Source organism: Platalea leucorodia, assembly GCF_965183815.1.
Source record: "Platalea leucorodia genome assembly, chromosome: Z".
Lineage (NCBI taxonomy): Eukaryota > Metazoa > Chordata > Aves > Pelecaniformes > Threskiornithidae > Platalea > Platalea leucorodia.
Genome location: NC_138858.1, coordinates 11,843,203 through 11,978,001, shown reverse-complemented (window position 1 = coordinate 11,978,001; position 134,799 = coordinate 11,843,203). Strand labels below are relative to the sequence as shown.

General features: G+C 47.4%; 2 protein-coding genes across 4 annotated transcripts; both read right to left on the bottom strand.

Annotated features, from left to right (window-relative positions):
• Positions 1-4,567: 4,567 nt before the first annotated feature.
• On the bottom strand, positions 4,568-57,210 carry LOC309602910 (AP-4 complex accessory subunit RUSC2-like). Of its 3 annotated transcripts, none has more exons than XM_082337066.1 (13): positions 56,978-57,210; positions 41,118-41,223; positions 20,212-22,290; positions 16,975-17,763; positions 16,246-16,446; positions 14,856-14,999; positions 13,694-13,770; positions 11,483-11,657; positions 10,430-10,535; positions 9,350-9,396; positions 6,865-7,843; positions 6,018-6,194; positions 4,568-5,699 (listed from the first exon to the last, which is right to left on the bottom strand). In XM_082337066.1, exons 3-13 carry the CDS (start codon positions 22,181-22,183, stop codon positions 5,519-5,521), a joined length of 4,848 nt encoding a protein of 1,615 aa, XP_082193192.1. In that variant the 5' UTR covers positions 22,184-22,290; positions 41,118-41,223; positions 56,978-57,210; the 3' UTR covers positions 4,568-5,518. The 3 variants fall into 3 exon arrangements, with proteins under 3 accessions (XP_082193192.1, XP_082193193.1, XP_082193194.1); XM_082337067.1 differs by having other exon boundaries at positions 20,314-22,290; XM_082337068.1 differs by lacking the exon at positions 16,246-16,446.
• A 7,631-nt stretch (positions 57,211-64,841) lies between these two features.
• On the bottom strand, positions 64,842-133,432 carry LOC309602424 (phospholipid-transporting ATPase ID-like). Its single transcript, XM_082335994.1, has 27 exons — positions 133,353-133,432; positions 121,707-121,765; positions 111,373-111,486; positions 108,994-109,092; positions 107,968-108,029; positions 106,309-106,381; positions 106,048-106,118; positions 104,784-104,866; positions 100,707-100,865; positions 99,691-99,779; positions 94,228-94,424; positions 92,847-93,055; positions 90,637-90,680; positions 88,911-89,076; positions 87,923-88,111; positions 86,945-87,060; positions 85,294-85,458; positions 82,738-82,849; positions 80,360-80,465; positions 79,418-79,565; positions 76,038-76,221; positions 74,327-74,550; positions 73,398-73,481; positions 72,228-72,473; positions 71,237-71,375; positions 69,278-69,408; positions 64,842-67,426 (listed from the first exon to the last, which is right to left on the bottom strand). The coding sequence occupies exons 1-27, from the start codon at positions 133,393-133,395 to the stop codon at positions 67,205-67,207; spliced, it is 3,534 nt and encodes a 1,177-aa protein (XP_082192120.1). The 5' UTR covers positions 133,396-133,432; the 3' UTR covers positions 64,842-67,204.
• Between the last annotated feature and the right edge of the window lie 1,367 nt (positions 133,433-134,799).

Sequence of the window (134,799 nt, the reverse complement as noted above, 5' to 3'; positions counted from 1 at the left end):
GGACAGCCCTTTCCTGAGAATGTGCTCCGTCCAGTCCTGCACAGAGCTCAGTTCCCCATCTTCCTCCTTTCTAGTGCATGTGGAGGAGACACACACATGGACGTCTTGCTTGCCCCTGGCTGGTATTGCAAACCAGCCATCGGGATGCTTGAAGACCAATGGCAGTAGTACTACACCCTGCCTCTTCCCTTTGGTTGGGATCCATGTTCCCAAAGGTGTATCTGTGGTGCAAAGGGGTCTGTATCCCTTTTCTAAAGCGGGAACCCTATCGCTGGGGCCACGCCTTGGAGAAAGGGCTCCTGCCTGCTCCTGGCCTCCTGCCTGCAGCTGGAAGTTGGTGCCTGCACCCACACACGGTACTCCCCTGCACGATGCTCTCCAGGAGCAGCACCTGGCTTGCCAGTCCTCACCTAAATCTCCCCTGTGCACACAGCTGATGGTGTGCAGAGACTCGCTCTTGCCTGTGAGCATCACAGCAAGGGGAAACAGGGGCTCTGGGCCGTGAAAGGTGCTTGTGGGCAATCCTGCCACTAAGGTTCATTCAGAGGAAACCTTACGGGTTTCATTGTACAGATGGGGGCACTGAGGCAGAGACGGAGTCAGTGAAGGGGCCGAGGAAGGAAGTCTGCACGGCAGGTGCCGATTTCAGTGCTGAGTCCCAGGACAGTGCCGCAATCGCAGCGCTGTCCTTCCTCCGGCTGAAAGGGAACTGGGCTGCACCCCAGCATCTAGTCCTGCCTCAGCACTCTTGGGCTACTGTCATGAGCTGGGTCATGCCAACCAGGGACCTGGGAAGCAGCTCCTGTGACCATGGGCTGTGATAGCCCCTGTGCGAGGAATTGGTTTGTCCCGGGGCTGTGCTGCATCTGGGCTAGCCTGAAAGCTGGATGTTCAGCTGTTTCGAGCATGCACAAAGCTCTCAGGGGTGAATATGAGCTCATACATGGCTTGATGTCCCCAAAGCAGTGGTCGCAGAGGTGTCAGAGCCCCTTGCATGGCCATCCCCAGCCTGGCAGCCCCTGCCCTGTATGGCGTGGCTGCTGCACGGAGCCTTGCGGGATTTGGGGATGTGTCATTGCCTGATGGACGCTGGCAGGCTGAGCGCTGGATCTGGCTGCCAGGAGGGGCATGGGAAGGAAAGGCATTCCCTCCCCTCCCTCAATATGAGGGCCTTTCCTTCGGACACACACATGCCTGCTTGTGCCCCATGCTCCCTTGTGCAGACGTCTGCCCCTCTGCTGCCCTCAAGCACGGTGCTGCCTGCAGCCCTTGCAAGAGAATGGTCAATGCCAGCAGAGCATGAGCCCATTTCCCACCATGCTGACACTTCCCCACTTGCTCAGCTTTTAGTGCCTTGAAAAGCTGCCATGTTAATGCGATACTTTCTTTGTTGTCTGCCAGATGCCATGCAGTCATGGTGACGTTACAGTCACACTCCTCTGCCAGGCCTGATACTGGCTGGTACTGAGTCTGTTCCATGATACAACCGCTGCTTTCCTGTGAGTCTTGCTGACTGACATGGCTTGCAGGTCTGTCCTTAGAAACTATGACATCCCGGTTCAGCCATAGGGTTCACCCTCTGAAGACAGCTCTCTTGCTGTGGTTGCAGACCCCCAGGGCCTTGTGCTCACCCTGGGGCTGCCTATCCTGACTCTGTGTGCATCCCTATACCACCTCTCCCTGCCTGTCCCGCTCAAATGTGCATTCCCGTCTCAGCTCTCTCAGCCTGTCCCCAAAGCAGCGTGGCAGTTTGCTAGTGCTGAGGTGCTTTGTCCCTTCCCAGTCTCCCACAGCAGCCTCTGAGAGCTGCCACCGTTGCTTCAGCCCTGGCAGGCATGCAGGGGCCATGGCCACAGCCTTTGCCCTGAAGATGAGCCAGGTCCTGACGACCTGGGCAGAGAAGGTCCAAGGGGACCTGCCAGGACCCCCTAGCACTTGGCACCAGCAGGTCTCTGTCTCTCAGCTGGTGCATGTCCCTCAGGTTGTCATGCACATTTGGACTCCCACTGCTCCTCTTTGCTTCCTGCATGCTGGATGCTCTGCTTCCAGGGTTCATCCCCAGAGCCCAGTACTTTGCTAAGACCTACTCCGACATCCGCAAGGAGGGCAGGAGCAACTTCGCCGAGCAGAGGCTGAAAGCTGCCTGCAAGGAGCAGGAATGAAGGACACAGACACTGCTCCAGGACCCCACACAGGTGACGTGAGATGGGCAGGACTGAACGTGCATGTTGCTGCTGGTCCAGAGCTGCCCCTGGCCTCGCTCTGTGCCTCAGCACATTTGAGGTGGTCACTGGTGCTGGGAGTGGCACTGGTGGCACTGCTCTGCCCTGTGCCTGCAGAGGGCAGGGGGACATGGGACTGGCCCTGGCAGGCAGCCTGCCACCAGGAAGCTGGGAAGGGACTGGCTGGTGCAGTAACAAGGCCAGGGACCTGCACCATTTGCTAGTGAAGGGTTGCTGCATTTGGGTTCAGGGAAGCGGCCAGGAGGTGTCCTGCACACAGCATGAATGTCTTACCTGCTCCCATCTACTCTGCAGGTGCTTACAAGGCTGTGGGCCAGCGCCTGCCCCTCTCTCCATCGCCACCCACACCCCAGAGCACCCACATTTCTGATGCCATGTCCTGGCCAAATGGGCGCCAAGGGATGCTGAGCTCCCTGTGTCGGGGGCTGGCTGAGCTGCCACAGCAGCACCTGGCGGCTCCTCTCCCTGCTCAGCCTGCCCCCAGCAGTACTCACGACCCCATGTCCCCATCAGGATCCTGCAGCTGACCCTCCAGGACCAGGTCATCAGCAGGGCCACCCAGCCACAGCAGTAGCCACTGCACCACATGCATTGCTGGATGCCTTCCAGCCACACAGGCTTCACGGGCTTCGTGCCCCGTGCCCAGTTCCTGATCGGGACAGGCTATCTGATAACCACTAACCAGACCCTCCTTGAGTTTAGCCAGACGACCCCGAAGAAGACTTCAGCAGCTGCAAACCCTGTAGCAGCAACCCCAAATCCAGCCTCTGACACCCTAACCACCCTGCAATGCCTCCCCTGCATCCGAGGCTGTCCCGGGCGCGAGCACCCAGCGAGCCGCTCCGTGTCGGTGCCGGCAGCACAGGCAGCTGGAACTCCCCTCTCTCACCCCGGGGGCTGAGCACTCAGCACCCGTTTGGGCCAGCCTGGGCATGTGGGGAGAACAGCCTGTCTCATTGCAATTTGTAAACAGCCCTGACCGCCACCCCTCTGAGAGGTTAATTAAAGCAGCCCATGTGCAAGGCCTGGCTGCTCTGTGCCTCTCCAAGCCAGGACAAGGGCTTACACTGCTTCATTTCTGCATTTTTTTCAACTGTATTGACTCAGTCCACCACTGCAGAACATTTGTGCACATGGTTGCAACAAACTCCAGCGTGGTGTCCTTGCAGCAAAGGATGGAGCCTCAAGCAGAGCTTTTACTTTCTCCAGGGAGCTACCGAGGTGTAAAGGGAAGGGATGGGCTCCTGTGGCTCATTCCTGCTGGACTTGGATGTCCAATGCTTGTGCGAGTCTAAGTTTAAAATCCCTGGAGCCCTTCCTTGTGAGTGACCTGCAGCCACTGAGCCTCATGGGCAGGTCATCCCAGGCTCTGGGTCCCAGCCCCACAACCTGTCCTTCGCTGCCTCCTTCATGTGCTGCTCAGGACTTCCTCCCAGTGCCCGCAGGCTACAGATTCCAGTTTGGCTGCCCCTACAGACACCTTACTGACAACACCTGGCGTACCCTGGGGAAGCAGATGCCGGCCTGAAATGGTGTGACCTCTTCTCTGAAACCTGCTTGGTCCCATGCCAGAATGCACAAGGAATAAAGACAAGGAACATGGAACAACATTGCCTTCCTGAGACATACCATCATCTGATGATATGATGTAGCCTTCCCAGCCAGAACTGACAGGTCTGTTAGCTGGGGGCAACCTATCTCCTTCTGAAGGTCTGGCGTTGGTTGTGGTGGAAACAAGATGAAGCCTACAGTGCAGTGTCCCGGCACAGGTAACCCTCAGACCCTTCCCAACAGGCTGAAATCACAAGGCTGCATAGCAGGGATCTCAATCAGCACCTTTTTTATTAATATGCATCATAAATAAAGAAATAAATAAAGGCGAGACACCTCGTTCTAACGGGGAAATACAAATTAAATATGGTGCAATGTCCGCTAAGCGATGTACAAGCAGGAGGTAACCTTGCAAGACCAGGGCCCCTTGCCATGGGGAAGCCAGCCCAGGCACAATGCTGCAAGCAGTGTCAACCCGGCCAAGGCACCAAATACTGTCATGGCCTTTCATTAACACTGCTCCCCACCTGACAGGCAGGTGATGATCCCCACCACAGCGGGCGGCATGAACATGGCAAGGAATGGATTGACTGGCATTGCATCTACCAAGGACCCCAGGACTCCCAGCAGCCCCTTGTGCTCGTGCACAACACTTGTCCCCCCCACCCCACGGCACTGCTCAGCAAGACGAGAAACCCTATGCCAAGGGGAGCACCACCCCTCCCTCCCCAGCTCCCCGGCTCCCTCTGGGAGCACCCCCCGATCTACCTGCCAGGAGCACTGCCCCCAACTCCAAAGAGCATCCCCAGCCCAGTCAGGGACCCTGCCCTCATCCCCTCCCCTCCAACCCTTCTCCACTGAGCATCCCAGGGCTTCCCAGGCACTGGCTCCCTGCTCAGCATGGAGGGCATGGGGCCACCCCCCAAAGCACCCATCTCCACAGAGGGTGGCACTACCCATCCTGGACCTACATAACACTGAACATCCACGCGCCTTCCTCATGACCCCACGCACCCCTTTGCTCCACACACACACACGTACCCCATTCCCCCTCCTCTGGCTGTGGCCAGGCACAGCCCCAGCCCTGCAGCATGGCAGTGCCAGGCCACTTGGCCCAGTACAACCCACCAGGCACCACTGTAACACGTTAGAACAGGGCTGCTCCAGTGTGGGGGAACCTACCTTACAGCCCCCCATTAAGCTGCAATGCAACCCATCAGCCCAGCCTTGCAGAGACCTTGCCAACTCACGGTGCTCCCACCCCTGTGGCTGATGATGCCAGGGATGCTGAAGGCTGCAGACTGCACTGCCACTCCCGGGGAGGGGACGGCCAGCATCCTGCACCCTCCAGCGTGAAACTGAGCCGGACAGTGGGGCAGCGCTGCCCTGGCAGGGACTGCTTGGGTTCCTGCTATGTACGAGTCCATGGCCTACAGGTGCTGGAGATGGTGTGGGTGGAGGGGGCTCAGGCGGTCCCCGGTGTGGCTGCATGCACGGTGATGCCTGGCAATACGAGGTGCAGCTCGCAGAAGACCCCAGGGGCCGAGTTGGCCTTTGGCAGCTGCACAAGGAGGAGCAAGAAGGAACCACCTACAGTTACTGTATTCTGTAATGGCAAGAAAGGTAAGAAACTAGCAAGAAGCTGTGTCTGTTCCTCTGGCAGGGTGGGCTTCCCCAGAGCAGCCTCAGCAGCCCACGGTACTGTACTTGGCCTCCCCGCCACGTCAATAGTCCTCGTCCTCCGGGTGGGTGACGTACATGATGGGCACCAGTCCCTTCTCGGAGCCGAGGCTGCACTGCAGCCAGTCACCATCCACCTTGGAGATGACCTGCAGGATGTCCCCCTTGTTGAAGCTCAGCTGTCCTGCCTCGGTGGCAATGTGATGGCAAAGAGCTTTCACCTCACTGCAGGCAGAGGGAGGGGAGGAAGGGTTAGCTTATCACAGGACACTCGCCCCGCCCAGGGACCACCACGGGCACAGAGGAGCCAGGAAAACACCCCCTGCCTCCCAATCCAGCCAGGCTCCCAGCTGCCCCCCAGCTCCCCCTCACCTGCAGATTGCAGAGTTGCGGTGGATAGGTGCACAAGCTGCATCACTGCCCCAAACCATCCCCTGGTGCACGAGTACAAAGGGGACCAGGCGAACTGCAATAGGCAGAGCCATGCCAACCCCAACCCACCGCATCCCAGCACCTGCAAGACGGACACATGGTGCCACTCACCAGGGAGGGTGGGGAGACAGCCCCCAGGCCGTCCGTGCCGCGGGGGGCACCGCAGGTGGCTCTGGCTGGGGTGCCTCTGGGTGGTCAGGGGCTGCTTCTCGCCACATGCTTGCCCCAACTGTCTGGGCCACCAGCTGGAACACGGATTTGTCCAAGCTCAGCCAGCCGGAGGGCAACCTGCAAGAAGGAGACAGAAGCAGGTAGCGGTGGGGTAGCGTACCTGAGGGCAAGGAGCAGCAGCTCCATGGCAAGGTCATGTCTTAGAGGTCTGGCTCCATGCACAAAATGCACTGTGGTCCCCAGGCTGTCTCCTGGCGGGGAGGGCTCAGCATTCTCCAGACACACCATGGTCTCAACTGGGAAGGACATTTCCAGTGGTCATAAAAGCAGTAAGGGTACAGATGGAGAGGCAGTGAGGGGAGGTCTCAGCTACATGGGGCAACTTCATGCCTTCTCCTCACCTGTTGTGCGCAACAGGGATGGCTCCATGTTCGGTTCTCAATATGTGTTTTTGGGAGGGATGAGGTGATGATGGCGGCCATGCAGCAGAGGCCCTTCCCCTGGAGAGGGGACTTAGGAGCTGAAGCAGTGGTAGAGCTCAGGCAGAAGAGGAAAGCCCACGAGGTGGATTGAGCAAGGGTAGGAGCCAAGGGGAACAGCGGTGTGGGAGGAATTAAGGCAGGCTGGCAGGGCTGGGCAGGGGTGACAGACCTCTCTGTTCACACACTGCTTCTGGTGTACCACCGTGGTGTAGCCCAGCGATCAGCTATGGGCCTGACTTCCCCCAGCACTGCTGCAACCCCAGGTTAAACAGCCCTCCCCAGCCCCAAACCATCCCTCCCCTTACCTGTTAGGCTGCCTGGCCTCTTTTTGCACCTTCCTGGACCCAAACAAGTGTCCCCACTTGATGGGCTGACTGCCCTCTGATGCACTGGTGCTGCTTTCCTCTTGGGGGGCTGCTGCTGCTGCTCCCACTCTTTGCTGAGTCCCACTCTCCTTCTCCTTGCTGCGCTTCAGCTCTGTAAGCACTGAGTCTGGGGGGCTGCCCATCCAGAAGGCCCAGCTCCGTTCCTTCACCTCTTCGCTGACAGGTACCTGCTGGGGCTTTTCCAAGGGCTCTTCCATGGGTTCAGGACTTGGCTTGCTGGCAGCCTTGGGCCTCTCCTCCAAGGTGCCCTCAGCAATGGGGCAAGCCTCTGCACCCTCCACCACCCCTTCGCGGGGCGGTGGTGCCTTGCGGGTCTCCGCTGACCTGGGCAGAGTATTCAAAGCCGCCTTCTTCTTCTCATAGCGGATGAACTTCGAGCCTTCAGCTGAGCCCTCAATGTAAATCTGAGAGCTCTGCATGAGCTGGTACCACCAGCCTGCTTGCTTGTCCTTCTTCCCCTCCCATGTGCTCTCTCGCATCTTCCTCCGCTCTTCCTCCCTGTCAGCATCTCCACAGGAGGCTCCCACCCCCTTGACCCTCTCACTCGCAGCTTGCTGAGGGCTGTGGCCTGGTGAGATGTCACCATCTCTGGCACCCACTTTGCATGCTTCAGGGGCGGTGCTGCAGCCGTCGGGATCCTCACTGCTGCCCCGCGTCCGCATCAGCTGCAGGGTGGAGTGTGCGGAAAGCAGCAGGTCCTGCTTCACACGCAGCAGCTCCTTTTGCTGCTGCTGCTCTTTGCCCATCTGCATCAGGTGGTGCTCGAAAAGGAGGTCTAGGTTGAAGGGCAGCAGGGAGAGAGGCTGGAGCAGGAGCAGGAGTTCCTCGAAAAGAGGCTGGCACACGCTGTGAGACAGGCACAAGAAGCCCACTGGCTGGTAGTGTGCCAGGATGATATCTGTAAGGCAAGAGACATTAACTAGAGGAGAGGCCAAGCCACCAAGCCAAGCCACCAAGAAGCTGCTGAAGCTACGGGGAAGGGAGTTGGACACGAGTTTTTGTTCCCAGCTGTGGCTGCAGTGTGAGGCTCAGCACTGGGTCAGGGAGCACCAGATGCTCTGGACAAACTGGCCCAAGTCCTGCTTCCAGTCGCGCCTGCAGCCAGGACCTGCCTGTCAGACTGTCCACCAAGACCCCTGCCACAAAATACCATGGGAGTAGGGTGCGAATAAAGAGCATCACAGGGTTGGCACATGTTAAAATTCTCTTCCCCACCTCCTGGAGATGAACAAGGAGCTGCAGGTCTGGCCAGTACCAGTCCCCTGCAGAAAGAAGTGTTGGGGACAGCTGAATACAGTCTGTCCAGGGACCTGGCTGGGCTGAACTGTGGATCCTAACAGAGAATGGACCAGCATTTCTACCTGCAGCATTCATCCTTCACTTCATTTGGCCACATCTGCAGTACTCCCCACCAGCTTTGTTGTCAGGTCTCACTCCCAGGGAGAGAGTTGGGAACAGGATTTGTGGCCGTTTGGCCCCAGTGAGATGACAAACTTACACCACAGACAGGACTTGCACCTTATCTCCAAGCCCTTTGGCTAGCCTTCATCATCCTAACAGCCCTAGCTATTGCTCACACTTCCAGCTCTTAATGATGGCCTGAAAGAGATGGTTGTGTGCTCCAGAAAACCAGGATGCTTTCTCTTGCCACGCTGCTCAGTACAAAGGCAAGTCTACTCTCCTGTCTGCTCCAGAGAGAAGTGCTGATTGCACATGTAGACCTGGGAAATGTCTGCTGTCATCCCCCAAACCTGCCAGAAGATACTGGGCTGGACTTCTTGTAGTGCATGGGGCCCTGGGCTGGGCACAGGCTGCGCCAGCGGCACACTCAGGGGATCCAGCAGGTCAAGGGTGTCTGTCTCACTGTGCACTTAGCACTTCATCATGCTGCTTCTAAGCATCAGGCAGCTCGGCTGGGCTGCTGTCTTATGTGCATGCTCTGGAAACATTTCTGGTTGAAAAAAGAGATACATCTAGTAAAATCTGCTTTTTGTTTGTCAGGGGGTTTTCCTTTCCATTTCCTGTGCCTGAAGGGTTTCAGCTAAGTGTGCACATCTCCAGCCATACAAAGCTCTCAGGCACTGGGCAGGGAACACAGAAATTTGGGGAGGGTTAGATCTGGTCTCCTGCGAGTAGACTGAGGGATCTGCATTGGAGGTGATAGCTCTGGGTACTAGCTGCAGCTGGGAAGGACATGGCTGGCCAGGCTCAGGTGGAGGAAGCTGCACGGAGCTTTGAGTTCCACCTGGGACTTCCCTGGTACAGTGGGATTGTGTATAGTCTAGTCTTTCAGCTCAGAGCAGAGGGGAGCAGCCCAGGCTGAGAGACCAACAAGAGAAACGCACGCCCCCACCGTGCTCTACATTGTGCAGGATCTGGCAGCCCACAGCCCACAGGCTCTTACCTTCATGGTTGTAGAGGTGGTTGAACCAGAACTCCAAGGACCGGATACTGCAGGAAGGGAAAACAAGCAGGGAAAGAAAGAGTGAAAATTGATTCACCCCCTTCATACTTGCTGTTCTACAAAACGAAGTGTGGCTGGAAAAGGGCATTTACACAACATGAACCTGTGAACCTCAAGACCTAGTGAAAGGGCAGTGGCTCACTCCCATCAGTGTGCACTGACCACAGCCACCCAGCTTGTGACGGAGCCATCCAGTTTGCTTGACATGAGGCATTGTGCAACCATAACCCCTAACAACCGTATTTCCAGCAAGTTTCCTCACCGTTTAGCTATGTCCTTGGCAGAGCTTAGCTTTGCTGAGAAGGGCTCACGTGGGAGAGGCAAATCATCTACAAACACAAGACCATTGCTGCAGGCTTGTCCCAAAATATGCCGGTATCCTGTGCCAGCAGGGAAGAGCTGGACCACCCAGGATGGGGAGAGCAGGGCAGAGCTTGCTCCTACTTGTAGGAGTCCCCCAACATTTGAAGGTCTTGGGGACTCTCTTGCCACTGCCAGAGCTCTTGCTGACCAGTAAAGAGACATTGCTGCCTTCTTCTGTTTAACACCGAGTGTGGTGTGCACACTCCTTATCCAACCTGGAAGGGCCAGCCTTGAGTGCTGGACCAGGGAAATTTCTCCTTTAGAACCTCATGCACTGGGATTCACTGCAGCTCCAGGAAGCAGTGATTTAAGCAGGGCTTTCCAGGAGTAATTTATCCATATGTTATGTCTAACCCTGTATGAACCCTTACAGATAGACTCTTCCCACCTAATGTTTTGGGGCTAAAACAAGTTGACAATGTTCTTCAGTGGGCTGCAGCCACACCTTCTCAGTCCTGGACTGGTAGGGTAGGTTTTGATCCTTCTGGAGTGCCCTGAGGCTCACAGCTTCTTCCTTCCCTCACCTACCGCTGGGGAGAGGCTTCCCAGGTTTCTTAGAGTCTTTTCATTGGCAACTGTGCCTGCCTGCAGTCAAGGACCAGCACCTGCTGCCAGCCCTGGACAGTGACATGTGGCCAGCCCAGGGAGCCTGCTTACTTGAGGAGGCCAAAGATGAATGCGTTGAACCTCATGGTGTGGTTGGTGAGCTCCGTGTACTGGCTGATCTTGCCGTAGAGGCTGTGCAGCAACTTGGTAGAGGGGCCTATGGAGAGATGCAAAATGTTCAGATTAGTTGTGGTCAGCAAAGCCAAAACGGCACCACAGGAAGGAGCATCAAGGCAAAGACAGACATTGGCTGGGTGCCCATGCCTGTATGTGCATCGTCCCTCCACCAAACGCCGAGACGAGCTCACGCCATCACAGTTAGACTCCACAAGGCAGATGGGCTGTGGTCTGTCCCAGACTGCCACTCCAAAACTTAGGGAGAGTTTCAATACCACAAGGACCTGCCTCCCACACTTCAAGGCCAATCACAGCCCTTGGCTCTAAATCATCAGGTAAACAGAATATTGTTGTGGGTGGTTATAATTTGGGGTGTCTGCAATCCCAGAGATAACCCCAGAGCTGGAGATTTGCCACAAACAGGCTAGAAGGCTTCCCAGCCCTGGATGTCAGCTCTTCATGACGCAGAAATCAGCGTGGCCCTGCCATCTGTAACCTCAGAAAGGAGTTCTCCTGGATGGTAGCCACTGCCACAATCCAGGGTGCAGACTAGTACTAGCAGAGGGTGCAGGTGGTGTGGGCATGCTTGAGCCAAGTGAGCTGTGTGTGCAAATTTTCCTTCCAGCAGAGAGCACACCTCTGCCTTATAAAGTAGCTGTGTATGGCTAAAGACAAAGCTCTAGAAACACCCTGGAAACTTAGACAGGGGAAAAGGGCATTCTTTTTGGTTTTTTTTCTTTTTTTTTCATTGCAGGGCCTGTTATAGGAGAATTTGGAAATTTCAGGGGAAATGACAATAAATATTTGGGCAGAACAGAACAGTGGCTCTCCTGTCTTGCAAGAGGAGGTCAACATGCACCCTGTTCCGTGCAGGGAGATGGGTATTATTCTGCATCCCCATCCTTATAGTCAACCTTCCCCAAACACCTCCCAGCCGCAACACGGGAGCACCGCAGAGCGATGGGCATTGCTGCACACCCTCCATACCTAGCTGGGTGGATGCCTCCACCACACTCCAGGGGATGTTCCTCCTCTGGCCAATGATCATGTCCAGGACGTAAGCCTTGAGCCCGTCACTCAGAATATCCCGGACAGCAGGGCACAGGTATTTCAGGATGAGATGCCCCACGTTGGGGCTCACGGAGCTGTTCCCAAGTTTGGCCTAAGGGAGAACAGGCAACAGGGAGAGAGGGTTGGTAACTGCTCTACAAGGTACAGATGCATGTGAACAGTCCAGCCTCACTTGCCTACTAAACACCCAGCAGACAATATCCAGGCTATGATGATGCTCAGCAGCTCCCTGAAAAGGCAGGCTCTTCTGCTTCACCCCTGCTGCCTCATACACCAGTTCTGGGTTGCTCCCTGCAGGGCCTGCCCCAGGCTGGGATCAGGCAACAGCTTGGGAAGAGAATATGCCAGCCTGGGAAGGGGATATCCCAGTTAGAATGGATGCCTGGTTCTCCCTACAGGTATAACAAGGCTGTCCTGCTGGAGGAAGAAAAGAGAAGGGGATTTTTCTGCTGCTGTAGATTTTGTTGTTGCTATTTTTGAAGCAGGAACCAGCAAGCCACATATAGGAACTAACAGCACCGAGGGGTTAAGGAATACTTAACTCAGTGACATGCCGAGCTATAATTCCTAGGGATTACTATAAATAAACAGTGTGAGGGCAAAATGGATGGACAGAGCTCAGGTTGAGGTGAGGGAGCACGTAAGAGCCCAGCATGAGCAAAGCGGGGACATATTCTGCTGCATATAGTTCTTGAGCTGCTGACCCCCCAAAGGGGTCAGCCCCAGGCCTTGCATGTCATGTTGGTGGTCCCAGGCAGTTGTGTTCAGGGCACAGATTTTACCAGCTGAGCGGGAATTATACTGGCCAGTTGGCACGGGTCCACAAAGGCCCTGAACCGAGACTGAACTTCTGGGTCAGGAATAATCCCACCAGATCCATGGAGCGTGGGAGCATCAGGGATGGGTGCTGCCTTTTCACAGGTGAATGCTCAGCCCGTGGCATGCTGATGTATAATGAAACCCCGGGTCAAAACCACAGCACTGTCTGGCGAGTAAAGTAATGGGGGAATGATGCTATTATTCCCCAAACCAACACTGCAAGAATAAGAAAACCACAGTGAAGCCTTTAAAAGCTGTGGGAATCCCAGTATCTCCAGTTACACTGCACAGCATTCTCTGCATCAGCAACAATTGTAATTAGTGGCAAATTACTCTGGGCTCTGAGATAAGGTTGAATGGGCTTGGAATCTGTCCCACTCAGGTTTCTTCTTGGGGATGGCACTCCAGGGCAGTTGTCATGTCCAAATAGTGTCACATTGCTGCCCCAGACTCCCCTGACTGAAGCAGAGCATTCAGCTTTGAGAGGAGGCACCGCAAACACGCTGAGTGTCACAGGACTGCAAACACTGGCTGGTACAAACAGAAGCGAGCTTGCTCTGCTTCTCTGTTATTCCAGAAATGGCAGATGAGGGGAGCACAGGCCAAGGACAGCCAGCCCCGTAGGCAACCTAGATGCACTCTGAAGCTAGTGGGTTGGTGGCAAGGGCTACAGGGGAAGCCCACCTGGCCCAGATGGGCAATGACTGATGCACTTTTTTATCATTATGGAGCCCTGTGACACATCGAGGGACGGGGGACACTGCGCTGTGTCCTGACACCAGGGCCAGAACAGAATCACGGGATATGTGGAGGACAGAGACACAACTCTCCCCTGAATGAGGAAAAAGAGCTGGTGTACTGCATCAGACCAGAAGTCCAGCTGGCCTGGTATTCCCTGTTATGAAGAGCCATGAGTAAGTACCTAAGAAAGAGTCAAACCAGAGCAGACTGGTTTGCCCTTAATACTCTCACAGCCTGCAACTACTTTCAACTCATAGGCTACCTAAGCTGGACATTATTCCTGTGTTTAGTAGACCTCAATGAATTTCCCTTCCCTGTGTTTTTCTGATCTTCCCTTAAATCCACATACTCTTTCACCACCCCCAGTATCACGCAGCAAGAATTGTCACAGATTTACTATCATCTGCCACAAGGCGTACCATCGCCTTTGTTTGGTTTGTTCTTGGTACTACTACCTTCATTGGATGCCCTGTATTTTTTGACTGGAAGAGAACGGAGAGGCAATCTTTCTCCATCCTCTCCCTGTCACGCATGATGTTGAGAAGCCATACTGAAAGCAAGACGTACCTTCACCCCTGGATCCCTGCTGGTTCCAAAGTGAGCCACGATCAGGTCAACAGCAGTGTTGATTGCCTTCACCAGACCTAAAGGGAAAGAATGCATCAGAGAGCTGCCTGAGGGCCTTCTAGGACAGCCCCTGACCAAACACTTCATGAAGAAGCCCATGTCAGTGCATGTGCCCTCTCTCTGACAAAAACATGCGGAATCCTCCCTAACTTCTCATCAAATCTGTCCCTGCTGGTTCCAACACTCATGTATCAGCCTGACAGCAGGACAACCTTTAGAAGTGGCTGAAGCATAAGACACCCTGCCAATGTTCCCAAGGGACACTAGGAACGTACCTCCACGCACCATCCCTGGGGGAGCAGAGATAGGGTCTGAGGCAAGGAGTGTTTTGCTGCTTTGGTCCTACAGGCTGGCAGGGCAGAAGCCATGCATTTGGCAAGCTATGTAATGACTTTCAGTAACAAGCTAGTGGTGGGCAATCTGACATCTGCATCAGTATGATGCAAGAAGAGAAGTGGCACAGAGGGGAAGGCTGTCATCTGGTAATCACCAACACATAGCTGGCAAAGCTATGGGAACATTTCTGCATGTCCCTTGCCTCTGGCATGACACCGAGGCAGCTGTCAACAACGCAGTCCCCAAGCCTGCCTCTAGCATGGATCTCATCACAGCCATACCTTGTCCTGCTTTGGAATCCTTTCTCCCACGCTTTTACATAAACACTTTACCATCTAGGACCCAACAGACCTTTTACCTAAATTACAAAATCTCAGGCTAGCACATCTGCAACAACGCATGGATTCACAGGCCTGCCCTTGTATACTGAGACAGGGGTGGCAGCATGTCCTGCCTTAGGATCATACTCTTGTGCCTGCCTCCTCTCTCTGCCCTTTCTTATGGACTTAAGATCCTTTCTAATCATACTTCCTGGGACAAGCAGCTCAAACATACTCTGGGGCACATTGCATTGTGCAGAGAGCACAAGAACCTGCCAGGGAAACAGCCATCACTCCAGGGGGACATGTAGTTATGATGCTACCATAGAGAAGGGCAGGGAAAGAAACCATTATGTCTACAGAGATGACATGAGACAGAGAAAAGCACTGTTTGCCTTATGCTGCGCTATGCCACACTCTCATCCACGAGACATGCACGGACTCACCCTTCTTCTGCAGCAAGTCGATGGAGATGGACTCTGTGTTGCCATCTGGGGAGAGGCAGAACTCAGCGGGGGGTTTCTCTGCTAGTGAGAAGTAGTCAGGGAAGAAGTCAGTGTAGGTAAGCTGGAGTTGCCTCATAGACTGTCCTGCAGGGCCAAGACAGGGGAAGAAGGATCAGCCCCAAGCCCTTATACCAAAGCCTCTCCCATGTTGTTGCATTCCCAGATGCAACCTGCACCAGCAGAAGTCTTCACGCCAGCCTGTCCACGACTGGGACAGCAAGGCTACAGGCTTGTTACTCTCCCAGCAATGGTTTGCAACGTCAGCCTGTACAGTTCAACCCCACGGTCCACCCAACATGTAGCTCCAGCTTGTCTGGGGGACCATGGGCACTGGAAGATGCTGTGGGAGGTTCACTCTCATGAGCTGGTGCTAAGGGCTCACTGCACCACTCTCAGGGCTGCTGTGCGGATAGTCCCAGCAAGCGGGGTCAAAAGTAGAGAACAGAGAGAATTCCTACTTGTCACACACATGCATGCACAGGCAACAAACTACATGTCTTCTGCCTGTCCCCATTTGTCTATTTTTCAAGGGGTGACTTCTGCAGGAGCTCTCTTGTGCTTGAGTTCCATCTGGTTGATTCCCCAGCTCTGTTACACTAGGCATCTTCCCATGAAGGAGGGATGGAGAAGCTGTTTGGGTTGGCAGAGTGAGGTGCAGAGCTCTGGGGAATTCCCTCCATGACTTGGGGCTGGCCTCAAGAATGCTCTCCCTCCCACAGACAGACCCCTCTGCTCCTCCCAGAGGGCTCTCAAAGGTTCAGCCAAAAGCAGCCTGCCCCTCTCAGCCCTTTCTACACAGGGTTTTGGAGGATGGGGAAGACCTTAAGGGCAGAGCATGGAGAAGACAGTGCCCCACAGAGCCCCACAGTGTTGCCAGCTGCACCATGAGAGCTACAGCCCAGCACCTAGCATGCTGCCAGGGCCGGGGCAGATGGGCAGACACCGTGGAGCACAGACAAAAGATCTTCAAGGACTACAACTCCTGAACGAGACATGAACTACAAGCTGGACACAGTCCAGGAGCACTTGCTGAGGCCTGAACAGGCTCTTGGGTCATCCACTTTCCTCTTCAATCCAGCCCAGAGCCAGACCTGACTGCTCTCAGCTTGCGCAGAAGAAGGGAGGCTCCACAGAGATTGCACCCATCAGTGAGGCAATTTTCACCTTCCTCTTGTACTCCTCAGCCCCACTGTGAGCAGATGCATCATCCCTCCTTCTCAGAGCAGGCAGAGCAGTGATGAGCCCAGGCTGAACCCGAGCCCCAAAGGACATTGAACCTGAGCCCCAAGGTCACCTCCCAAGATCCCCCTAGCAGAAAGGTGGTGCGCACCGTTCAGTTTGCAGTGGAAATGGCTGGTGTTGAGAGTGCCAGGGAGCTCAAAGATGGGGTTCCCCCGGTTCAGCCGAGGCTCTTGCTGCCTCCTGTCTAGGCTGCCTGCTAAGCTGGGCAGCCCCGAAACACGGTCCAGACCCAGGGGGTTCCTCCGCCTGTACTCCCGCCACTTCAGCGCTTGCGGGGAGAGGTGGTTCGCTAGGATGCCGCAGGCAGTGAGCACCAGACCAGAGGACACGAGCAGATGGGAGGACGTGGAGGGGAAGCAGAGAGAGAGAATATGAGAAAGAGGAAGGACAGAGAAAGAGAGACAGCACATTAGTTAAAAGTCCAGCAGCGTTTCAGGATGTTAGCACACATACGTGGAGGGAGGCAGAGGCCACAGCCTGGCAGAGCAGGGCAGGAGCCTGGGTGGCCTCGTGGCTGCGGGCATAGGCAGAGCAGGGTTGGGGTGCAAGTGTCTGGCATGGGGTGTTGTAAGATCAGCAGCCCCACGCTGCCCTCTCCGCAGACACAGTGAAGGAGTTGGGACTGGAGGGACATGCTTTTAGTGTGGGACTTACTTTTGCAGGCAGAGTGATGATAGGGGCTGCTGGGTGCTGCAGCACCCAGACCCAATTTTGCTGCAGGCTGTGGCTATGAGAAGGTGGTACTATAGGGAGCAGCCACAGCCACAGGGAGCTGGAGATGCTCCAGACTAGCACGTCCTGGCGGATGGGTACCTACCATTGAGGGGCCGTATTCCCATGCTGCTCAGGGGACCAGAGCTGCTGGTCTCACTGCCGCTTCTCCAATGGGGATCTGCGTGGCCTCCCACTCTGCTCATGGGCATACTGCTCACGGAGAGGGGAGGAAGGGACCCACTGTGGAGTCGGTACTCGGAGAGTGGTGGGCTTGGCTCCAGTGGTGCCTCCTTCTTGGGAACCGGCTTGGGGTTCTCCTTTTGCCTCAGGGCATCAGCTTTGGTGGCTTGGGAGGGCTGTATGGCACTGACAGCAGGGGAAGACCTTGTGGAAAGCAGGCTGGCAGAGATGGGGCAGGACCTGCTCCTGGGGGGCTGGCTCTCTCCAGCCCTCTCCGTTGTGGGTGAGGAAGAGGAGTCCACGCTTTGAAAGAAAGGCACGTTGCATCGCACAGGAGAGTAACTCCCCAGGGGGGACGGCCGGGTTGTCTCAGGGACAGGCTTCTTAATGCAGCCATCATTGCGGGAGGCAGCTCCGTCCACTGAGCGTTGGGTCAGGAGCGCGCTGCGGGCTTGGCTCCCCGCAGCCGCGGACTGCTCTGCCGAGGTGGCCGAGGCTGAGGACTGGGCATTGGAGGAGATCTGCTGGCTGGCAGGCCGGTTGCTGGACAGATTGTAGAGTTGGGAAAGGCTGGAGGCAAAATGGCTGTGCAGAGCACGGGCCTTGGGTGGCTTGCTGAAATGGTGCTGGAAAACAAAGGGCTGGATGGGCAGAGTCGTGGGACGCTGGTCCTTGCTGTAGCGTACCACAGGCTTGCTGTCTGTGCCACCACCTTCGGGGAGAGAAAGGGAGACAGAGTGTGAGGATGGGCAGACGGACAGTCATCATCAGCCCAGCAGATCGCAGGCAAAAGGGAATGGGCTCTCAGCTGCGGAAGGAAGAGGATGAGCCAGAGGCCAGTGACACACACAGAGTGGTACAAGTCTGAACCAGTTACACACATCATGAGCTGGCAAAAGTGGCATGTGGCCCCAAATGCAGAGTTTCCAGCTGTTGACAGCTGTCTGGATGCGTAGGGCACTGCGCTGGGGGCTTCTCTCTCCTGGTAGGGTCACCAGCTTCCCATCTCTTCCTCATCCCTTGCACCCAGGACAGCACAAGTCATGGCCCAAGCGCCTGCCCTTGACCTGCCTCCACTCAGGCAGTACCACAAAGACACGGCCCAATGCACTGTGGTACAGCAAGATTTCTTATCCCGAAAGACTGTCCCTTCCCACGTGTGCTGAGAACTCACCCTGCCGAGCACAAGCGGTACAGGCAATAGCACCGCAGCTCTGCACCTCACATCACACTCAGTGCTGTTGGAAAGGCTGCTTGCTTCCCCTTCTCCCTCCCTCCTCTTTCTCCTGTAAGTGTTTCCCCTCTGAGCACACAGCTTCCTTCCTCCTCCTGCCCATATCAGATCCAAGCAGGACATTTCCAACCAAATCAGCACCACAGTAGAATTAGGAGGGCTTCCAAACCTGGAAAAGGCAGGCCTGCCCTACTAAATGGCTGGCAGGGATGTCCTAAGGGAGTGTGCTGGGCTGATCTCCTATGTGTGCCTGCAGCTCCTGGTGGGGCCACAATATCCCGAGGAACACAGCTGAAGCGTGACACACCGTGCACACAGTGCACAATGCACACAGCACTGGTGCACACATGGGGCTGACTGGGGTGCCTGATCACCAGCCATGCCGCATCCCAGCGCAGCGGGGCACCTTCTGCCTTGTCTCCTCCTGACTCCTGCAGCCCACAGCAAATCCTGGGACAAAGGACCCATCCCAAGCACAGCCCTGGTGTTACCTCCTGCCTGTGGGGTGTTCCAGGCCTCTCTCCCTATAGCTAGCCTTTAGCAGGGCTTGCTTCCCCTCTAGTCCCTTCTCAGACCCTCTAGGCTTGCATGCTGCTCTCAGCTGGTGGGAGGCAGCTCTGCCTCTATCTCCAGCCACAGGCAGGAGCCTTCTGCACGGCGCTAATGCCTGCCTTTCTGTCACAGTGCCGAGGAAAGGACCACAGCAGGGGGTGCAGGAACTGCTGGGATATATTGTCCTGAGAGCTCCTGTCTGGCCCCTCCTCCCCAAGCACCTCTTGCTCCTTCCAAGCACGGCCTCTGCAATCCAAGAGGGCTACTCCTACGCTGCCTGCTCCCAGTAGAGACCTGCCTTCCCTGCCATCCCGCATTGAGTGCACGTTCGAGGCTCAATAAACAAACAGGACAATGCACAAAGAACTCTTGCTCCAAAGCACAAAACCTCTCCCACCCCTGCCACAGCAATGAGTGACGTTCTTCCTATCTCCTGCCAGACATCTTCAAGGGCATCACATGCAGACAGTCTGGTCCTTGGCATGTTAGGGGCTATCTACCACAGCAGTCTGGTCAGAGCCCCATTTTAGACATGCTCTTATCTGTGCAGCAGGTACAAGAACTGTCTAAGGCAGAGGTAGAGGTCTCCTGCCATGCTGGAGAAATGGCCATACCTCTGATGGGACTGTCACACAGCTTCCTCACCAGGACATGTAAAGGCAATATCAAGGCGGAAAGCAACTTGTGTATTACAGGCTTTCCTGCAGAGGGAGCTGGGACAACTATCTTCCAGAGGAACCTTTGCTGCATTCCAATGCACTGTGGAGGATATGGCCAGGATATTCCAGCACAGATGTGCAGCTCCTCTAATCTCTGCAGAACTTGTGCTGTAAGTCCCGGCAGAGGCTGTGTGAGCTCCCTGACCCTGCCCTGATAGCAGACTGCTGGCTATGCCTCCTCCCTCTCCACCTCTGTAGCTCCCATGTAGCCCCAAAGAAAAAAGGCTAAAAACTCCTCAATGGTTCCCTTCCCTTTGTCTACTGGGAATATGACTCTGCTGAGCATCCTCAAATCTCTGTCTTAGGAGATAAAGGCAAGTGATTCTCATGGACTGGGGGAGTACAACGCTCTGGAAGGGAGACAATCCTCCAAGCTGCACAGACCCTAAGTGCTAATGCCATTTCCTCCCTTACATGATATGAGAGGTTTGCACAAAACCTCAAGAGGCTTTAGAAATACAAGGACAACACACTTGCACTGATCTGGGTCTGAAATAAGCCCAGCAGGGCTTTGTCCCAGGGAGCGGTAGACCAGGAAACAAACTGGACAGGCACTGGTCTCCCATCGCCATGCCAGTTCCTCTGCTGCTCCCCTCATGTCCCGAAGAGCAGCCTTTCCTTTTACTTCTCCATTCTGCCTAGTTTGGCTCCTTACCATCTGCTCGGGCTCTAGCATCTCTTTGTCCGTGGCCACTGGCAGAGCCACCTGAGAAGCTGGCATCTGCCTCCATCAGCAGGGAGAGAGAGGCTTGCTCACCTGCCCCGTGCCCACTGGGGACCTTCTCACTGGAGACGGAGTCTTTGGTGGAACATAAAGCCTGGCTGTCCCCAAAAGTGTGATTTAAACAGAAGCCCTCACAGCTCCGGTTCAGGCCATGGACAAACGGCATGGGTGGAAGACTCTGGCTGCGGCGAGCTCTTTCTTCAAGGAAGGTTGGGCAATCCCGCTGTGTCTCCGGGATAGGGGAGAACTCCAAGGAGGAATCACCACTGGACCGGAGTGGTGGGGAAGTGCCGTTCTTTTTCCTGCCTTTCGCCAGTTCAGCAAAAGATGTCACTCGCTTCGGGGGGGAACTCTGAATGGGTATTGCCGGACTCTCACTCAGCTTGACCGGACAGCTCACCATACGCTCCAAGGAGCCCAGCCTGCTGCTGGGACTCCTGTCCAGGTTCTGATCATAGCTCCTGGAGCGCTGCCGGCTTGTGTTGAGGTTAGGTGGTGACACATTCACATAGACCTGACCCTCAATCATGTTCTGGGTGGCTTCTCCCTTTGCCTCCTCTTCACTGCACTCCGCATTGCTTTCTTCTTGTCTCAGGTCAGGCCTTCTGAACAGATAGTATTCAGTGGGCTGGGCTGGGCTACCTTTGGTATGGTCTTCCGAGCAGCTAGTTATGGAAGAACCTGCTGGACTAGGGGATGACTGGGAAGACAAGTCACACGTGACTAACTTATAATAATTCTGAGTAGCCACAACGAGCCGTGCTTGGCTCTGGAAGCAGGCAGTGAGGTCTGAGCTCTCCGAAGTGCAAGGCTCACAGTGGAGGTGGTAGGAGTTGCAGTTGGCATCAAGGACAGGTGAGGAGGAGTGTTGACACCCACACACCTTCCCTGAACCCTCTGGGTGATGCGACTCACAAGACATCTTAGATTCTGTGGGTGATGAATGCAAATCCAGGTAAAAAGCTCCTGTGTCTGAGTGGCTGCAGAAGGAAGAGTCACAGGACAGGTTGGCTGAATTCAGGTTAGATCGAGAATGGCCATTCATTTTGTTGTAGAGAGCGCTGAAGTTCACCAGCACACCATCGGAGCTGTTGCAGGAAGAGTCACTGATGTAGCCCATCTGTTGGTCAGTCACTTCAGACTGACTTGAGGAACTGTAGCAGCGACAGTGCTGGAGCTCTGAGCTGGAACAGTTGCAGGTCCGGCTGTGCAGGGCATCCTGATTCCTCAGCGATTCAACCGTGTTCTGGTTCCACTCCTGGTCACCACCGTCGAAGGAGAAGCTGGAGGAGCTGCCGCGATGGCAGCTGCATTCATCCAGCTCCATGTGCTCTGAGGTCTGGTGGCACCGGTTCGCGTTGTTCCTCTTCTGGATGTCATCACTGCTGATTTTGTCCTCTTGTCCGTCTACCACACCGGACCGGCTGGCCATGTTCCAGGATTTCACAATGTGGTTGGAGTCGTGGAGGTGGAACGGGGGCAAGGCCAGCTCGTGCAGATGAAAGGGAGGTTTGCCAGACACAAGTGAGTTGTGAAGGTGGAAAGATTTTTGACCCAAGTCATCCCCAAAGACGCTGAGGTCTTCACCCTCACTCAGCAGGAAAGGGTTGTGTCGCTTACTGACGCTAGGGACAATCAAATCCCTTGCTTTGCCTTCTTTGTTGTCTGAGGCCTCTGCTGAGGTTTCAGAGGTCTGGAGAAAGCTGCTGTACACCAAGGAGTCTGTCTGTGAAAGGTCTCTGTCTGGAAGGGCAGAGGTCCGTGTGATGCTGAGCTCTGGCTGGCAGAAGGGGTTGGTCCTTTTGCTCACGGAGCAGCACTGTCTATCAGGGACCTGGCAATGCACCAGGGGAATGTGATGGACAATCAGCGTCTCACCAGTCAGTTTGGGTGGACTATCCATGGTGAGGAATGCTCTTCAGGACATCAGTTAAGCTGGTGCTGCCCATGGACAGGTAGGGCTGCACATGAGAGGCAGGGAGGACACTTCTCATGGGGGAATTCAGATACCTAGAGAGAGACAAAAACACAAAAGAAGTCACCTCTCAGGAAAGGCAGTGACTATTTAAAGCACCCTTGGTTTGACTGAAGACTTCATGTGCTGACAAGGACCAAACAGACTGGTCCTTGTCAGCACAAGTGCCGAAGCACAAGGTCCTGAGCAGTCCTTCTTCAGGGAAAGCATCACAATGTAAGACAAACATGTCCCCCTCCCTGCGGGCTCCTGAGACAACACTTGTGCTTCCAACTGACCCCTCTCAAACTTATCTGAAGTCAGCTAGTGATTTCACTCAAGTAGCCAAAGGGCTGCGCAGGCTTTGGGCCAAATGAAGACCTCACTGTGAATGGTACTGTGCGCTCACAGAAAGACATGCGGACAGCACAGGGTCTGAAATGAAGTGCTGCACTCTGATGAGAGCAATCCATCTTCTCGCACTGGATTCAATACCTTTGCCTGACTTTAGGTACCTTGAACTTTCCTGTAAGAACCAAACACTGAACAGCACTGCCAGACCTTGCAATGTTAGAAAGACGCAAGCCCAGGGTGAGACTGGAAAGCAGGAACAGACTGCAACAGGAAAGCACCAACAACCGTTCTTCTCCAAAATCCAGGAAGCCCCATGAGGTCCTGAGCTCTTTTAATGGTGCCAGGGGAGCATGCCAAAGTATGCAGCTACTTATGCACGCAAGGGCCTCTCATGTGAAAAGGAGAAGATGACTTCAGTGAGGCCATGGGGAGCCACTGATGATGGTTAAATAGGTCCCATACAGTACATTGCATTCTGCTGACCTTTTGCTGATGGTTAAGCCTGACCTCAAACTGATTCCTCCTGTGGTCCGGGGTGCCTGGTTCACAGTTCTCTAACACTCTGTCACATTATCTGTGGCACTTCTCTGCTTATCTTATTACCTGCTGCACTTCACAACAGTACGACTGCCACAGCCCACAGTCCTAGGAGCCGTACAGGCAGGGCACAAAGAGCCCCACTCCCTCAGTGTTCAGTAAACAGCAGGTTGTCATAAGTCCAGAGGAAGATGTTCACCAGCATTTGATATGGAAGAGCAGAGAACATATTCATTCCTCCTTCCCCATCTAACCCAGAGGTCCAACCTGCAGTCGCCTCCAGGACAGTCTGGAGGGGTTTTCCCTCTTGCCTTCCCTTCAAACAGCAGAGAAGCCAGCGCAGAGATGTGCATGGGAAGGCAGCTAAGGCAGCAAGGAGAAGGAGAAACCACAAAAGATAACAGTGATCCAGGATGATCCTGAGGGATTAAAAATGATCTAGTGCTCTCATAGATCCATCACTTATTCTGAAAACCCTGGCCCAAACACCCTTAGTCAGCAATCCACATCCTATGTCTCATCCAGGCATCCTCAGTGCTCACAGCACCCTCACACCACATACTGTGATCCTGCTCCGGACTCCAGGACCCTGGGTCTGCTGCCACCACTGACCTTCACACTCCAGAAAGTGGCATTCACAATATCTGTCTTTGCCTACCTTACCCTAGCATTTGTGACTATGGGATGATAACAGATTTGGAGCAGAGCTGCAAAGGCACATGGGAGCCCAGGAGGGAAATCGAGAAATGTGGGATAAGTGAAGTTAGAACAACAGTGTAAGCAATGAGACAGCTCCACAGAAAGATCGGGAACTTCAGTTCTTTCAGCTTCGTGGCGTAACAATAGCAATTAAAAGATACTAAAAAAAAATGATCAAAAGAAGTACTTTCCTCCCACGCATAGTAGTGCTTCTCACAGACACAGGATGATGCTGGCAGGAAAAAAATACAAAGATGGAAATGGACCTAGTGTTTACAGTAAACACCCAATGATGTAAAAGTTAATGCTAACACCAGCGTTAGCGAACAGACAAGCCTTCTGGTAGACTCTACCAGAGATCATCATGCGACCTACATGAGGGGCACACTCACCCTCATGCCTGCTTCTGCTGGGGTGTTTCACCCAGTTTTAGGCTCTGAAGTAGAGACATCACCTGGACCACTTGGACAACATCCATCTGGACTATCATGGGACCCTAAACTACCCCCCACCTATAGTCTCCCTAATGCCTATATCACCCTTCACTCCCCTTTCAGTGACTCCTCTGTCTTACAAGCCTCCGGCTCCTTTCCCACAGCCACTGAAAGGAATGAGTCTGTCCACTGCCCGGTTCCTGGGACGAGATCTTTTACATCAGGGGTTCCCAAGATCATATTGTTCAAGGACCACCGTGGGTAACAGCAGCTCCTGGCTCTGTGCCTAGCACACGTACATGCTGAAAGTGGTGTTCAACAGCTGGGGCAGTGTCCGTGCCCCATTTTCGACCTTGTGCACCACTGACAGTACATGTAGCAGCAGGCGCCCCTATATATCCTGTCTCTGCTCCACCACTATGGGGAAAAAGCTGGTCCACCAGTGCCTATTTGCCCTTGTTACTGCCTTTGCAGCTGATTGTAATGCTTAGATCATGTCTCCTTGTGAAGCTTTGCTATATTATGACTGTTGCCACAATGCATCCACTTGAAAAGCATAATTTTGAGGATACAGACCGTGATGACAGCACACTTCACTGCTGAAGCACCAGGTCTCCGCTGTCTCTGGGAAATGGCCGCTTGGAGCTGGCTCCCAGCACCAGCACCGATCTGCTGACAAGCCCTGCTGAGCAACGCACACTCCACATTGGTGCAGATGCTGCTGTGGGAGGACAAGGCTTGAACAGGCACACTTTGACATTTGACAGCAAAATGTCAAGAGAGCTGACACACAGCCATTTCCCAGCTGTCTCTCTGGAGCCCTGGCTGCAACATGCAACTCTGCCCAGCTATTTGGTTTCAGTGGCAGCACAGGCTCCCCGGGTGGACTGTGATTCACTGGCTGTCACAGATGCTGCAGCAGATGGATGCCGACTCTGCCTGCACCCACAGCCTGCTCCCAGCACAAGGCTCTGAGGTCCAATATCACACGTGGCATGCAGCCAGCTCCTGCCGGGAGCCATTCTGACAGCTTCCCTAGGGATATGCATGACTTTTTTTGTGCGCTAGATACCCCTCTCTCCCTTAGGACACATCTCCTGGCTTCCTCCTGCCTCAGGGATGCAGGGAGGCTGGGCAGTGGCACTGCCAGCACAGGGATTATTCAGTTCCCAACACCAGAGCATCCTCCCTGGCCATATCATCCCTTGGCTCTCCCTCCCTGATTCTGGAAGACTGTAGAAAGATCCTCCCTCTTCTATTCAGGGTCTGGTAGGCTGGAATTGACACTGGAGCATAAATTCCAGCAAGCAGAGTAGTTTCAGATTCTGCTGGCTTTGATCAGCTCTTTGTAAAGTCTTCACAGCCCTTTGCAAGGGCAAGTTTCCAGATGTGGGATAGCAGTCTGTACCTGAACACTTTTTGCCAAATCAGTTTATTCTTCTTATTTATCATTTGCAGTAGCACAAGCCCACAATGTGCTGAATCCAGCTCAATCCTACACATACAACAGCAAACACAGCATGATCCCTGCCCAGAAAAGCATGTCATGGAAGAGCAAGGCAGGGAGGCACACAGGGAGCACCATGACTCTAGACACATCAGTACCACAGCCATTTTGACTGCAAATGTCAAAACTGTTTACCTTCTCCATACTGACACCATCTGCTGCTACATGGGAGATATAGGTTCTTTATTCAGTCAGCTCTTTCTTGAGGTGCTAAGGGTTACTTGGAGAAGGTGAAGCCCAGACATTTCATTCCCTATGGATGCTTCGCTCCAGTCAAGCTAATACAGAGCACAGAAGAGCTTTTTGTGAGACATCTATGATGTGGTGTGGAATTGCTTATCAATGCTTGTACCTCTATGTATATATATATACATGGCAGAAACTTGTTAGCTGCAGCAAAGCTTGAGGTAAGTAGCGGGAGAGGAGTGTTGAGCAACAAAGGATGGTTCAGCACTGATCTGAGAGCCGCCTGCAAAGCCGTGTCTGCGCTTTAGAAAGGAAGCAGCGTGCTGCAGATAACAGGGGAGTGCAACACCTTGCAGAGCTGAGCCCTTCAGGCTCTGCACCTCATGCTTTCTAAGTCCTTGCTGAGCACTACATCGTGCCCCTAAATCCATCCTCTTGCCTACCCTCAAAGACTGAGAACATTGTGCTAATTTAAGGGTGGTCGGTGCAGCTTCGCGGCTTCTGTATCACAACCTCCTGCCTCTGCACCACTGCTGAGAAGATGCAGAAGCCATCAGAGCCAGCTCCAAACTAGCCTGCAAGGCTCTGCTTCCATTAGAGGGGACTGGTGCAAACACCAGCCTTGACTCCAAGCGCTGATGCGTTAGATGTGTTGGTCACATACCTCCAGGTATACCCTGCTGTTACTGCTTTAGCCAAGATTTTGGAGTTCCATTGCTGATTGCTTAATAACCTGCTCTGCTCAGTGCTCTCAGATGCACACATGGGGCAACTCTGTTCAAGACACAGTGATGCAGGTTTCCTCATAAAATGCAATGCAATACTGGGGGAGGCATGCAGAGATTTAAGAAATAAATGTGATTTAAATACAAAAAGGTTGCATATATAGCACGGAGGATGAAGAGGCAGGAGCAAGATCATCAGAACTGTCAGCTGGAGGCAATGCTGGCTTTTTGGAGGCTGGCTTTTTGGAGGCTGGCTTTTCTGAATAGATTACTGTTTCCACAGATCTTAGTCACTTCATTTATGAAATTGAATGTCCAATGGAAACCTTTAACTGTGAGGGTTCTGGCTGGCTCTTTCTGAATGGCTATGGTTTCACCGTTGTCATCACCTTCCTCAGACAGTCCAAGATCCATCATGTCACTCAAGGGTGAAACATGGAAAAGCAGGGTTAAAAGCTGGGCATTCAGTCTCATAGATGAACCAGCAAAAATCCTTTTGTATTCGAGCTGCTTGTTCTTTGAGGGTTGTTCCACGTGAATCCTTGACTCCCAGAGAGCATTTCCATTAACAGGCCTGAGGAAACCACACAGCTCTACAAAACGAGCACAAGCAGAAATGTTGCAAAAAGCAACGGTTTGTGTGAGCTTGCAGACAGGGGCACGATACAGACATCTCCTCTTTGCTCCATGGAGAGAGATATATTCAGTTTACTCCCTGTAAGCCTGCCTCCTGGCAAAAGGGCTGGCAGATGAATCCAGACTGAAAGCCACTCTTCAGACATCGTGGGGGATCTCAGGGCTCACTGGTTCCAGCACCAGTTTCCAGGATCCAAGTAATGCAGTTTGTCCCTGCCCCAGCTTTGTCACTCTAAAAGCTGCCAGAAAGTACTGAATAGTTTTAAAAAAAACTCAACAGGAAAATTCCAGCAAGCTGGAGGGCATTCAGGGAGCAGCATCAGTGAAGAGGATGGGGCGAGGGGCACAGGATAAGTGGCTTAGGGACGGGGCTGAACCAGTGGGGTGAGTAAGAAGAGGGTGGACGTGAAGACTTGGGGAGCCTGTAAGTTGTTGTAGGGTGGGACTAGCTAGTAGCATTTGTTTGGACTTTTCTTGCCAGCTAATATATCTCTGCCAAATTCATGCCTTCATTAAATGCTTTAGTAAATCAGCCAGCACATTTACTGAAAGAAAAGGTGTAAAAGGAAATCCTAGTTGCTTGACTCATCCTAAACGTCCAGCTCTCCTTCCCTGCCTTAGGGAACAGGGAGCACAGTGAGGGTGGTCTGCCTGGTCCCAGGGTGAATATTGCAGCACCCAGCATTTAAAGGGGGCTGCAGCAAGATAGAAAGACTAAATAATTCCTAAATTTCTTTCTCAGCTCAGGCTGGTTCCTCTTGTGGTCCTGAGCAAACAGCAATTCCTGAAAAGACCCCTTCCCTTTTCTTTCCACAACGAGGTGCTGCCCGGGCCAGGGCTTTTTCCAGCGGTTTCCAGGACAGCCTGACTAAGCCCGTGATTAATGTATCATTACATCCCAGAACTATATAGGATTATGATGTGTTCAAAATGGAAACTGCAGCACGTGACGATCAATCACAGCCCTTGCGCGCATGGCAGCAAGGAACTGCGCAGGGCAGGGATGAGGGGCTTGCCAGCAGACATGAGAGGGTGCGTGAGATGAAAATATGCAATAGGTATTATGTGTATTCCTGCTGATGACACAACTAGCATGAGGCAGGTATTGCCTCGCAGTCAGAGGAAAAGAAGCCACACCTGCTTTGTGCATTTTGAGTTACAGAAGACATCAGAAATAGCTCAAGCAGCAGATCTATACCAGCTAACACAGGAACTGGACAGTGACCCAACGAGTTTTTCCCATTTCTGTGCTCTCTTGCTCCATGACTCATCATCTGGCATGTGGCACTCGGCAGGAGCCACTTATAGGCCGTGACTCAGAGCATCCACCGAAGCGATCTGGGCTGGAACCTGCTCCTCCTTCTCCCCACTGGCAGTCCTCTGCCCCAGCCCCCACCACATATGCTCCTAATTTCTATATGCAAATCCACAGAGGAGAAAAAGACTCGGATGTTTCTAGCTGCTAATATCACACCGAAATTGCTGCCGAATTAAACTGCAGACACAGTAAATCCTTTCTTATCACAGACATGCTTGTAGCAGCAGCAGCAGCAGGAGGGACTACGCTTCTATAGCACCTTTCTGCCTGAGCACTCTGAAAGCATGCTGAAGATCTTACAAGAGCAGAAATTACACAATTCCTTTCGGAAACATGGATCTGCCTGGGTGCTGTAGCCTGGCTGCTGCAGGGTTCCCAGAGCACTCAAGAACCCACGCAGAAAGAAAAAATCCTATAAGCAAATGAAATTGCTGGGCAGACTCAGTAGCTGAAGATGCCAAGCTTAACCCCTCCTTAACTGCACAGATTTGGCCAGGGCTTAGCTGCAAAGCAGGGCTGAGGACCCTAGGAGCCAGAGGCTGCAGTTGAGTAGTGACAAAACCACAGCCAGCAGTTGTGGGTGAACCGGAGTCAAAGACAGCAGAAGTGCAGACTGAAGGTTTTCCCACCAACTTCTATGCCTGGGAGCTGTGAGCTCAAAACTCTCCACCACGACAGCCACAGGAGGGCAGGGAATGAAGTGTCCTGCTGAGGGAGTCAGGCATCAAACTCAGTGCAGCTTCGTGAATCAAAGCCGGCTCTCTGACCTGTGCCTGCAGGCATACAAGATGGCAAAACTGCTCCTGAAGTCTGTTATATGGCTAAACACAATGGTGAATGAGCAGCTGCTCTTGCTCAGGTGTGCACTGCAGGGGCGAAGGCTCCTGAGATGATAGCAAGAAGTGGAGAGGGCACGGATGCTTTGTATGGATGGAGATATTCTTGACAGCACTGGAGATTTCAGGGGGTGCTGGGGATCTGAAGCATCCCTAGAATTACTGTACTTTGGAAAGACCTCTCAATGAGAGGTCATGAACCACTTCCACTGGGCCCACAGGACTTTCCTCCCTAATATTTACTGGAATCTGGCTTCAGACCACTTGGTGTTGCCCAGACCATGGCAAGGAGAGGCTCTGCTTATCCAAGGCTTATGGGAGGATAATTTCAGAAGCAAGTTTCATCTGCACGAGGAAAAAGCACACGAAGACAGCTCCACCTCAAGTAGTTCTAGATCCCTTATCACCTTCATGACTTGGGGAAAAGAGATGAGCTAAGCCCTGGAAGGGACAAAGGTCTGTCTTCACAGTGAATAAGATCTCCCTGCCATACAGGTCAGCACACCCATACAGACTCCAGCCACTCCCCGGCTGCATATCTTCACTGTTGCTTCCTCTCCATCCAGATTAAAACTGGCATTGCATTTCTGTCCAGACCACCCCTTGCAGGAATCACAGCTGCTTAACAATCCTAAACACTCCCTGAAAGGCAAAAGCATCAGTGGTCACTGGAGAAAGCCTGACAAAATAAGGAACTCAGTCTTAAGATAACTCAGTTAAAGAGGCTGTAAAATGATGTTTACTGTCTAGTCAGCCCAGAGCTCCCCATATGTAGGAATCACTCACTATCAAGTGAAAAACAAACATTTCTGGTATGACAGTTTACAGATATACAACCCTACGTAGCAACACAGCAAAAGCAGAACAGGCAGCAAAGGTGGCTATGGGAGAGTGACGTAAAACCACAGCTTTGCGAAGTTCTTGAAATAACTGAAATATCACCCCACAAGCCACTGTAAATAAAACAGCTAAAGATGTCAAAAAGCCCCAGCAGGATTATTTTCAGACTTGAACACAGTGGTGGTGCAGCAGTTTGCTAGCAGGACTAGGTACCCATGTCGTAGTTAATAGGAGAAGCAATGCAGGTATGGCATTACCTAGCAGTGATGGGCATCAGTTCTGCCAGACAGTCAGAATGCCTGCACCTGCAGAGCTGTATTATTTTTAAATGATGCAATCCTACATGGAATTTAATACATACTGTGTGCAAGCAGATCAGGAGCTCCAAAATCAAGCACAAACAGAAAACACCCCAGCAGCAACCTGGTTTTATTAGATGTTCCTCTTCACAGTGCACATCTAAATGGTTTTTCAAACAGCAGCTATGTTTTCAAACAGCTAACTCCTGCTAAGACTGCAGGAAACTTTAACCCTTCCTAGCTCTAGGTAGTTCTGCCAAGAGCAGAAGCAATAACTGGCTACACAGGAAGAAATTTTCTGTCTCTCCAAAGCAGGAATATGCAATAAGCAATTCAATGGTCTGGAAGCTGACAGCACCCTGATTTGGGGATGATAGCATGCTACAAAGCAAAAAGGCTGAGTAACAACCCAATAAAGGCAGCATCTGATGAGACTAATGCATCAAATTTATCCTGCCCTCTGAAGGACATCAGGACCACGTTTACTTTTGCTGCTGATATCCAACTGCTTTTAGACCACAGGCTGGATTTTGCAATCCCTTGAAGGCAGCTGGAGGAAAATACCCTGTAGCACACGGGTTTGAAAAGGGAATTTGCCTGATTACTGATAAGACTGTGCATTTCTTGACCCTTTTTTGGCCAGGTCCCTGAACAAACAGGTCCTCTGTAATCAAGTCCAAATGCTGTCTGAATCTCATTTCAGCAGAATTCAGGGTGGGTGAAAAAAAAAGGCAGAATGATTCCCCAGATGACAGGACAAGAAGCTTCTGAACTGGGAACAAATCCTTGGACCATAGCAAACTGTGCAAGATTAGAAAACACTTTGCACTCCTTAGGTGGTCTTGATAAGACCTCCCTGGCCAAAACAAGTCTATAAAGAATGCTTTTCTCAAGAAAGACAAAATCAAGGACAACTGTTGCCACTAGCTCAGAAATAGAGGGAGGAGAAAGATGACAGATGAATGGACAGATGAACGTAATTAGTCTTCATGGATCAACTGCTACAGGGAAGTTTTGATTTCAGCGCAGGAACACAGGCGCCTGTGGACTGAATCAGAGGGGTGAAGCCCTGTCCTCCACCTTTGCCCGCAGAGTTCAGATGTTCTGCATGAGGTGTAATAACCCCAAAGTGGGCAAATGAGTGACCGGCTGCTCCATTCTCCCCCCCAGTCACAGGCAGCCTCCTCCATATGGGAACAGTTCACATCTAGAAGCGGGTTTCATAACCTGCCCATAGAAAGTTAGGAGCCTGCACAATCATAGTGCTATATATTCTTGACATCTCTAATAGTGTCCTGTTTTTATTCTGAATTCTTGCAACCTTTGGGGCTTGTAACTTCCTGAACCAGTGAGTTCCACACCAAATTACAGGCCACAGTTGTAGTTATCTGTCAGTCCTTTTGAACCTATGGGCATTTAACTTCCTTGCTTGTCCCTGGGCTAGAGCAAGGAGAGTATCACATTTTCTACTACATTTGCCACCCAGCTGAGCCATCCCAATCTTTTCATTCTGCTTACATACAAGACTATTCCTAGACCCTTGGTCTGGTCACCAACCTCTCTCCAAGTGTCCTCTCGATGTGTGGGTGTCTTTGTATGTTTGCATGGCCGGCAGCAAGGCAGGACTCAGAGGATCTGGATGAAACCGCAGCATCAATTTATGTAACAGAATATTTTCCATGCAACAGAACTAACAAAAGGCAAGCCAGAACCTTAATAAAATACTTATGAAGCAGACCAGGCACTCCTAATGATTACACATACTTTTCTTCTGAGAGGAGAAACTTATCCCTTGCAGGGGCTCGCAACCCAAACCACGCAGCTTGTAAAGCTCTATTCAGGACAGTTTATTTTAGGATATCGCTCCACAAGACAGCTCATGTGCTAATTAGGCTTGGAATGACTGGGCTCAACAGAGCATTAAGGGTCTAACTAACTAAATCTGATAACCCTGGATTAACCAAGGTCTTCAGCTGAGTAAAGTCCTGCTGGGCTGAAGAGGATGCATAGACCTATTCACTAGGAGAAAAAAGGAGGGCAAATGGGGATGATCCTTGGCTCTGTACTGGAAGAGCAGGAGACACACCAAGACTACTGGAGGGATGACCACTCTGCTTCTAATCACTTCAAGTGTGTTTGAGAGAGCTGAGGAGACACCTTAAGACTGTAGGCTCCCAGATCTTCCCAGCTAGGACATGCTCACATTTGGACACCTGTTTTCTTGAAGCTGTTGTGTCCTTTCTATACCAGATGTCTCAGAGAAGAGAATAAGTACCGGCAACAAGTGGTGGGGAAGAATTTACCTCTCCTAAGCCCTTGCACTGAGATGGGCCTTAACTCAACCAGGAGGTTTCAAAACTCTGCAGCTTCTGAACACGTACTATAAATACACTGGGTAGTCTTATTCACACAGATACCAAGCCATTTGGGAATATTTCTGGGCTTTGAAGTTTGACAGCAAGATTCATGGACTAATTAATCACAGTATGTGAAAATTATTCCCATTATCAGTTTCAAATAATCTTCCTTAATTTCCTGGAATACTTCCATGTTACAAGCAGGGCAGCGCATAAATCATTATCGTATTTCTCGAGACTGTTCACTATTTCATATCATGAACCCTACAGTTTCACATTTGACACAAATAATTCCCATTTCTTCAGTTTCTCCTCTTATGAGAGTTTTCCAGGACTTTCTGCAGTTTTCTGGGCAGTTTCTTAATTCCCTCCAACTCTGCAGTCATGCTTCTGAGATGGGGTGACTAATTGCACACAGTTTCCCAAACAACAGCGGAATGTTCCCTGCTTTCTGTATCAACATTAGAAGTCTCTGTATAATAATTTTCCATTCTATTTCCTATGTACCCTACCTAACATTCATATCGAGATGTTCACCAAGTAAACTTCCTTAAGACCAGGGTGATATCCAGGTACTTTTTGCACTTTAATGACATCAATTAAATGAGTTGGAATCAATTTAATCAATTTAATCAGTTTAATGATTTGGAACCTGACAAAGTGTACTTTTGTGACTATCTTCTGTTACACACATTTACATAACATAGCATCAAACTCAAAAACTCAAGGTTTGCAACAAGACTAGCCTAGAAGAAACCAGGGGATTTTTCTTACATATCTGTTCTCTGAGGAGAGGAGTTTCTTTTTGCTGTCTGTGGAATGTGGGTTTTGGGGGGTTTGCTCCCTCAAGTTGCACAAATTCTTGGTGTAGGCATGTGGGGAGAGGTTTTCCATGTTCCCATACAAATTCTCTTCGTGGTCCCCCAAGAGGTAAGAGGGTCCTCAATGTCTGACTAAGGTTTGGCCTGAAGGGCATTTTCCCTGGTGAATTTGCCTCATTAAATCAGTGACATCTGGTGGCTTGCCTCCTTGAAAGAAGATTCCCCGTTTGTTTTGATGGGCAGGCCAAGAGCTTGTTGTGGTTTTTCTTTTCAACCTCAATTCATGCCAAGGGGAAAGCAGACAACAAGGCAGTAGACCAAAATACTGGCTGTCGAACATGCTCTGGTACAGAGGGGAATCACCTCTCAGTGCCTCCAGGACAAATACAAATGCATTGCTTCAGATTGGGGTGTTACTCCAGCATGCAGTACCACATCATATCAGCAGCACAAAGCCTGGGAGAGGTCGGGGTTACAGAGACGGAGACATCCTCCGAGGTCTTTAAAGCTTGTGCAAAGTCACCAACAGAAGCACAGAGAACAGAAACCCCAATGGGTCAATGACTACTATCAGTGTCTCAACAAGATATGGTCAAACATATACTGAATGATGTGTGACTAGAGCGTTGCCACCTTTGTGCATTAACCACCCTCATGCCATTGCTTGTCAGTGCTGGGACATACCTGTTTCTGGCAGTTCCTCCTCTCCTCCTCTGTTACTGTGCCATGAACTGGCTAGCCCAACTGTACTAGGGTCTAGAGACCTCCAGGAATGTCCAAGGTCCCCCTGCGCTCCATGCTGCCTCGCCTTTCCTCTGACCCAGTCCTCCCCCAAAACCAGCCAGTCTAAGAGGAAGCAGGGAAGGGAAGCACATGGGAACGAAAAGGCTGTCAGGCTTACTGTAATAAGTTGTCACCACCTTCAGAATGCTTTATAAATACAATAATTATAAATAGCAAGTTTCTGCAGAAATGAAAATGAGGCATATGACATGGAGCTGAAAGCAGGAGAAGACATCTGGGTAAGGAAGATGATCTCCTCAACGGCCATTTCAAGCACTACGACCTGCAGCTGGAGTTAAATCTCAGCAGTAGGTTAAGTCAGATGCCACTGACTGTGGACAAGAGAGAACAGCTTGTTGCCAACAGAAAATGGATAAAGTGCAGATGCTTGCTGAAATCCACTTGCTGTTCTTCTGAAGGGTCAAGCTACAATCACTGCTCATGATGAGCCACATCCAGGCAAGAAATCCCTTAGAAGTGACTCACATGCTAACAAGTGTGAAGGACAGGTCAACCAGCGCAAGCCAAACCCCAGGGCAGATGTGTCACTCCAGGTATCGATCCTTAGAATGAATTAGGCAAAGGCAGGGAAGATACGCTGTGTGGGCCAACAATATTTTGGGATTAGAGATATGAATTATTTATACCTCCTACTGGATCTTCTCATATATGGCCTTATAACTCTACCCCCTGAGTTAGTGGGAAAGGGCTGAGAGTGGGACTAAAGGGAAAAATGCCATGTAAGCAGGCTCTGGAACTAGCCTCACTGCTAAGACCAGTAAATTGCACTGGTGCAATGGTCCAGACGGGTCATTCTCCCTGCTGAGAACGACATCTGTGAGGGCAGCTATGCTATCTAAGCTACACAAAAGACACACGACAATACAGTACGAGGCACATGTCCCTGCTCTTTGCCACAGGAACACCAGAGAGGGACCAAAAGAAGGTGGCCTGGTAAACTATTCAAATGAATTTGACCTACTAGGCAAAAGGAGGTTAAGTAAGCGTGCGATTGAGCTTCACCAATGCAGGCAGAGCAGAATGGAGAAGAGCATGCCCATTGAAAGCATTTAGGTCAGACTTTTCCAGAAGTGACAGCAGTTGGTGCCAGTTTATAAAGAATAAGGTACAGTTTTGGAGTTAAAACAAACCGGTGAGATTAGACTAACTATGTAGAGCATATGTAGAGCACTCCCTGCTCCCTTCAAGAGTAACACCTGAAGAACCTGTTCCCTGAGGGTCAGAAGGAGCTGAGAGAGATGATCTAATTGGTGCTGAACCAGGTCTGTGTTAGCCAAAGCTCAGGAGCACAAATTTTCCCCAGGGTTGACTGTATCACAGTTAAGCAACTCATCAGCTCAAACCTCACATCACAACTTGAGTTCTTGTGAAAAACTCATTTTCCTGCAACTGTATGCAGGTTTTTTTTCTAGCACTAGTATGCAGGACAGCTCCTGAGCATTTGCCAGAGCCACAGATGCTCAGGTGAGTCTCTTGCACATCTGGGAACCAAGCGGAAGGCAGACTCTCCCAGTCCAGTACCCATCTCTTGTCCACGTGTACCACCATTCCTCAAGAACAGAGCACGGTCTAGTCATGGAGGTGACAGCAAGTCCCTGGGAAGTATCAGGTGAAAATCTGCTGTATATTTACCAAGGTCTATTTCCCTAGGTATATTTCCCTACAGGTTCTGATTTTTTTTCTTGTAACTCCCAGAGGAGAAAATCCCCTCTTGTCAGAAGGAACTGCTAGTTCTCATTACTCTGAGATATCTGTGCCACTGGCCCAAAAAGCACAACAGGGCAGTGACACTTGGTCTCTGCTTCCAGGGAACATCTTGCGCCGGAGCAAGGAGTAGGTTTGGTGCTTGTGCCAGTGTCCCATCACTTGCTAAGTGTTAGTACAAAGCATTGCTGCCATCACTCAAATATTTATTATTTATCACTCAAAAGTACTTCCAGCCCCACACCCTGAGCACCGCACAAAGACCAAGACACAGTCTCTCTACCAGCAAACTCAGAGGGTGAGCCTGAACCAGAAGCTCCCATCATCTACATACAGCCACTACATTACAGCTCTGCCTCCTGCCTTCCTCCCATTTACAAGAGTTGACTGCAGTCCTTTTTTTTTTTTTTTTTTTCCTATCTGCTGATACAACCACCAGCGGTTGGTGCCCAGTAAGAAAGAAGAAAAAAACATTGTCTACATAACCCTGAGGCTGAAGCACAGCTGCAGTGGGGAGAGGAAGTGTTTGTGGATGTGCCTGCTCTTGTGCTCATCTTAACAGGTATGTCCCTGCTTTGACCCACTTCTTTCAGAAAATGAACATTAAAAACATTTTCATCAAGAGAGAAAACTGGAGCAGAATCAGGGACTAGAGCCATTTTGACAGCCTGTTTCTTTCTCTTTGGAGAGTAACCAACTTTCAGATGAGTGCTAGGGCACGCAGGGAACCCGCTCAGCAGATAACACGACAAATCCCTGCTAAGGCCAGTAACCAACACAGCTGTCATTGATCATTGCTATGGATTTCACCCCCTGCCAGCCAAGCTCCCTCAGCTCCTTCAAGCCTTATCCTGCAGCCTTTTGCACAACTCTGGAACCGGGTGAACTTCTGGCTCCTTTGGACTTACAAACGGGACTGCCAGAAGCACTTTATCCACAGCAGGACTCTTCCCATGAAGCAGCACAGGTAGCAGACGAGTGAGCTTTCCCACAGCTGGTTGGATTTCAATGGCTTCCACAAACACGGGGACAAAATCTTCTCGTCCAGTACTGTCCTGTGATGCCACAGCTGACAGGGAGGCATCTCCACCGCCAGTCCTCCGCCTCTCAACCACCCGCACAGATCTCCACATCTCTCACTTTTGGTTTGCTTTTCTTGGGTTTAACCATCAGAACCCTGCCTACTGAGATGAATTATCGCCCAGCATCTATGATATAGAAGTGGCTTTCGTCTGAATATCTCAAGCTGACCCAGTTTATATTAAACAGAAGGGTAAAAAGCAAACAGCTCTGTAATGAAACCTTTTTAATTTTTAAAGAGCAGATCTCTGGTGTATCAGGGAAAACAGTTATGAACAACATGAACAAAGAGCTTGGAGAAGTACTGCAGAAAAGAATTTGAATGTACATCACAAGTAAAAAATCCATCTGCAGTCACCAAGCAAGGAAGGAAATTAGAGGAGCAATTAGAAGAGGAGATTAGAAGAGCAGGGCTCCTGACCAACCTGAATGAATAACCACACCAAGAAGGATATTAGAGGTAAGTAAAACAGCATCTTTGGTGCTGTTTTGGCAAGAAGAAGAATATTGAAGCTGTGTTGATGACAGGTTAGATAATACAGAGGAAAGAGGGTGCAGAAAAGGAAATGAGCTTTTGAAGTGGAAACAAATTCAAGAAGATCAATGCAGTCAAGTCAGAGGGACAAGATATTCTTGATCCCAGAACAATGAAAGAATAGCTGGCAACGGGGCTTTTGATAAAAATACCCGTGAGGAAAAAGAGGAAGGAGGGGAAGCTGTGTGGCTGGTGAAAAATAAAGGTAAAGTCTGTACCTGTTCCGAAAGAGGAAGGAAAGTGACCCACATTATATTTATCAACCTGCCCTTAGTACTACATAAGGCTTTCAGAAAACATTGAAAAAGAATAATAAGACTGGGAAATAAATGAAAAATGGGGCAAAGCACAACACGGGGTTGCAAAAGGTGGGCTACTGTCTGGCTATCAGGAATAATACCAGAGTGAGATCTTGACTCACCAGGAGCATCAGACTGGAAGAAAATTAAGATCTCTGGGACAGAGAACTCATTTTTTCTTTGCTATCACGGCCTCAGACACCTGAGAGGCAGTAATGGAGCCGTGGGCAGGCCATTCCCGAGTCCACGGCATATTCTCCCAGGCCACTTGCACTTTCTGCAATGCAGGTCCAGGTCCCTGGGATCCAGTGACCCCAGCTGCATTTTATCTCCAGCATTCTGCATCGATGCAGTGAGGAAGACACACAGCAGCAATTACATCTCCTTCCTGTGAATTATTTCAGCCAGCTCCAGTCACCAGAAGCTTTTGCCCATCTTTTAAGCATCTCAAGGCAGAGATTATCTGTGCACTCTCACTGCTTAACAGATGCTCTTGTAAGAGTGGCACCTACTAGCTAGGCACAGCCTGTATGTCCTGGGGAGTGTTCCCATCCCACACAGCGAAGGAGACTGCATCACCTTCTTTTTGTTCCTTTAGGCAAGCATTGTACACACAGAAAATACACAATATTTCTTCCACACCCTGATAAAAGTATGCATATCCTGCATAGATATGTCCTGTTGCCTGTCCTGTCCTCTGGCCCATGATGCACCCACAAACATACACATGCTGTTGTTACCCCCCACCAAGCTCCTGCAGGAGCCTGTTCTGCAGCAGCAGCACAAATGCAGTCTGGTACACACCTACGGGAGCATATCCCGCGCCCTGCTCCCATCAGGCTGAATGGGACCGAGACCTGGAGACACAGAGAGGGTTCCAAGGTCTGAGGGCAAGATAGGGATGAGAAGGAGCTGCAGTTCAGGAAGCCCTATGGTGCTTCCAGGACATTGTCACAGAGCTGTGAGCAGAACGCACTCTGCTCCATGGTTTTGCTGGAAGCCCTCTCCTTCCCACCTGGCACCCCACACTGAAACTCTGGGTTTATCTATCTTCTTCACCAAGTGTAAAGGCCAGAGAGCCTTGCCACTCCATAAGGATGGAGAGGGAGCAACCAACTGAGAACCTGCAGCAGCAAAATGGTTCCCTCAGAAAACTGCTGCAGAAAAGGCTGTGCTGAGGATCGCTCCCACCTCCACAAACCCCTTGGGGCTGCACGCAGCACTGACCATCTCAGGGAACACAGTGAGAGGCTGGAGAATGACAGTACAAAGGACACATTTACATTCCCTGACAATGACATCCCTGAATTTTCTCCCCTCTGCCCTCTACCGCTGGTCTCCGACCCACAACCCCCTGTTCCTCCAGCTCTGCAATGCCCCTCACACCTGCCTCTAATGCTCCACAGTTCCTCTACAGCTCTGTCAAACATTTACCATTTTATCTACATTTTTCCTACTATCCTGTTGCTCCTGACAGGCCTAAGGATGCTTTATCTGAATTATTCTTGGGTCACTGGAAAACTGCAGAAAGCTTTTGTGAATAGATTAGACCTGCCAAGCTTGCTCTTTAACAACACCGGTATACAAGGCTGTAGGTGTCTGGAGGTAAAAAAGCTGGTCTCTACTTCCCCCATACTCCATACACCTTTATGACACCCATCAATCCAGTCCCTCTAAGATCTGTTGCTCAACAGCCAATGCTAACGTCACTCCCATTAACACCACATTCCCCTCAAACACCTGCAATTGCAACCCCACATGCTCAGCATCTTCCATAACCCCAAAAGATTGCATCTGCTATTTGCTTATATCCCCTTTTGTTACTATGTTCCCATGTGCACATTCCCCTACAGCCACATCACTGTACCACACATACTGAAATCTCACTCTTTTATACCTTTGAAATATTGTTCTTACTGACTGTCATCCTGAATATCGCCTTTCCAGCATCTATACCCCTATCCCACATATACCCTCCTCTTTGTTCAAGCTCTCCCTTTGCGTCTGCAGAGGCAATTTGATGGAAGGATTTGTGCAGAGGGTGGGGGAGGGAAGAAGAAGGAAGGCGGGGAGGGAAAAGAGGGATTTGGCTATAACAAGACCATGTAATTAAGCTCTAGTAACTGGTACCCAGCCTGGACCCCTCATTTCAGTAATTAAAAGCAGTAATTCCTCCATTCCTAGATAACCGTTCTCATCCGATCTGTGAAAAAAGGCAGGGAGAAAGCATCCATTTGCACAACCAGCACAGACACACCCTGGGCAGCACAAAGGACTCCAGCCTGCACAGAGCCCATGTATCTCTTAGCAGAACAGCAGGGTTTTACCTGCCACAATATTTTATTCTAATGTCTTTTGAGCAATTGATTTATCAGTATTTGGGGGGGGGGAACCAACAGCCACGCTGACAGCAGCCTTTCCTCTGTCTGCGTCCTTTGTTTCTGGCTTTTCATGGAAGCGCTGTCTGTCAAAACAGCTTTTGAGCTGCACGGCAGCATCACCGCCAGGGATGCACAGAGAGCATGGTAGCTGGCGGGACCAAAACAATCCGTGTGGGCTCGGTGGTCACGGCAGGCACAATGGAGAGCTGTGCGGCGGCATTGTCGGGGCGAAGCACAGCTCGCCTCTGCACAACCAGCCCCGGACATGACAACTGCTATTTCATAGCTACAATGGACAAACACGCATTCTGCGCAGCAGCACCAGCCTCCTCACTCGATTACATCCATTATAATCACAGCAGCTCCAAAGCAACGCAACCTCTGAAGAGACAAAGCAATCCTAAAATCTTTTAAGCTTCATCGGGTAGCTGGCAATCTCTACAAAAACAAACCGGCCACTTTGCAGGACAACAAACGGCCTGAAAACCATCAGTACGACTAATGCCCACCCCGATCATTTCTCCATCTCACCTTTGCACAGATCCTCCGTTCCCTGTCTCCTGTCACTGGACACGCTCTGCTCCGGTACTGCTGAGCACTCAGATTCCAGCTGGCTCCGTGCTCTCTCACCAGGATGCTGTGGGAAATACAGAGTCAATTTTTTTTTTTTTAATTTTTTTTTTCACAGCTGCATCCCTGGCAATGCAGAGGGTCTGCGCAATCACATCTCCAATGCTTCTGCTGCTGCTGCTGCTGCTGCTGTGACGTTGCTGCGTGTGAAGGAGCAAGCATGCCCACAGCACCGCCGCTCCGGCTTGCAATCAGTCCCTGGGGGACCTCAGACAAGGCAGGGGATGGGAGGGAGTGGAGAAGGAAAGGAGGGGAGATAAGTTGAGCTGAAAGATGGAGGATTGATTCTTACAGGAATTGGGAAATCAGGAAGGTAGCATAAGGAGAAATAAAAAGACTAAAGCTTATGCCATAAAATAGAGCTGCAGCATCTTATTCTGTGATGAGCTTGGGTTTCAGATGCTGCGCGGTTGCAAGCTGCCTGATCTCTTCTCCTGGCTTTGCAAAGGAAAGCAAAAGGAACTGGAGTGCTATGTTCCTGCCATTGATAATGGCAGCCAGAGCCCTTGGAGATAAAACGCTAGTCTGCAAAGCAACGCACAGGAGGAGGAGGATGGGAGGACTTACTACTGAGAGATCAGGAAGACTGCAAGAAGCTTCTTGAAGCTTCTTTTACATTTCTGTAGTGCCTTGTCCTAAAGAGATTGCTATCCTGGGGCCATGTGAAAGGATTTTTCCCTCACCCCCCTTCACCAGAGGCAGCTGCAACCTGCTCCATAAGGCAAGTCGGTGCAGTGCCTGACAGGGCACAGGTAGCTTCACCAAGGGACACATGTGGCTACTTTTTTTCTACCACAGTCTGGGCATGACCACACATCCCAGAAAGTCAGCTGTGCTCCAGGCTGTGCCACGGGAGATGTTTCTAGCGCTGGAGCAGCTGCCCTGAGACAACCATCCTGGAGGCACCACTCATCTAGCCCCGCTCCTACAGCCACTGCCCCGCGCTGAGCTAAGCAGAGGTCAGAAAATGGAGCATCCACATTGGAAAAAGCAACCCCTACAAGCCCAAAACAAACCCCATCTCCTAAACCATGGCTCCACACTGAGTGGGTAAGTCAGAGAAGAGGTAAAAATGTCACACAGGCATACAATTTGAAGAAATGAAGAACCGTCACGTATCTGAGTACTTTTTGCTCTATGCCATGATGCACCCAAAGCAGCAACCAAATAGAAACAAATACAACAGCCCAGACAATACAACACTTTGGAGAAGCTTCTGAATCTGGAGAGGCCAACATAAAAAGCTATGCCAGAAAAATGTTAGACTCATTACTGAAAGTGGCTGCCAATTGTATTGGATCCCGGACCACTAGATACCTTTAAAATATCTCTTCAGGTAACATTCAAATCAGATTTCTGACTGAAAACCCAGTGGCTGATGGGTGGCTCCCACAAAGGGCTCCAGAGGTAGGAGGCCAGGACTCCCTCCGACACAGAGAGACCCTTCCAGTGAGAAAAGAGAAAGGGCCTTGGGCTGGCTGTGGGCTGTGCAGCCCGTTTGCAATGCACTGGAGCCAGCATCGCAGATGCACCTCTGCTACTCACCTCCAAAACACAGGGAATGATCCCTCAGCCCATCCCAAAGCTCAGGCTCCGCACGTCCTTCCCGAGAGGCCGATGCATCTCCCCCTTCTGTGGTACTTCATGCTCCCCAGCCCACTGCCTGTCTCTCCTTGGATGCCTGGGACCCACACCACCACCTTGTCCTGTTCAAGCAGCAGGGACAAGCCCCAGGGAGGACGCAGGAGTGAGGGATGTACCTCCACTAGTCCCGACGGCTCTGCTCCACCAGAGCTGCAGTAAATGAGACTACTTACTGTACTCCCATTAGCGTGCAGCCCCCGGACCCCTGCACGGCCAGTCCCATTGTATTGTCAGTGTTAATTAAGGCAGGCTCAAGCAGGCATCTCCGGCCCCTTCAGCTGGGACAGTCAGGGAGCAGCAGTAAAGCAGGAGACAGAGAGTCTCAGCTGCGGAGCTCTGTGCAGAACAAGGAGCGTTTGTTACCCAGGAGACTCGTTCCCACAGCAGAGAGGAGAATGGAAACTATTTCGGTGCCCTCCCCAGTCCTCCATGAGCATTGCCAACGCTGACGCCAGGAGGTATAAATGCTGGCAGGCTGAGTGCCTGCCTTCGTCCCTGTCCCTGCCACAGGACACTGGGCATTAACCAATTCACTGACAGCAATGCCTGCCTTGTGTGGCAGACACACACACGAGAGCAGATGGAGTCAGGGGGCTGCTTTGTTAAAATATCAGACAGAGCAATGCAGCAGACAAGGGACTTCTTGAGAAACACTCGTGTTTACATATCTGTTCCCAACATAAACATTGGTATCCTCCTCCCCAAAACACATTCAGCATGTTCCCCCCACCCCAAGCTCACGTGGCCTTGCACGTCTGCAGCAAGCACCCTTTTGCTGCATTTTCCTCCCAGGACCTGCCCCTCTCAGCAACAGCAGTAAAAACTGATGGGCTGTCCCAAAGCTTCATAGGCAGTAAGAGATTGCAGGCGCTAATGAGGAAGAAGAAAGCTCTTTCTTGGGGACTGTCTTCTAAGAGATGACTTCTCTTTGATCACAGAGATGAGTCGGTGCGAGAAGGGGAGCAAGGCTGACTCCACAATCTCATGGAAGAAGGGGAGCAGGGATACTGCAGGCTGGTGACTGCGCTCCTCAGAGAAGCAAGGTGAGGGAGATGGAGGTGCCAGAACATGCCTGCCTCTACAGTAACAGTGGTCCCTGCCCTGCTTGGCCTGGAGACGTAGGGATAGGTGCTTCCCTCACACCCCAGCACTGCAAGGTGCAGCTTGGCAGGAGAAAATTCCTTATCAAGCAACGTCAGTCTCATTACTTACAGGCATCCTGGGTGTCGGGCAGGGTTTTTCCCATCTTGCCTCCTTCCCCCTTGCTCCAAGGGTGTCAGAACTCAATGCACAACATGTTCTCACATCTGTGAATTCCAGTAAGGAGGCACATCCCATTCCCAGTGATGGGCTGCAGCAGAGTTCACCACTTTGGGGAAGCCCCATGTGCTGCATTCACACTGGACATGAGCTGTGTGTGTACCTGGAACGCTTGCTGACAACCACCAGGACACAAATAGATCATCTAGGCAGAAAAAAGCCCAACATTTTTGTCTTGGCCTCGGGCTCCTTCCTGCACATACCATGGAGGAATTGGCTGCTAAGGTCAGCACGCCCCCACTTTTACTGCAATTGTACAGCAAAATCATCCACCAGCAGCCCAAGCCTCCCACCTATTTGCTGCAAATCTGCTCCAGTGATCCGTAAACTGGAAACAGCTCAGCCTCAGATCCCAGCCGGCTGCCTGGGCTGTAGCTCTGGCATGAAGCACCGCGCAGGAACAGGTCTTTAATCACCTCTCACGGTCAGGCGCGGTGCACAATCTGACCACCCTTGCAACAGCCAGACAGCCTCAGGGCTGCTGCCTCTCCACAGCAGCTCACAGCTATAACCCAGCACAGGGAGCTGCCGGCCGCCTCCTCCTAAAGGATGGATATTTTGACCTAGCCCTCATTACCTTCAGTGTGTCCATGCCTCTCGAGCAAACAGAATGTGATATGAGCAACAGCAAGCTCATCACCACAGCAGACAAGCTGTGCCTTGCTATCTGTGGATGCAACAGCGTGAACATGCCCAAGCTACAGCTTCTGGCTTATCATGACCCCATTTGTAGCACGGCCACAGGAGGGATGGACATCTTCACTCTTTCCCACGTGCTGGACCACTCATGAGCAAGACAGGAGCAGCTCACTGCCTTCTCACCTCCCTCCCTCATTGCTCATGGCAGAAATCTGAATCCCCAAGGCACGGCAACCCCAGGCATCACCACTGAGGCTGTTTCAGCAATGCCAGAGACAGCGATGTTGATCAGAGCTGAACTAAGAGCATGGTCCTGCTCAACTGGAGCAAGGAGGACCAGGACACGGAGGCCAACAAGAAAGCAGGAGATGCTGAAAACTTTATAAAAATCCTCAGAAAGGAAAACCAAAATAATTCCTCATCCCTGCAAGCCCTGCCCTTCAAGGTCAAACAACATCTTTCTCTCAAACACACAGAGATCAATACAGACTGATCGTTACCAACATGCGCTTGACAACTTTTCTACTCAGTGAGAACAAATATGGGAGCTCTTGAATGAGGGGTCAAAAATCCAAGCAGATTGATAAAAACACATGTTAGCATAGTGGTAATGCCTGCCCTCAGTCCTCACATTTCCCCAGGGGGTCACTAACCGATCCCCACTGAGCCTGCCTTCCGAGAGGATCTGAGGACAGAGGCACAGGAGTCTGTGGGGTTATGCTGGTCACAGGCACGTTCGCAACAGCAGGATTCACCAGCCCACCATGATGATCCTGTCCCAGCAAGCCCGGCCCACTGCCCAGAACAGCAGTACTGATTTCTCCAGGGCTAGCGACCCAAGGCAGGAGTCCAAATAAGAAAATGGCTTGAAAAGAAAAGGTTGTTGCTGTTTTTTTCCCCAAAGTTGGACATTTCGTGTTGCTTGCTAACTGTCTTCTAACAGAATTAATTCCCCAAATTCATTCCTCTGATGTTTAAGAGCATTCTCTAAATTTCTGGCTTATCTTTACCCATGCACAGCTCACCCCTATTCACTCATGTTCCAAAAATGAGCTTTAACGTCAGCGTTTATCCAGTCTGTGTTTAAAGTTATATCATCTGAGTTCTTTAATCACTTTGCATTAGGTAGGCTCTCCATTTCTTTGATCATGCCTGTATCCCTTTTCTGGACCTGACCCAGTTTGCATACAGCCTTCAGAGAGTGACTGGAAACGTGCAGACTTCCAAGCAAGGTCTCACCGTGCCTTAATATGCTAAAATTTCCCCTCTCTGCTACAAATATTTTGTCATGTTGTATGACATTTATCTTTTTCATGGCTGCATCATACTAGACGCTCACAGCTATCCTGCACATCACTGATAGACCCTGGGTTTTCCCCTGCCTCCCTCACTTTCCCCAATGAGCTCCCAGTTGGAGATGAACTTTTTGCTCGTTTCTCATGCACACAACCGTGCAATTTTGAACTACCCAGTTCCCATTTGCATTATTCCTTAAGGACATCCAAGCTCTTCCTGCTGAATAACCCTGAACTGTCTGTGATGATGCTTCCTAGCTTTGTGTCTTTAGGAAACATCACTAGTAAAATCTTACTTTTTAATGCTTAGAGCAATATTTGATGTATTGAATAGCTTCCATTTTGAGGCTACTCTCTACTAACAACTTCCCTTCAGACCAGTAGTTTCTCTTTCAACATTCCTGTTATTTTCCTCTAGTCTTTTTATTGCTTCTTAGTTCTCAAAGGGTATTATGGATGGAAGAAGTCCACATGGGTTCAAGGGGACGCAGGACAAGCACCTGAGAGATCCATTTCAGCTTACTAAACAGATAAAATATAAGAAACTTAGCAAATCCCCTGGAAAAAAAATATTAGGATATGATACCGGTTTGCCCTGCTCCCCTTCCTCCCTAGCTGCAATCACCTGCAACTGCTTTTGGAAAAATCATACTGGGCAAGGTATTTTGTTCATCCCAATCATTATCTTGATTTCCACCTTCCTGTATTAAGGTTGAATCCTTCCTGTTGATAGCACCTGACGTCTCACTGCCCAGGAACAGAGGTATTCACAAGCTCCATAAAAAGTCACAACTACCAGATAGGACTAGTGCTGGCAAGGCTCCCCACGGGGCTGGGCTGAGTTCCACATACCTCTACAATACCGAGATGTCTATGGGAAAACCAAACCCAGCCCATAACCAGCTGTCTGTCTCCAGTCCCTTCCAGCCCAGGATTCCAGTACGTTCGTACTGTTTTTCTAGGAAGGTGCTGCTATCAACATTTTACACGCAGGAGACTGGGGCAACAAGGAGATGTGAATCACTTGGAAGGCTGTGGGAAAGGGATAACCAACCCTACAACCCCAGCGCACATCTTTTAGCCCTAGTAGTTAGTACTGCCCAAGCAAGAGCATAAAGAAATAGCTGAACACTTTTAGGCAGAGGGAAATCAGGACAGAAACAACAGAGCAGGTCCTGAATCATGCCTGAAGTCTCAGCTTCAATCTGATAAACAAAGCTCATAAAGCTGTACAGAAAACCTTGAATTAAAGCAAAGTCTGGACATAACTGATCCAGCCTGAGATTTCAGAGTGTCTGAAGCAGGAGCTCAGCTGTAACAGCAATCTTGCTTATTCAAGCACTCACTCTACCATTGATGATACAGTGAGTGGGAATATCAACTCTTTCACCAATTAAGCCTTGGCAAAAGGAGCAGCAAGGGTATTCTTGAAAAAAAAAAAAAAATCTGGTCATCAGTTGTTCTGAGCAGCCCATGGTAACAGTGGGTATTAAGGTGCTACTGGCTTCACTCCTATTAAAATTAGTTTTCAAAATGGGATCAATGTTGCCTCTACAGTACAATTTACCTAAACCATTAGTTTCACCATAACTTACTAGTTCCCCACTGCCATGAAGAAAGCCTTAAGCCTTAAGCATTACATATTATATTGGAGCTGGTGAATTTGGCAGCCACAATTCTGCTGTATTTACCAGTTTGTATTCTGACCTCAAATAAAAATTACATATTTCCAACTAAGCAGATGAAAAGCTGCAGGGCTGAGCTGAATCCACAAACCTGAAATGGTTCACTGTCTACATACTAAGTACAGCCACGGATTGCTGTGTACACAGCATGCACTGCTCAAGGAAGGTGACCGCTTATGGTTCCCATGATGAACACCGAAGTGACATTCCCTTCCCACTCCAGCGGCATCGCCTGGCTGACTCAAAGTGAGGGTGACTGCACTGCAAACAAGTCTCTGCTCACAGAGACTGCAATGGAAGGGATGCAGTAGGGAAGGGGCAAGCAGAGGAGAAGAAAAACATCACTGTTGGACACACAAGAGGCCACATCCAAGAATGGAAAAAGCCTCCTGCCCTCCTGCTTCAGTACTGAGTCATAAATATTCCAGTTTTCCAAGGCAACGGCAAGTATGAAAACTGCTCTGGATTTCATGCAGAAAACCCACACTCACCTCCCTCTGCGCATGCCGAAGCGCTTCCCTGCCATCACTGCTCAGGGCAACAGCAAAAGCCAAGCAGTGAGATCTGCCAGCTCACCGCAGAGCGAGTCCCCAGCAGACCTCCCTGTTCTCAAACACTCCCACCTTTGCAACAGAACTCAGGGAGTGCATAACCACCAGCTGATTTATTAGAGACATGTGACATTAATTACGGTTGTTTATACTGATTTTTTTCCCAAGTTTCTCCATTTACCACCCAAACTGGACACGTAGTGCTGCTCTGCAGTGTTACTTGCTCTAGTTGGCTGTGTTTTAGTGGCAAATAAAGCAATGTCTAGACAGCTTGCGCTTCTGCAAAGCACTCTGATTAAAGGAGGATCTTGAAGGTACACTGAAAAACCACCCACTAGCAGCAATGCTACAGCACAAGATTGTCCGGCCACCCAGGCCACCAGATGCCAGTGCCACCCAAGAGACTGCCTGTGCTCCTGAGCACCCACATCCCCGTAGGCACCAGGAAAAGCTGCAAAGGGGAGAGGAAACAGGATGGTTAAGGGAGAACCATTGAAAACTTCTGCTAAAAATTCTGTAATGCAGGCTTGTAACTAAATCCTGGAGACCCCATCCACCACTTGTGCATTTAACCTGCTGGTTCTCAGATGGAGCGCTTGTTTTTTACTCTTCATCTGTATTGTCTACAGTACCGATCTGGTAAGTGAAGGGATAAGGTCTACACATAAACATCAAATTGACATAAATTATAGTCATTTCCATGACACCTCACACAGCACAGATTGCACATCCCCACCCATAATCATCCTGCATGACCTGCTCATTCAGAAGGGATCTGTGCTTATTGTAGATCACAGGCTGAACTTGAGTAATAGTGGCATTTTGCTTTGAAGCAGACAAACAGTATAAAGGGCTGTATGAATAGGCAAGTCATATGCAAGAGGTGGAGTAATCCTTCCTCTCTGCCCAAATTGGCACTTGCCTCATGGGCATGTCCTATACAGACCAACTGGTGAGAGTTCGAAAAGAGCAAGGAAAACCAGAAAGGAACAAATTGCAAAGCAAGCAGGTTAGCTCTCTGTAGAAAACCAGGGGGTACATGAAAGCAGTTCTGAAATGTATAAAAGGCTGCTGCAAGAGCACGTGAACAAGCTGTTCTCCATAACCTCAACAACAAGAATAGGCTTCCTGAGGAGCAGCCAGGGAAGTTTAGGTTAGACATCAGGTATAACAGATAAAACTAGGCATTCATTATTCCACCAAAAAAGCACAGCAGTCAGGAGGTAAGACTGTTTAAGAAAACTTAAGTTTTCTTAATATTTTGCATGGTCTTGTCTGTCTCGGAAGCTCTTTGCTTTACCTATTTAGAGGCATGCTTTCCTGTTAATTTTCACAGGCCCTTAGCATCAGAAATTGGAAACAATTAGTTTTTCTGGCCTTGCCGATGAAGAAATGCCCATCTTAGGGTCTTGGCCAACCCAGTGTGCTGCGGCATCAGGAGATACCGACTCAGGGAAGGGACTGGACTGCTGAGATGCAGGTTGCAGTAGACAATGTCCCAATCACTGGGAGCTTCTAGAGAGATGAAATGAAGAAACACAAGGAATGGCATAACCTGAGTCCACTATACCTGGGTCAGGGAGATGTAATTATATGGCTTCTGGAGGTCTTATTTTCATATGATTTCTGTTTGACTCAGAGGAGCAGGAAGCCTCTAATGCAGGATTAAAAGCTGAGAGCAGTTTATTCTCTGAGGCAGAATACCTGGAGCAACAGAAACACACTTCTGGAAAGAGACAGCAAACCTATAGGTACAGCCTGAGAGTGGAAAAGCAACCCATGCCAGCAGATCCAGTAGCTAATTCACCTGGCTGTTAAAAACATACTCTGGGGATTTTTATCCTAAATGGCATATGCTTAGCACCAGCTTTCAGCCAGTGGCTTCACCCTCCTTTCATTCACCACAGTGAAGAGACTTCTTCTCATGAATTCAGTCTTGTTGAAGATGATCCTTGACCACAGCTAAGAGCCTTCCTAACTTTCTCTTTGGTTAACTCTTCCCATCTAATACAGCAGGCTGTCCTGGATGATCACTCAGCTGTACTCGAGATCTCCATGTCAGGTCAGCCCATGGTTAAACAACCTTTTGGCTGTATGTGTTTATTGGTGTATACTTAATTAGCACAGTCTAATCTGCAGCACCTCGCTGCTGTGCAGCCAGTTGTACAAGGTCTACCTCCTCCAAAAGGCATGTTCAACCAACAGACAGGCATCTCGTACACAGGCAGGCACACAGAGCCAGCACTGGGAAGCACGTGCCTGTCCACTGCGTGCAACAATTCTGCTCAGGTTGGAGAAAGACCCAGAGTGAAGGAAATGCTACAGGGATAAAGGGGATCCATGCATGGGAGGAAATCCTGCCATGTTCTTTAAAATAGAAACGAAAAGCTGGCAGAGGCAAAGCCCGGGCACCAGTGACGAGGCAGGCCACAAAGGCAAAGGAGGTCACAGGAGATGCCTGACAAACACACCAAGCTTAGGTTGTGTTGGACAGACTGAAACAGGGCTCAGCCTCATGTGAAGCAGATGAAAGAGCTGGGGCACACGGGGTTCCCCGTGGAGACATCTCAGCACTTCAGGAACTGCTGGAAACTGGTGTGGGGCTCTGGCACTGCACAGAAGACTACCGAGAAACATCCAGCAAAGAGGTGCTTAAAGACGACAAACAAGGTCATGTGTCCCCATGCACCTCAGGCACATTCCAGTCAGGGGAACAAGAGCATGCCAGGGTGGGAAGAGCCCTGAAAGAGTCCTCAGGAGCTCTGTAATGTACGATGATACACAGAGCTTTGGCTCAGGCCTAATAATAAGCAGCAACGATGACGACTCAGAGAGCTCCTTTGTTGGCTGGACATGGGAGAGGAGCAGGAAGGGGCAGAGGAATGGAGGAGCAGGAAGCCCCTGATGAAGGACCGATTGCCCAGAGCATGTTCCTGGAAAAACAGAAACACGCTTTTCATCTCCATGACTTATTTCCATCTCCGGACAATTCTGAAGTCTATGCTTTCAATACATACGTAAGAAAGCACTCCATCCTGTGCACAAACCCAGTGTGTGCCTCTCAACACACAGCAAGGAAAAGAGAAGACCAGCTAAATGGTGAGATGGGGAGTAGGACTAGCAAGGGCTGAGCATGCGAGATAACAACAGTCCAAGCCAGAACATGAGCGGCTGCTCTGCTCTCACTCATCCTCAGTGCAACACCCAGAGAAAACTCTGGGTCATGGTGTTCTAACAGGACCTGCTCTCCATCCCTGGGAACATCTGCCAGAATTAGTAATCCCGTATCAGAGGAGGTGAAGCATGGAACGCCAAACAGTGCTTGTGACCTTTTTAGCAATTTTTGCACACCTGCTGCTTTTACAGCAATTTTCTGCATCAGCTTAAAATAAACCCAGCCCTTCTGAAAGTAAAGTACTCAGAGATTGCAGAAGCACCTGGCCCTTCCTCTACAAAGCCAGAAACCAGCACAGATGTATCTGGGGATGCAAACGTTGAGGCCAAGGAGGTATAGAGGGGAATTAACACTGTAGTCCTGAACCCCAGCATCTGAAAGAGAAGCATGGTCTCCCCTGTCCATGACATTGCTGCTTCCAATTCAGAGCAAATAGGTAAGCCCAAGCACTGCCCCCAAGTTTGCAGCCAGGAGACATCTTGGGTCTTTTCCTCTTCTTCTGTGTGCAAGGCTCCATGTATTAAACCATGTAACAGCAACGGGTGCTCCACTCCCACAGGGGGTAACTTCTCCTACATCCCATCTTAGACCAGGCAGGAGTGGAGCCACATCATCTATCTGCAAGAAGGAGCATCTGTGTCTTCAGATGGGGCTTCTTTGAGCATGAGTCCTCCAAGAAGCATTTCTGTGAGCTCTAGGCTCTGTACACTGAACACAAGGACTCAGTGGGGTCTGCTGCTTTCCAGTGGGGTCTGCTGCTTTCCAGTGCTTTTCCAGCACACATCAGGGCCTGATGCTGCAGCAGCATGAGAGCAGCTGAATTGCATACCTAGCATAGGATTTGACCAACAACAGGCAAAACCCAGCCTGAGGTAAGCAAGCTGCAGCTTGCTGCTCCTCAGTGGGACGGTGCATCCTGCGCTGGCTACACAGCCCAAGGAGCATGGCTCCCCAGCAATCTCTGCTGTGTGGTCCTGTTTTCAGTTACAGGCACCGCCCGCACCATGGGCAGAATTTTGGAATAACTTTTGTGTTTACATGGATAGCAAGAACATCCAGAGCCATAGCTGTTAATTCAGCATACAGATTTAATATGCCTTCCACAATTAAACTAATCTCCAGCTACCAGTTGTCGGGATAAACCTAACACAGGGCCAGAATCCCTACATATGCCATTGCTACAGCCCAAGACTTTTTAGCGGAGCAGCTAGCGCTGGCCACCATCAGGGACCTGGCAGCAGGATAGATTAAAGCTCAGGTTAACCCCTCCTGGAATGTCCTGTACCTCTCATTAGACCTAGTGATAATACTCAGAACACACAGGGAAAGCTCAGTAGCAAATAACCTAATTACAAGTGAAAGTCTCACATCCTCTTGGTGACCAGCACATCTGCTGAACCTGAGGGTCCGTGTTCTCTGTGGTTGGAAGGACAGCAACAAGAAGAAAACATGGGGATCCGTGCTGGACCCCCTCCTGCTGCCCCTCCCAATGGTCCAGGGCTGCTATCTATGGAAGGTTCCCAACACTTTGGCTGAAACGACGCCAGCATTTGGGCAGGGCTTGGTGTTATTTTTAACACTTGCTCACATAACTCTTTGGATGAATCCTGGGAAGAGCTCGTCACCAAAATAGTATACTGTGGGCACTATTTATACACCCACTGGCAGCACAGCAGGATATACTGAGGAGGGAAAGCTAGAGAACCCCCTTCCCTCCTCACAGCTTAGTAACTAGGGATATAGGGGGGCCCTAAAACATGGTTTGTTGTTTGGGCTAGTCCTCAGAAGTAAACCATCACCTGCAGAAGGCCTGATACCCTTGTCTGTCCTGTTTAGGAGACTCTTGTCCACATGGGAGGGAAGCCCAGGTACAGCAAGCTTGGGGAAGATGGATGGCTGTGTGTGCAGGGGCAGGGACATCACAGCTGCTGTGGACTAAAAAGGGAACAGTTGTGCCCATACACCGGCTAGGTCAGAAGAAAATGCTGCTGCCTTCCTATTTTATCTATCCGTGGCTACTGCAGGGATAACCAGCAGGGGTAGGGTTTCTTAGTCATCACCTCTTTCCCCTATGCAGCCCCAGTAAAGGTGTGCAGTAGTGGGGGAAGGTGAAGCATTAAATGCCAGTGAGGTTCACTGGAAAGAAGGCACCAGACTAATAAGATTGACTGTCCTTCGTCTCTAGGGGTAACAGCAGCCTCAGGCCTTTTCATATCAAAATAGCTTGCCCTAAAGGACTGAAGGAAAAAAAAAATACCCTTTTGAGACTATCCAGAGAAAGGAGGCTCTTCCCCTGTCTAATTTTCTGGGGTAAAAATGCCTTCTCTAAAGCCATTTCCATGCCTATTGAACTTCCTTGATTTTTGTCTTCCATTTCTTCTCCCTCCCTGCTTCTGCCAAGACACATTCAGGCCGCTCTCTACTTTCATATCTCCTGGAGAAGCAGGTGACATGACCTGCAGAACATGCACAGGATGCTGCATGAGAACAGGGAAGGCAGACAGGCTCTGGAGCACCAGCACACCATCCTGGAGTAGAAAGGGAGCCAGAGTTTGATTTTTCAGTGTGTAGGGGAAAAGAAAATGGATATATGCAATTTCTTTCCATGTAATAGAGGCTACAGCCTGAGCAGCGTACTGACTGTTCATCAGAGCTACAGAACAACGCAAAATAAAACCACATACACACTACTAATTGAAGCAGGCTTTCCAAGCAGGGGCGGGACTGGCCACATTACTTTTAGCAGAACAAATGGAAGAGATCAGCTCCTACCTTGCAAGATAAAATCTCCCCAGACCGTGGGCTCGGCTCACTGCAGCTGGAAGCCGTGTGCAGCAGCAACGGCATGAGAGCGGCAGGAAGAATATAGCATGCAGAGCCAGTGATAATCCAAAGCAAAACCAGCTTGTCCCCGTGTCGGCTCAGGGATCAGAGAGCCATGCTGCGGGGAGTCTCTGCAGGCAGCTCCCCCGTTGCTGCAGGATGGCGGGCGAGAGGCAACATGACAAGGCACTTCTTCCAGATGGGAGCTGGCTCAGGGATTCCTCCTGCTGCCAGTCACCTGCCTCTCCTCGGGCACCGTGGTGCCAGGGTGCTGGTCTCACTCACAGAGCATGTGGGCAGGAGGGAAAAGTGAGGGCTGCGGGCTGCTGGCAATGCAAGGGCCAGATTGCTAATGAAAGCCCCAGTGTAAATACAGATGCACTCTGGGGAGGGCTATGGCAGAAATGCAGCTCGTGTTACAGAGAGCCATTTACAGCAAGCTGAGAAAGAAGCGAGCACGATGGGGCTGTGCGGGCTGGCTCCACGGCCTGCCTGCTCGGGCAGGGGGGTGGGAGGGCAGCTGCCTGTGAGGGGAAGCCGTGGGGTGAAGAGACGACTAGTGAGGGGAGACCCCTCAACTCCACACTCTCCAGCAGCTCCTACAACTCCATACACTGCACCTGCTAGCTGTAATGCAAACCTATGCAATCTTCCATCCTGCGCCCCGCTTGGGACAGCCCCAGCCCCACACCTTCTCTGGTGCACAGTGCTACAGCAGCCCATCACACCTGGGAGGAAGGCTGATCAGAGCATTGCTCCATCCATGTGTGTGACCAACTCATGGTGCAGGAGCCCATTCCCATTCTCCAGGCCCTCTCCCCATGCTCAGGGTCTCCACATCTTTGGGACTTACCCTGTCTCTCCAGTTCACTGCCTTTGGCACCTCATGTTAGAAATCTTCTTTCCCTGCCATTTCAGGATAACTTACAAGCTTTATTGCAACTGGATTTACACCAAATAAGGAAGGCAGGGGATAGGGACTAGCTCAGCAAAGAAGCAATGTGTCAAAGGGTCTGGGGGCTTTGCCTCCGTTGTGCCCACAACTGGAACCAGCAGTAGGGGGGTTTTACAGGTTTCAGCCTCTGCCCATTAAACAAGCGCTGAAAGACCTCAGCAAGAGGCTGAGAAGGAGCTGTTTCAGGATGCATACCACAGCAGGCATAGCCTATTTTCAGTAAGCCTGGTGCCAGATAGGCATATAGCTCATGGCAGTGACCTCTGGGTGCAACCGGTGACAAAGAACTGGGAGTTCATGTAGTTCTGAAGCAACTGAGGCTTCTGTAGAGGCTGGGGGGACCTCCGTTGAAAAAACATTGCCTAGCCTCAAAAGAAAAAGTTTGAAAACAGTTGACTTAAGCCAATTACATCAGTGAGTGCTATTAAAAACCTAGCTTCAAGGAGAGCACAGGGATCCCAGAGTAATAGGTGTATGTCCTGCTGATACCTACCCAGAGGGGTGAAGCCAGACAGGCATTAAGCCAGCCTGAAATGCTCCCTGTTAATGACAGCAGCCAGGTTATATTATCTGTTGTCTCCTCTCTCCAGCAAACTCCTGGTACAGCCACTACCCTTCCACACAGCTGGGAAGGTAAGGTTATTGAAGTTAAAACTCCCCGTTCCTGCACATGCTGATACCGTTTGTGTGGGCTGACAGTGCCTGCAATGAGGAAGGTGCTTTATGCAGAGATTCTCCACCGCAGCCCAGCCCAGCTGATCTTGGGATGAGATAATTCCCCTGGCATTGAGCTACCCTTGCACAAGAAAAAGGGAAAACTTCCCAGTGTATCAACAGTGAATCTGGTACCAGGTGCAGCTCCCCATGTCTATCTGAGACAAAATACAGCCACGACTCCATCGCCAGGTATTCATCAACATGGGCAAGAGGGTCGCAGACAGGGGGCTGCTTCTCCAAACACAATGAGCCTTCATGACTTATTCCTGCGTAGTGACAAACTGGCAGCAGGTCTCTACTAGGATGAAGTGACTACACTGGCAGGCTGGTTCATTGCTAAACAAGACAACACTGAAGCCACATCTTCAACCAAGCTGCTTCTGCAGCCAAACTGGTCTCAACCAGGGAATGGCTAGCCACCAGACGATCCCAAAGGGTTTGAAAACCATTCAGAACAACCCAGGCTCAAACAAGGCAGCTGATAGTGTTTAGATAAAGGCTGCAATAAGGCTCATCACATCTGCAGCAACAGCAGCCCTGTCAAGGCACAAGTGACAGCCCTGCAGCATCCACAGCCTGCCAGGAGCATGAGCATTGACCTTGGCTGGGAGCCCTGTCTACAAGCTCTCCCCTGTGCTTTCTGACTGCACCTGGAGAGACAGAGGAAAGTGATACCCACAGAAAATGGGGTTTAGCAATCTGTGCAGCCTGGCCTCATCTCACTTTGGGAGCTGCTCTTCCCTACAAGCACTGCTCCAGCTCAGTCTGACCCACTGCCCACACTCATCGTTCACGGGAGCAATCCAGCCATTACAGGACAGGACAGACACAGTCAGCACCACTACACAGAAGTTTACTTTTCTATCATCTCAGCTGCATAAAACTTCAAGCAGACCACGTCCCTGTTCGGTGCCTCCGTTTCCCCCCACCCCGTGAAATAAGGATCAGAACACTTACCAAGCTGCTGCGGATGTTGTAAAGTTAACTTCGTTATGGGATGCTGGCAGTCTGTAAACAGTAACGAGCATTCTGCGAGACTCTTTTTCCACCCATAGAGCAGAGACTCCTTGTGGCTTTCCCAGGCACACAAGCTACTGCACGCAGCTTTCTTCACCCTCACCATGGCAGGTACGCTGCAAAGACAGGGACCCCCATGACCCCCAAAAGCAGGAGCTTCGATCCCTCTACCATCTGCGTCCAGGCCATCTGCCAGGCAGGAATGCGATGGACCAGCCCAGCCTCAGCTGAGCTGTCAAGGCAGAGGAAGGGCTGGGGCTGCACCGTTCTGGAATTCCAGCAACGCACAAACACCCCGTCAGCCTGCAACAGGAATGACTCCTCCCTGCCCCGGACCAGGCTGAATCACTGGAAATACCAAAACAACAATGAGGTCACATTCCCAGAGCATGGAACTGGAGCCAGATATAGCCGTGCGGAGAAGCGTGCTAAAAAGGGACTCGGTGTACAGGCTGGAGGCTCTGGCAGACAGGCACCCTGGACATTTGTCTCGTTTAAAAACAGCTTGAGGCTGCCAGGAGACTTTTTTTTTCTCAGCAGGGAACTGGGCGGCACAACAGGGGCTTTAAACTCTATATCCGTCCCACTGAAGGAGGCACAAACATTAGAGCTCGTGAGTGTATAGATTTTGGTTCAAGGAACAAGGCAGAGGTAAAATTATCACTGGATTCTGAGTCCAGTGTTCCCAAAACCTCACTGCAATACTGTGCTCAGGCTTAAGCAGTTAAGAATCCCCCTGCAGCAAGCTGAATGGCAGACAAAAATCACATGCCCATTACTGTCTGGTTGCTTTTGCTACAGCCTCAGCCAGCTTCCACAAAAAAAACCACATTGGTTTGTTAAGTTTTCAACAGGGTGACAGGCAAATAACAGTGGCTTCTGCTATTGCTCCTAAAATGAGCATCTAAGGCACTCCATTATCAGTAAATAGACTTTTAAAGGCAGTGCAGTTCCAGCCTTTCCCAGTTCTCAGTGGAGGGAGACTGGAGACATTTTGGTACTTAGACTGTGAAGGAAATTGCAACACGGGACTTGGAAAGGATAGAGGAATTCACAACAGAATTCGCAATAGGCTGCTCTTTCCCCTCTCCGTAGGACGAGACATTTGGATGGATATCAAGAACACCCACAGTTATATGAAGAAGAGGCTCTAAGAATCCAGATATTGTTCCATCAGGACGTAAACCAGATCCTAATCAGAAGCCAAGGGGGAGCAAAGATAGGACCCGACAGCTAATGCCAGGCATCTCACCTGGCTGTCTGGGCAGCAGTCATTGTTCTCGCATACGCTGCAACAACCACAGTGTCTGGCATATTGAGCTGGTGGGCTATGCCTGCACCAGTCCCTTTCTCCCGCAAGTGCTTTCAGATTTGGTAATAAAAGATATAAGAAAATCTGTGGTGACCTGTGCGTAACTCCCACAGGAGAGCCATTAGACCAGAAGTGCTCAAAACCAAACCAGTTCATTTCACCCCGCTCTTTCAGCACGTTCTCGTAGCAAGAACCACCATATTGGGTCACACCAAGAATACTTCTGGTCTAGTGCCCTGTCCTTGACATTTTGGCACCGGCATACACATATCACAGAGTACAGAGTGATCTCTCCTAAGGCCACACTCTTCCAGCCTGCAACAGTCAGCAGTTAAAGAACTTCTAGAGCTGGAGGCTGCACAATGACCACAATGTTTAACAGCCACTGAAACACATCGCTGCCATTGAGATGTCTGGTTCCTTTAGGAATCTGTGTGTATTTTCAGCCTTCATGCCATCTCGTAGCAACATGATCTGCAAATCAACTGTGTTGAAAAAGGACTTCCTTAACCTCCTGCCTAATAAATAATTTTGCTGGATGTGCTTCCTCTGTGCTGTGAGAAATAGCAAAGTTGAGTAAAGGCATTCCTTACTCAACTTCTCCCCACTGTACACTATTTTGTAGGCCTTTACTCTTTCCCACTATCATCGACTTTTCCTTGTTTAATCTCTCTTCCTATAGAAGCTATCCCCATCCCTTAATCATCCTCATTCCCCTTTTCTGTATTATGTCCAGGTCTCTGCCACTCTACTTGAGAGAGAGTAACAACACTGTATGTGGTACTCAAGATGCAGGCACAACATGACTATATACCTAAGTATACAAGAATATATACCAGCATTTTTTTATTTATTCTTTATTTCCAGTATGAGGTCTACCTTTTTGGCTACAGCTGAACATTGAGTTGATATGCTCAGAAAGCGATCCACAGTGGCTCCAAAGGGCTCCTTGTGGGCAGTGAGAAACTGTTCACAAACCACCATTACATGCATAAAGTTGTGGCATTTATCAGCATGGAATCCCATTTGCTGTTTTATCATGCTAATAGTTTTGCAAGATACTCCTGTAATTCTTCAGGCAGTTTTCAAACAAACTACCCCGACTAACTTAGCATCATCAGAAAATTGTAGTCTTCACTCCGTCTTCCAAACCATATGTATATGTGTTGCACAGTGTGTGTTCCACAGAGATCCCCGGGCACTGCAGGTACCAGAGCTTTGATGCGTTGCAAAGCATGGCATTTGACAAGGAGTGCTCTAAGCACAGTGACCAGCAATGCTCCGTCTCAGTGGGATATCCCACCACGGCCTCATGCAAGGAGCTGTGGAACTCTAATGCTCGTGGTCTGGACCTGAACTTGTGCTGGCACAGGGCCATGCACAAGTAGGTATCTGTGCAAGATACTCCACAGGCTTTGCCAGGCACAGTCTCAGTGCTGTGTAGATGGTAGCACAACCATTACAGCAGTAGGATGGGCACACTCCATATCCCATTGCTGGGATGAGATTAGCAGCACACCAAATTTGTGCTCACACAGCACCGTCTGAACCAGTGCCTTGCCTTGGAACTTGTGGAGGATTCTGGTGCAGTCTGAACCAGCCGTTGTGAAATCAGCCAACAAGAAGTTCTTCTTGTAAAGGACACAAATGAGTTGCCCAAGAGACACCACCACTGTAGTGCATAGTCTTCTGCAAAGCGGTGAACTATCAGAGAGGCTGAAAGCATCCTAAGGCAGTGTCCTTCAACAGCAGCCTGTACAGGTTGTGCCAGACAGATACTGGTGTCACCAGAACATTTGTAACAGCAGCCCAAGAGCTGCCCATGGGGAGACTGTTCAGAGAGGAGCGGTCCTGAGGAGGACATGGTTCGACTGGTACCCCCTGCTCCTGGCCCCTGGTGATGTGGTTAGCAAAAAGAGTGTCATTTTATGAGTCGAGCCACTTTGTGACCGAGCGGGTCACATATTCGTTCCCGTCTCCTCATTCTCAGGCCCTGAAGGTCCTGTGCACCAAGTAGACAAACGAAACAGATTTCTTCTTCCCCTCCCCTACCGGCCTCAAGGTTCCTGGGTGCCAGGAACCTGTTAAGAAAATAAAGCTTTAATTGTAACTATGGTTTAGTGCCGTCATCATTCTGCTAAGGATCCCTAAAAGAGCCCGTCTGCACCCTCACTGTTGGGTGACAGACACACTCCCATCCACCGCTCCACTGAGGACTCAATCCGAAGTGGTGAGTCCAGGACAAGGTTTAAGGGCTACAAAGATGCTCAACAAATACCCACCCCAGGCACAACAGATGTGAATTTTGGAAACCAATACTCCCAGTCCAGGCAAGCACACACAAGAATGGGAAGAGGAGGGGAAGAAACTGTGGGCTTCATATGAGCAGCAGATATCACAAGCAAAACCCCAACCAGGCTTCACATTCCAGAATCAGAGGAACAGAGGCCTATACCAACCAAACATCAGAAAACACCCTGCTATGTGTCCAGGGCTTTGGTGAAGAACTGGGAATTCAGTGTTAAGCAGAATGCAGGTTGCATAAGGCAAAGCAGAATTGGGGTAACCAGCCTCCCTGAGCATCTGGGAGGGATACGGCAAGCAAAAAAGCTCCTCCCAGCCAAGTTTACCCTGAAGCACTTGAAGTTGAGCTGGCAATCCAGCAGGATCTGATGCCTGGCCCAGCTTCAGCAGAGATTACCAAAGGAAAGAGCATCAGGCAGCTACAGGTACACACAATATCTTCATTTCATTTATTCCCAGAGCTCAAAGGTACCCTTGCCACACAGGGGCTTGGTCTGGGGAAGGGTGAAGGAGGCACTTCATCTATCCCTCATTTCTTTCATGCAAAATATTGCCTGCAATCCCAGCAGAAAGACAGAAAGGAGGTTTCAGTGAACCATAACTCCTATGTAATATCCTGGTCTGGGATATTACATTCTTCAGCTCACAGAAAAAGAGGAGAGATGTATTCCTGCACATTGCCCATTGCACACTGCCCAGTCAACAGCTCCACCAACCCATCCAAAAGGCCACACAACCAAGCCACTGCAGCAGAGCAAACTCGCGATGCCAGGCATCCTGCACAGGAAAAAGTGTCAGACAGCATCTGCTGCCACAGCAAAAACTGAACCAGAAGCAGAACTACAGGCAGAAGACTGGGAAACCATAAACCAGGCTTGCACCTTTTGAATATTGTATGTTCCCTTATCCACAGCCTGAAGGTTTCTGAGGGATGATTGCCAGGAGGTAAGGAAGCCTCTGAAGCAGCTGCTCTAGGTGTTGCTATCTGAGCCCAAAGGATGCAAACCCACTGCTGCCCGCGAAAGGTCACGAAACTGGAACCTGGCCCAGAAGCTTCCATGAAGCACATGAACTAGGAGACTTTCAGACTATAATTTTTCAACACAAGAGTACAAATTAGTTTGCTAAATACAGACCTGTACTCTACATGGAATGAATGGCCTGGGTGCCTGCAGGGCTGATAGAGGGTAGCATTCTACTCCAGATGACACAAAAGACTTCAGTTTAAAATTCAGGGCAGCTACTGACCCTCTGAGTCACCTCGGTCTGCATACTTCAGGCACCAGATGAACGAGAAGGTACTGATCCTCCCTGCCTCTCAGGGGAGGGAGAATTCAATAAAACTTAAAAGATCCCAGCATCTCTGCCATAAATCCCAAAGTTAAGGGAAGCAAGCGGGGTTATTCATTATGTACAACAGCCAGGCTTCTTTTATTAAGTGCCTAATGCGGATGTGGAAGCAGGATGCAGTCAGTAACAAAAACATTGGCCTTCCCTTGGGACACAACATTCAGATCAGACTGCTTTGTTTGTGGGGTGACGCATGGAGATAGCACCTATAGGTCTGCCCTAGCTTTGCATTCAGATCTAGGAATAACTGCTCTCGCAGTGCAAACAAGCAATTCAGCAGCACAGCCCTCACTGGGGCACAGACAGCTCCCCCCAAAGCCAGGCACGATGCTTCCAGAGAACACTACGAAAAGCCAGTGGTTGGAGCGTATGTTTTCCTAATTCAGAGGAAGCCTGGCCCAGCTCCGATTTCCCGCAGCATCTCTTGGTGACGGGGTGGGGGGGGGGTTTGGAAAAGGCCATATCCATTTATAGCTGAAGAGTCTGGCAGAGGGCTCAGCGCTGTGCGGAAAGGCAGGAGCTGACAGCTCAGTACAGCCAGCTCCACCCAGCAGCAGAGGCAGGCTGGGGAAAGAGACAGGGGGTATGAAAAGCACTTCCCTTCAAGCTGGGAGCAACGGGAGAGAGGTTGCTCCTCCGCAGTGCCAGGCAGAGAAAAACACTCTCTGCTTCTGAGTGAATTATAAAAAGTAGGGCAGCAGAAGACTAGCTTTGGAAAAACTGAAGTGCAGCTGAGCTGCAGCTACAGCCAGAAGTGCTCGCAGGTCAAGCCCAGGCTGCAGACCTCTCTGCCCTTCTTCTGAGCCCTGTATCACGTCCTCCCCTGGAGCAACCCAGTTCCCTATCGCTGTAACAGGGCTAGAGGTATCTCCTGGACAGGGAGTTGAGGCTGGGAACTCGCCTTTGCTAGGAGGAATGACAGCTCCCTCACCCCAGCATATTTACCTTGGCGAACACATTAAGTAGATGTAATAAAAAGCCCTTGCGAGCCCTCATGGAAAAAGCTTGCCCCCAAGGACAAAGCACCAGTTTAAAGCATCAACATGCACAGACTTATGCTATGATGACTTCAGCTCCTCCCCAAGTTATCAGGCATGAGACAGTGAGAGAGGAGAGGTATTTTTTTAGCTAACACAATTTAGCTAATGATTGTGCATATTCACAGTAAGTTAGGAAAAATAACTGCTAAAGCTGCATTAGGGATCACAGAGATGATGAGGCCACAAGAAAAGCAAATGCAGTCTAGACAAGGCAGTGAAATACCAGTGCTACTGTACAGGCACTGATGACAAGAGCAACATATAAAAAAAAATCTGGTCACCCGCATTTAAAAAATGATAAACTCAAATTAACAGGTGCAGAAAGGGCCTGGGGGAAACAGAAAACCTATCAAACAAGAAGAAACTTAAGAGCCGGGCTTGTTTAGCCTAGCCAAATGTAGGCAGAGAGCGGATAGGATTGCTCTCTATATATATCACAGGAGACAAAACTGCTGAAGCAAAAGGATAATTCTGGCACAACAACAAGAGAATAAATGCACTGTGAACACATTTAGGTTGAAAATCAGAGGGGGATAAAAAAAATCAACCATCAGAACAGCTTTCCAGCTGGAATGGCTGGTTTTAGGATGAAGTTTTATCAGTGGTCTGATGGTGTTATAGGATGCAGCACCTCTGCCCAGAGGTATCCAAGAGTTCCCTTACATTCCTGTTTTTGTTCCCAGCTGGTAATTAGCACAGGTCATTATCCAGGCAGCTCCTTTCTTACAACAGACCTTGCTGAGGATCACTCCAGTTGGAGAATGTAGGGCAAGCATGCGGCGCTGCTTTGCCCTCCCATTCCGTAAGAGCTGCTCACAAGTAATGACTTCCAGGCTACAGGTCAGTGGGAGAGATTTGTGTGGATGCACACCAATAAAGTGAGAGCCACGGGGCAGCCTAGCAGGAATGCAGGTGTTGCAGTTAGCCGTGTAAAACACCCTCGAGGTGCCTCTGCCCAAAAGCACCTGATGCCCCACACTATTAGTGGCAGAGGTTGCTCCGTGTCACCTTGTTGGATTCAGGGGAGAGAGGAGATGCTCTAAGCCCTCTTCTGCTACAGTATAAGAAAAGTAACCATACTGTCACTGGTTATCATCAAAACATTATCATTCCTGATCCTGCAACTGCTGCGTGGTGGTCTGGCGACTATTTAGGTGCTACAGCAGAACACAGTGTTCAAACCATGAATCTCTATGTTATGGAATAATGAGAAAAAAGGGCGGGGTAAAAAACCCCAAACCAAAACACATTTCAGGGATTAATTTTTGATATATCTATCAAATACAAGAGTTTCATAAAAGACTAAATTATCATCTTCAGACATTGCACAACCGATGACATGAGGTCTGACACACACCCCCCCCGGGACCGAGCAGAGCACCGCACACACAAGAAGTACCAACACCCCCAGGTAGCAGCCCCCCACCCCGCCCCGCAGGTCCAGCCACAGATGAGCCATCTAAGGATGTCTGACGTTTCCTCTGAGTTTCCTCTTAAAACATCCCTGATAGGATCCGAAGTTTAGGAATTTGATTGTTTCCCAAATCAGGATACCGCATGAAAAGCGCTAGCATCTCAGATCCGTCCTCCCACAGACCATCCTCCCACTTTAGGAGGTCCAGGAATCATGTACACATCTGGTTATAAACTCCTCTGATCAATTAGCAGACTGGGAAGGAATCAGTCATCCCAATATTCTCTTTATTTTAAAAAAAATGATTTTACAAAATCAGGAGTGATGTAGGACAGACATCACTTCCAGCTGATATGCTTCAAATGAAATATTTGTATCTGGCGCAAGTTCACCAACAGCTCTATTATCCCCTGCACGTCCTATGCAGCATTTGCAAATCCCCTTTAGCCAGAAGGTGAGCGCTTTGCACGTAAACCATATAAGAAGAGTGACGCAGTCTCAGAGTTGCCTTGCTCTGTCAGCAAGAGGTCTGCCTCTGCTGCTCTGCATATATTCTGCTGCATTACATTCTAGGAACAGCTTTGATAGGACTCTCGGTCCACAGTCTGGGTATCATGGGGATGTCTGCTTACCTGCATAAATTTGCCTTTTTTTCTCTAGCCTCATGCAGGCTGACTGTGAAAGACATAATCCTCATTAGAAAGCCATGATTGTGTCTGCAAAGCAAATGGTAAATCAGAGGGCGGTGACAAGCACTATCACAGCGCTTTCCTGTCAGGGTGCAGGCTCTCACTTTACTTAGGTGTCTCCTTCCAGGGGAGATCACTGGATTAGAATTTGCTCCTTCCCTAGCAGGCAGCTCCTGGCCGCTGAAGTCTGGATCTAGTCCCAGCTCTAGTTCTTCACTGGCTATGCTGAAATTTAATACCACAGTTTGCGACGAGCCTCCCAAAGCAGCAGGTGCAACAGGCTGCTTTTTTCTGTGCTGAGATAAATGCAGGGAGATGAAACCTTCTACTGGAGCTTAAACAATCTTACACAATAACTGCTGAAACTGGGACGACAAGCAGCAAGGTGTTACACGCAGACCGGATGAAATGGGGATGTGGCTGGCCTGTTGCCATCATACATTGCCTCCACCGATAGCTCAGATGCTCAGGCAGAGAGTTCCCAATAAATACCGGATGGTTACTATGCAAAAAAATCCAATCCAAAACAAGGAAGGAGTCTAAATTTGTATAAAGGAGCTGAAAAAAATATAACAGCCAATGCTGCTTAGTCCTCTGTACAAAAAAGCTCCATTTAGACAGCTCAGCAGTGCTGGCAGGACAGACTCTCATGCTGCCACGCTGGCCTTCCACCCAGTAACCCCACTGATTATGGAGCTGGTGTAACAAAACAGTGAGCAAATCCCAGTCCCTCAGGATCACCACGTCTTTGGCGGTGTCTGTGAATCTTAGGTCCCTCTGCTGGCAGCCAGACTTATAGGATTTTCAGCTCTCTGCAACTCAGGATTGACAGATGAGCTGTTCCCAAATGAAGTATTAGCCAGCACAGAGAAACTCTGCAGAGGCCCCCGAGCCCTCACTAAGTTCCTCCGAAACTTGACCACACTGCTCACCAGGGAGGGCGAGGGAGCCACCAGGTCATGCATCATCCCTCACACTGAGAGCAAAGGGTAGGACACCCTGCGCTCGCTGTGAAATAGCATCTCTGCCTCTGATACTGCTGGTGTGATTTCCATCAAGTTGGATCTGCATGTGCCTCAGTCTGTTGTGGTGGGAAAGACACCTGGTGCTGGCAGCTCAGATGAGCCCTAACCACAACAGGGGCTTCTCAGGGCCAGATTTTATGGTTTGATCCATATGGGAGCTTAAGCTTCTTTTGCCCTTTTATTTTAAGTCTAAATGAAATGGCTGGTGCCCAGCTACAAAACCTGAGGGCTCTGAGGACAATGATCTTTTAGAAGAGCAGATTTGCAGTGCAGATAAAACAGGGCAGGCTTATGAACTCCAAGTCGATGTCCCTTGACCAACTAAGGGTTTCTCTGAGCTTGCAGCACTTCCCCACAGCAGATGCAGGAAGAGGGTGGTGTTTGGGCACTGGCCATCTCTTGAGAAACTAGATTAACCGTTAGTTTGGAAGGAGGTTATTTCCAACTCATGCCTTCCAAAGTGTCTGTGTACAGTCAAAAGGCTACAAAATTACACATATTACAAAGATTGGGGTTGTGGGGCTTGTATGGCTGGACCTAAGGCACACGCGGGGGCAATACTGTCACCCCAGTAATACGGCCCAGAGTGGATTCATGACAGAAACAAAGGCACGTGAATGAGAAAGACATTGCCAATTCAGCCTTTTCCTCACCCTGGACTTCTCTTTGCTCTGAGGTATGTAGTTAAAGGGAGGAAAAAAAAAAGAAAATGGTGTTATGAACAATCTCGGGGAGCGGAGATGCCTCCCGCAGCATGTTCTCTCTTTTTCCAGGGAGGCCCTCTGGGATACCATACAACAGATCTAATTCACCCTGCCTGCATTCCCCGGCAGCAGCACACATCTTTGGAAGAGAAGCTGGAGTCAGAGGGTGCACATGGGTGAAAGGAAAGGCCCAAGTCCTTGATTTGGTAGCCCGGAGGGCAGGGCTCTGGGCGGCCACGGGCTCAGTGCTTTGCAGGGAGCACAGCCTCCTCTCCTGACAGCCCTTTACTTTGGTTTGCTTTGTTGTTTTTTTTGTCTTTTTTGTTTTTTTACAGTCCTTTGTGTTTATACTTGTCACTATTTGGTGAAAATGTTCCTGTAGTGGCAAAAGGTGATTTTGGCCGCATGTTTCTCCCAGACATAATGAGTGCTCCAAAGCCATGCTGATGGGAGAAGGCATAGCCAGAGCGGCGGGTGCTGGTCCGACGCAGGCGTCTCTTGGGTGAGGGCGGAGGTGGCCTCTTCTTGGCTTCTTTGATCTTGAGCAGGACCTGAAATCAGAAAATAAGATGGAAAAAGTGGGAACTGCATCATCACTCACAAGCACAGTAAAATAGGAGTAAAGAAAGGGAAACAGAAGCAGGGGTCTAAAGCCAAAAATGATTGACAAAACGGGGATGGCAGGAGGGGTTGCAGAGCAGGAACTGAACTGGCAGCACAGGGTGGCAGCCTGGTAAAAGGAAAAGGCAATCTTAATCTAAAAGGGGAGTGTCATCTCTAAGTCATGGGAGGGGATGATTTCAGTGTATTGTTCCTCACAGCTCTGCGATGCCTCGGTTGGGGTATTACTGCAGCTCTTTTAGGTGCTTCAGTCAAATAATCCAAAATGTGAAAGTCATCTCAACAATACTCAAAAGTCCAGAAAGCAAAAAAGGAAACATTTAAAAATTGCCTTACTTAATCTAGAAAACAGACTAATAAAGGGGATCTCCAACATGTAAAAGCTTTTTATGATGAGAATGGTAATTAATAGATTCTCATATTCCATAGCAGAAGGGAATGAAATAATGCACTTTATTTGCAGGTAACGGGCTCTCTGCTCCCATGAGGCCACTGAGATCATCTGCGGGCAAGCATCTTTTCAGAAAGGGACTGACAAAGGTAGGAGGCCAGTAGTGAGTGCCATCAGCTCGGCAGAATCCACAGCCACTGGACCCCTTTCCTTCCTGCTTGGGAGAGTGGCAGCTGTAGGTACTTGGCCTCTCTAAGTATCAGGTCTGTATTTAAGTTCCTCTTATACTGCCAGCTGGGGATCTCCGTACAGCAGGAAACCCAAACACTCCTCTCCTGTGACAATTCAACTCCCAGAGCAGGTAGAAAAGTAAAGTGATTTTGCACTAGAGAGAGATGCTCAACCCAAGCAGTGAGGATGGGATTCTGGACCACAGCTGTGCCGGACTTCTACTTAACTGAAGGGTAAACTCAGCCCATTTTTACACGCCTGAATGGCCTCTAACCGTGTCCTGAGGACCACCCGACCTAGAAGTCTTCTCTAGCACCCACCTACACCCTCTGCAAGGGCTGAGAATTCCCCTTCACTCATGCTCCAACATTCCTGGAGCACCTGGGGAGCTTCACAGACATCCCAAGGATGCTCAGGGCGGTGACTGAGGAGCACTGAGGTGCATGCCCTTGGGATGTGCTCAGAGACACTGGTGTCTCGCAGCTCAGTGCAGGAAGGGGAGAGAAGCACCAGGTGGCAGCAGCATGTAGCAGATGCTCTTATTTCAGAGCCAGCCCGGGTAGCTGTGTTCATGCTGACATTCGTGAGGGGTCCATTGGCTGTAGTGAACTGTGCGCTCTCTGCCCACTCCACCTCTCCCAGCCTCTCCTTGCCCTAGTGGCTTCGTCTTCATATTCCTGGGGATGGGAGGGTAGCTGGTTTCAGAGGAGGCGTATAACCATTGGCTAGAAACGAAGTAAATTCTGAAGTAAAAAAAAAAAAATCTCCAGCAAACACGTATGCCTGGGTGGAGGGTGAAGGGCTGCGGTCTGCCAGGCTAAAAACTCTACGGCAGCAGGGCAGGAGGAACATGCCACTCCTTTGCCACTGAGCCACAGCGCTTAAACCCTGCACCTAAAAATAGTGTGGCTTCCTCGCTCCAGTGCAAACTAATCCACATCTAAATGATCTCAGCCTTGGTCCCAGCTGCAGATGGTTTGACCTGTGCTAAAACCTGAATTCAGTCCCCCTTCTCAAGGGACTAGGGGACAGATGGATGGCAGCACTTGCACCTACAGGGACATACACTCTGAGCAATGCCAAGCTCATGCAGTATGACTCCACGGTAAGTTTAGGTGGTAGTCAGCAGGATTTCTGGCTTAATAAGGTAGCTCCTTACTTTATCACTGGGAGTTGGCTTTAACTGAGCCTTCAGGAATCGAAACCCAACTACAGGCAGCACACAGAGGGTGATGCTGAGGAAGATTGCTAGCCACACATTTGGTTGGCTGAGGGTGTTTCGAGCCGTACCTGAAAAACAAAAGCATGATTAAAACCATAACAGCAGCACTTCTCACCATCATTCACCTGAACCTTTCACTCTCTGTGATTCCAAAGCACTTGGCAAACAGACCAAAATACAAAGCAGACACCATCTCCAACAGTGAAATCAATTGGCTGTAGAGAGGACAGCAATACCAATATCACTGAGACAAGCAAAGAAAATTGCAATGTCCGACACAACTGAAGCAGCAACTCAGGGAGACAAGGTGAATGCCTCCTATCTTTACAAAGAGTTGTATCACTGCGAAGGATTGATATAAATGTTCAGGAGACCTTCTTCAGCAGCAGTCCAGCCCTCTCACCTTTTGCCAGCACTCTAGTGCAAAAGGAGGAATACTATTTTCTTACTTTCCAGCACCATTTCCTGAATCTTCCCAGCAGATGATAGGATCACAGCCCTTTCCGAGAGGAGCAAGTGTTGCTCTGGGTGTCTGCATGGACAGTGTAGCCTAATGGGTGTATTGGCAGAGCAACTGCCATGTGCTGGCATGACACTGCCACCTTCTTTGAAACCAAAGTGCTCACTTCTGGCTTCTCCAAAACTGAAGGAATGTAAGATAGAACAAACAGTCTGCAAAACCCTCATTACAGGGTTTAACGATGCTGTTGTTGGCGGTAAAGTTGCTGAATGTTTTCTTTTCAGTTGGCCAAATTCTGCTGTAATACAACTCCACTGAAATTAAAGTAAACAAGTTGTCTGAGTTCAGACTAGAAACACTTTCCTTACAAATGGCTTCAGACTGAGACCTTATTAGGCAGCCCCCAGCATTATGGGTAATTTGACCTACGTAGTACCAACAGAGCAGCAGATAGCAATATCCCTGGCAAATGAGTTACCACCTGTCATTGGAAACTGAACAGACACTCTGTCTTCTTTCACTCAGCATTTTTGATACTAAAAGCCATCTTACAGTGGATGTGACCATCTGTTTGCAAAATGCGTTGCAACAACTGACCTGCATCTCAGATATTTGTAAAATGGCCAAGCACCTTGGTACTGCAGTGAAGGTGGGCAGAACAAGTCTTGGCTTAACAATTAATCCAGAAATAAAGGCACTGATTAATACACCAATCTGATACTTGGAAAAAAAAGCCTTGGGATTTCAGAAGTAGAGTCGCATAACAATGCTGTATCAATATTGGTTATGGATGCACAGAGCTATTAAAAACATCTGAATTACTTTGCTAAGGTTTCACCTTTCTCCTGGTCAAAGTCTCAGGAGATGGACTCGTTTTTATGTTATCCTTCACTTTTTACATGCGTTCAGAAATCTGTTATGTAGAGTAACTCCAAAGACCTGGTCATCACTGGAATTTTTTTTGTTGCAAATTTGCCATTTAACCTGGCTGAAGGCTCACCATAATCACATGGCATTTGTCTCATTTCTAACTGGATGTTGTACGTCTATGCTTTCCTATACCAACATGTTACCTTATTTACAAAAGAACATGCATCCTTCTGCAAATAAAATGCTCCTATATATCTGTAAGAATTGGACACCTGGAAACAGAATATAAAAGAGCAGCAGAAGGCATTCCAGCCAGCTCAGTAGGTTTATTGCTGAATATGGCTGCATGTGAATGTGTATTCTTATGCAAGGAAGTGAATATGGCACATGTTCACATGGATGGATGGGATTCACAATAAGCATTCCCAGCAGCCCTCAGAAATACCACGGCATTTCTTGTAGAAAAGGCAATCAATGTATTCTGTTACGTACTAGAAATACTCGACAGATTTAAGCCCCGCAGTATGCCCATTTTGAGGGCAATCCAGATTTGTCCCAGGGCTTACCAACAAAGGGAAAGGAGGCTGTGAAGATCAGGTACATGCCATCACTATACATGGTGAAGGTGATAGCAAAGTAAACAGAAAGGCTGCCCCAGATGAAGAACTGGTTCACAACTGTCCAGTAAGAGGTGTCCAAGCCAATCTGAAAGAACAGAGCAATACAGCTATTGTCAGTGCCTTATTTATTTAGTGGATCTGTGCTGAACACAGCTTGTCCTCTGCTTTGTATGCCTGCCCCCGAGACTGTTATTCATTCAGATCTCAAGAAATACCAAGCCACTGATCACAGGATGCTGTGAGACCATTCAAGACAAGCATTTGCCCTCTTTTTGCCCTCTTCTCCAGCATTCACCAGTGGCCAGTACTGGAGACAGGATATGAAGTTCAAATGAGCCACGCTTACGTCCCCACCCCCAAACTGTGATCTAGCATTGAAAATTAGGAGAAGGAGCCTACAAGACCTCAGGCAGCAGAAACCGTTATCTAGGGAGGTGTGATTGATTGGTTTTCTTTTAAGAAATTTCTCTCCTCCTGATAGTGCCATCTGAATTTTGTACTACCCAAGTCTTCGCTATTTCTTCCAGCAAGTGGAGGCCTGGCATCTGCATCATGCATGGAGCCAGGCTACAGGCACAGCCCTGTAATGGAGACCCTATAAATAACTGCCTGGTAGAAGGCAGACAGTCCTGTGCTTCAAACCCTTCCCATAAAACTGAAATGAGTCCTTCTCTGTTCCCAGCCTTAACTGATTTGTCTGCTATGACTGCAAACTTCCCAAGGCTCTGCTTTCCGGTCACCCTGATCTTTCATAACATACAAATCTGTTGTTCTGATGAACTGAGGAGAGTAATCTGGTGTCAAGAGTCTTTTTGTTTTTGCAAGAATGCAAGATGCAGCAGCAAATACAATGCTATCAACATCCCAAGTGGCCCTGTGGATGCTGTCTTCATAAAAGAACAACTAATTCCTAAGAATATTACCTGAGATGCCTTACCTGTACAGACACCACAATCAGTAAGCAGGTCTGGGCCATCAGTGCAAAGGACTGGTAGTCAGCAATGGCTTTCCCGTCACTTCTCATCGTATTGTACATGGCCCCATAGGGGATGAAGAAGAGAATGAGGGAACTGTAGATCCCTTGCAACATGCACTTGACAAAGACCATTTTGTTAAAATAGAGGTTTTGCTGGCCGGGCACATATAGCTGAGGAAACAGCATGCTCCAACGATCATCCACATCCTGAAAGTAGACAGGAGATGGTCAGATTTGCTGGCCACAGCCACAGACCCAGCTGACCACACAAGACCACTTAGGGTTGCCATGTCCCTGTGACATGCATTTCCTGAGGAAAGGCTTAGCACACACTTCACTCAGTTGGGCTGACGAGCATGGCACATGCTAAGGTCACCTAGACACATTTTGCATGTTGAATTTTACCTTTCTTGTGCAGAGAAAGCTGACAAGTGCTGCAAAAAAAATGGAGATACATTTCATCTTAAGCAGACTGCATGGTCTGCTCTTCTGAGAGTGGCCTGGGCGCTCAGGGACAGAAAATACCTCCCCTGGGTCCACACACAGGCAAGGTTGTCTGACCTGGATCCCTTAAGTGTCCAGAACTGAACACTGTGAACCATTGTGGAGCAGCAAGTTCCTATTATTTAACTTTTAAAAGGCATATAGGAGGAGCTTTATTGCTCCTATGTCTTGCTGAACAGTAATCTCATATGAGGTAGAAATGTGTATGTGAAATTACTGCAGGAAGGCTTCCACTAGAAAGGCTGAACCTGGAAAACCTGGCTTCAGAGTTCTAGTTCATTCATGGTTCTGTCTGGTTAAAAAGTCACTTGTCAGGCTTCAGGAACAGAGCTAATAAGACGTGACCACCTCAGGGGTATGTTGCAATGGCAGCTTTTACTGTAGTCAACAGGCTAACCCAAAAGTCTCACAACACACTGAAACCCACAGGCCAAATCAGGATAATATGCCATCTCCTCCCTGGAGCATCCTTTTTTTGTGCTCTCGGTTCTCACTGGCAGGAAACTCTTTTAGGGGCTACCACAATAGCTAGCCAAAAAGACATCTGCTTTTGCTTCATGGAACCAGCTCAAAGCAGCTGGAGATAAAACCCCTATAAAAAAATCCAGGAGGTGATAAAAACAGTACCTGATCGAAGAGGCTCATTCCTAGCACCGGGAGGGAGGTATATACCAAATTGTAAAGCGTAATGAACCACTCATCATAGACGGTCTAAAGAAAAAAACAGAGCGTGGAGTTAGCAAAAGGCTGCCTTTCCCACCTCCTCAGAAGTATACACAAATGCTGGCACATCTTGGATTGAGATGCTACTGAGACCAAAAGTATAAGGTGACTCAGGCTCAGCAGCCCTAAACGACTTGTACCATAAGCTGTGGGAATACATGGGGCAAGGATCACGTTATGCTAGCCCTGTTTGCTCAGCATCCACAGCCGTCCTCAGCCAGAGCAGAAGACCCCCCGACCAGCACAGTGGAGCTGCTGCTGCTGGGTGGGAGCAGTGCTCTGCAGCATGCAGGCAGCGGGCAGGGGTGGATGGCAACCGCCCTGCCTGCACCCTCAGCCCTGGGGCTAACGTTTGCATGCTGTCTGCACTTCCCAGGATCTGGGTTGGAGATTGGTTTGTCTACTAACGCCAGCTTTTTTGCTGCAGGAGATTTGCTCCTCTTGCAAGCTGCTGAAGCACACAGGCATTCTGGGGTTAAACTGATTGCTTCAAATGTGCTAATAGGGCAAGCATACCTGCTCCAAACTGGTCAGACCTCTGCATAATCTATATCCTTGTTTGATGGCTGTAGGCAATTTGAACACTTTTGAAAATCCCATGAGGTACCTATGTGCTTCATAATGCACCTAAATGTCTTCAGGCATCTGTCCTCTACCAGCAGCACAATAAGGCAGCAATATCTGCTTTATACTCATACAGCTGAAGAAGACAGACCTGTGTGCCATTCAGTGAGGTGGGGGGAACGGCTTAGTTCATTTCCTTTTAAAATGTTTCCAGATACTTTACTTGGAAATGCTAGACATCAGCATGAGAAAACAGAAACTGGACCTACCTGTGCTGAGAAGCCACAGAAGAAGCCATACCAGAAATGCAGTAACGTGAAGGCAAAATTCTTATAGAAGAAGTATTTGAGGAACTTGCACATGCGGATGTAGGACCACCGGCCGTGGACCAAGAGCAGGCGCTGCAGGTAACGGAACTGTGCAAAGGAGAAGTCACTGGACAAGACCGCCTGCATCCCCTCCTGGCCACTGATACCAACCCCAATGTGGGCAGCTGCAAAAAGAAGGTTATTGATCATGCCATTACACTGAGAGTTTTTGATTACCCCATTTTTTAAATGAGTTCCCTGCACTGGGACACTGTGTTAATTCCCTCCCAGCCTTCATAAAAAGTCATATGTAAAATTATTTAAAAAAAAAAAATTCGGGGCAGTAATTCTTTCAGCAGCATTATGATTTTGGCTGTGGTGATACATTTCCAGTAACTGGGCTTGTATTATTTGAATGAAATTACACCCTCAGTAACAATTCATATTTTCTTTCTGAATGTTTTCCAACAGCATAAATGCTGTTGTTCATAACAGCTGCTGTTATGAAAAAATAACTTTCATTTATATTGACATGTGACTTGTATTTACATGCATGCATGTCCTTCCAGCAGCCTTAAAATATCGCTCCAGACAAGCAAAATCTTCAAAACCCTTATAGATTTCTCAGACACAGTGCTGTAAGGCAGACTGTAGCCTTTTTACATTTCCTAGGCTTTATTAGTTCAATCAAATAATTAGATAGAAAAGTCACGTCTTTTTTAATAGTAACTTGGGTTTATTAAACATGGACATAAGTTTAATGTGACAGCTAATTATACAGCTTTAACTAATGAGAACAATCTTGATGGCTGGAGGTTGGTTAGATTCAGAGGTTTGCAAGGAACAGTGAATTGATAAAATCCCAAAGTCCCAACCCTCTCGTGGGGGGATTGGGATAGTTTCTAATTAGCATGTGCACTTTAACTTTTCTTACCCTTTCTTTACTGACTGCCTGACTTATCTCCCTTGAAGCTCCCTCCTTAGCCTTTTCTTTCTTAATTAAAAGGCTCCAGTTAATCAATTCTTGCAAATTAACACAAGGAAGATTAGCAATAGGCCCTTCTGAATAATCTTAATTTAATTATACCTAGTTAGGGGATTTTTTTCATAAATTCACTGAGGTAATGCAGCATCAAATGATGCTCAAGGATGAAGAAGCCTAGAAGCCCATGATTGATGATCTCAAGGGAGATAATTGGCAAATGGCCCTACCACGTGGAAATGCTAAAAAAGTCATGTAACGTGATACAGACTGTTTACAGCCATGAAGATTTTCTTTCTGCATTGCAGACAGGCCCTCTCTGAAACAAACTTGTTTTGTTCTTTGTATTGCCCTTGTGATGGTGGCCATGTAGCCACACAGGTAGACATGGCACAGCCCCAGTGGGCTTTTGTCTGTTCTAAGGTAGAAACAGAGAAATAGGCAATAAGTGCAATCTTAGCTTCCTGCAATCCTGGTGGGCCCTCCTGTGTGTCCTGGAAGGCAGGAGACACGAGTAGCCTATTGTGGCAGTAGAAACCTGCCAAAACTTGGGACAGAGCCACTTGGTGCCACAAAGAGGGTGGTGCAGAAGGCACTCAGATATGTGTTCCTGCTGCTAGGCCACCTCAGATAGCAAATACATCAGCAAGTCAGTTTGCTAGAGCATGCTGGCTGTTGGCCATCACTCACTTTTGATCATGCTGACATCGTTGGCGCCGTCTCCTATTGCCAGGGTGACAGCCTTCTTGTACTTCTTCACCAGCTCCACCACCTGGGCCTTCTGCAGCGGAGTCACCCGGCAGCAGATCACCACTTTGCACATGCAGGCAGTTCTCACCAGCTCCAGCTCCAAATTCCCTTCCAATGCGTAAGCCTGAGAAGAAGGAGCAAAGGGGGTGTTCAGGTCTAGACTAGCAGCAAGTCACAGCATGACAAAGAGGATGCAGCGGGAAGGAAATGAGAGCTGAGCTAGTTCTACCATTTGGCAAAAGGAAGGTATAAGGTACCCCAAGTGAATCCGCCCATTCAGTTGCAGGGAGCATCCATGCCGCACAACATCATGCCACGCAGCATACACCTATGAGCTTGCACCTTGGATGCACCACAGCTGGATATGCACAACAGCTGCTCTGGCTGATGTAACCTGACAGTGCAGTGGAAGTGTCAGAACAACAGGAGCACTAAATTAACGAAGCTGCTGCTGGGCCTGAGACAACCTTGCATATCTCCATGCGAGAGAGAGTCTCTGCTCATCTCTCTTGGTTTATTTTTTAAGCTCTGGGAGATCTGTGGTATAAAGAGAAGAGATTTCAGTTTGTGAGTACTTAATTAAAAAAAAAAAACATGGAAAAAGCTGAGCTCAGGTGGGCGCGACAAAGCAAAACATCAAGCCAGGGAGAAGGCAACTTTGCTCTGAGTGCTGACCTTTTATATCAGTCAGCCGTGTTATTTCTGTTCAGGAAGCACAGAGATAATTGGATGTCTGGTCACCCCTCCAGCTCTGCGCGAGGAGGAGGGAGCAGTGTTAGCTTTTCATATTCCTTTCACATCATGCTTTTTGGGTCTGTTCTCTGGTGTCTCTTCTCAGTAGACATGCATGGAAGGAATCTACAGGGCGCTCTCCTCCTCAGAGCCATTACGGCAGGCCCACTGCCCTTCCTGCAGACAATCTTTAGGCCAGATATCCTTTCTTCTTGAAACAGAGAGCTGTGAGTCACCAGTCCCCCGCTTCCCTCCCATCAGCAGCAGGCAGGCTTGCTCAACAAGAGAGACCTTTTCATGGTTTAGCTTTAGTACTGGCCGGTCAATGCAGTTAGAGATGGTTTTTGCCACAACATCCTCGCTGCACAGCACTAGCAAAATGTTATCACATAGTATATTAATGGTACTGCGCACAAATCAACCAGTATGATGATGGCATTACAGACGCTGATGTGCTTCTGTTCACTTGCTTTCTTTAAAGACCACGTGCACATAGCCCCAGTGCTGCCATCCCACCCATCGGCACATAGGGATACGGCACTGAAAAGATGCTGTGTTTGAGTGGGATGGTAACAGCACTATGACAGTTGTTCAAGCTCTAGGTTCATAAATAAATAACACATAGTTTTGTCCACACTGTCCTTGTGGTCCACACCCAGGAGAAAGCCATGGCCTTGGTGAGACTGTCTGTGTCCACTCTGCTGCAGGCTATGTGGGCTGGCTGCTCCCACATAGCCCAGATTTGAATTTCCTTATGTGGGACATATCTCCTTGCCAGGGTGTGGGTGAGTGTGTGGTTTTCCAGGAATAAAAAGAAAGCTTTGTCACTACTGCCAGTGGTGCTTTTATAGCAGAGCACTCAGGGTCTGTGCTGCAGGCTGAAGGGATGCAGTAGCGACAGGCAGAGGTTTGCGGCCGGGTGGGATGTCAGAGGATTCGCCCATGCAGATGCACCAAACTGGATAAAGCTCTTGCCTGCTTTGCAGTGGGAATCTAAAGTGGATTAAGGCCCTGGAGTTAAAGAGGCAGTGAGTGTAAAAGGGGGAGAGAGGGTACTTGACAACATAGACACTGCCTGAAAGTGTCCCCTGTAGTCCAGGGTCTGTATACATGGCACACAAGTCAAGAATGGAGAAAGATGAGATTTTTTTAATAGTAATTTGCCAGGCTGGTATAGAGCTGGGAGTTAAATTTGCTGGACTGCCATCAAGAGAGGTAGCAACCACAGGGAACAGAAGCATCTTGTCTCTGAAAGGCAGCACCTCCCAGCTATTTCCACGTCTACCTATTTGCTTCCCCTGAATTTTGGAAAAGCAAAATGCAATAGACAAATAAACCTGACCTAGACTAAGCCTTCCTTCCAGACAGGTTGAAATGTAGCTAAATTGTTTTTTTCTCTAACCTGTTCTAAAATATTTCCAAGGATGGAAAATCTATTCCAGTGATTCACTATTCTCGCCAGGAAGACGTTTCACCTAAAATTCTCTTATCTCAAATTATCTCTTATACTTTGTTTACCTGTTATTATTTGCAGAGTATTACCAAGACAGATCAGTATTCTCCAGGCTCAGAAATCCTAGCTCTCTCAGTTTTCCCCTGTGCTTTCCAGATCATCCATGACTATTCTTACAGTTTTCTTTGTATTCTCTCTAGTTGGTCTACATTTTCTCAAAAAAAATGGCCCAAATAAGTTGAATTATTTCAGCTAAGACTTTACCAATGCCAAATGAAGCAGGAGGCTTTCTTTACAGGTCTTATAGATGATGCTCTTACATACATACCTCTGATTTTTTTATGTGAGTAGTTGATTATGTGAAAGTGCAGAACAAGTAATTTGTTCTTACTGAATGAATTCTTCATTTTGCCAAAGTATTTCTCCAATTTGTTAAAAATGTTTTCAAATCTAATCTTGTACTCCATCATGCCTGCAGTTTCCCCAGCCTGGTGTTATCTGCTCTCTTTAAGCAGTTAATGCACACACTGAATATCAAATAGATGTGGGATAGCCTCCTGCAGGTGCCACTTAACTGTTGTTTTAGATAAACAGTGAGCCATTAAGAGCCATACTTTTCAAGCAGTCTTGCATCTGTCACTTAACAATTTCATCTAGACAGTATTACTTCAGTTTCCTTGGAAGAACATCATGGGAGAGAGCATCAAACAATTTACTAGTTAAGTTATAAGATATATATCCTATCTGTTAAAGATATCTGTTATCGGATATATTTAGTAGAATATGTTCTTGGCATACCTGAAACCCATGTCTGATGTTATCTTACCTTCTTGCTGCATCCATAAACTGCCTGATTATTTTTCTAGTATCTTTCTGGAAATGAAAATTGATCCAGCTACTCTACTCCTCTTGTTTGCCTAACATCAGGGCCAACTCTTCCCTGTTCCAGTCTTGCGAAACCTTGCCCATCACCTTTGCTGTCTCAGATAACCACTGAACCTAATCTTCAGTTAGGAAAAAAAAATCCAGTCCTCTACAGCTAAATTTTTAAAGCATTTTCAGACTTCCAGTATGTCTCTATCACATTAATTTCTTCAGAGAATTCAGCCCTAACATGACTCTGAACCTTCCTTACCAGGCTGTGGCCAGTGATAACCAGACCGTACACCCCATTTGCTTGCTCATCAGGTATAATTTTTGGTTTTTTGGAAGATTTTTCAAACTGAATGTTGATTTCATCACTGTCCAGAAAGGAGTCTGGCTTCATCTTTTTCCTTGCATTCCTAAAAAAAATCCAGAATAATAATGAAAAGCTTGTAAAGATATATATGTGTTATTAAATCAACTTTATGAAAATAAAAAATCGATGCTTCCCTTTGATAGTTTAGTTTAATTTTCCCTGTATCCCTACAAACATGCATAGTTTAGCTGCTGCTGCTTGTGCAGATCATCCACATGCTTCTGAAACTCTAACAAGTGTGTGCTAAACTTGTGCTGATTTAAGGTCAAACAAATCATCTGAGTGTCATGAAGGACAGTATCCCAAAGGGCATCCTAATTTTCTGTGCATATTGCCTGGCAACCACCTATTTCAAAAGAAAAGGACTGAAAAACTTTCCCATTTTCCACATATACCTAAAAACTTGTGTCTACTGAGGAGGCTAGGGAGGAAGGTGGATTTCCAGATAATGCTAGAAAAGGACCATATCCAGACAAAGGACCACAATGTGGATGAATGGCAATAGCAGCAGAGTAACAGCGTAGCTCAAGCTGGAGCCAAAGGCTTCGTGGCTCCAGATCACTTGTCGAATGTCAGCTGATACTGCCTGCCTGACTCCGCTTTATTATACATTTATATAGATTTGACCTCTTGGATCAAGAAGCTTCAGCGTTTATCCTCAGAGGAAATTTCTACATTGTGTTTAGCTGCTGGATCTTCCAGGGAGCCAGCTAGCCCTTATCTAAGGTCCCTGAATGAACTGCACCAAGTAAAGCCCACAGGAAAAAAAGGTGGAATAATACAAAATACAAATAGTGTCAGCGCACAGCAAAGAAACTGTATATTTCAGCCATTTACCTCAGCTCATTAAGGACATCATCAGATGTGCTGCCTTCAATAATGAAAACATCTTCCATGTCATCATTCAGCAAGTTGCAGGAGTAACCAATATTCATTGCCGTCTCTGGGAAGGATAAACCAGGAAGATGTCCCATCTTAGCCTCAGACTCACCCACCGTCTCTGTGGCCTTTTTACACACATGACAAAAGCTCTCTTTCTCACTCAAAAGAGCTCTGAGCCTTTCAGAGTCAATAGTTTAAGAGAGCCAGGAGAGTCACCTTGATGGACGTAGCAGCAAATCTCCCCTAATTGGGCTTCACAAGGCCACAGAAAAAAAATAATTCTACCAAAATAAAAAAAGCTTAAAACATCCTTCAGCCAACATACTTAGACAACAAAAATAATTTCATGTTGATTACAAAAAATTTTTTCAGGATTTTTAACTTTTCCTCCCCCTACTCCCAGAAAAGTCCCAAACCACAGTTTTGAAGAAGAATCTTAAGATATTTTGTTCAGAAAACTCTGGAAAAAATGTATTTTGGTATTTCGTAAGTATATTGGATTGCATCCAAAATGCAGCTGCAAAAAGGTTACTGGTTTTGTGTGTGAATTTGACTGTGTATTGTGTTTGCACAGCAAGGTTTTGGCAGCAGAGGGGCTACAGGGGTGGCTTCTGTGAGAGGCTGCTAGAGGCTTCCCCTGTGTCTGATGGAGCCAAGGCCACTGGCTCCAAGACAGAGCCACCGCTGGCCAAGGCCGAGCCCATCAGCGACAGCGGTAGCACCTCTGGGAGAACATAGTTAAGAAGGCGAGGGGGGAGACCTGCACAACAGCAATTGTAGCAGAAGAGAGGCGTGAGAATACATGAGAGGCACAGCCCTGCAGACACCAAGGCCAGTGCAGAAGGAGGGGGAGGAGGTGCTCCAGGCGACAGAGCAGAGATTCCCCTGCAGCCCCTGGGGAAGACCATGGTGAGGCAGGCTGTCCCCCTGCAGCCCATGGAGGTCCACGCTGGAGCAGAGATCCACCTGCAGCCCGTGGAGGACCCCATGCCGGAGCAGGGGGATGCCCAAAGGAGGCTGTGACCCCGTGGGAAGCCCGCGCTGGAGCAGGCTCCTGGCAGGACCTGTGGCCCCGTGGAGAGAGGAGCCCAGGCTGGAGCAGGTTTGCTGGCAGGGCTGGTGACCCCGCGGGGGACCCACGCTGGAGCAGTCTGCTCCTGAAGGACTGCGCCCCGTGGAAGGGACCCACGCTGGGGCAGTTCGTGAGGAACTGCAGCCCTGGGAAGGGCTCACGCTGGAGCAGTGCGTGGAGGACTGTCTGCCGTGGGAGGGACCCCACGCTGGAGCAGGGGCAGAGTGTGAGGAGTCCTCCCCTGGGGAGGAAGGAGCGGCAGAGACAGCGTGTGGTGAACTGACCCCAAACCCTTTGGGTGGAAGGAGGTAGAGAAATTGCGAGTGAAGTTGAGCCTGGGAAGAAGGGAGGGGTGGGGGGAAGGTTTTTTAAGATTTGGTTTTACTTCTCATTATCCTACTCTGATTTGATTTGTAATAAATTAAACTAATTTCCCCAAGTTGAGTCTGTTTTGCCTGTGACAGTAATTGCTGAGTGATCTCTCCCTGTCCTTATCTTGACTCATGAGCCTTTCAATATATTTTCTCTCCCCTGTCCAGCTGAGGAGGGGAGGGATAGAGCGGCTTTGGTGGGCACCTGGTGTCTAGCCAAGGTCAATCTACCACAATAAGCAAAACTATTACATTTGGAAAATGACAAAATAAATTGTTTCATTTTTCTCAAAAATTCTCTGCTCATTTCTTGGCTTAAATTATTTGCAAGCACTTTTGGCCTCCCTGAAACACCATTGTTTCACTAAAGTTACTATTTGTCCAAAAGAATTCATTGGAGTCTATTTACCATTCTTTCCAACTTAATGCTTTCTCCAAAAGCCTGTTTCCTCCATTTCTATTCTGGATCATTAACGCCAGGACCAAACTGAAACAGACTCAACATCCACTTTAGCACTAAAATTCCTGGAAAGTAGGACAAGATTTTTTCCACCTTCTTCGCCAGGATGGTCGACTGTACTAAAATGACACCATTTCACAGCATATGACAAGTACTATGGGATGTTCATCGTCACCTCTCCAAAGGCAAAGGATGCTGCCTTCACGCTGCTTCCAGCCTCAGGACAGGAATTAAGAACAGGTACTAGCTACAGTTATCTGGTCTAATTCCAGATAACTGGAGTTTTGCCTAGCAAAGCCCTGTAAAGCAAAGCCCTGTAAGTTTGTCTTCTGTGCAGTTTTCAAAGGAGAAAGCATGAGAACATGGGTCTTAGCAGAACCATCCCACCGTTGGGAGAGAAGAGAAACATCCAAAATTGTAGCCCCTTTACCTTGCTTGTCTCCAGTGAGGACCCATATCTTAATGTTGGCTTTGGCAAGAGTCTCAATTGTCTGTGGGACTCCATCTTGTAACTTGTCCTCAATCGCTGTGGCACCTAGCAGCTTAACAGAAAACAGCAGGGAACTGGTAAGTCTTCCCATTGTGAGCAAAGGAGAAAGCATTGGACCTCCAGGTAGTTACTCAAGCAAACGCAAATGAAATCTAGGAATAAGGTTGTACTGATTTTCATTCTTCCTCAGCAAATTTACTGTACAGAGTAGAGCCCCAATCCTGCAAATGTTCTAGTCTCTAATCCCCCAAGCTCAGATGGATCATGAACACGCATGAAATTATTTGCCAACATGTTTGCAGACATACAGGTCTGTGTTCTTCGACATCTCCCCTTCACAGCAGATAGAGGGGATGAAGACAGCTGTGGACCTGTGTCCCCAAACCTCCACATGCATCCCCTAGTGTGGAGCTTGCTCCCAGCTATATTGTACTGCAGCCGTCATATGGCTGCTTAACATCTTCTCCAGCCCCTAACAGACCTGTTCCCACCCCTGCTCCACACTGTCACACGACTAAATCACAGACTGCTCAGGACATGAACCATCATTATTTTGAAGTTATTGCTTTTACTGCATTTTGGAGATACTTGGTGGCTCTAACCTATTGTCAAAGGGACAGGAAGGTTTCACTGCTAGCTCAGGTTTAGACAGCATCTGCTACCACCTACCTCCTGCTGTTGGGAGACTAAATTCAGAGGTTGGCCCAAGATTCCTTTCAGTTTCCTGGGATGTTCATCATTCATCAGCTATGAGTGTTATCAATGTAGACAACAGCTCTGACGGAACTTCTCTATAGGGTCCTCAAAACTGCACAATCCACGCTTTACAGCAGTAGTCCCTGGTCTAGCTAGCGAGCGCTTAAATGCTTGTAGCGTACAAAGCCACCTCCTGGGAGCACCTGCTCATCCTCGGCAGCCTGAGTCTGAGCTGGAAGCCCAAAGATGGACACTGATGTCAAATGTACCCAGGAAGAGAGAACAAGGGCTTGCATTCCCCACAGACATTGTCTTTCTGGAGCTGCAGAAAGGCACAATAGTATTGTTGACAGGCCTTTGCCTATCTGCCCATGACTTGGTGTAAAAGCAGCTGGAGGGACAGTTGTGATGCCTTCCCGACTGTGGATCTTCCTTAGTTTTTAGGTCAATCAATGATAAATACTATTTTTACTACTACTCTATGAATCTAAACATGTTCCATCCCCTTGTGTCCTTATATCCTTACTCCCCCTAAGGGCCCCTAGCAAGAGCCTGCTGCTCACAGGGCCTTCTGCTCTTGCCCATCAGCCAGACTAAATGATACTAGGCAGTCCTCTACACCTCCACAAGACCCATCTACTTCATCGCTGACTGTGGCGCTCACACCCATTCTCTGTCACAAGCCAGGCTTTCCTACACCCCCCATCTGTTCTTCCCACAGCACCTTCGGGAAGTAAAATCACTCCTGTACAGAGTACAGAGAAGGGTCTGGTGTGAACAGTGGTTTCTTCTGAGCCACACTTCTTCCTGCTGTGAGCCCATGACCTTTTCTCTACTCAGGCCATGAGCTTTGTAACCCTTTCATGCAAAGCAGCTGGCCCCTGAACCACCTAAACCTCCATGACTTTCCTGCTTTGATCATGACCCACAGAGCATTTGCACAATGTATTCTCTGGCCTGGAGGATCGGCATTTTCCACTGCTCTGTGGGGACCCAGAAGGGCAGTAGGCTTTACCCCATGGACTATACAACTTCCAGAGGTCAGCATCTCCTCGGCTCACACTTGCTTCTTCCCAGGCCCTGCTGGCATCCTGAGCTAATGGAAGGAGCAACGGTGCAGCTCCCAGGATTTCCGACATTTCAGAAAAGCACTGCTGCAAGTGCAAAAGCTGAATTGCTTCCCCTCAGATCCCACACATCCTTTTCATTCATTATTCACAGCTCTAAAACACAAGCAGACCCCCCAGGGCATTCAAAAAGCTGTATCAACACTCAGGGAGAGAAGAATGACTTGAAGATCACAGTTTAGCCCTGTTTCAAATTGACACAAACATGTTCATGGACATCACCTCCCCATCCTGCCCAGGGCTGTAAGAACAAAGATGACATTCTCTGAAATGGAGGGGCACTGGGGATTATTCACTGCCTGCCATTTCAAAGTCAGGAAAATAAATAGATCAGCCATTTGCACATACAAAGGATAGCTATGAAATATTTGTGTCCGCGTCATCTCCCTTAGGCTCTGGTATGTCACTTCATCACAAGAAAGCTACTCCGACACCCACATGAGTTAAAATAAAACCATTCCTCTGCACTGGTGGCTGACACCCCAGTTACAGGCTCCTGATGGAGGTGCCAGTGAAAACCCAGGGCTGCCATATTCCTATCCGCTCCCGTCACACTACCCACTGAGCTGTTTGCAGAGCAATGTTTACTGAAGTCATACTGAGCTGTTTATTGACAAACCACCATCCTCGCTGCCTCCCCCGGAGCTTGGCCCAGATTCCCTGAAACACCAACCATTAGGTCTTTTTCAATCTCTTCATATAACTCTGACAATTTATCTTCCCGTCCTTCCAAGGCAGTGCTTGCTTCATGGTGACGCCTGATCCAGTCCTGAAAGTAGTCTTCGTCCAGGTTTTTATAGGCCACCACAAGTGTCCTCAGACCTTCACCAGCGAACTCCTGTGAGACAGTGGTGAGGCAGAATAGGTAAAACAGGAACAGTCTGCTCACCTGGGCTGACAAAGGACCCTCGGAAAGAAAATGGCTATTTGTGAAAGCTTCTTGCCTAACGTCTGCAGAGGAAAGGTGAAAAAATCACAACTGAGACCACAAACCTTGGGGTACTTTTTAAAAACTAGTTCCAGACCACTTTATCATTGCCATCCACAGTCCTTACAAAGAACAAACTTAAAAGAGCTTTCCTACTTTCTGGCTCTAAATCTTTACGTAAACCAGGCAGTTGTTTCCCAAGTTTGTATTTCTCAACTTATGGTTTAGAATAGTGAGACCTGAATAAATACTGAACACAGCCTTGAATTTTGGACCTGGGCTCAACACTTTTAGGGTACAAATGCTGGCTGAAATGCACAGCATGAGCACAGTCAGTCATGACATCTCAGCAATTCCTTGTAACTGAGCTTTCTGCAGATGTATGATTGATGGTATGGCTCTCTGTTTGGTGGAATAACAGAGATCCCTTTGTGAGAACAGAGGTGTTCCCCCAGGCTTGAAGTAAAGGTGGATCAGGAACAGGCTACATACACAGCTCTGCTTTGCCCTCTCCTTCACCAGCAACTTTCTCTGGCTCGCCCAGGCAGGGAGCAGAGACGCTTGTGCTACTGCACAACCCCTCTGGTAAAACTTTCTGTTATCGTGTGCTCTGCACTGTACCAGCAGGATCTGGCACCACAAGGGGGAGTAAATATTGGCCAAAACATCCACTTGTGTGAGTAACCACCTCCCAGTGCCCACCATCAACAATATAAAAGCCCGCAAGTTTAAGTAAAAGTGACACATTTTCCTTGCTGCCCAGTGAGTATGCCCCTATATGATCTGGAAGAAGGGGAGGTATGTCCCAGCGCCTGCCCGGTCCCTTCTGACTGACACCTCTCAGATTGCAATCACTGCAGATCTGAATTGTATTCAACAAGGTAAACAGCTCTGTGGCCCTTTACTGATCACCTTAGTTATTCCGATCCAAGGCATGCTTGAGTGCATCAGGTGCATGCGTTGTAGGGTAACAGCAGACTTGGATGGAATTTAGTTGCCAAAACACAGCTGTGATGTGCCATTTCAGGTGTTTCACCTATCCTGCCTGGCTTCCAGCTCCTACTGCAGAGGAATACAGGTCTTCTGAATGTCCTGCATTGTATTTGCCATCCGTCTCTGGATGTCCTGGATATCCTAGAGCAGTTAAAATGGCACCTGGTGCCCATGCTTAGGCAACTTATTTGAGACCTAAGGCTTTAAAAATTAACTTCCCTCTCCATTGCCCACAAAAATAACAAAACAAAATAAAATAAAAAAAAACAACAAACAGTTAAAAAACTAGAGCTTGGGTGCTGCTTCTGAAATCTGTTTTTTGTTTCAATACAAAGTACATTGCCACACCTGGAGAAAAGAAAACCATCAAATGCGGAGATGTTGTGCAGAAGGAAACACTTACATTCAGGTGTTCTGTAGTCTCCTCTTTGAGAGAGTCGCAGGATGAATGAAGCAGTTCATAAAGAATGGTGTCAGCCCCCTTGCAGTACAAAGTCAAGTCACCTTCTGGACTCCGCACTATGAGGAAGAGAAAAAGAAATGCTACAAATCCCAGACTGAAGCACTTGGGATTCACAGCACTTGCATCAAAACAAAGAAAGGTTTTTAGAGGTGTCTGAACTCCACCAAGTTTTGGGAGACTCCCAGGAATTAAGACAAGCTTTGCTTAGAAAAGAAGATAATGCAACTACTCTCCACCTCAGTGGTAGCAGCACAGGCAACTGTACCCAGATTGCATTGGTCTGAGCAGATGCTCTGTTGCACTACGTGGTTCCCACAGGCAGCACTTCAGGCAGGACATCTGAATTCAGAAGTCAAGAACAATTTGTTCTTGGGGAACTGGTCCTCCTGTTCTTATTGCTCCTACCAGTAAAGGCACTACCAATCTCTTGCTACAGTTATGATATTCCAATTCTTGAAATATCTGAGGTTGTTGAAGGGTTAATAAAGGCTACATGAAGTTTCCTGAATCATTTCTCCATTTTTCTCTCAGGAAAGTGGGCTTCTCAAATTATCCTTGCTTTGTCCTTTCCCACTTTCTCAGATTTTGCTGCTAATTTTAATGTTGATTAGGACGGCCTTTCCTGCATTGTCATGAGGGAAGTAAGATATATAAAAAAGTTAGTGCCTTCAGGAGGCTGCTCCATCATTGTGGTCCAGATGTTAAGATGTTCTCCCACCTGCCTAAGTTAAGTATTTAGCTAGCACTGTTGCTATGTAATTGGAAAGTCAAGGCAGTCCATCTCAAGCACTCAGGAGTAAATGTTACTCAGAAAGCATTGCAAAGGAGGTCTCCTAGGAAAAGGTATCACAGCAGAATGAGGGCCAACTTGAGAGCCTAAAAAGTCAGGAAGGAAAGAAGGGAGCAACGGGAACATACCGATAACAGACATGCGCTTGCGAACGTTGTTGAAATCAAGAATAGCCAGAAGTTTGTAGATTTTTGTTTCTCCCATTTCCACGACGGTGATGGTCTCCGGTGTGCGAGCCCGGAACACAAATCCAAAGTTTCTGGCAGCAGTGACGAGGGCTCCCTCGTCAGGAGATTGGGCCTGATATACCAAGTTACCTGACACGCAAGAAAAAAAAAGTAATGTGGCTTCTGCCTTGTTTCTGAGGCTAAACAAATACAAAATCAAAGACATTATATAGCAGTTAACCCTTTGCTTTTCTGTCTAGCCCCAGAAGGTGCAGCACTAAAAAGCGCCTTATGTCCACACATCTCCATCAAGTCCCATTAACCCATCCTCCAGGTCAGTGGAAGAGGCCTCCTAGACTCTTTTGGGGTCTTTTATCACTCTCTTTGGAGTCCAACAGATCTCACTGAGAGGACAACTTCCTTGGGTTTAACCCTGTCTAGTTACATCTGCATGTATTTTTCTCATCAGTGGTTTCAGCTTATATGTGTCAATTAATGGTTCTAGCCTTTAAAGCACAGTTTTCACCCTGTCTGGGATTTGAGGAGACTGACCCAGTACCTGCGGGAACACTGGGTGAGTGGAGCTAATGAGTCTCCAGTGGGAAGGTGCTCTGTGCTCTTTGCTTTATGGGACTTGGTGCAGAGTAGAGAAAGAGTGGGGGAAGCCATCTGCCACCTCAGGGATGCTGTGGCACCTGCAATTTCCGCACTCCAGAGATGTGGTGTTTGCAGTAGTGTCAGCTCCACCACAGGAACACACAGGGAGTGAAGGCCCTGGTCCTTTTTCTTCCCATGTGGCATCTCCAGTGACATTGATTTATGTGTAGCCATATACTACAGAAAATCACCAGGGAGCCAAAAGGACCAATAACAGGTTCTGTGGAGAGAAGACATACTGTGGTGCAGGGTGAACATAACCACTCAGTCTGGTGCCTTCAACAGTCCTCACCTTCCTTCTTTTCTTCTGGCATCACTGTGTGACAAAGTGAGAGCAGCCGGAAGAACCTGTGCGTCGGGACATCACTTAGCTTCACAGCTTCAACCAGGCTATGGTCGTAGAAGGCAAACTTTGGGTCAGCTAACGGGTTGTATGAGAAATCAACCTTCTCTGTGTTCTGCAAAAACATGGCTCGGTGTTATTTGTGGAGCTCTCATATGCCTGTACACCCGTGCCTGCCCATCACAGCCCCTCTATCTTGCTTACATTTGCAAAGGGCCCTCTCCTGCGGGGCTGTTCATGACAGAGACTGGTGAATCTCAGTAAGATAGAGGTCATGAGAGCTACTGAATCACAGGAGAGGACAGGCACTTGACGTGCTTTTCAGAGCAGCACTCAAGCTGAGAACCTGATTAGCTAAAGATGCCTCTTTGTACAACAGCAAATGCTTCTACAGGATCCCTGCCAAAGGATTTCTGTAGCAAAGAAATGCCTGCCCTCAACATGTGCCTGCTTGGAGGCATCATGCTCCTGATGTCAATGGCTGCCTGTGACAGGGGAATGTGGAAGCCCAATTTAAAACAATTCAAAAGGCTACATTCTCCACCCTATTGTCCCAAAGCACAAAAAAAATCCTGATATGGAAAAAAGAGGACAGACAAGTGATGTAAAGGTTCAACTCCACAGCCACTGCTCGTTTTGTCTAAAAACAAGGAGCCTCAAGCAGAGGGGAACATACTGGAAAAATGGCCAGAAGCTCACAGCATGATGTGTCATGGAGGAATGCACTGCCGAGCCTGCCCAGGACGATTGTGACTCCCACCCCATCCCCGATGAGCTCAGAGTTTCCAGGATGGGAGTCATCCTTTTGACCTCTGCAAGCTGACATTTAGCACTTACTGCAAGAGCACAGACCCACCCCGCGCACACACTCATCTGTGCAGCAAGATCCAGGCACTACAACACGGTGGATGTGTGGGCAGCAGGACTCTGCTCCGGCGAGTATCACGGGCAGGAAGAGCTGCCGGGCAGCCAGTTGGCAGGAGACCAGCATGTGTCCCCAAGCAAGTCAGCCCTTTGCATTCTGCTGCCTGAGTGAGAGCAGTCTGGAGGCACAGCACTCGGCACAAATAGCCAATTTCAGGGGTTAATTTAAGTTTTAAATGGCCTGGAAATGAATCATTGGAACGAGGAGTGGGATTTTCATCATCATCTTGCCATTTGTTACTTGGATTACTGCATGCAGTTTTCAGACATTTTAGAAATCCAAGACATGTGGGTTTGTGCCAGCAAGCAGAGGCTAGAAAGAAATGGAGAAGTCACCCATTTTCACACTTTCCAATGTCCAGACATTAGGGGAATTTGACAGTGACCTTGTTATCAATATGAACTCACTCACTGATTCCCCACTAAAGCTTTAATTAACTGCTGTGGATAATAAAATTCACCAATGTACAAGTTTCCAACAAACATCAATGGTCAAGTATTCAAGAGAGCTGTGCATGCACTAGGATGTCATGTGAAGCTGAGCGAACAGTGGGCACTCAGGCTACTCGAACTGCAGGTTTAAACCAGGCTTACTGGAAGGGAATGCAAGTCTGGCAATCCTCTGACATCCACAAGGACACACATCCCTGTTGTCAGGGTCAAGAGCATGAGCTATGCCTGGGTGGGTTGTGTTCACTAGCACTTAGGCAGGCAGATTCACTGAAAGTGCAAGTAGCAATTGAGCACTTACCTCACTTATTTCTATCCTTTGCCCAGACATATCATACACATCACCTGCAAGCAAGAAAGACTGAGGTTATAGCCACAAACTCCTGGTAAGTGTAGTCTCTGAGCTTCGCTGCCACAAAAATAGGTTAAAGTGTTTTGAAGCTAGTATCTAATAAAAAAGTTTCTGTAAGCATAAATATCTTGACATGGGCACTGGAGACTAATGATTCATATCCATCAGTTTCTATGTTAATCCATGACAAAATTCAGAGACTGACAGATGCTTGAAACACAAAGCAGTTACCATAAAAATGATGAGCATTTGGGTAAAGAAGAATGGCTCAAGCTGAATCCAGATAGGATGTAGTGCTAGGTAGGAAACAAAGGTGCTTTCAGGGGATGACTTCTCTTGTACTTTCCCTTTGGAATGTGAGACAAAATCCAGCTCCTGGATTGTATTGGGTTTGCAGCAGTCCCAGGACAACCATAGAGAAGGAGTTCTCAAAGCCCATTCTTCCCACATCTAGGTAGCAAGGCTGCTCTATTCATTTCCCCTGAACTGATGATCTGGCCACAGAAATGGAAGACATCTCATCTCCAGGAAACACTATTGAAACTTCTTCTTCCTGAAGAAAAATTTCACTTGGAAGGTCTGGACTGTGCCCAGCCCAGTCAGATTCAACACTTCATTGAAATAAGATTGAAATACAGTGAATTACATGAATGATAGATCCATATCTGCACCAGCAACCTCAACTGTGACCAAAGTCAATTGCAGGTACTGGTGCTCCCTCACAAAAGGGCTGAGGGTGTAGAAGAAACTCAGAAGTCATCTCTCCTGAGAACTGCACATCAGCTGATCCCCTGGAAACTGTAACTGAGAGGCTTTTGGACACCTCCTTCCCAATGGGACGCTTAAGCCTTTGGAGTACCTTCCCTGGCAGCAGAACTAATTCATCCTTTCTGGCATGGCTTTCCCAAATGCCCCTGAGCAGCAAATCCAAAGAAGCACATTCCTAGGAAGAAGCTAAGCATTTAGAAAACTGTAGGCAATAGACTGTCTGCCTTCTTTCTGCATATTTCCCATTCATTTCTTGAACCCACACCCTATATCTATGTTAGTGGTGACATCCACTTTGGAAAAGTCAACTAAGCACACATGAATGAACAGACTGAATATTTTTCAAACTGTTTAGCAGCACTAACGTTGGCTAGCATAGTAGCACTGTTTGAGATATGGTGGTCTCCAAATATACACAAAACAAGATATATAGGAAGAAATAACTTCTTTTATTAGGCCAGCTGATAGCATGGAGGAAAAAAAGACAAGCTTTCTGGCACACTAGTCCATCAGCAGGCAAAACAAGCATCAATCGATGACTAGTTTCTCTGGGGGAATCTAATGGTGTTAATCAATTAGTCAGTCTGTGAATTGTTAGCACCTCTTGAGCAGTGTGAAGAAAACTGCCCGGGGCCATACAAGGAACGAGCCTTTTAAGTCAATGACTGTTAGGATCTAGCAGAGCTAACAACTTTTGTTTCCAGTTTTTTCCAACTCCCTACAAACTTTTCTCTCTGCTGGTAGGTGAATTATGTCAGGGCTAAAGACAAATGACTAGGCCATTGACTAAGTGCCGACTGAAGGTTCAGCTACTTGAACAGGATGCGGAAAACCGCTGCTCATGACATGAGAAATTGCTGAATGTGAGAGATAACAGTGTGAGAAGCTGACAAAACTTGCAGATAACCTCATGAGTGATGGCTGATTTCACAAGTGGTTAAGAGGTTAAGAGGGAGTTAGTTATGATGTGCGTTATGTGTTATGTTTTGTGGGGTTAGCAATACCTGGGTAAACATGTCAATAATACCATAAAAGGCTGAGATTACCTAGGTAGTAATATCAGAAAAAAACAAACTTGAGTACAGATGTAGTAAAATGGGGACCAATGACGAAAAAGTAATAAGGTGCAGGTTCTTTAGTTGGGATGAAACTGGGGCAGAAAAAGGGAGGTAAAAGGGTGGCAAAAAGGGGAAACAAGGAACAGGAAAATGATACTAAGATATGCAAATGATGCAATCAGGGCTGTCCAGACATCCCTGCTGGGCAGCCCTCCACTTGATCCCTGCAGGTTCTTACAAGGCACTGTCTTCTGGATATCCTATTTAGTCCCTGTGGACCAAGAGGCATACAATGGAATAAAACTCGGAGAATAAGACAAATAGGTAACATACCGTAGGATTTGCCGTTGATGGAGCACTTGTTGAAACACATGATATTCTGAGTGAGAGTTCCTGTTTTGTCTGAGAAGATGTACTTGATCTGCCCCAGCTCTTCATTGAGTGTAGTGGTACGGGCCTGAGCCGGTGTGTCATTCAACGGATAATACATTTTACGGTCCCAGTCAATGTAGAAACTGTTACCCAAGCGTATAATCTCTACACTGGTGAAACAGAAAGAGAAGGTGGTGGAATATTCATTAGTTTAAGGGACAAGATCTTTATCTTCAGCACCACCATTAGCAATTGCAATTAGAAGACAACTTTGAAGGTAATGACAGGGTGTACTCATCAGGTTGTCCTTAAATGGCCTGTAGTAAGTAATGCTGAAGCAAGTCCTGCTGAAATGATCTGTTGGGTTTATAGCAAATTCCTTTCTTTTATTTATAAAACAACATATTACAAATGTATTTGAAAAGTTTCAGAAGTTTTCAGACTGAAAAGCGAGGCAGGAGCAGTGGGTTTCACTTGGTGCAGTTTCGGGAGTAGTGCTCAGATGGGGATAGTTTCCAGCAGCGTCCTGGGCTGGGCTGAGCCGGTGCCAGGGGATGAGCACAGCCACGGCTAAAACAACCCAGACCTCCACAACAATCGAGTCATTGTGTAATTCAATATAACCAAGGAGCCATATCAGCTCACAGAGAACATGAATTTCCACTTTGCTGCTGGTGTGACATACTGGACAGGAATGGGTTTAATTCCTCATATTTACCAACACAAAAGAGAGTCTCAGCAAAGCTGTCCGAAGAGTTAAGTGCAATGATAAACTATACAGGCCTAGTCAGTCTATACCCCAGCCTCAAGGTTTTGAGAGCATCACGGACACATTGCCTACTCTTTACCCCTGCTTGCCTATCTGCAATAAGCAACATAGCACTACATCCTCTGGGAAGTGGCGACATTCACTCTGCTCATATAGCACTGAGTACTATGGATCCTCAACCTGATTACACCTACTTACCTGGCAATCCACTCCTCACATGAGCCCTACAGCCACCTCAAAGAACACGCCATTCACTTGTTTGATGGGCAGTGCAAGTGGGAGAGAGCAAGACTAACTGTAGCAGGCTTCCAGCCTCACCCCTATACCATCCTATGCTTACACCTCCCCTTTAACTGCAAAATCATCCTATCCTCTTCCAGGGCTCACCACTGTCCCCACTCCAACACTGATGAAGACCTCCGAAGGCAGGAGAAATAAGAAGAGCATCGCGGGGGTTGTGTGCTATTGTGCACAATGGGGTTGCATTTGTGTCTAGGGAAAATGCTGCTCCCAGCTAAGGCAACAGCTAAACCTCTCCTAAGATGAAACATGAAAGGAGCTTCTGGCACGTACCTGACATAGAGTGAAATTGGCACCACCGTGTTTAGAATGATCACGTATGACCAGAACATGAGGAAGGCCGAGTAGGAGGCAGAGTTGATGCCTTCTGCCCAGGGCAGATAGACTTGGAAGTAGTAGCCCTTATCATACTCCCAGATGCCATTTCCAATGGCTAGGATAAGACACATCAGTGCTAAAAATGCAAAGATCTGCAAAAAAACCCCAAAATATTGCATTTTAGAAACAAGGAATTTATTATGTACAGGTTGATCAGAAGACCTTAATGAGATTGAGTTGGACAGCCTGAATAACAGGAAAATGTTCCTAGGGGTGAAGGAGGAAAACCAGCAAAGTTATGACACTTTTACCTCACGGGCAAAATTACACAGTGCAGAGTCCGGCAATTTGGAATCACAAGACCTCAAAAAGCTGGGGATTTAAGTCCCAAGCAGACACCTAAACCAGGGTGCTCATGGCCAGCTGGCTGCAGAACATCAAATCTCATTAGAGGTGAGTTGAGCTGCAGGTCCTCAAACATCTGGCTGCAGTCTTGGGAATAGAAACTGCCTGGAGGACTTTACCTGACCATTTGCTGGATGTATCATAGTTTTCCTCACCATTTCTGAAAAACTACTAAAGATAATTTGTAACACAGAAAATCCAGCACTGTGCAGGTTGGAATTCAGCACTGCATGTCATTCTGATGGCTGAAGGAGTTAATCACTGACTCAGAACTAATGGTTGCCTTGGTATCTGCCATCACAATCTGATTACATTTCCTTTGAGCAAACAGAAAGCAACAATAATCAGTGATATGTATCCTTGGACTTTACAGAAGCCTATTTCCTGAAGCCTAAAGCAACCAGGGGGAGAGTAACTGGGAAGAGAATTTTAAAGTGGGACACCTTAGTGAAAACTGGGACTTGCTCAAGAGCACCATTTAATAGACACAAAGACATTACCGAGGTCTTAAGATATTTTTGATTAAAAGAAGACAAAAACATAGCAATACAATTATTTGGAAAAAAATACAAAAAGAAGGGGAAGAAGGGAAGTTAATAGAAATTAATATAAATTGCAAGCAATTATAGAACTATGAATATCTAATAGTCATATAAAATATCAAGAAAAGAAAGCAGTAAACTCATAAACAGGTGTGGAAAAAGCAGACATGTTCAACAGACAGTCCTCCAAGAATGAAGGAGGAAGGAAGCAGAAGGAGGTATCTATCCCATATGATGTAGCAGATGGAAAAGACAGATTACCTTCTGTGATAAGGAACACTATGTGGCTCTATCTGCTAATAATAAGCATTTTCAATCCAGTGGGCCCAGGTAATTTAAAGATGAAAGCTTAGAGGAACTAGCTGAGAAATTCTCTTAACTGGTAAGGTTAATTTTTAACAATGCTTTGAAAACTGGGAAGCTCTACCATACTGAAAATCTGCTAATACAGTTCCAGTATTTGAAAGGTAGAAATGGTCATCAAGGGAAAGATAAAGTGAAGTTAGCTTGACATAATTCCTGGACAAATGATAATAAAACCATTTCTGTTGATATGGACTTCTCCAAATATTTGACTTAAAACAACCAACATCCTCATGAAGATGTGAAGATATGGAATCATCAGGCTGCATAAAGAGCAATTAAAAATTATCTCTTGCAAGTATGGTCATTAGGGAGGAAATATCAGTAATTTAGGCCATTATGTATAAGGCCACCCAGTAACAATCACATTACAACAGTAATCAACCTTTTTAAAAAACAATAATTGAGGCACAAACATAGAAACACTGCTGGTGAAGCTGATAGTTGTATTGCTGAGGTAATCTATGAGAGGAGAAAGGATACTTTTATGGAGTGATTTGAATCACTTGATGAAAAGTTCACATATGTCCAACTTGAATTTTAATACCAAGAAGCTGCTAAAAGGGGGCCACAGTAAATAAAGGTGCTGGGCTGAGTTTCAGGGAACACATTTATTTCCTACATCAGTAGTAGCTTTTCTATTTAATTGTGGGAAGCCTAATAAATTACTCCAGTTGTGAAATGGAGACAGTATTGCTAGCTAGTAAGGAATGGGGGTGCAGTGTTTTTAAACCTCTCTGATGAGCGGTCAAAACAGACTTCAGTTTGTGCTGTTGTAATCATCAGGACTTAAGGATATATGAGAGGCATGACCCAGGGACAGGTAATATGTCCTTTATTAAACCAATAGACATAGACGGAGAAAATAGACAAGCCTGTCTATTTTTATAGATATTTCTGTTGGTCAAGTCAAAGATATTACTTCTCTCTGCAGACCTTGTCTGTTATAAAAGAAATTATCACTATAATTAATTAATTAGTTATCTTATCACTGTACCCTGAATGATTCCTCGCTGTCTCAGAGTTAAAAATTGCCAGTTTGTAGAATATCACAACCTGTGTAGGAAATTCAACATATGATTCAGCAACAGAAATACACATGGGGCAAGAGAGCAGCCGAACTTTCCCATATCACACCAGCTCTTGTCTATGACTGCACTTGCTTTATGTACATTTTGCTTCGTGTGCATTTTGCACGTCAATGGTCTGGTCCCTAGCAGCTCAACTTGTGTGCAATACTCATGCTTACAGAAAGTTCACTAACATGCTGTTTGCTTTTAGACAAATGCAAAAAAACAAACCATTAACGGCGGCCCCGGAGATTAACTTCTGTGCAGAGAAAAAACTGTGTGCAGGGTGTTGTAATCGTAACCACAGCTCTGCAAGAGAAGGATGTGAAAAAACCCCTGATCATAGGCTTGTGCATGCTTATGTGTCTTCCCAGCATGAATATCCTCCCTCTCTGCGTCCTGTCCATGCATTGCCTGTGAGACATCTTCTGCAGGACTGAGTAGGACTTTTGTACAGGGGAGGTGATGTTTGACAAACATTTCCTGTCGGACTGTGAATTCAAACTGTCTTGGTTTCTTTATTGGCACTTTGAGTTCTGCTCCAGGATTTGAAGCATTAAGTTGTTTAAGAGATAAAGGTGACAGCCCTATTTCTCTGAAAACGTGCTTCCCCAAACTTGCTAAAAAGCAAGATTTGGAGGAAAAAGCATTCCTGGAGCTGGCAGGTGCGTCCCCAGTGAAGGAACATTCACTTCTCTCTCGGATCCCCAAGAAACACTCACAAACATGAAAAAAAAACAGCTGTGGTTGCCATCTGGAAAGGCTCACTCCTTATTAACCCTTGTTGGGACAGACCAGGGCATCATTTAACCAGGCGAGCCCTGCTTAAACACTGCTTTGTGCCTGGAAGTTTTATGGACAATTAAACACAAAATAGCTTTGCCAGTTTTAACATGGAACAAGTTTCATTACACTTAAAATGAACTATTTATAGCAAGCTGTGGCTGCTTTGTATTTCCAAACTCAAGAGCGCAATATACTACCTCTTTTTATGACCGCGCTTTGTAACCTTCGACCACCCAGTGAGCTGGAAGGACCTGATGCCACATCCCCTTGGGTGTGCAAAGAGTCTGGTGCTTAGGGTAGGACAGAGCTTTACTTAGACACCAAAATGTTAGGTGCCTTAAAAATGTGTGAAGGAGAAAAACACACCCTTGGCTCCATCAGCGCCCAAGAACCCAGGCAGAGGCTGATGCAATCAACTGCAACTTGCTCAGCTTTTTAAAACGGAGCCAGGAGGTAAATTCATCTCGTTCATGAAGAGAGGCCAAACAGACTGAAAGCTCTGGGTGGGACCCTTGACTTGTGAAAGGAGATTTGGCAAACCTTAGTTGAACGCTGAGTTCCCTATTCAGTTTTTCTCTGCTCCGTTTCCGTGCCCTGTGTATCCCCCACAGCTCTACCCCACAGCCTCTCACCCATTCCAGCTATAGCATAGCAGAACACCTCAGAAAATGTAAAGTTTTTCTAATGCTTGCAAAATTTTGAATGTGAGATGCCCAAAACTTGCTTGAATTTGCTGTCCCTTTAAGTGTGAGGGAAGAAAACACTAAGGAAAACAAGCTGATGACGGTAATCAAAATTTTCACTTGGCGGAGATTGCTGTAAGTTTACTAAAGTCAAGGGCATGTCCTTACTGTACATGGAGCAAGGACTCAAAGGGGCTTGAAGATGACCCTGGAGTGGCTCTCTGTGCTGTGGCAGTGCTTTACAGCAAAATACACACATGCAGATATTCAGAACGCTGCTTCACAGCTCTGGGAGTCAGGCTAACCGCTGCTACTTTGGTACTATTTCAGTCTCACAGAAGCACAACCTGCTCTGTAACATCTCCCATCCCTGGGCCCAACTAAGGAGCTTTTGAGATCCTCAAAAAAGAGCAGGAGGGCAGGGACTGGGATGAAGTGGCAAGGTTGGAGAGTGGGACAGTTTTGGAGATGTTTGTAGTATAAGCCCCAGTGCCGAGGAGGCATGAAGTCACGCAAGGCAGTATGAGCTCAGGGCAGCTTTGCTGTGATGGGCAGGCTGCTGTGGGATGCCTTCTCTAGGGCTTGCTCCAGCACCGGGGGATGGATCCTGACCCCAGCCTGGCTCTCAGGTTGGACTGGAGAGCAAGGGCAGGAGGGAAGAAGAGGGAACAGTGGGCACTGCTGGGAAGAGGTGACCACAGGAGTGGCCAGACCTTCCCAGGGTCATAAACTGAAGGTGGTGCAGCATGCATGAAAAAGCATGAAAAACTCGCATCCAAAGGAAAATAAAAGCCTGAAACTAAAGAACTTGTCTTCAAGCAACATTGAGTAAAGCAGTGTGAGAGTGTATGTCCCTGCAGACTGGCAGTAACAACAAATATAGTCCCTTCCCTGAGCGGTTTTGAACTCAAGCAGTAACATCTTGGGAGAGTCTCTGTAAAAGAATCGCTACCTCTGCCTGGAAGTGTTTGCCATTTGTTAAAACCACTGACAAGCTTAAACCTCAAATCAAATCTGTTTCCTAATTTGAGGAGAGTGTCTGCTATATAAGATTAGTGTTCTCAAGTTTCCCAGATGCTAAAAACACCCGTTTCCGAGTATTAATGAGACCATGTCTAGTATTTTACCCTAACGTGTTAAGTCAGAAGCTGGCATCCTGTAAATTAACAAACTGGCTTACCAAGTCCTATGCAGATATGACCAGAGATGCCAAGAAATCAGGAAGAAGAGAGAGAACTGCTAATGTTTATTTAAATAGAAAATGACAAAACTACTGGGGAAAAAGGGCATTTGCGGCTTCAAAGTGATTCTCACAAAAAAAAAAATGCAGAGCAGAGCAAATGAAAAGCTCAGAAGAAAGGTCCTTAATGCTATCAATGTAATGGCCTTGGTTTGCAAGACGGGCTGGCAGAGGCGCTGCAGAGCTCAGGCTGCTAATAAATTATTATATAATTTTTCTTTTTATCATTAGTCACTTCTGATATTCCCTCAGTTGTGTGGACAAAGAGGTGGAGCATCTGGAAATGATGAATACATCTGAAGATATGAAGACACATTGATCAGACTTACCACCAACACAAGGACGTTCATGAGCCGATCAATGCTGGTCCGTTTAAAAGTTGTTTTTCCACTGTTCTGCATTAGTTTGGTGTCTGGCCCTGGAGATGAAACACATTCATGAATTTTAGTAATAAAGCTTAGCTGTTCTAAAGCTGATTCCTTCTGAGGCCCCACTGTGCTTTACAGTATAAATACTCATCACAGCTTTCTTGAAGGCAGGTACATACAGTTTACAGTGCTGGTGGGAAACTTAGGCAGAAGAAGGTTAAGTCACTTGCCTTAGATTATATGGAGAGAGTCACATAGAGCCATTAATTCTGGATTTTGATCCTGCTCTCTTCTTTCAAGAGTCAATCCTCCCTTTCAGGTTTAATTACTTTTCACAGAATACCTGATACTGCTCTGTTATTAATGACACGTTATACATCATCTCACATGTCTACAGCAGTATAGAAACAATGGAAGGCCTGTGCTCATAAAAAGCATAGATCTAATGGTCTCCATAATATTATTGATGACCTTGATATTCCAATATGGATTAAAATCACATAGAAATGATGTGGAATTTTTAATCAAATACACTTAAGAGTGAAAAATTTTGAACAAGCCTGGTGAGAGAAAAACTACAATTGGCCCAGTGTGGGCCAGTAAAGGCAGATTTAATCCTGCTTTAGTTCTTAAACAGATTTAATTCTTATATTCTTTCTTATTGATTGATCAAGACTTCTCTCATGTACTTTGCTGCATGCATTTCTGAAATAAAAGACTAATTCTGCTTACTAAAGCACTCAATCAAGACGGAATTGGATGCTGTAACGTAGCCATTTCCTCTTATAAAAAAATCTCAGATTAAAATCCCCTGTAATATGCATCATTTCCAGCCTAGAGTTAAGCCAAGGGATCTCATGTATTGTTTTGCTTTTGCTCTTGTACCTGGTAGAAACATATTTTTCCAAAGAGGAAAATTCTTGGTTCCTTTGCGCATACTGGGCGCGAGGTACTTCCATGTCATTTTTTCTACCTACCGGCATAAATAACGAGACCAAAACACCATTCTGTGTTCCTAATTGTACAGCCTCTCAGCAACATCTTCTCATTGTCCAGGGCATACTTCTCTCCTCGAAGAGTAAGAGTTCCTGTGAACTTATCCAGTTTGTTATTTGGTGCCTCACATCTGACTTCACCTGTAAAAGGAAGGTAAAAACAAAAAGATGGTGGGAGATCTTGGCCCAGAAATATCTCAGTCAATACTGTATTCTCAGCTGTTCCCCAGGCAGGGAGTATTTCACACCATAGCTGCAGTCCACTCCTGACCCTATCATTGCCATCCTATATCCTATATTTACTGATGTCCAAAACAAAGTTTCCATGCCTTTTATTCAGGTAAGAAGAAACGTTGAACCAGCAACATACTTTTAATCCTTCCACAGCAAGTTCGTAGTGGTAGGATGTCACTGGATAACTTTAGATAAAAGTGCTGACCTCGTGTAATTCCTGTTCCATTTTCTTTAAAACTGCAGGAGCCCAAGCGAGAAAATCATAGCCTGAAGTCTGCAAGAGAGTAATTAAGTGAGGTCTCTTTGTTCAATGTTCTTAATTTCATCTGTTTTATACCTTAAGTCCCAGTGGCACATGAAAAAAGATACTGCTACCTTCAGCCATGCAGCTGACACTGTAGGTGATTGGACACCCTGTTTCTATTTCCACACTTTATATTTATTTCTTATAATAAAATGTGTTTACACAAAACTGTAAACACGGACACTTTGGTATAAAAATTATTTAAATCAAAATTTGCACCCGATATATAAAGATTCAGAGCAGAGCCCTGTGGATGTATTGGGAAGAACTGGAAAATACCAATACACCTTATTGAAAGGGAATCCAAGAGTTCAGTCTGTTCAGTTAATCAGCAGGAACATTAAAGTTATTTTGATCACAGGCTGCAAATATCTGCATAAGGACTAGCATTTGCAGAGAATACAGCTTTTCCAGCTGTTCTCAGACAAAACACACCAAGCTCAACAGATTGGAAGAAAAATCCAGAGAAGTACAGAAAAAAAGTACAGCTTTAAGTATTGTGGTAGTCTCCACCACTGCAAATTTTAAAATCAAGAATCGATGTTCTTTTCATAGAAAAGTAGCTCTACTTTGGGGCAGACAAATCATCAGACTTGAAAGATGAAGCAACTGGGAAATTCTGTGACTCGTGTGACATTAGAGCTCATGCTAACAACTATGCTGATCTTCTATTTTATTGTCTAGTTAATCCAAAACCAATCAGATCCGTACTCCATAATTTCTAAAAGTCTACAGTAACCAGACCTGTCTCACTACAGCCCTTGCAACCCCTTGAAAAGCACAAAGAAAACAGAGGCTTTGCAGTGCAACCTGAAACACAGCACAATGAGACGTTGGTGAACGAAACCCAGGGCATGATCCGTCACCGGGAAGACTGTGCCTCTCCTCATGCCAGCTGTGCGACGATGCTCGTGTGAGCACCTTGTGTGTCAAAATCCACATCTGCTTTCCAGTAAGTGGGTTGATCTGGTTTACTGTTATGCTGATTCTGAGATCAGAAGAGATTCATCCAAATTAGACCGATCACAAAAAAAGTGAGAAGCTCTAGAGATTCATCCAATATACCTGTGCTGACCCCAGTAACTGCAGCTGAAAACACCTCAGCAAGGCACCGTGCCTCCTGTCTCCTCCTCCCAATAACAGCAAGATGATACCTGAATGCGTTTCACCTGAAAGAGTTAAATATTGCCAAGCCTACATGTGATAGGTAGTAGGTAACCAAAAAGTATTGTTTCCTTTCTGATCTCCCAGTTCCCCAAATCAAATAAAGTTCAGCGTTTTGCAAGCATCTTCCTTATCTGAACCATCGCGATGTCAACAAACATCATAACTCATATTAAGCATACCACTGAGTGCCTGTATTAGCTGCTCAACCCTTTCCTCTCTTCCTGCCTTAAGAAGTAATTAGATAAAGAGTTACGTAAATATTTAAATACTTGTACAGAGGTTTGCTGGGGAAATGCAAGGTTGGGTCTGATTCCAGGCACTCTTCCCAGTACTCTGCCGAATATAAATCATGCTGGGAAACATTTTACTCATTTTAAGTACTGGGGAGAGGCCATTTTTATTTACAATATAACTAAAATAGAGATTTAAAGGACAAATAAATATTTGATTTAAAAAGTTTTAGTTTTCCAGAATATTTGGAAACATTTTTTTAATTATGCAGTTTCAAGAACGCGGTATCCTTAGATAAGCATTAGACAGGAAATGCTTTAAAAATTATTTAAGATGAAGATTTTGCTTACAAATAGATACACACTGGAAAAGTGTGGAAAAATCACACTGGAAAAATCTTCAGGAAAATAATTAAGGTATGCCACTGACTATTAACATAAAGCATCTAACTGCACCTGTAAAAACATATTTCTCAAGACGTAAAACACTCAGAACCTCAGCCATTGCTTCAGAGAAATCCTGATGTACTGAGCTGTCAGCTGAGACGACACACACTATTTCATAAAACCTCGGTGTAGAAAGCATAAGAAAAGCCCATACCTTTGGATGACTCTACCAGAGACAGTCCCAGCTATGCTAACTCTCTGCCACATCCCCACCATTTGTCTTGGAATCATCTAGTTATTTCTAAGAGAATTTTTTAAAAAATATTTTTCCTCTTTATCTAAAAATATTTCCTGAGAGGCTGCAGTCCTTGAGACATTCCAAGGACAGCAGCACTCACTCCACCCCTTTCCATACCGACTCTTCCCTTAATCCTGCCCTTGAACCTAAGCCAGCAGGGCACTGCAGAATGTGACTAACACCACTTGGTCTGTTCCCCCATCCTCTCTCTGCAGACAGATGATGTGTGAGCATGGAGAATTCTGTTTTTGACAGGGCTGGCTCCTTTCTGTGTATGTGCTGCTATATATTCCCTGGTATCCAGTGACAGGATGCGTGGGAATGGTTCAAAGCTGTGCCAGGGGAGGTTTAGACTGGACATTAGGAGGCATTTCTTTACCGAGAGGGTGGTCAAACACTGGAACAGGCTTCCTGGAGAGGCGGTCGATGCCCCAAGCCTGTCAGTGTTTAAGAGGCATTTGGACAGTGCCCTTAACAACATGCTTTAACTTTTGGTCAGCCTGAATTGGTCAGGCAGTTGGACTGATCGTTGTAGGTCCCTTCCAACTGAAATAGTCTATTCTATTCTATTCTATTCTATTCTATTCTATTCTATTCTATTCTATTCTATTCTATTCTATTCTATTCTATTCTATTCTATTCTGTTCTGTTCTGTTCTGTTCTGTTCTGTTCTGTTCTGTTCTGTTCCGTTCCGTTCTGTTCCATTCCGTTCCATTCCGTTCCATTCCGTTCCATTTTATTTGATTCAATTCGATTTGATCTATATTTGGTATAAAAAACAGTGCTAAGAAAGCACACATTGCCTGTTAACTACATCTGCACTGCTTGCCTTTAAACATCTCAAAATGCAGTCTTTATTGTGTCATCGACAGAGGAGAGAAATGCTGGCAGGGTAAGGCTTGAGGCTGGGAAGTAGTCACCTGTCCTGTGTGTACAGTTAGTCCTCAGGTCTGCATGGTATCTGGAAAGTGCTGCTGCTCGGAAGATAAATGTAATCAATGCATCAGCATTGCTGCATCCATGTACAAGTGCAGTGTGAACATATTTTGGGATCGGAACTAAGCATGCAGTTTTGGGAAAACAGTTTCCACTGTGCAATTACGTGAATTCTTGTATTGAAGTTTGAGGTGGGTAGTCTCAACATCTACAGACAGATGCTAAAGAAAAGCATGCAGCCAGAAGGAGAATTCCTACCAATGCAGTTTCAGGTCATAGCCATGTACAGCACCGAGACAAGTAAAGGGGGATCTCTTTCTCTATGTTTGCTGTTTATATCTGTTGTACAGACTGCAATGCACCTATTCTGTTTTCCTGCCTCTGCATCCAGAGGACTCCTAGCATGGAGCAGGGAACAGCCTAGAAACAAGACTCCCAGGCACTCTCTGGGCTCTGGTGTTCGGGCAAATCCTCTGGGAAGTGAATTTTCCATGCAGACTCACCATTGAACTCTGTCAGTTTCTGAAGATCTTCTCCAAGCTCTGCAGTCACTGTCAGTGCCTGCTTCACCTTCAGGTTTGTTTCACTATAACAAATAACACAAGACAAAAACGTGAACTGAAAGTCCTATGTGAACTGAAAGCTCTCCCTGAAAGTCACTTCTGTTCTTCAGGACAGTCTTCTTCATTAGACATCTGATGAACCATGCCATCATCGGCCTTTTTTACTTGGCCAAAGGGTGTAGTTATCTCTCTCAGCTGCAAAGACAGGCAAGCCAGAGGAATTCGGGACATGGTACTACGGTACCAAAGAGAGTGAGGTGGCTCTGTCTTCTCATTTTCACTACGAAGTGCAAGACCAGGCATCTCAGCTCCCTGAGCAGCTCACTGTGTATCCTGCCACTCATACCATGCTGAACCCTGAGGTATATGAGCACATAGGAGAGCTCTGGATCTTCTCCCATGCTATTCTGGTCCTGAAGAGTACTCAAGTCCTGGGACTAGCTAGCTGGGAGGATTCAAATGCAATGTCAAAGAAACACTGCATTTGTTCAGGGCCTCCTAGCACCTGCATGTACAGGAACTACAAGCTCATTTTCAGCAGAATCAGACGAGGAAAGTCCAGATGGCTGTCAGTAGGGTATTGGGAGATACATGATTTCTTGATCTCTCTGGTCTTGCTTAGTCCTTCAAGCTGATGCTCGCTGCAGGCAATGCAGAAAAGGTAATGCAAACTGGGTCATAAACATGAGGTCAGATCCAGTTTATTCCAATTAATACAGATTAGTTGCAGCCCTCCAACTTCTGGTCAGTTGTGCCCTGGAGTGGGCAATATTTAGAAGCCTTTGCAGTGTGCATGTATTAAGATTATGGCATACCAGTCTGAAGGAGATTACTGGAGTTATTGTGATTAACTCACCCAGATAACCTGGATAAGAGAAAAGACTAAGGGAGACATAAGAAACAGAAAGCTTCTGCCAGTGACCTGAGATATTGCAAGAATGCATTTCAAACTAACTCTCAGTGTCAGAAGAACTGTCACTAAAAACAAAAGTCCCCTCCTCACATGACATTTGCACTGACAGAGGCAAAAGTATCCACCACAAGATGTTACTTTCAAGATACCTACCCAAAGTTTATTCTATGTATTGGGAAACTCTTCCTACAAAAGCTATTGCAGGTAAGGTTGCAGTACCCAGGGTCAACCAGATAAGATGTGGCCTTGCACTGGCAGCAGTGATTGCACCCGAGGGCCCAGCTCACTTACCCGTCCAGCTCAGCTGTCTCGATGTACGTCAGGCTGTGTGGCTCGCTGCTTGACAGTAACAGTAGATCGGCCTGAACACAGACAGATAGACTTGGCATGAGTTCACACGGTCAGAGGGCATGACACTACAATGCCACTTGTGGTTTCTGCACACTGCAGGTCTCTGAGGCAATTATCATCGCTATCGACTCATTTACTTGTGAGTGATAAGAGGAGTTACAGAGACTAACTGTGAGCAGGATGGAGAGAAACTGTACTCACCGTCACAAAGTTGTTGTTTTCTAGTTTTATTATATCCCCCACTTGGACATTCATCCATTTTTCGTCCTTTAACCTGCAAGAAAACTCCTAGTAAGTAGGCACATAAAGCAAACACCACTTGGGAAAGTACCATATTAGGCTCTGCTCCTGAAGCCAGACTGTAGGTGACATCAGGACTTGGGCTGTTGATAAGATGGAGTAGGGTCCACCATGATGTGGCCTGATCCATACTAAGCTAAGGGACCACCACAATACAAAAAAGTGGTAACAGTGGTCAGGGTGACCTATGCAGGGTTGAGACTAAGCCCCACAATAGCAGCACAATCCATGTGCACTACCATTTTGTCTGGACTGACTAGTCCCTTCCTTCTCCCAAAGGGTCACATTGTCTCAGAAAAAAACTCTACTTTCCCTAACAGACTTCCCAAACACCTGGGAGAATTGCCAGTTGTGTTAGTTTTTCTAAGTGGTATTAAGGGCCAGAGCAACCAATCTGGTTCTGCATGGGCCTGGCTTCAGGAAGGTCAATGCAGGTGCTTTCGCTGTGCATGTGCCTAGCTAAGCCCATGTCTGCACTGGCCTTCACAGCGCTAAGCAAGATGTGCATGCAGACAGTCAGCTAAATTGCAAGCACCAATGTAACCAAGTCACAATAGCTGTATATGCAAAATCTAGAGGTGAGAAATATCGAGAGCTATATCAAAACAGGACTGAGTATTCAAGCTTGAGTTTAGCTCAGCCTTGCTTTTTCAGTGCCCGTTGGAGTTGGGCAGGACCTATGGTTTCCAGTTTTTGAACAAAGGCAAAATATTAGAAATTTTCTATTTCAATGTATGTTTCCTAGACACAGTAACTAATACACAGTAAACTAAGAAACTGGTTTACTTAGCTGAAAGCACAAAAAGTATGTTCCTCTTCTTCAGTTTCCAGTTATATTTTTAACTGTTTGATCATCTGTTGAAGTTTACACAACATACTGCTATCTATAGTACGGAAAAAAAGTCCCCAGAGACTTCACAGCTGTCTACAGCTGTGTCTTGTGCACAGTTGGACTCCATGGAGCCGCAAGTAAACAGCACATCTGTCTGCCACAAAAGCCAAAGCCTCTGCTATTTTTTCTGCAGGAAAGAACAGTGATAGCAGTACAATGTCCAAAACACACAGCTGAAATGTTTTGAGTACATCTAAGTCAGAAGCGCTACACACACTCAAAGTATTATGACATGTATGAGGAAGCTATTCCTGCTTCTTAATTTAAATTAACTTGTTGAGAATGCCTAGTTTTGCTTCATGCAGAAATAAATGCTAGGAACATAAATGGACATGGGAAGATAGCCTTGCTTGTTACTTCTAGGGTAAGGAGTACAATAATACAATGCTCTCACAGTATCACTTATTTAAACGTATATATATCCAGGAACAGAAAGAGTTTACTTTTTGTCAGTGCAAGGTTACAGCCATAATGTCTGCACTGATTGTGGTGTTGTGTCTTGGGTTCATTAGTCAGACACATAGTCCAGAACTGCGTGGTGAACTAAGGGTGTGAAAGACAATTCAATTTTAAATTGTTTAGTGATCCTTGGGAATCACACAGAAAAAAATTATTATTAATAAAACGCTCTTCCTAGTCAAAATTACAACAAAAGAAAAAGGACTTACATGCCATTGATCAGGACCTGGACGGGGCGGTTGTTGACGTGTTTGTCACTTTTGTGTCGATTCTGAAAATTTGATCAGTACATTAAAAGGCATTTCCAGGAAACCAAGCACACAAGAGCTGTAGGCAGTTCATTAACATTTCAGGTTTTCACCTGGCTGGCTGAATGGGTCAAGCAGATCAGAGTCACAACTGAGTCACAGTCTAGCCCATGTTTACACTAGTAACATAGGGCATAACTAGACCGCAAAGAGCAACAGGCAACACGGGGCTTGCTCTTGGAGGGAAGAAAGAGGGTAGAGCTTTATAAGTCAGTTAGCACAGTCCTAACTCAACTGGTGTTGGTCCTACCCCTCACAGTTTTGTAAGCTAAGCACCCAGAGAAATCCGTTCCCCTGCTCTGATATGGAAAGGGGCCACAGATGTCCTGGCATTGCTCCCTGGGAGAGCACCTTGCCACCCCTCACCTGCCTACTTGGAAAGTTGCACCCAGTCTCCATGGAGCATCAAAATTATTCAATAATGAGAGAAAATGAGATACTAAACTCAGCTCTAATGTCACCCTGTGAAGTCAATAGGACTTTGACCATTAGCTCTGATGGGAGCAGACTTTGGCCAAAGCTGTACAAGTTTGACCAATCACACACATGTTGTATGCTTACTTCCTACCAAATGTTGTTTCTGCCCACATTGCAGCTAGATGGCAGAGGATGAGTTCTCCAAAGTGGAAGCCTAAGAATAGACTTCTGTGCAGATATATCTATCAGTGACCACATTTTCAGACATGCTGAGCAGTTTCAGAGAAAGTCAGTGGAGCTGCTGGGCTGCTCAGCAATTTGGAAATTCTAGCTCTTTTTTAGGTAATGAACCATAGATTTGGAGATCTAATCTCAGACCCCTTCCTGGCCACAGACCAGTTCTCCAACTGCTGGCCACTGGCTGTGTTTATTTTAAGTGGTTTGCTTTAGTCATTGTGCTGAAGAATCACAGGCAAACTCCAAAGTACAGGTCAGCAATACAGATCTTACAAAATCATCGATGGCATCCTTGACTCCTGATACAGCCAGCACCAGCACTAGGGGCACCACCGTTGTAAACCAGGCCAGCGAGGAAATCTGAGGAATCAGCTGTAGGAAGAAAAGATCTGAGTTGAGAAATTTCTTGCCAGTTCAGCAGACAGATGGAAACAAAACACTGTTTTCTGTGGAAGCTGCAGATAACATTTTTCTATGATATCTGAATACAGAATAAAGACAGAAATGCAGCTCTATCACTTATATGTGACCCCACAAAGGTGGGACAGCCAGGGAACTCATGCTTTGCCTACAAAACAAGCTGTAATTTAGGACATAAACATGGAGCTGTCAGGAAGTGCAGTGGGTTGCTCTTTCTTATTGTTTATAACATCAGGACTGCAAAGTCCCCAGTGGATTTCTCTGGAGGCACTGACATGGGCAAGCCTGCTGTGAGGGACCCAGAGCTATCTGAGAAAGGCCTGCTGTGCAGAGCCTTCAAACGCTTCAATTTTTTGTTTCAGTAACTCTTCACATTTTGCTGAAGTAAACTTCGTATCAATAAACAACACACAGCTCTTGCCAGGGCTGACATTGCTCTTCCAAGATCAACAGAGCCATTTTTGTTTCCCACATCTTTAATAGTGAGAGGACCCAAGAGTTGAAGGTGACTCAGTCATGCCTTCAGTGATGCTGAGATGGATGTCTCACCCCAGCATAGTTCTCCCCTTCCTCTAGAAGAACAGCATGAATGATGGAAGCAATGTGATACCAGCATCACTGTGTCCACCAGATTGGATTTGGGCAGCGTCAACTCCACGTGCATTGTGCCACTAAAGCAGCTGCTTAAGAGTGGAGAGCTGCTCTTTGAGATTGCTCCTTCCACTGCTCTATCACAACCCAGATCCTACAGGCACCACCAAATCCAGCCAGGAGGAATGATTTTTAGAGGCAAGCACAGCCCTGCTCAGCTGTGGAGGCTGCAGAGACACGTAATTGCTACCTTCTCACCTAACTGGGAATATGCATGTCCCGCTGGGCTGTGCCAAAGGAGAGGGGAGGCAGACTCCCCACAGCCTACCCATCACATCCACTCCTGATGCAGGAAGAGATACTCCCAGTGCTATAGGGATGGAGTGAGTGGGCAGAAAAGAGCAAAAACTAAATGGAGGAATATGTAAAGGTAAAAGGCTAATGGCTGCCCTCTTTAGCCTACCTTCATGCAGGTAGCAGAAAAAGCTGTATGCTTTTATATACAGTTGCTCCTAGATGGTTCAGCAAAAGACAGAGCAGAATAACTTAAGGCAAATAGTTTGAAATACTATGAATTTGATAGACAAACAGCTAGAGTGCAGTACAACAACACAGGAACAGTGCTGTCAGCTTAGCTGAAAAGGTACTTTCACTAGTTTCTTGAAAAATATATGTGGGCTGAAATTTCCCAAATTCACTCCCTGTAAATAAGCAAAGAAGATTATATGTAGTTTGCTACAGGCAAAACAAAATTTTCCCTGTGCTTTTTTGAGCTGAAATTGAAAAAGAGCATTTGAAAAAGGTAATTTTGCAAACTCGTGTGCACTGAAATGGTGAAATTTAAAATATCATACTTGAAACATAATCAAAATTATACCCTTTTTTGATAACATGTATTCCAGTATGACTCAGCAACAACAGAGTACTCTGCATTTATCCATATTCTAGCAAAGTGAAAAGGGACAGAAATCCTGATATCACTTTCTCCGGCGCATTCAGCTTTCAGACGGTAGTATTACCAATGGCAATGGGCAAAGTGCAACTCAATGCCATTCTGAGCCACACGGTTCAATAGTGTTGCCAGTGTCTGACACGCTCCATATTAGACACCTTCCTCACCCTGCTGAGCAAGGAGCAGCAATATTCAGCTTTATGCAAACTAGCTCCAGCCTTGAGCCTTCCTGATGTTAACTGCTTTCTTCCCAGGGAAACAGTACCGGTTACAAATTTGTTCTTCTTGCCGTTTCCTTTGAGACTGCCCATGGAATTTGCCTTTAAACATACGGATAAGAGACGACTTTTGTACTACAGGAGGAATAAGTAATGCAAATCTAAGGACAGCCAGGAGAACTCAGATGTAGACACAAAGGGGTAGTAGGACAGGGTATGAAAAATGTACACAATCTGTTGAAAACTTTAAGTAATTTTTTTTTTTTTTCATTTAGTTCAAACCCTGATATCCAAAGGTACGAGAGGAAATTGCTTTTTTTTTCTGCCCTACTTTCTATCTACTTTAATGTTTTACTAAGACGCTAATTCATAACAGTGATATAGCTTGCACTTTATTACACCTATCAATACATAGACTGGCTTTGATAACAGACAACGCAATCTGCTGGAAACAGTGCAGTGAATTCATACCTGTAAAATCAGCAAGAAAAGAAAGTAAGCATTGGCTATTCGCTGAAACTGTTCAAACAGGTTGAGAGGCAGGAAAGTGAAGAAGTTGTATTTCGATGTTTTAATTGAATTGTTCTGTAGAGGAAAAAAAGAAAATAAACAGGATTGGTAAAACAGGAAACAAAATTACAGCACAACCCATTTAAACCGTGTTTTTACTTGCTTATATTTAGCAATAGCATTGTTTCCAACAGCAGCTCAAAAAACATTTCCTTTTCCCCCGCACAATCATGCCGAGTCTGGATAAACAGAGAGAATTCCTCTCGGAATTGGTGAAAACATGATGCTCAGTTTATGCCAGTGCAACTGCAGGTAGATACAGGTACATGTAGTCACTCACAAACAGAGATGCATCTTCCCTTTATTAATAGTCTTCCTACTTACATGATGCACAAATAGAATTAAAAACTGTAAGCAGAACACAACAATTTTGCTGGTAGCATCTACAAAACAGTGTTAGAAAACACATGGTAGATCAGTTACCTATAACTTGTCTGAGACTTTGAAGCACCATTCGGCTGGACAACCCCACAGGACCTATAGGCCCTCCCAGGAGCAGAACATGACATTATTATTTTCAGCTGATTCAGCAGCCTCTCAACTCAGCAACTTGGAGAGGTGGCTTGTTTCTATTCCACAAAGATCACTTGAATGCAGTGTTGTGCAAACAGCCACTAATACAAGAACTCACCATTTCACTAAGCGAGTTGCAGTTTTGTTCCCTATTTCCAGTTTCCTTTTCTAATCGCAGATGGCCCCTCCAGCCACAAGCAATGGCTGCTCCCCTATCTGTCTTCTTCAAACCAGAGAATGACCCAAGCTCGAGATTACAGAACTTGGTATTTTCTTCCCTGAAGATCAGAGCGCTCTGGTCTAATTCTTGCCATCTGATAGACAGGGTCAATCCACCGTACTGAGCTTCCCAGCCTGGGGTGTCCCTTCAGTTTTTTAGGCATGCTAGAATTTCTTTTCATATGAAATTTATGAAGCACTCATGCAGGTTTAGTCCTGGAAGCGTGTATGCCATCTGTTGCCAGCACATCTAAAGTTTCCCCCCTAGAAGCTCGCCAGAAGATGCCTATTAACCCCCTCCCAGGGAACCTAACGTGTGACAGCACAAGGAGGCAGATATTACACAGTGCACCTTCATTCAGTAACAGATTTGCTGGTTCAACAGAAGAGAAAATGGTGATTGTAGTATTGTAATAGCCTTTAGATATTGCTAAGCTGGTGGGAGGACAGGAGGTACCAAGTATGAATCACAGGCAACTTCCAATCCATGCATTAATCCAGGATCTTGACATCTAAACTGACACACATCAGCGTGTTTCCACCATTAAACCAATTATTTAAAATTACCACCGTAAGATGTGTATGGGGGAAGCTATTCCACTTTAGGCAGTTACTGGATTTCGCTATGTCCAGACACAAAGTACAGCAACATTCTTCAGCATTAACTTCATGTCTTATCCCTTGTACAAGCCAATGAATAAGTCTCTAAAAGAGCAGAGATGGAAACGCCCTTCATGGAAGAGCTAGCCAAATCCTCCCATTGATTGCACTCCAGCAAGAAAAGATGTTTATCAGTGATCATCATATAAACAATATTGCCTGTCTCTTGGCATCATGTAGCCATCTCCGGGTGTGGTTAACTCTGCCTGTGATCTAAATGTCATGACACATAGTTGAATTTGGTTTATTTCAAAATTCTTCACCATGGGATATCTGCTGCACACAGGCTCCATGGACACTGCTAAAACAGAAGCAATGGAATAGCAGCATCCTCTGCAAATCCGACGTACAGAGAACTAAATTGTTTGACAAGTCTGTGTCCACCAGACAGAATCTGGCATATTTTTTAATAAAAACTGGATCTAAAGATGTTCCCTGCCCACTAATCTGAAAAAAAATATTATAGCCACTTACTTAAAAAAAGAGAAGACAGTAGCTGCAGGAAGAAGTAAGCACAGGGGACCCGACCCTTGTGCGTCAACAGATTTCAGAGGGTCACATACAACATGGGAAAAACTACTCAGTAAATGCTCACATAAAGTTTATAGATCTTTGCCTGCAAAAATCTCAGAGGGGGATAAGAAAAGAATGGGATTGGTTTATTTCAATTCCTGCCTTCTATTTCTGTCCATTAATTACGTCAGAAAAACCACTGAATGAACCAGAGCCATTTGTTTTGTTTCCTATTGCCACTAGGCATGGTAAAAACCCTAGACATAACAGCTTCCAAATGCTTAACTGCAGGAATCCAGGTATCCAGTATTTTCTTCATAGTAGTTCGGGATCATGGTATTGTTTGACACAAACTGTCTTTTGGGACACTGGGACACTACAGACCTCAGGGTAAGGACAGGGAGTATTATAGTGGATCTTCTCATTATTCTAGAATCTATAATTAAAACTAAGCACCAGAAAAAAAGAATTCTTTATAATCACTATTAAGATTTCTAATTCAACGAGTAACTTGTTCATGGCCCTCAGGGGCTAAAGGAATATTAATATTTAATGATAAAAACAAACTAGGGAAAACTTCAGCCTTTCCAATTCAAAGCTCTGTATTCCCACATCACGGGTACAGTTAAAGCTCTGTGTAAGATATCATTTATGTTTTCATGCAATACTCCAGGGCTGCGTGCTTTGACAGCTCGGGGTCTCAGTTGACTACAGGGAAATCTCAGTTGGCCTCTGCTCTTGATCTTACCCTACTCTGTGATGCTTAACACCATCACACACTGTCACTCCTTTAGAGCTGTACCAGAACCTGACTCTGGGGTGGGAGGAGTACTACGGGAACCTGAAGCACCGCAGTGTGTTAAACAGTCCACACGTAGCCATCATTTGATAAGCAATGCCTCTAACACATCATCTGCCTTACCTCCCCCATGCTCTGCCTTCAGTGAGGGAGACTCCCATATGAGAAAAGTGATGGAGAGGAAATATCTTTGAAGCAGCAATTAAGTATTAAGAGACCTTACAGGAACTTTTCGTTCTCCTATAGATTTATAAAAATCAAACATCTATGAAAAGCAGATCTATGGGCCAAGCACAAAGATGGGAATTAGGAGCTTTACACTTACACCCAGATCTGCCCTAGACTTCTGGTTGACCATGGGTAGCCCCTGTGTGCACCTGTGTCCTAAATGAACAGGCTTGAGCATGGTTACCACCATCAGCCTCAAGCTCTCCAGATGCGAAGCTTGACACGAGAGCAACATTGTCTGTGGGTGAGAGGTTATTCTCATCTGCTCTTTTCAGAGGCTAGGTTCACACCTCCTGGAGGTGTGACTCCAACGAAATGCTGTCCCTAAGAATAGTGCTCATCGCACCACAGTTACACAAGTCCAGATCTGGCAGATGAGCTGTTACTTTGGGGGTGTTTTCAGAAGCCCGCCTGTGACGTCCGACCGCGGGCAAACGCTCAGCAGATGGCTCCTACCTTTGTTCGCTGAGCAAACAAATCATCTCTTCTCCGTAAAAGTCACTGGAAATGAGAGACTCTGCTGCTTTTGTGGCTAGATTACAGGGGCCAAAGGGTGATACCCAGAAAAGGCAAGGTATGGCAGGGTATTGACTATCTGAATTTATACCCCTGGTTCAGTGATGCATTAGTTTCTAGCAGCTGGGCAACCTAGCCCAAAGCAAATTTTAGCAAAACCTTGGCAATCCCGCAGGGAGGTGTTGTGCCATGACACCCGGCAATTTCACTGGTACCTGTGTAACACAAAGTACAGACCAATGAAGCAGAAATTGCTTTCCCAGGTGCTTTGATAAAGCCTTGCAAGGAGGTGGCGGGAGCGCAATTCAATGGCGCTTTGTTTAACTGCAGCAGGGCAATTTGAAAGCACACAGATGCCATATGCAGAACCGTGACCATAGGGCTATGAATGTGCTCAAGCACATATTTAATAAACTGTAACAGGGCATGTGGTGCCATGGATGCTTTGTTTTCATAGGGAGTACAGAACAGTCAGACCAGACCAGTTTTAAGCCTACCAGTTTCACTGCCTTATTCCTGACGGTGGGCAGCAGGCCCAACACAACAGAAGACTGAGAAAGGCCAACAGGATGCTGATGGCGTTCATCTGGTCCCTGTAAAGATCTCATCTTGGCTCTCAGAACTAAAAGACTGGCCAAACGCCAGAAATAAAAAGATCTATATCCAACCCACAGTCCTCTTTCTTCTTTTTTCTTCTTTTTTCTTCTTTGTTCTTCTTTTTTCTTAACAGCTTTGGGAATTTCTTACATGTGTAACCCCTCGACTCCCTCTTGGCAACAATAATGAAGGGAGTTCCAGGATCCCATCACACATTGGGTATTCCAGGAAAATCTCTAGGAAAATGTGGTCAATGGTTGTGTTTTCCTATGCTGTTCCTTCTGCCTGGTGTCATCCCATTACAGTTAATCATCACTGTGGTGAGTGTCCTCATCATGATGGTGCAGAGGAGGACATGGAGGCAGACAGAGGTGGCATGCCTTGACGACCTCATGCCATCGCTCACAGACTAGCCAAGTCTAAGGATCTAAAGATCTTGTCTCTTAGTCATCTCCTTCGGACTGCCGCCTTCTCCTGCTCAGCTCAGTACCTGAAGGTGCTGCGAGGCAGGAAGGAGAAGCGAAGGGAAAAGCAGAGCACTGCTGAGTGGTGCAGAGGAGGCAAACTCCAAACCACCGTACCCTGTTCGTTAAGGTCTCATACAACCAGACTCCCAACCAGTACAGTGAGAGTTTTGTCTCCATGAGGTTTAAGCTAAGATGAAGAGTGGAGATCTTGGTCCAAAGGAGTCTATGGACTTCACTGCAGCTCGTGTCTGGCACAGCTCAAACTTTGTGTGCTTGTCAGGGCCCTAATATGCCTTAAAGGTCTTGACCTCACCTGGCATCTCTATCCACAACCCCTATCCAGGGCTCAGGAGCTCACTTAAGCCCAGGCATCAGTCTTCAGTCCTTGCCTGAGTGACGTTGTAGGAGTACCAGTCTCCAGCCTGACATCTGTTCTAGTTTCCCAGATGGACCTATCCAGCTCTGCCTCCTCGATGGACCTTGGACCTATGGTGTAGTCTTGTCTTCAGCTGTGTCTCTCTCGCTGCTCCTGACTGGGCTCCCTAGATGGACCCTGGACATGGTCCATCACCTCACCTTGTCTGGGATGGACAAGATGGCCCCCATTACTAGCATCCTGCCCTGTCCCCCCTGACCAGATGCTGCAGGACTGCACCCTGGTCAGTGTGGGCATTGCCTGCACCGGGGACACCCTCAGCTCCCAGCTTGTCTCCTCTCGTAGGGCAGCCCTGCTGTGGCTGCTCCCTGACAGTGCCTAGGCTGGTCTTCGGGTGAATCCAGCTAATGCCTTCCTAAATGCAGATGGAGCAGCACAGGTTGCTGTTGTACCTGTTCCTTCAGGGGCTACGCAGACCACTTTTCACTTGATCAGATAACACTCCCTTCAGCCTTGAGCATGATGAACACTGGGAAACATTTGCAGGTTGAGATGGGAAGAGAGGGCAGCTGTGCCACCATGCTGACCACATTGACAAGGTCCTTGAGGATAACCCACCAGGCATCCTTCTCAGATCGAAGGACACAAGTGGAGGAGGTGGAGCAGAGTCTGAGCCCACTACTGCAGGTCCTTGCTCTCCAATTAAATTTCAAAGAGGTAAGAATCCAGCTGCTGATCCAGCCCAGGGCAATGTGTATTGGCCATAGGAAGTTAGAGAAATCCCTCCTATTTCACTAGAGAATTCATCCGGTGACCAGGGAGAACAAAAGCAGAGTCCAAGCACTCCCTCGCTGCTGGTCCTGCAGAAAGGATGCTGGTTTGACCCTAGATCTTGATCCAAGATGAAATTTGTCATTGACTCATGTGCCCTGCATTTCCTCTCCTATTGTCTGAAAGCCAATTTCAAAGTTGTTTTTGCAGCCCTTCGTGACGTCCCAGTGCAGCTGTGCTAAATTCCAATGTAAAAGCAAAGAAATAAAAGGGAATTGGGATCAGAACGAACATTAAAAGCCTTCAGAAGAGATTTTCTTCTCCAGAGTGTTGACAGACAGAGAGCCCATCGTGGTGGACCCACACGGGGCAGTCCCCTCTGCAGCTGTGATGGGGACAGTGCAGACAGACTGGGGACAGTGCAGCCAGATTGAATTGCCTCAGATAAGAAGCTTGATTAAAGCCCTGCTTTTCACTTTATTTCAGTCTTTACACAGTCAAATCTCTTACTGAAGTCAGGAAGGATTTTCCTGTCTGCAGTGTGAATAAACATGGGATTACGACTTGACTTTTCATTTTTACTGACCTATATTGAGTTTGTTTTTGTGCTGCACTAGGTGCCTTTGCATGCCACTCATTCACACTTGGTTTCTGAGTCACTCCTAACTAATTTTGTGAGCTGGTGGGTAGTACATACCTCCACACACAAACCTTCCAGTTAACTGCACAGCACTTTGTTTTAAAGTTTCTTTTATTTTTCTAAGCTACTGTGTTCTTGCTGTGCAGGATAAGGCCAAGGATGACTGGGATTGCACCAGTCTGAGCGCCATAGTTTCAGCTTCAGTCTTCACAGTAAGTCCAAAGAAATCCTGACCTACCCAAGCACTGCCACTGCTTGAAGCTGCTGTGCCTTAACCACAGGCACCTCCTATTATTTAATCACAGCAAAAATCATCAGAAGACACGTAAGAGGCTTCTTCAGGTAAGAGACACTTCCCTTGTCCCCTTCTCAGTCTGTACTGTCTCTCTTCACACAGATGAAGGAGACTACGCCAATCTTCCAGCCCACTGCATGACACATCTCATATGCCTATGGGGCGCATTCAGTTTTTCTTCTGAAACTGTCCCTTGGCCTCACCATGAAGCTGTGTTAAGGGGATTTCCACTACATGCACCGCCTATCCACCTTTTATCCTCATCCTACCCTACCAGTCTGGCCTCATGCACTGTCCAACCCTCCTGCCCAGCCCGTGCTCAGCTAAAGAAGCTCCGTGGCTGGAGCAGCGTGGCAGGGATACACTGCAGCTTGGCCTCTTGTGTATTTTCTGATGAGCTCTGGGAGGGAATTTGCCCTCCGAAGTCTCCTGCAAGTCCAAGTGTGATGGATCTGGACGTGCCCTTGCATGCATTGGCAGACACAGCTTTCCACAGTGCAGCATCAAGTTCCTGCAAAGCTGGTTCGCGTGTGTTCGGGAGTCTTGCTTCATACCAGGAGGGCCAGCTTTCAGCAGCTGCCAGAGCTGATGTCAGACTCCACACACAATAGAGTTTTCATGTCTTTCTCAGCTCCTCTCTTCTCCCTTCACAGATACCCTGTAGACTTTGCACCAGGAAGGGACGATAACCACCAACTATTCAGGGACAACACATCCACCTCTGATTGTACATTCCCACTTGCCTGTTCTCACTGAGACTACAGGAGGACAAAGCACCTCTGTACCTTTGATCTATGCCTACATAATAGAAACTCTCTTTTTAGTGAAAGGCCCAAACCTTCACACCGGCTGCGACATACAGCCTTGCTGCAGCAGTAAGGCAATACCCTATGCCTCTGTTTGCATTTCCCTTTCTTTTCCTTACCAGCCTTTCTCAGGAACTGCCTCACCCTAAAGAAACATTTACCACCTCACCTAGCTTTGTTACAAGAACCTGTTCTATAGGTTTTATGGCTAACATGGCCTTAAGTTACAAAGTAGAGTAAACCTCACTCCTGTGGCTTTCACTGTCTAAAACACTTTCTGAGCTTTGTTATATTGCTGGGTTTTCTTCCAGTTTCTGCCCAGTGTCCCTTTTATCTGGCTGGAATAGCTATTGGTGCAGCCTTCCTTGTGCTTTGAGAGAAGACAAGTCTCCTGTGCAGGAGGACAAGGACTAATGGTCCTTGCTGTGGGACTGAGAGCTGGAGGACAGCTCTTCTCCTGGCTCTATAAAGACGACTCAGATCACCATGTGGCTGCCCACGTATGCCGATTCTCACGTCTCAAAGAGCTGAGCACCACAACGAAGCACAGACAGTCCAAACGCTTCTGTTGTTTGCTTGTACACAGGTCAAATTAAATACATAAGGGTGGGAAGACATATTGCGGGAGGATTGTGGCTGCAGGAGACAGAAATTACTCTGTCCAGAAAATGTCAGCATGCTGAGATACAATGGAGCCTAATAGCTGCTGTGCCTGAGCACCGCAGGGCAGGCTCTGGCGTTCGGACAGTCTTGATCCCTCTGGACCACATCCCACTGCTTAGCAGTGCAACCCCACCATGTTCAGACAAATCTGAACGTGAGGAAGGGGCCCAGATTTGACCCTTGCAGTGGATTACAGGACTGGAAGAGCTAACTTTCAGAAGCATCATGTCTATGTTGATGGGAGGGTACCAGGAGACTATCTCCCCTTTTGGCATCTCCAGATGCACCCAGCAATCTATAGCATGGGATCTGAAGTAACTTATGAGCAAGGTTAGTCCTTTTCGTACACCATGGTAACCTGGGTTTAATAAATTGAACTTTTGCCAGGACTTATTGGAAATAAGCAACACAGGACATGATGTGCAGCCCCGTACAGTTAGGGCAGTGCTTGCATCACCACTTAAAGTCTTTTAGTACCTCACCACCCAGTCACCACTTCAACGCTTAGCTCTTTCTGGACAATTTTCTAGATTTCCTAAGCCTCAGTCTACACTGGACTCCAGAAATCATGAGCCACAGCTGACTAAAATGAGGGCTAGAATTATTGAAACTCATTGCCAAGTTTTAACAGGTTATATTGAACTAGCTTTTTGGCTGCCTTCACTTTCACACCTAATCAATAGACTCTCATGGAAACCCTCCAGAGCTCTCCTTAATTTTGGTTATTTGCAAATCCTTGAGCATGTAAGCAATCATCTGGGAAGCAGTGACATGCAAAGTCAGCCTTATGAATGGCTTTTTACAGAAATAGGCTCAGAACCAGAAGAGTTGCTTGTTCTCTCTACCCTGACATCATTGTGCATCTCCCTTCTGCTTCCCTGCCCCATTGCTGCACATAGCCTACGTTGCAATCATTCAATGAAAGATCACAAATCTGTGCGTAGTGGCAATACTACTGGCAGGTTCTGTGCAAATCAAATGCTCTTTCCCAGTCTCAAACCACCAAGCTTGATAAGGCATTCGTGCTGCATAGTCCTTTACCTATATTAACTGCAATGCATTTCATATTCAGGACATGTGCAGCAGCTCTGTACCTAGGAAGTCTCTAACCTGTGTTCGTTAGTTCATGGATGAAAGGTGACCACTGAAAACCATCCAGTTCATGTTGCCAACACATCAGCTACATTAAGATCTTTAGTCAAAGCTGTTGGCAAGTCAGACTTTCTCTCTCACAAGAAATTACAGTGATCTGAAATGTTGAGTTTTTCCAGTTTTCACCGAGAAAATACTTGTGATGTTCCTAAACCAAAACATGATTCAAAGGAATTCCTGAGTAAAACTGAAGGATGAATTTCACCACTGGAATTCAGATATGCAGAGGACAAAAATCCACAAAATTTGTTTCAATATCACTTGGCAGCTGCAAACGCTTTGAAAGAATGCAGCTTCAGGATCATCTCAAGGAGGAGATGACCCTGAAGCCAGGCAGTACAGGTCTAGCAACTGAGCTAGCCCTCCTCTGCACACAGTGTCAGCAAATGGTCCACAAGCTTTGGAAATCAAGTTGCCAAAGGGGCTGCCTGGCACTCTAGCCTGGCAGACCTGGGTCACAGCCAGCCCATGTCATGATGCTCCTTGGAGTCACAGCTTTCATGGCACAACATCAATCTAAGTAGGCTGTTAAGGAGCTGGAAATGAAGCTGGCAGGAAGCCAAAAAGGCCAGATTCAAAACCTTCCTGCCAGAAAGGATTTCACTGCAAGGGCTGAGGAACTGACACATTTCCTTTCACGTTTTACTTTAAATGGAGACACATTTCCAACAGAAAACTTCCCTCAGGTTCCTTTATTGAAAGGCCTTGGAGCCTGATCCTGCAAACACTTTGACTCACAAATAATTTTCTGGAAGTGTGTAAAGTCACTGTGTTATGCTTTTCCAGCATTAGGTCTCCTTCTACTGCCCATTCGCAGGGTTGACACCAAAGACAGAGCTCCCTATGGTTGACTCAGCAATGAACCATCTCTGATGGTTCATCTGGCACGTTTGCCTTGTTTGCAGAGTCATAACTAGCGTGCAGTCATGTCACCCCCTTGAAACAACATTCAAGACATGAAGCAGCTGCAGCTACATCTGTGACTGCATCTGCATGAAAAAACATACTCTGGTTACTTACAGCATATTCAAACTGCAGATTAAAATCCCGGTTGTTTGCTTGAAGTTGTCTCTCTTCCTCTGTAAAGAAGAGGAAACACATCAGACATGCTTGAAGGTAAGCAGAGTCAATACAGATATGAATGAAGCATCACAAAACAAAAGCAGAGCTGCTAAAAGGTAATATCACCAGGAATCTGTGCTCTGGGCTAACTGCCCCATGTCAGGGAATTGAAGAAGCTGGTGACACTGACAGAGCAGCACTGTGGACTGGTACCATAGCACTCTGAGCCCGTACTCCAAGTCTCCTCTGCCCACAACCCGCTGCAATGCCAGCACTGGTTTAACAGGTTGTTCATCTTCTCCTGGGTAAGAATTACCACTTAACTAGTGGTGCTCACTATTCCTGCCCTGCTCCATCTCTTCCCCCTGATGTCTGTGGGGCTGTTGCCATCAGCCTACTGTTAGTGCCCTGCCTCCAGTACAAGTGCATCTCCTAGCATCACCCCACAGGTGGGACATCACCACCATAGCTATCATGAAATCAAAAGCTACTGGAAGGGATTTCAAAAGGTCATCATATCTATCCTCTGCCTCAAGACAGGGCCATGCCTGTTGCTCCCAGCAAATGTCCTAGAAAGCTCCATTGATGGCTGTTCTTCAGACTGCTGATTACAGGGCTGCAGTGTCCTTCCCTTGGGAGAGGTTTGTCCCCATTATCTGACATAAAACTCATTACTTCAATTTAAACAAATTATATCTTCTCCTGGGATGGTCAACAGTGTTCTTCTCTTCCCCTTCAGTTCCGTATTCTACTTGCCAAGGACACAGAGTACAGACGAGTTCATTATATATTGAAGGCTGTTATGCCTTACTGTAATCTTCTCTTCCCAAGGGTAAGCAATTCCAGTTTCTTCAGCCACTTCGTATGGGTCAGTCTGTCGAAGTAGCATCCCTCTTGCTGCTTTCAAGTGGGCTTCCCTGCTAGTTCACCTCATTCTGGACATGCAGTGGCCAAAATGGGCCATAGTTTGCAGCTGAGGCCTTACCAAAGCTGACTGGAACACAAGGGACACTCCACCTATCTCGTAGACAATACATACTTGACATAGGAATTCACCTAGAAGTAATTGAAAATAAAACCCTTATGCACCACCAGCATGCAGCTGACAGCGTTCCAGAGTGTGATCCATTTTGGCAGATCCTTTCTGGCAGAGCCGATGCCTCATCAGGCAATGCAAATCTTTCATTTGTCCTTGCTGAACTGCATCCAAATTTTTTCAGGCTATTTCTCCAACTAGTCAATTCTAATCCTATCTTTCAGTGTGCTTGTAGCTCCTGCCAGTGTGGTGCCATTTGCAGATTTACTGTGTTCTTTATTCTGCCAGCCAAGATGTAGAAGAAAATATTGAATACCAGACTCAGGACACATCCCTGATGAATCTCTCAAGTTTCATAATCAGTCATTGATAACTATTGTCAGTGTATTTTTTTTTCTGAAAATCCTGGCACTCGCTGTATGGTGATTTTATCTTGAGCATGTATCTCCAGTTTACTTGTAAAAATGCCATAAGTGGCAGTCAAGATACATGACAGCTATCTCAGGCTTTTTCACTAGCCCTCTGGCTACCACTAATACAGAATTAATTTTGGTTTGATGCAGTTTTTCAGGACTGCTGACTGTTAATCATCTTTTCCCCACACACACACTTCTAGTTACTTTGAAGTGGTTTGCTGGATTGTTTCAACCTTTACCCAAGAAATGAAGCCAATATATCTATAATCACTCAGCTTTTCTTTTTCCCCTGTTTCATGATAGATGCTATGCTTGCTCTTTTCCCAGCCTTCTGAACTCTGCCTGTCTGTGCACCAGAAACTCTCAAAGGCAGGATTGCTCCAGGCCATGCTCTACTTTACCTAGCCAACACATTCCCTCTCTATTCCCAAAACCTCCCCCCTTCTCCTCTGTTTCTGGCAACCGGTATGTTAGATGTCTAAAGAACCCCCCAAACCAGATTCCTTAGCATTATTTGCTAGGCTTTTTTCACTGAGTAGCAGACATAACCCTTTTTTGATCTCCCTCTTCATAGAAGGGTTAGAGAACCCCAGAGATCCCAACTCTTACGGAACAAATTTTATTGCCCTTTATGTCCTTGATAGCTTTTTCTCACTTTCAGCCTTTGCCACACAGTTTGTGCTGGATAAAACAAGCTGCTTTGCACCTTCTAGAGGTATCCTTCCTCTGCCTGAAGTGGAGGAGCTTGTTGATTTTGCCATTTCACTCACCCTTCTGAGCCTCTCCCTGAAGGATGATAACTTAAACCTGTGCCCTTAATGTCAATTATTTAAGGAAACGACAGCTCTGCTTAATTCTCCCTCCACCCCAGGTTTCCTTCACCTGAGATCTCTGTTACTAGTTCTTCATATTTACTGAAGATTTCCTTCTTAAAGTCCATTTTAAACACGTTGCTATTGTCACTTTTTCCTACGTATCATACCATCATGTCATAAATCATTCCCGTTTATACTCCCTCCTGCTTTCACAGGACCAGCCAGCTCCTCCCTGTTGGAGGGAATCAGTTCTGGAACAGCCTCCTCTCTTGCTCCAAAACATTACCCACCTCTGCACCAAAACACTGTGCCAGCTGAACAGGCCGTGTTCCCCTACGCTCCTCTCCAACTCTGCCTCTGCATAGCTAGAATTCTTCATTTGCCACCATGCCCTGTCTCAGAAAACTTTTTTTTTTTTTTTTTTTTTTCACAAAAGACTGCCCTTCTTGGTTTTCTATGCCTGTGTTCTTTACCCTTGTGGCATTACTCAGAGATCTGCAATTTGTTCATCTCCTTCACGCTGGATCTCAGAGTACACAGACATACAAGGAAAACCTCTGTTACCCTTCCAGAACAAGCTTTATTCTTTTCTATTAATATTCCAGCCTCATGAGTTATCCCAGCACGTGTCTATTACACCTATTAAATGATATGTTAAGACATCTAGTTCTCCCTGTTTATCCACTCTTGCATTAGCAAGCGTCTAAGCTATTCAGTGCATTGAACTGCTATCCCTCCTCCTTTCCCTCCAGTAACCCTGTAAATAACACAGCATCCCTAATTTTTAAGCCCTTTTTCAGATCACCATTTTTTTTGTCTCTGTCTGTGGGCTGTTTTCATCAAGTCCTCTAATTACTAATGTAAAGCTATGTTAGCAGGTAAATGTGCTTTTCCCTTTCTTCAGGCACATCTAGCTGTGTCGGGCATTTTTGAATCAGCTCTCATCTACCCCAACTGGATGATTCAGACCAACCACCGAGGCTTCATTCAAGACCCTCAAAGTGCTTAATCCTTCACTGCTTTCCTCGGACACATTTTTCTCATCTTTCACAATGGGGAGAACAATGTAGAGAGAGATCAGAGTAACTTGTTTGGTGTCCCAGAGGAAAACAGAAGCAGAGCTCAAGAGGTCCAGGCTTGCAGGGCTTCTACTATTGTGTTATGTGCCCCTTCAGGAATTTTCCTGAGAGCAACCAGTACTATCAAAGCAGAAGAAAGATAAAGCTATTTGTTAAAAACAGAACTTCCCAACACTCGCACATTTCCTCTCATACAGTAAGTGCTACTCTTATCCCCTCCCCAGGGGCTCTGAGTCTAGTCCTGGAATAAATGCCACAGAAAAGATAAATGGCTTTAATGTAAATAGGAATAGATGACAAAGCTTAAAAACCTACTGGGCTACAGAGGCATGCTTGCAGAGCCCATGCTGGTCCTGGGAAAGGGGAAGCGGCAGGCAGGGGCAGAGCTGTTTGCACGCTCCACGAGCTTTTGTGGAGCAGCGCAAGCAAGCCAAAGCCCTGCGGCAACCCTGAAACGAAAGGCTGAACGCTTGTGGGGAACGACATTGTCCGTGCTGCTCACAGCCAGCCAGTCTGCCCAGCTGCCTCGCCAGAAGGAGCCATGGAAATGCATGATGGACGGAGAGGCACGAAGACATCCAGAACTGCTAACCTGGGCTGCAGCCCTTTGGGTACCTATTCCCTTGCCAGCACATGAGACACAGGGCACATGGCAGAGCCTGGAGGTCACACAGCATCTTCTGAGAGGCTCTAAAGTCCTCAGTGACTTTCTGGTTTTTGTAGGCAGGGCAGCCCTCAAGGGGACTGTGCACAGAAACAGAAATCCAAGTGCTTCTGGCAGCAGCTGGACATGCTGCGAGCTCCTTTGCTCTTCCCAGGGCTCACTGGGGGAGTGAGGAGCCGTCCCCCTTCCTCAGCCTGCCCCTAGGGTCTGTGCAGCCAGGGAAGAGGCACCTGACGCCTGCCTTTGAATTCAAGGGTCTCAAATGCTCCTAGAAAGAAACCATGTGTGTATCTACTCCAGTGAGGAAAGGAGCCTGGCTTCTCACCATGGTGAGATGCACTCTGCACGAGGAATGGCTTTTATGTGAGACACACAAATAGCTGCAAACAGCTTAGGGATGGCACAGAAACATGAAACAGACGGGAAGCAGAACAGCAAATGAAACTCACTCAAGGCATTGCCCTCCTGTGCCTGACCATATGGTACTGAAAGGCAGGTTTTCTAAGAACAACCCATTTCTGAAGGCCCCAGATAGCTATGAACCTGGTTCAAAACTGAATGGAAAGTCTCTGGCCTGCCATAGCCATCCATCCCTCTCAGAGGCGGTGACCTTAAGGCTGAAATAGAAGGCTAATGTCTAGTGGCAAGATTTCAATTTTCCTTACTGGATAACAGCAAATACCTTTGGCTAAAGCAAGAACAACCACAACAAATTGCAAAGGACGCCTCATCTAACAACATCAGCAAGCAGAACTTTGTGCTCTGGCTACACCAAAGGAGAGCCGCCACTGACCACATGCACAGGGCAACTCTGCCTCAGTGGTTTTATTTTTACCAACAGAGGAGCATGAGGTCCTACTGCTGTGCCTCCTAAACCAGCAGTTCTCAACTATCACAGGCCAGACAGCTCTTATTTGTTTCTGGAACTGTTCGGACAGAAATGAAACCTCTTGGATGATCACAATAAACAAAAAGTTAGGGAAAGTCAAGCATTACACCAGCTTTGCCTGGAACCCACAGCTCAGGGTATTTTGGCTGTAGATCCAAGCATGCATGTCTTATCATGCCCCGTTGATTCTGAAAGCATTGAGGAAAAAGGGACGGGAAAGCTGAAGGGCTCTCAGATGAGAAGTTTTTAATTTCTTGAAACTTTTTTGTATCTCTAAGCAACTCAAACTTTCTGCTTCTGCAAACTGCAGTCACAAATCACTGGAAAGAAGGAATGGGATTTGTGCTCCAAGTTATCATTTCACTGCCACTGAAAACTATTTTAAATTATTCATCAGTGGAAACTCAGCGTACATAAATATGGCTTAGTGCCCAGTTCTTGGCCTAACCACTGAGACCAAGTCACTGGGGAAGTGGCTGTTTTCTCAGGCAGACAGATTCAGGTGGTAAACCACAGAATAACATCTGTATTTAATAAAATTAAACCCATGCCAAAAAATCAGCTATAAATGTAACTGGCCAGCCCACCAGCCTTCTCCATTTAGGACTGCTGCATGGAAAAGTCTTGCAAAAGGTTAGATTCAAGATCTGGTCAGACAGCCTGGAAATTTGTTTCTCGTTTATGCTAAGGAGCATGTGCCAAGAGCAATGCTTTCAACTGGCTGTTGGAAAAGTTTTGTAGATATTAGGTCTTGTGGCTCCAAGAAACAGGAGGTTAAGACCTGCCTGGTTTTGCCAAGTCATATACAAACTAGGGCCTAATACCTCATGGATGAAACAAACAAAGCCCAATTAGGGGAGTGCTGGCGTAACTAAGCCTGACAACAGAACAGAGACAACATAAGCTCTGTAAAAATAATCATCTCTACTCCACCCTTTAAATAAGCGACCTCGAGAGCACGAATGCTGCCCTGGACCAGCTACAAAGAGTGGCATCCAGGAGCTGGGCTCATCTCCCCAGCTTCCCTTGCAGAGTGGCTCTTAGCAAAGCTATGAACCTTACCAATACCAAGTTGTGAAAGCTGTAACACGGTTATTCTGCTCCCAAGGGCACATATCTGACCTTCCTGAGCCTGTCCTTCAGGCAGCAGTGATTCAGGCCTCCCCTGCAACAGGCTATAAGCAGTCTCAGAAGACCTGCAGCAGTCGCAGTACATTCTTTGCTTCAAATCTCACAATGTGCCTCCTTCCCCCTGTTCCATCTGCCCCTCGAATTTATTGACCCTGCTTTTGGGCACCTCATCATCACTGCGTGACCCAGCTTTTGGTATCACCTCTCAGCAATGGCACAAGTGCCACCTCGCATCCAGTGCACAGGAGATCACCCATCTTTTCACAGGCAGAGAAATCCTAGCCCTTATTTCTGGTCTTTGCTGGACTGTTCTCACAGCACAAGTAATGGAAATATGTCACGGTGCGTTGATACCGCTATCCTCCCTCCAAAAAAGAGCATTACAGTGTTCATTGAAGGCAACTCCATGGGAGAGGGCAAGGCATTGTATACTGTATTAGGCAACTAAAATCACTGCTCCTAGGGAGGTTATTATACAAGCTATTAGCCAAAATCTCCTTTCACCTTAAAGCAATAAATGCTCCTTTTTGAAATCATGAGAGATGAAGGAACCATGCAACAAGTTACTCGATTTGCAGGCACTGTACTGGGGCAGAGTCCCTACTATTGGGTTAAAGAGAACAGGATTATATTTTATAGCAGCAGTATCACAGGATTTCACATCCACAACACAGCAGTGCCTTGCTGGGATCAGAGCTGCACCAAGTGAACTCTACCCAAAACCAAAGCCAGGGATCTTTGCCCAACAAGCTCAACATTTAATATGGATCAGAGGCTACGTGGGTGAAAGGAAGAGTCATACAACAGGTCTGAGGCTCACACTGGTTAAATATTTACACTTCCCAGCCAGTCTGGGACTCAGACAAAAGCCGAACCCTCATTACCCGAGGGTCAACCCAACGCTGTAACCTGCCTGGTGCTGGTGTGCCAGCTGCTCTGCGGCAGAAAACCGAAGCCCATCCCTGCCCTGAACCGCAGCCAGAGCCTGGCAGGGTGCAGCGAGCATGGCTGGGGCAGGAGGAGCGGTGAGAACCTGGTGGGATGGAAACGGGGAAGGGGAAGGTCACAGCCAAGCCCTGCTCGGAGCAGGAACATGCCCAGCTGCCTGGCAAGCAAACGTGTTTTTTTATTATTGACTCAGAAGAGGGGCTCTCCCAGGCTCCATGTTACAAAACTGCACATTTTCAATGTGTAGATGCCCCTTCCTTTATGGAGCCTCTCTGGCTGCTGTGGCTGGAGAGGATTTATGCTGGCAATCACATGCATTTTCATCTCTGAAATGGACTGGCTTGTACTGAGTTTGAGGATTTAATTTAAAAAAAAAAAAACTGTGGCAAGACCATTCAGTTATACCACCATAAATGGGTTTAGCCCTATTCCCTCCTGCCTGTTCTTCCATTATCAAATAAAGAAATTCTTTATCATGTCTTTTTGCCTCAAAAGAACAAGAATCCTCCTTCCTCCGGAAGAAATCAAATGCAAGAAATACACTTTTGTGCTCATGGATTGTGTCTTTTGTGCCTGGTACTGAGCTTACCCTCCTGCTAGCACTAAACAAACACTACATGGCAACTGGAATTTCCCACACAGGTAAAACATTTCATATGTTCCTGGTATTAATGCAAAATGCTTTTTTTGCTGGCATCACTAACAGAGGGCCCACTTAGGAGATATACTGACATATCTCCATTTTCATACAGCAGATGCAAGGTCTGAAATCAAAAATCTTGAGGGTGAACTGGAATTATTTCTGCCTCAGGTCCAGTAAATCTTTCTTTAATATGAAGATAAAGCTCAATATTAGATCCTGCCCTTTTCTAAAAGCAATATTTGATATTATCACCATAAGGAGAGAGAAAACAAGAAAAGAGAGCTCTAAAAGGATGCCTCAGATTTTCCCAGCATGTACAATGCTTGTGGTCAAACAGCACTTTTGAGACACAGGCCTGCAAGAAGTGCTAGATAACCTTGAAATAGAAAATACTCCCTGTTATGTTATTCTGGGAAGGAACAGAGGCTGCCTTGTCTCTCCGTTTCCTCATCTCCTGCAATAATACCAGTTCTAGTTTTCCTTGGCTTCCTCCTCCCGGCGATGTCTCATCCACCTGCCTTGGCTCTGAGCAAGGGGTGGGGACTCACCATGTCTCAGAAATGCCTTGCGACAGTTTATTTCTCAAGAAGCATCTACCTCTTTTCATGTTTGTTTTCAGTCCACTTCAGAATGAAAGTATGCATTTTTCAAATATATTAGCAGTGGAAATTCTGTCTCTTCTTCATTTTAGAAAACTTTGATTTTCAAAATTTTATTTTTTCAAATTTGATTTAGACTTTTATAGCACTTTGTATGCTGTTTTTTGTAATAGTAGTTCACAATATTTTGACCCATATCAACATACCAAGTAAAGCAGCTGAAATGGTAATTTATTTTTATTTTAAAAACTAGTCTGACAGTGACTACCTGGCACATATAATTTCCTTTACTAGAAAACAGTGTCTCCTAGACATGCTGGTAATGCCACAGCTTGACACAGTTGCACATGTTGTTAATAACAGTGATAGGAAGTGATGTAAAAATCATAAAAATAAATACAGCTCTGAAACAAACTTTGAGAAGTTTTTCAATTCACAGTTATTTCCCTCATGGGAAATTATGTAAAAATAAATATATTTTTCATACTCAATGTCTGTTGTGGTAAGACATTTCCTATCAGATCTGAATGGGAGTCCCAGAAGGCAGCCAAACTTTATGTCTGTAGGGCCAGTCTTGGATGGCTTTCTCTATAGGGAGCTGCTCTGCCCGGAGCCTAGCTGCTCAAAAACCAGCTTCCCTGGAGAGCAGGCTGTCCCTAGCAGCAAGAAGGAAAACCCAATGGAGCTTTCCAAAAGCCATAGCTCAATTTATATCCTTCCTCTTCCTCTCACAGTGCCCGTAGGCTGGGATTTATGGAGACGAAGCTGCAGCAATGGCTGGTCTTGCCATTGACTGGAAGCACACACCTTGGGATAAGCTTATTTGTGTAAATGAGTTCTCCCTGTTCCCTATTTCTGTTCATTTCATAGATAGTACTAGACCATCCCCATCATCAAGGTACAAAGCTCCAGTGCTGAATGAAGCTGCCATAGGATCAAGCCAGTGAGCAAAGATAATCCTCATTTATCAGCCATCACCAAGGCATGATCCTTATTTCTTCCCACATGCTCCATGAATGAAAGTGTCCTCATTCCTTTCTGTTTTATCAATGTTCATTGTAGGTTAAAAACTCCAGCATAAAACACCTCAAGCATCCCTTCCACAGAAACACTACTGCTGCTTATCTAAGAGAGGTACTTCCCCACTTTGGCTTGAAGAGCTTCACTAAGGTTTGGTCATCAAGGAACTGGTTTCCTCCAACAGTCTTTGTGTGTTTGACATGACACTACACATATTACTGCTCTGTGAAGCTGAGTTTTAGTTACACCTCTGATTCCTTGTATAAAGAACATAAAACTATAAAAGACTGATTCTTATCTCTGAGAAATTTAGACCATGTAAACTGTCTTGTTAAACTATCCTGAAAAATCTCTCCTAATTTTGCCTGCATCTCAGTCATGTCTTGCTGGGGAGAAACAGCAAAATATTACTGGTTCTCACGGGAGCAATCCTGATCCCAGTTTCAGCAGCTGATGCCTGAGGTAATCCATTCCCTCCCATGAAAGTCATACCACGAGCATGGCTCTTCAGTAAGGTGAACTGTCATCCAGCTTTGTTTCTGGAATGGAAATTTGGTCTTTCCATAAGCAGTACTGTCCCTCTGAGATGAGTGCATGGGGTGTTCCCCGAAGAGCCTCATCTGCTCTCAGGCAGCACAGTCCTACGGACTTCTCCAAATACAAAGGCTTATAAACTGCTGGATTAAAATAACACTTCAACCCTGGCATTTACGCCAGTGAAATGTTTGCAAGGAGCAATCATAGCCCTTTCAGCTTCTGGGCTGCATGGCAAAAGAATTAAAAATAAAAGGGGAGGAAAAGCTCTTTTAGCTTCCTGTTATGGAAGCTCCTCATTCCCTTATCACCCCAGCTTCCTTTATCCTTCTCTGAACTTCCTCGAGTTTGAATTCACTAGTTTTGAACTGGTGATCAAAAGCACATAAAATGTGAAAATAAATGATTCTTCCCTATAAAGTATGTTCCTTTATATCTAGAAAGATCTGAGTTTCTTAGACACTTGGTTGAAGGGGGGGGCAAACACTGCTCTGCTAGAACCCAGATACAGGGCCATGCAAAACACAAAATTTTCCTAATATAGCAACATAATCTTTTTGATAATCAGAACAACTACTGCTCTACAAGTGGGGATGTCCTGCGTGGACGGTGGCTCACAGAGAAGCCTGTGCTCCCTCATCTCCAAAGCCAAGATGGAGAAAGAGACCTCGGGCTGGCAGAGATCCTTCCCCGGGAGCAATCACAACCTCCTCTCCTGGGACTATCAGAGCAGCAAACGGATGCCCCTGTCTTAACACCAGGGCTCACAGTCTGCCCTGCACCAGGAAGGGGAAACAGCAGCACAATTGCAAAAATAAACCCTTGGGAAAAAGCTATTCAGTCTTCTGAGCTCAGAGAGGTTGGGAAAAAAATAATTTCATGTCAAAATACGAGTAGGGCACTAATCTCTGCGTTCATCAAATACAGGGAGGAACACCCTGGAAAGGAAGGGCTAATGACTTTCCCTCTTCACAGCGTCTGCAAACCTGGATCCCTGACCAGAGATTGTACCCTGGGCCTGGAGGTGAAGTGATAAAACACGAGACTCAGTTCAGTGTCTCCTGCTGCGAAGCCTGATGAAGATGCATCCTAAGAGGCTGTAGGAAGCTGGCCCACTTTAAGGATATGCTAGTAGCCCTCCTGCTGGGCTTCTTCCAAGCATTCATCTCTGCAGGGATTTCTGCTGCAAAATCCAGTGAGGATTGTGCTGCAGAGGATGGTTGCTCCCTATCTCCACACACGCTTATTTGGGTGCCACGTGGAGCTCACAGGGAGGGAATTATGTAGGCTCTGGTTTCTCCTCCAAGGTTAGCATTCCCCTCAGCAGCTTTTGGGGTGCTCTCAAGAGTGCATCTCTATACTTTGCTCTTCTTCCTACCTCTCATTGAAGGGAATATCCGGGCCATTGCCATTAACACATTTCATCGTCAAAAGACTGCATCAGACCTTCACACTCACTTGCTTCTGGCATATTTTATAAACTGCTTGAGAGAGGGCACTGTGCGTTGCTCATCCACGCACTCCTGCAAAAGATCCTTGTACAAAAGACACCAAAACCCAACTTCCCCAAGCCAGTCATGTGCCATGACAGAGCACAAACTTTGCAGCCTGTTCTCTTTCAGATGTCCCCCGGTTCACTGGCACACAGTCCACAGCACTCCCCCAAGGTAGTTTTGAAATGCAGGAAAAGTGAAGAAAGAGTGCCGTCCTCCACCTGCTCTGCAGGTGTAAGACATGCTCCCAAGCGTGCTCTCAAGGGCTCACACGTGTCCTGTATTTACATTCCTTAGGTTGTCACTCGTGACAATGGCTTTACCAGACCACACTCACCTTTCAGTTTCTTCTTTCCAAATTTTAATCCAAATAGAGACATCCCAAAACTTTATTTTAGTCCAACTCCATGGAACTTCTGCAAGAGAAAAGAGAAGGTAATTTACAATGGGGGCTTCTAGTCCTGCAGCATGACAAGATACAGCACATATACATGTAATTCCGTGCCTGTAAAATGGGAGAACCAAATTCCGAAGCACCGCGGCCAACAGCTACAGTTGATCACATAGCGTGTTTTAAAATGCAAAACCATCTCATGTTTGCAAGTTGCACTGCATCAGTGCCGGCTACCTTACCTTGCACATTTTGATTTTTTCATCTCCTCACGTGGTACAAAGAAGGGGCTGGTGGAGGAGAGACTGAAAAGGACATTCCTGCTACCTTGGCCTGTATGAAAAGCAGAAATACACACAGGGCTTGTACTTAAGGTACAGAGGAACTGTGTGACTACCCAGAGCACAGCCAGCCTCCCTGAAGAGGAGGAAGCAATGGGAAACACTGGTTCTGTGCTCGACATGTGCTGGCTCATACTGTTGTTTGTCTGCTGGTCGCCCTCTGTGTTAGGGGTGGACTAGCCTGTATGGCTCTGAGTAAAACTTCTCCCTGCTGGCTGCAAACTTCCTGGCCCGAAAGCCAGGCACCAGAAATGCATTTAAGGCACTGAATATATCTTGATATGCAGAGGAATTGACCATTAAATAAAATCATATCAAAACCTGTCAGTAATGAAACTTTTGGTGTTCCAAGCATCAGACAGATTATTTAAAGGACTTAATGGTGATGTTGATGCTGACAGCCTGCGAAGATCTGTGAGCACGGGAAGAGTCAGCACTGCCCAGCATGCCTGGCTGACTGGGAGCCTGAATCAACAACAGTGTTGTACCAGTTGCTGAACTGGCCAGTGGAGCCAAGCTGAGACATTTGAGGGAATCATAATCTGTTATCTAGAACAAGTTTTCTTGGTGACAGAATGAAGTTTTTGCACTTTATCTTACGCTATCTGTGCAGAGCAAGGGTGTCTAAGGAGACAAGTATAGCAAATATATTGTATTTTGGAAACACGAAAGTGCGAATACAGCCTGTGCCACTGCTCAAATGCAAGCCAGATACAATATCACCAGGCTGTGCCCAGTGCAAGCTAAGGCTTCACGTCTTTTCAGAAAACGAAGGTAAACTTTAAGGAAAACTCTACAATCACTGCATAGGTCGAGCATTTCTGTGCAGATCTCTATTCCAGATGCCAAAGCAAAGCTATATTTAGCAGCTGCAATTCAATGAGCCTGAGATAACGCAAAGAGCAGCAGGTAAACGCCAGCCAGCCAGCTAAGGGCTGCACACCCTGAGCACTGCGCAGCCCCAGCACGGTGCTCCCTGCTGCTCACCGCGGCGTTTGGGAACCCCTCTGAGCCCACTGTGCTTGAAAGAGATCCTTTTTCTATTCACTCAT

Bases quoted from the DNA above. Each gene is read 5' to 3' on its own strand.
- LOC309602910 (XM_082337066.1), bottom strand. From the start codon at position 22,183: ATGGATAGTCCACCCAAACTGACTGGTGAGACGCTGATTGTCCATCAC. The intron at 9,397-10,429 runs GTAAGCAGGCTC...CCCTTCCTGCAG, and splicing joins TTCATCTTTGGCCTCCTCAA to TATCCGGTCCTTGGAGTTCT. The intron at 7,844-9,349 runs GTAAGAGCCTGT...CTTGCCTTACAG, and splicing joins CCACCTCTACAACCATGAAG to ATATCATCCTGGCACACTAC.
- LOC309602424 (XM_082335994.1), bottom strand. From the start codon at position 133,395: ATGTCTCTATTTGGATTAAAATTTGGAAAGAAGAAACTGAAAG. The intron at 121,766-133,352 runs GTGAGTGTGGTC...TCTTCTTTACAG, and splicing joins TGGAAAGAAGAAACTGAAAG to AGGAAGAGAGACAACTTCAA. The intron at 87,061-87,922 runs GTATGTTCCCGT...TCTTCCTCATAG, and splicing joins CAAGCGCATGTCTGTTATCG to TGCGGAGTCCAGAAGGTGAC.